We start from the raw sequence: 121,592 nt of genomic DNA on the forward strand, positions 1-121,592 counted from the left end.
TCCATTTCAGTTCACAGCGCAATCCATCAGGTCTTTGCCAGCACTCCCATGCTTGGAAAAGACTACGCCGTCACTCCCACCGGTTTTCAATGGGCAAAAGCCAGAGGGGGTAAACCTTGCTGAAGTCTGCGTTCGCTCATATCCAGCAGTAATGATTGTAGGCTGCTTGCTTAACACTTCATCTGGATCCTCAAGTTGTTGTTTGGATCTGCTGGAGTTTTCACCCATTGATTTTCCAGAAGGAGGCAAGAGAGGTGTTTTAAGGCCAGCAGTTTAAGTGGAAACACAGTAAAAAAATAAAAAAATAAAGTGGTCGAGCTATTCCATTTAGCTCCATTTTTTGGTTTGACTACACAAAGTGTGGGTATTTATGTGTGTATGTATGTGTAAACATGTGTATACTAACTGTCCATGCTGCATATACCAATCTATGTATTAATATTAGTATGCACTTTTTTTTCTACTTACTTAAAACAATAGTCATAGCTTGTTCCCTACTATCAGGATAATTTTGCACTTTTTGCTATTTGCGCTTCTGCTTAGATGCTTAACTGCATTTTTTTTTTTTTTTTATGTATGTACCTGTACTATAAGAAATGACCGTAAAGTTCAATCTAATCTAATCTAATCTAATCATCCTGTGTCATGTTTATTACCTCATTTCTTCCGAGGCTGCAAAGGGAATCCCTTTTCGATCAGATATTAATTTTAGCCGGGGATGCCGCACCTTCGCCGTAGTGTGGAATTTCATGACTTTACTGTACATCAGATGTTTACGAATGTCTCCCGTGAGTTTGTTTGGCTGCTTTTTTTCTCTCCTTTTGTACAGGAAACTCTCCATTAACTGGAGAAGCTAATCAAGACTGGAAGGAGTGGCTGCAAGTGCAAAACAAAACTTCCGACCAAAGGGCACTAATGATGGCCCTACTTGTCTTGTGAGAAAAAAAAAAGGGGGATGATATACAGTAATGTGTTATTTGGATATATAACAATGTGCATATCACGTTTTGTAACATGCAACGAAAATGGGAAGAAAATGAGTCACGGAAATTACATCTGACCAGAGAATATTTCTTCCTCGTGTTTGCTTCCTGTGGGGGATTAAGCCCAAAAGCGGTCCCTCTTCCAGCAGATAGAGAGTACGAAACCATGTGTTGAGGTGAGAAGAGGCTGGTTTAGACCCTGAGCTGTTCAGCCTTCCGCAACTATCATGTCGTGGGTAAATCACGCTCATTATGCGCTGAGTGGAACCACATGCTGAGGTTTTTTAGGGGATGCATACAGGGAATACTGAGGGTTTAAGGCAGCAATGTCCTCTCACACACAGAGCTCTCAAGAGGAACGTCCGAGACCAATGGCTATTTTTGGGATACTTTATTCTGACAGGGCCCGTGAATACATACAGATGCTTCCGATCCCAAGCTCATGTTCTTAATAATAATGAAATCAGTTGAAAGAAAATTGAGCAATAGCAAATCTGACACCATCCACAACTCCTTCCCCCCCTTCTCTTAATAACTCATGTAATTAGATTTAAAAAGGAAACTTCATTAAGGGAAAATTGATTTTATTTTTAGTGATTCATCCAGGTTCTCATATACACTGACTGATTAAAGAAGGACATCCGTAGATTAAAGTGGACACAAACTAGAAGCTGTAAATGTGAAAGCATGCAATGGAACAACTGTGAGACTGAATATAACAGGTGGACACAGTACAAACATTTGAATAGTAGTTTGCATTTGGCCTATAACTGTCTTTTCCCTTTTTTTTTTTTTTTTTTAAATAGAAAAACACTCTTCCTGTTCGGGGTTAGGGAGTAGGATCTCATCGCTTCGTAAGGAATTAAGGAACAGTAAGTTTGCATTCATGTGTACATAGAGTATATGAAGGAAAGTGCTGTCTCCTCATAGAAATCCTTCTCTGCAACATTTCCCCTTTGAGCAGCCTGTTATTCTGGTGTCTATTCTTCACCGTAAGAAGCCCTGCTTGTGTTCTTCTTTGAGAGTATTGATACATCACACAGCTTCTAATGACCAGTTACCTGGAGTACAAAACAAAAATACAGGCTCCATGCAGCAGGCCATCTAATTGAGTATCTTGTTTGGTTGGTTTTCAAAGCAAAACACCGTCTCAACACAGAATGAATAAAATCCATGCTGAGATTTCTATTCGCTAAACAGTGAAACTAAAATAAATGTGACCTCCTTTACCCTGCTGCTTGCGATCAAACTGCTAAATCCTGTGTCAGTAGGAGCAGGTCAATACAAGGCTGTAAATACGCGATAGGCTGCTGACGATGACCATTACAACATGCTATTAAAAGCACATACAGCCACAAGGTCTGCCATTATTGCGGTAAGGCAAACCATAAATTAGGGGGTGAAGGATGACACCGGCTCTATATCTTCATAAAAGAAGAGGTTTGCATCTGATCATCCTCTGAATCAGTGTCAGAGGGAGGAAGCCAGGAGTGCACGGTGCCGGCGCCAGGGACAGAGACACACAGACAGGGAAAAGGTTCAGTGGGGATCGGTGACTACAGCTAGTCATGCTGACCCTCTGCAGTCAGACGGAGTTTACTTCGCATTAATCACCCTAATTAATCATTACTGCCTGTGATCTCAGTCAATTGCTAAAGGCAGTGTAGGTGAGATCCTGCAGTAGGCCTAGGTGAAGTTCTCTGGAAATCAGGAAAATATGCCAGATAAAGATTAACATGGGAAATCTGGCAGTCCGAAGCCATGGCAGCGTAGTCACTACAAAAGAAGAATGTGAGACAAAACAACACACACTTAATTGAGCGTAGGAAAGTGAAATAGGGGAACAGGAAAAGCATAGTGCCTGATGGGAGAGTAAACAGTAGGACAGACTACTTGTCAAACCTCATATCTACACTTCATTCTGATTTTTTTCTTTCTATGTGCAAGGTTACTGGTAAAGATTGTTTAAAAAAATAATGGCATGGCATCAGTGTTGTTTTCGTCAACGATGACGATGACGTAATTATTTCGTTGACGCCCCTTTTTTTCATGACGATAACGAGACAGTGACGAGCTAAACATGGCTCTTTGATGACTAAAACATGACTAGACGTGTGTAAGCTGTCGTTGACGAGACGAGACTGGACGAAAATGTTAGTGGGTGGTCCGTCAGACGTTCAAAATGCATGACATTTCTGCCTATTGCCTGTCAAAAGCTAAAAAGTATCAGCAATGGCGCTGCGTCCCATCCTTGTTTGGTCACGCCCACCACATGGCATCACGCCAGCATCTGTGCACATTCTGCACAACACGCCTGCCGTCACAGTCACGCTAAACGATGGACCTTAGTGGCAGCGGCAAGGGCCTTGGTGGTCAGAAACGACGAGATGGTCTATGGCAGGGGTGCTCATTACGTCGATCGCGATCGACCGGTAGATCGCGAACGTAGTGCGGGTAGATCGCGTGCCACTGAAATTTTTTTTTAGATGTTAGTCTAAAACATTTATCTGTTGCAACTCCAAAACAAACAGCAAGACAAACGTTCATCTTTATTTATTTTTACTTCATATTTGCAACATGCCCTCAGTTCAGCGGCACACATCCACAGCCACGCACAACTTCAACAACAAGACTACCGTCTTTGTTAAAGAGACGGCGCTATTTTTGTAAAGGTGCAGTGCACCAGTTTTTCTTGATAAAAATAAAAACAAATAAAATCAACTAAAATTGGCTAAAACTAGACTAAAACCTTTTTGAGTTTCCGTCGAATAAAACTAGACTACAACCATCACATATAGAAATGACAAAAATGTGACTAAAACTAATAAACATTTTTGTCCAAAAGACTAAGACTAAATCTAAAATGGCTGCCAAAAACAACACTGCATGGCATAATGTTCTTCTAGCTACACTTGTGCAGCATATATCATTCATTTAAAGGGCATTTAGGTCCTCTCAGCCACATACAGTGTAATCCCAGATTGACTCCATGAAGCTGAGGTATGCTCTCTTGATTATTTACAATTTATACTTAAATATCATTTATATTGCAGTCATTTTTGTCATCATCTTCTGTGTGTTGAGACGGACATCGTAGTTAAATGAATCTCATGTATTTATAAAATACAAAAAGCAGTGTAAGGCTTTGGATATTTGCAGTATGTTGGTACACGAGATTTTTTATGGAATTTTAATTTGCATTTGGCATTTCTCACAAACATATACTGTGATTGTCCTCATGACCGAGCACTGAGTTGAAGTTTCTAATTCACCCATGCTGGTGGATTTAAACCATCAAATGCGAGGTGCTAACAGTCATGTACACCCATCAGGCATAACATTATGACCACCTTTCTAATACTGTGTAGGTCTCCCTTGTGCCTCCAAAACAGTTGTGACTCATCAGAGAATGGACATGGGTCTTCTGAGGGTGTCCTGTGGTGTCTTGCAACAGAATGTGGTTAGTGGGGGGCATTGGGCCCTATGGGTTGAGGGGAGGGGCCTCTGTGGATCAGGCTTGTTCCAGTACATCCCACAGAATTTTGTCGCTGATCGGTGCACACTGTGTTATATAAATTTAATCTTTTTACTGTTCTACTTTTACCGTCCCTTACTGATAACTATGATGCATCAGACATTCATCTGGTGATAGTATTAAATAAAAAATGTTAGCTTCTTGAAATGAGACTTTGTAGTTTGGCATATCAGTGGTTAAATAATGATAAATGTGGAGAGCAATCATTTGTAAAACTGAGACAGGTTTGAACAGACCTGACACTATGAACATCATGTTCATGATTATAAGATATGGTAAGTTCTAGGAATTGCATTGTTGGCCAGTCATGCTTATCCTTTAAACAATCAGTTCAAGTTCAGATACAAGATATTCTGTGTTGTTGCACCCTTTCAAATTTGATTTATAATGTAGATTAAGTTATTCCTCTTCTGTTTTTATAAGTCTCATTCAAAAAATTGTTAACATTCAAGAGTGTTTACAGCTGTTACCAGCAGAAGCTTTTGTGTCTATCCACAGCAGCCATTCTGCCCAGCAAAACTCCCATTGGCCTGCTCTGACAAGCTCTCATACACAGTGCGTCCAGTCACAGTGGAAGAGGAGAAGGTATATACTCATTTTCCAGACCAGCCCAGTTTGAGCGAGTACTTTGGGTCTTACTCAATTAACTAGGTGTGCCATGCACTTTCTCTGGCTGCATGAAGTCCAGCCTATAGTAATTAAGAACTGAGAAGCCTGTTATTTGTTGTACTCAGGACATAAATAGTGCTTATTTTGGCGCACAGAAACCCTTTTGACTGGCCTGCATCCTCATCAGCCGTGCTGCATTAACTTTCCACCAACATTTCATGTGCATCTGTGTGAACAGTGCTCCAGCCGCAGCGCTTCAAGGCGGGTCGTTGTGTTTTGCATTGCAGCAAACCACCCACATTAAGTTTTCTCATTACATATCCGGTCATTTATTGTATTTTAAGGATTAGAAGGAAGTTCTCCCATAATATTTCTCGTAAAATGCTGTTTTTCCAGACAGCTGTGATGTGTTTAGTAAAGCCAGAGATTATTTGGGCTGTGATCTGGACATTCTCCTTTATGTGTGGAGTCACCTGATAAAACAGATTTCGCAAACACACCCACATAGGTACACATACATCCTTGTTTTATTAAAAATTGCAGCGCCATAACAGTGGCCTCCATTCATCTGCTTATCTCAGTCTATAACCTGAGCCTGAACCCACCCATCACTTACCCTTAATATGTGTGAAATGACCAAGCTCCTATGTGTGACACATTCCTCCATTTTTAAGCATACATACATACAGCAGTTGTACGTACTGAGCGTGTAAACACGACTTTCAGCGTACGTGCGAAGTGTATTGGAATGCCAGAAACCTTCATGGAAAGATAGCGGCAGATAATCTTGTGTGTGGGTGGAGAGTGGAAACTGAGGACAAACCTTTATAAGTCAAATATGTGCTCAGGTATTTTTTATCTTGAAAGTACAGTTACAGCACAGAAATTATGTGTAATCATGGGATAACTCGCCGCACTATACATTTTGTCACGGTGACATCTTGAAACATACCTTGAAATAAAATAAAAAATCATCATAATTCACACACGATAGTTGTTTTTGTTAATTTTTAGATGAGATCAGAAATTACGTATAAAGTGTGTTCAAAATGGCCATCTTGAACATCTCAGTCCAGATTGATTTTTCTGTAAATGTAGTTAATGCCGGTAAGCGCACAACATGGTTTAACATCAAAGATCAACGATTTCTGAAGGGCAAGCAAAACAAACTATTGCTTTAATAAAGACGTCAGGTAATAACTGGCCCTTTTCCATAATTCTGTGAGCAACCGTGATCTGTCTGTGAACAGTGAAAAGGGTTGGTCACCTCTCTGAGAAGTTGGAGGTATGTAGCCTGTAGCCTGCAGCTCTTCATCGAACAGCTCACAGTGGATGCTTCCTCTTGTTCCATTACTCCCTGCGATATGTCAAACTGAACCTAAAAAAAGACTGTTGTCTTCCTTTGTAGACACATCTTTGATGAATGCTTGGCTCTGGGGTTTGTGTTAAGGTCACTGCATTTGCTGGCTGCGTCATGATAAAAAGTTTAATGCGAACTGGCTGCAATTGACACTTTAACTCTCCGTATTCTTCTCCAGATATCTGTAATGCCCTCTCTCTCCTGATCTGGAGGCTCCATGACTCCTCTTTGTTTGCTTGTGCTTAACTACAGGAGTGGAGTCGGTTCGCAAGCTGTCAGTGATTCCATCAACACCACTACCTAAACCTGGGCTCCACTTTATCTCATTGCCAGATTGTAGTCTCAGTCACCTGGCAGACGTGCTCAGCCCACATTCCCACATTTTTCTTTTTTTTGGTGACTTTTCGTTGCTTAACCCTGCTCTTCTGATTGTTATTTTTGGCAACCTCCTACTTGTTTTGCCTGTACCTGTTGGTTCTGGATGCCCTGGAAATTACAAAACAGACAAGAACACTCTCTGCCCAGCTCAGTGCCTTTTAAAGCAATAAGCACCTGTTGAATCCTGAAGCTCAGCTTGTTGTGTTCTCCGCCTGGGTTCAGTGGTTAGCCTTCACCCTGACAATATCAGTTTATAGTGATTACATTAGGAGTAACTTAATACAATATTTTTCCGTAACTCAATACTGCATTTTTCACCATAATTGGTAGTTTGGTGTTCATTCTATAAATAATATTATGCCTGCCTGTGCTGGGGACACTGTTTCTTTAAGGGAGGGTTTGCTTTGTTTTTGTAAGCTAGCAATTTGTTGTTTGTTTGTCGTTTTGTGGTTAAAAATTTAAATAAAGAAATCCTGTCCTTGTCTGTTCTGTTACAGTTGAAATGTTTTTTGTTTCCTGGTCGAGGGACTGCTTTTGAAAGAATGTTAAAATACTTTTAGGACTACTTCAGTGCTAAAAGTTTAAGGCTCTTAAGCTGGGGACACACTCCACAACTTTCAGTCTTTACAGATTTTGAAAAGACGAGGCGTGCACACTAACAGATTTTTGTATGACGACTGAAAGATCGGGAATCACAGGCTAGATGATTTATCAAACTAACTAAAGCCAGTTGAATGCATCATACTCTCGTGAGGGCAGCGGTTGAGGTATGCTCCTGCCACAGCTCAGCTAATCTCGCCTCCATTTCTGTGGTCCAGTTTCACCTTGTCGGCACACTTCCGCTCTCGCTGTTGGCCATAGTTATTTTGATATTCCAGCTACTTCCTGTGTCCCACGCTTTCTTTTTCATTGGCTGTTGGCAACACGTGTTTGCAGTTGGGTCAGTAATTTTTTGCGTCCAGATTCAAACATGTTTAACTGCCTGCAACTGAGGTTGTGTTGGGTCGCATCTTCACCCCCTCACACATTTTTGCTCCAACTACCCACGCCGACTGTCCGCAACTAGTGTGTACCTGTGCAGACTTTTCCCAACTGGAAATTGAGGGTAAAATCTGGCAAAAAATCTTGTAGTGTGCCCTCAGCTTTAAACCAAACCCATGTCAGCCACTGGATGTTTTGTAAATATAGCCAGAGTTGTGTTAATTTAATGGCTACGTCAATAGAAGTCAACCAACCATGTGTAGCCTGCAACGCATCACATCACATTTTTAACAGATGACATGTCACCGTGTACCGGACAATGAATAATGAGCGAGGCTTTGTGAAAATTTTGACAAGTTCAGAAGAGCAGTGGGCATGTGCCGCTGCCAGCTGGCTATCATGCCAGGGTGACCGTGCCAAATTCAATCTCTTCTGGAGTGCAGCTTCGTCTTTGTGCGTGCTAAAAACATGACCACTTAGGTTGACACTAGAACAATGTTGACACTAGAACAAAATGTATTTAATATCAAGATAACAATAGAAAAATATAACACGCAATTGGAAGTGGTTTTGGCAGCCAGGCAGCACTGTGCCATGTTGTTTGTTTTGAAAACATAGCTACTAGATTTATAAAGTCTTTAGGTTCGTGCCAAAGGCTTTTTTTAACCTGAGTGAAAAAAATGAAAAGGACACGACTACCATTTTCTGTCAGCTGTTTCCCTAACATCAGAGAGAGGCAGGACAGAGCTCTAGCACAATAAAACAGGACAGTAACAGGACATAATAACACCTTTCAAGCCTTAACTGTGAACAAAGCCATGATACACATTCGCTATGCTAATCTGGTTTTCATAGGTGTCAAATGCAGTCTCTGATGTGAAAAGTAGCTACAAGCCACTGTGGATCACTGTGGATTAGGTGAAATAGGGTTAGATCATCTGCACATGTTCACAGACGACCATCATAGACTCATTGTGTCTGTGTTTTCAGCTAGAACAACAAGATGGCAAGTCGTAAACAAGATTTAAAGAAGTAGCTGCATTTAATGAATTAAGTCAGTGTTATAAATAAAGTTGGGGTGGAGGGGGCTGCTTCTTCTTCTTCTTCTTCTGTTCCATTTGTGACAGATGTAACGCTCCACAGAAGTCAGACATTTTGCGCAAAAAGTCTTATTTTGATTGATGCTATGAGGCACGTACATGCAAATGTCTAATCAGTCTGTCTCATTTAGATCCCATGTGTTCCATCAGTTTGACGAAATATTTTCATAAACATCGTCATTGTTACTTATTGAATCTGTTATAAAGTGGTAATAATGGTTTGTAGAAATCAGCCAAACAGATTTCTGACCTCTTTAAAGAATTGAAACGGTCATACCTGGAGTTAGTGTGAAGTTGCTTCTTTGTCGCTAAATCATCCGGTGGCTGCAACAGCTTTATTAGGAGAGTGGTTCCCTCTACAGTACCTCCCAATTTATTCATCTTTTTGCGTGTGATCAAGATGTGGGGGAAGAAGCTGGCATTTGAATATAGAAAATGCTCAGCCGCCTTTTGTCTGGCTGTCCCTGTCCATCTTTTTTAATGTCATGTAGAACTAATCCACTGGAGCCTGTGGCTTAGACATGAGGTGGACGTGTGGCGAAGCTTTTAGATGTTAGCATACTGGAAAATCTTAAAAGCTTGTGTTCTGATTATGCGCAGGTCTCAGATAATGCCCTCAGCTCGCTAATCCACACTGTTTGCACGGAACTAGTAATATGCAAATGGTTTAATATTCCTTTAATATTAACATGCATCACTTCAAAGGTGCATGCATACATCCTTGGATCGTGACATCACATATGGACATAGCATATCTGATAAACGTAAAAAATCCATTTTTTTTATTTGCGTTTGAAGCCTCCCTCTCCATGTGTTTGTTATATTACGCTTCGGTATGCTTCAAATGTCAACTCTTCACTTGACTTTTAATTTTAATGGCAAGCATATCATTATGCTATGTCACATTCTGTCTGGGCTCTTATCGCTTAACATGCATTGGCTAATTATCAGGACTGTTGCACCAAAAATTCATCAGCATTTGACTGACTATGAAGCTTTCAACACATGGAGACTGTACAGATATCATAGGTTCAGGAATTAGTTAAGACATTCCTTCGTAATGAACACTGATATTTTGTTTGTTTAGTTTTTTTACCTTAAGTCCCAGTTTTGTTTGCGTTCACTTTTTTAATTGCAGGCCCCTAGCATATCCTTTTAAGGCATTTTCTTTTCAACTCTAATTGCTCTTACCCTCTGCCTATCACAGCCCCATCTAAAAACACAAGCTTACTGCAAAAGCCTGTTATTATCAGCAGTGCTGAGAAACTATTGACATGGTTCCATGCTCAGGTCCAAGAGTATTTAGTGTCGTATTGAGATTTATTTGAAAGCTGACATACGCACATATGTAAAGCAGTGTTTGTTCTTCTTTATTACCTGATCTTTTTTTTTCTTCAAAGGAGAAAACTCCCCTTTGTGTTACACATCCTGTCTTATTCATGTATTCCTTCTGCACCGAAAAAAAAAGAAAGAAAATAATTAGTGTTGTTTCTGTAATGAAATTTGCACATAATGTTTTGAATCAGACTTTTGATGGTGTAGGAAATGTTGAGTGAAAGGCTGGCCACACAACTTTTGTTCAACCAAGACACTCGCTAGCAAATATCTTTGTTGCCTGGCTTCCAGCTTACAAGTTGTCACTTGTTCAAACCACTGTCCTTTTTCTGTCAATGCTTGAAACATGACGGCTGTAGTTTCTCTTTTAGCAGATGCAGGAGATTGCAAGCGGTCGTTAAGGTGCAGGAACACTTGGGAAGCTTGGGCTCATGACAGGAGACAGAAAGACTCAGTGTTCTTTCATATCAACAGTGGCTTACATGACCACTTATAAGGGCCTTCCTGTAACTGAGGATTCAAATGTAACACTTCAGTTCTATTCATATCTATGTTTTGTGACGTTTCAGTGTCTTTAAGCTCAATGTTTTGCGGAAACGTAGCTCAAAATCAAACTGGCCTAGTATTAAAATGCAGACAGAAGCAGTTATTGACATTCCCTTACACATTTGTTGAGACCAAAACAGAGGAAAAAGAGAAATCATATTTCACTTACATTCGTTGGCACACCCCAAACACAACTCAAAAGGTTGGCAGTGTGAAAAGTTTCCGTTCAGTCTCATCATATCAATTAGAAGGTGATTGTATCGTATTGAAACTTATAAAACACACACACAGGTTTCTTGTTATTACCAAAATCTTGCAAAATATTGTACAATGCTTGCCTGTTTTCCACTACATAAATGTTTGTTGACGCTGAAAGAAGGAGCCTGTCAATGCTCAGGTTTGTATTTCAATGCTATTGTCTTACTCATATAAATGACACAATTAGACACATGCAGTTTTGCATTTCAGCAGTCACTACGTCCGTCTGACTGCTTCTTTTAACATTTTAAAGTCCCCACCTGAACTCTGCCCAAACATAGCGGAAAGGAAAAAAATATGTTTTGCAACTGAAATTAGTCGTTTTACACAAACCTTGTGTCACCTGAAATCCAAGTTAACGAGGGGCCGAACAAATGTCCATTTCTGCCTCGCATGGCTACATCTTTAAGACTTTGCCAGAGGGCTCGGCCCCTGGCGCCATGAAAGCATATTGTAATAAGGCTTAACATGCTGATTGAAGATAAAGCTGAGAAAAGGAAATGTAGAGGAAGGGGAACTGGGTTGTGTAATCCACTACTGAATGATCCCTTATTGAGAAGAACAACATGCTGTAGTATTATGACTTCATTTTTATAGATCATGCTTCATGAAACAAAATCATTCTCTGAGTTGTTACTTTTCTTGAGCTCTGCTCTCTAATTGCTCCGTTGTTGATCCCAAGTGGCTTTAGAGATAAAGGGACAAGCCAAGAGCGGTCGGGGGAAGGCGGCATCTGCCTCCCTTTGTTCCAAAATTCCTGTGCTGCACGCAAGTCCCTTGACATGCTCACCTCCTCAATGCCCGCTAGATTCAGATTAGAAAGACACACCTCAACGTTTTCTTTTTTTAATGCAACAAGACCTGTTTACCTGTATGCTTGCAAGAATCTTGACAGGCCAGTTTATGCTTCATTTACACTGGGGAGACAGAGCGACAGCACAAGCAAAATGATAGATAGATAGTTATAATGCGTGGGTGGAGGAGGGATAAGCTTGAAAGAGAAGATAGGTAGGAGAGGTTTTAAGCTTCAGCTGGAGACAGCTGAGGGACAAGAATGGCATGAAAACATTAGAGTGCACCCAATGATAGCATCTCTTCAACCAGCTTCCTCTTGCTTTGGAACATTGCTCACATTGCTAATGGTATATGTAGGCAGTCGACAGGCTAAAACCTGTTCCTCTGACTTTTAAATAGAACAGCCAGCCCCTTGTGTTTGGTTCTTCCTTCGCGGCAAAGCCAGTCTAGTACCAGCCCAAAAATGCAAACAGGACATCTCATTGCTCGGGGGAAGCCAATCCTCATTATGTGGGGGGGAAAAAAACAACATGGTTGGAGAAACATGCCTTGTTATCCGTAAGTCATTAGAGGTACTGCCAGTGAGCCAGAATAATAGGCAGCAAATGCTCCCTTTTTTAGAGAAACTTAACCTTTGGATGCTACACTGCCCTGACCAACACACTCACATCTTGACGCCTCAGTAAAACCAGTAATACCATTTTATATGTCATACTCACGGACATCCCTCTCCTCTTTCCCAACGCCCAACGTATGTTTACAGGTGATTATGTATCTCGGTTTGTCATCTTATTCCCAGCTAGTCAAGCTGGTTAGAAGCCGGCAGTGTCATCGAGGTCAGGCAAAGGGTAGAGAAGTAGGAAACTGAACCAAGATTAGACAACACAAGACAGTGTTGATTACGGTTTACAAGAGCAGGGACGACTTCTAATGGAATTACATGTCACTGAGATTTTGATTGCTCCTATAATTGCCAGCTTATCAGCAACAGACTAATGACAATATGGTGGGCAGCATTACCCCAATGGCCTGCTTTGTTTTTCTATGTGGCAATTTAAAAACAGATCAGATATTAATGTATGACACTGAATGACGTGCATCTAAAATCTGCTCTGAGAATCTCTCTGTGCTCTTTGGAAATGACAACCAAGATCAAGAGCCACTTGACGAATGTGCTTAGAGTTTTTAGCTTGGCCTGAATATAGACTTGGACTTTAGTCTTTGTTTTGATTTGACTGCTGTTAGGTTAAGGACCAAGAAGTTGCATTTTGACACTCAACAAGAGTGATCTCTTGGACCGATGCTAGTTAAATATGACGAATCAGTTGAAAAGCTTCTGTCAGGGGTCAGAGGCACGTCACAATAACTAGGGCCACACACACACTCACTGATGGCCTAACACCAGAAAACAGCCTGTTGTCGCAGCCCTTAGACTTTTTTAGTCCTAAAAATAAAAACAAAAAAAGCTCCAGGCACGTCTTTCAAAACAACACACTGGGAATATTTAAAATTAGAAAGAGAATGTTCAAGGCCTCGGAAGGAAAATGTTAAAATGTCCAGACAGTTTTACAGTGTGTTCAGCATGAATCAGCTTAACTGCCCCAACTGCTTTGTGACCACGCGAGGGCAGTAGGAAAAAGCTGAAAAACAACACTAACATATTATCACCTCTAAAAATTGTAAGAAACATTTTTTTTGTTTTGTTTTGTGAGACTGATAACAGAATCGATCCGGGTTTGACGGTTCATATTCGTTTTGGTTGGACCAACAATACATCATCCAGTGTAGGGTCTCACCACTGGTAAACAGTTTAAACAAACCAGTTTAAATTTATATTTACACATAAAAAAATATATTTGAGCTTTACAGAATCAAGGTTGCTGATAACTGCACAAAGATTCATAGCCTCCTGTAACCCACATTATATGAAAAATACTATGCAGTGGAGCCTTTATAACCAGACTGCCTGTGCTAACATCCATTATTTGTTGCTTTTATATAGCGTTGTATATGCTGCTTATGTCTGCATGTTTATGTTATGTCTGAGGACTATGGATGGAAATTAGCTTTCAGCTAAATCCGGCATATATATATCTATATATATATAGATATATATACACAACGTCATATATTCATACAGAGCGTTCATTAATTTGCACTGTCCTCACCAAATAAACAAATAAATAAAAAGTTAAATAAAACATCTGTATGTCGTGACATAGCTACTGTAGGTCAGCGTTCTGAAAACAGTGCTGCTGCTAGCACAGAATCTGATGTACAGGACTGAAGCATGAAACAAATTGAGAACGTTGTGGTCCACAAAACAAAAACAATGAGCTTAAAGATGCCAAAACTATCCATTTAGCCAAGGCAGTGTGTATGCTTCAGTACTGACTTTAAAAACCAAACACCCTGATTTTAAGATAGTTATGATGACTTATAACATGATGGTTGTCCTATCCCAATTAATTTCCCTTCATGAATCAGCTTTGTGTGAGTCTCTCTAACTTCTTGCTGTCTAAGTGGATTGTAACTCTTCGTCATGGAGTGCGGTCAAAATATTTCTGGCTCACTTATATTGTCATGTACAGTTTCACGAACTTCAGTCGTTTCTGAGTAACAGTTTTCACGTTCAACTTAAATTCTTCATGAATTATAAAAGGATTCTCTTAAATATGAGGTTGCTAGATTAGACCTGGAGGAGTTGTACACTTCATTTTATGGCATAAAATTGCAGAAGCAAAATGGGCACTTGATAGCGAATGCAAAGGTGTATGCTTGTCTGTCTTTTATCTTATTGTCTCTTGTGATTATCTACTGTCAGCAGTGTCATATCTGAATGATTTCTGTTTCCCGTGCTACATTGTAAAATAAAAAGCTTGCTTTTTATCGTTTCTGGTCCTGGGCCCTGAGCATGCTCTATCACTCTGCAGTACCCTCTGGTCAAATATTAAGCTAAGCGGCAGACCATGATCCCATGCGCATCCGTGCACAGGAGTTTTGTCCATCATTTCATGCACTCCACACGTGCGTCTGTTTGTACAAATTCTTAGTATGTGTACGTGTCTGACGTGCAAAAAGCAGAATGCATAAACCATTTTGTAATGATGATTCCCCCCAATGTGCCAAGTGAGACATGTCTGTGGGAGCAGCGAAATGAAGGATGCAAGCTGCTAAAGTGAAAACAAATATTTGTACATAGACGATTTTCCAAGCTGTGTTGAAATGATAGCCAGTTTTCCAAGTGAGGAACCAGAAATGTGGACACACAGGAGGTTAAGCTTAGTAACTAATCATGAGATTGTGTGATTTTGCACAGATGTCCTTCCCACCAGGAGACAGAGGTACTACATATTGCCAAGAGTCTGTAGTCTTTAAAATCAAATAAAGTGATCTGATTATCCCGTCTATTGTCGTGAGCCACTTAGCCTTGATAGAGTGGATGGCAAAGCCTATGTGCACTACTGTTAATACTGCTGTTGAAGAGATGAGTTCAGCTGGAGTTAACCCCACATTTGTGGAACGCCCACTCTTCCCGTCGCTTTGAAAAGAGTTGATCTAATGTGAACCATGGGAAACCAAGAGAGTTATCCAGCAGTGCCCGTGACTTGGATTTCATTGGGTTAATGTTACCGAGTCTATTTTGGTATGTCATAGTGTTGAGTCAGCAAGTTAACTGGTCATTTGTATTCATAAACTGACAATTGTCACGGAGTAATGGCAGACTTGTATTGTAGTGTACAAACATGTGCAATACTCCATGCCTCTTGTCTCGCTCTGCTGTTTGCTTCCTTACTCTTTTCTGATGTCTGTGAGTGTCTTCTAATTGAATTCCTCTTTTATCTCATAGTGAAATCATGCTTCCTTCTTGAGTTAGAGTTTCCTGGGTTGTTGCCTGTGTGGTTGTCTCCAGCATTCCCCTATCCTCCACCCAACATGATAGATCCCTGATGTCTGCAGGGCAGGTCCAGGCTTAGGCCAAAGATGATTTGATCCTTAAAGGGGAATTACCATTTTTTACTACCTGGACCTTATTTATGGCATAAAATACAATCGTTTACTCACCCATATAAGTTTGGCGTCATTTGGAGTCGCTCGGACGATATTTAGATCAGCGTATATCCATATAGTGGGAAACGCAGCCTCTAAATAACGCATTATCTGCCACTAAACTTGTTCATTTCACCAATATTTTGTTATGATATGCTAGTGGTATTCCCTGTTGAGTCCTGAGTTACCTGTTATCATCATCCGGGGTCTGTAGACCGACCTACTAACCTCTGACCTGGATGATCTCTGTCACCCTGCGCGGCTTGTTTACCTGTAATTTGCTACTGCTATGTTTTTGCAACATGGCTGAATATTTTTCCGATTCTGAGGTTGTGGACGACAACTTTGTTTATGATGGACGTCCTTGCCGTTGTTAGCCAGAGTATACGGATGAGGAGCTCGTTGAAAGGAGGATGTGGAGGCAGAGAGAGGCTGGCCAAAGAACAACAAACCGCTGCACGTCCGCGAATAGATAACAGGTAACTCCTGACTCAACGGGGAATAGCTCTAGTGTACCATAACAAAATATTGGTGAAATGAAGGAGTTTCGCGGCAGATAATGCGTTATTTAGAGGCTGCGTTTCGGTGCCCCAGTCACTCCCATTATATGGATATACGCGGATCTAAATATCGTCCGAACGATTACAAACGACACCAAAGTTATATGGGTGAGTAAACAATCGTATTTTATGCCAGAAATATGGTCCAGGTTGTAAAAAACAGTAATTCCCCTTTAAGAGACTGGCTGACTTTTGCCAAGTGCAGTTTGTATTGTCCGGTTGTGTAGCATGATTTCTGTCTCTATTAGTCCTGCAGCTCGAGGGTCAGCTCCATGTACGTCAGCCTGAGTTGTCTGTTTAGGAATCAGTCAGGCCGCTTCTGACTTTACTCTGAAACGATGATGACGCTCACTTCTTGATGACAGCTGCATTTTTCACATTCTTCAACAGGCGTGGGACACATTAGATCTCAGTGTAGATCACATACTGTCTCCATCTTATATTATGTTATGGCATGAAAACGTAGCAGGCCTTAAAAGGAGCAGAATATTTACAATGAATTTGCAATGTACTCTATTATACATTGCTTTTATATAGATATATATGTCTCACAACATAACAGAAATTATGCTACCTCATAATAATGTAACACTGTAACACTAATAAGCTTTATGAACATGTAGCTTGTCAAAACTATGTGTTAATTTGGAACAGGTGCATGCTCTCGTGCATGTCATTGAAAATTTCCAGAACCACAGTGAATCAAGTTTCCCCACTGAGCTGTTTTTAAACCCTCGATGTGATCATGGTACAAAGGAAATTTCCAGTGCTGCGTGTCGGTGTGTTGAAAGAATGGTGTGGCAGTGTGTGCTGTGTAAACTCTGCCTCCATCTGTGGGTGCTAAAGCAGGTAAAGCCCAGATGGCAGGATTGCAACTGACCACGTTTTGACCCTAAAAAAAAAAAAAGAAAAAGAAAAAAACGCAACCCCAGGATAGCATGAAGTATTTTATCGTGTACAAACGTTGTATTACTGGGGAGAGATTGACTTGCTTTTTATTCCATATGTATTCAATTTCTTGCCCATCTTGATAAGAAAGTAGTTGAGCGATGGGGTTAGCAAACTGTTCCACAGCTGTTCTCCTACTAATCTGACAGCACATCATAATATATGTAGTAATAGAAGACTGATTTTACAAGAGACTTAATGTCGCATATATAGCATATATAATCAAACTCCTTAAATGATGTCAGCTTATCTGATTAGATATTAATGTAAACATTAGCAGCAGTAAAAAGGGAATCTTCTCTTCCTCATGTCTGAATGAGAAGAAATAGCACGTGTTTGATCAGGCGACACACTGTCCTCTGTATAGAACAGCTGTACTTGTTAGTGTGTGGTCTGTCCATTCCCAAACACTGTATTGTGTTTTCCCCCCTCACTGTGTCATCTCTCTCCGGCTTTAGGGAGTGACCTAGGCCTGTGCAGTGGTATGCCACTTGAGTCAGGCGCCATTTCTAAATCCAGACACGTTACATCAGATGATCAGATTCCTTCTGGTTTTCATTTCAGATCAGATAAACCTGCTTTTCACCTTTCACCTTCTGGCCTAAACAGCTCATCCACGTTCATAAATGAGTCAGCATTAGTGAAGTTGTGGGCCGATTCCACATGACATACCTGCATAGCTATATGATTATCAGTACATAAATTCTGAAGCTAAAAATATGTGATGGAGCTTTTGATGTTTTGTGATTAACAAGCTGTACATCCAGTGCGGGGAGCAGTCTCATCGCAGCTGGTCCAGGTGGATTTCTTGGGGAAGAAGTCTGTTTTGTGGACTTGCGTAATAAGTTTCATTCCGATAGTGGCTGCGAAGTACAGAGGCTTTTCTGGGGAATTTAGCCCATAATGGCTGAACAAACAGTGTTGCATTTGCTAGACTAGCATTATCAGCAATCCAGGAGATAACACAGGGTGTTTTTACTGGAGGAGACAATGTGAAATGAGGGCTTAGGGTGGAGATGGAGCGACTGAAGGGTGGGGGTATATGAGACCATTGTGAACTTGGAAATGTCTGGGTTTCTTTACACCAGCATGATTAATGTCACACACACACACAGCTGTGAGCTGTGGCCAATGGCATTTTGTGGGAACTTTGCATAGGCCAATGGGCATCCTCAGTACAATTATATTCTTCAAAGACTTGTTCCCTTGAGAGGTAAGGTATATCTGCTCTAAATAGAAAAACAAGAGATAGTTGCATAAATCTATATATTTATTTAAAATGCCTTTGGGGTTTATTTTGGGCCCACTAGTGCAGTTTACAGTTGCCTAATTGGTACACACTGACATTCCAGTCTTGTTCTCAGGCCCTCATGCTGGTCTCCACATGGCCATTCCCTGGGTCGACCCCTGCCACAGAGCAGCCACAGTTGACTCTGGTTCAAGTTTTCTCACTCAAGGACTGAGAGACAGTTGTTGAATTAAAAAAGCCTGAATTCTTTTCCTGCGGCCCTCGGACTCGAATAATATATAGGGCAGGAAATTTAATAATGTCAAATTAGATTTGTTTTGGTTGAACACTGTGGAAGGAACAGTGTTGGGCATTGGGTAGTAATGTGATTAATGTGGGGAATTACTGTTTGAAATTTAAAAATTGCATTACAGTTTCTGAAAAAAGGGTTTGGGTTAGCTTATTTTAGATGGTTTTCGGTGGATGAGTTGGCTGAATGGTTGATGTTAGTTTGGCCTCTCTGTATGACGTGGACAGACTGGACTGGTAGACGGCGAGCTGGATAGTTCATGTTAACCACTGCTATCTTTTGGAGTGTGTGTGTGTAAACCCTGCACATTTACTGCTGCATTTACATACTATACATTAAAGCTTTCTGTTGAAGGTGTGTATCTCCAAAATGGTTGCTTGATAAACTAAATCTTTTTTTATGCATTGATGACTGAATTTATAATATGTGAAGTGTGTGAAGGTGTAAAGTGATTCATTCACTTTTGAAAACATAAAAAACAGTGTGTGCTTGCTCCTAGTCATACCAATAGAGCCATTGTTGCTGTTATTAATGGGACCTACAATTGTCCTGGTACGACATGTGAAAATGTCCACTGTGTAAATGGCACATTTGATCATTTTGGATGTTGTCTGACCATGTAGAGCCACATGAATGCAAAAACATATTGTTATTTAGTAACTGGTAAATATTTGTAATGATTGCCTACTAAATAGCTCTCAATCAGAGAGTAAATAATAGTTGATGTTGGATACGAGGTAATTGGAAAATTACCACACTTGCTGGGAATGCATTACTTCATGATAACCTTAGCTAACTTGAAAGAATTTTATTGGGGAAAAAAAGGGATTGTGTCATAATAGTAGAATGACGGTCTTGCACAAGTGTAGCTGTACAAGCAGCTGTGTTGTCACAAATAATCTTTGCTTCACTTTGCTAGGATAATTTTACTAGGATGACTTCTCACAGACTTTTGCAGAACTTTCTATCTATCTATGTATCTGCCTGCCTGTCTATTGTGTGCCTGTCTGTCTTTTGTCTGCCTGTCTGTATATAGTCTGTCTAGACAACAAATAGTCTGTCTAGTTGTAAATTTCACTGGTCCTTGTTTCAAAGCTCCTATTTTTTCATTTCCAAAGGTTTAAAAAACGATTTGTCCAGAACAGAAACATTAAAGAGCCATTAAATGTCTGTATTACATGTTGGACACTGTGTGTCTGTAAGAGCAGCTTTTTCAAGTATGACCACATCTCTGGAGAGGAGCTGATCGCTCCCTGGGATAATATCACATTAATGGATGTGATGTTATCGGCAGTGACATATTGGCATGCTGCCACACTGAGGCTCATTCCTACTCTCTTCTCTCATGATAATTGGCATGATTACAGGACACATTAGACATCCCTGATTAGATTGGGAAATGGCTTTTTGAGGACACCGAATTGAAAAGGTGGTTTTTGTAGCGGAGTAGCTTTGGGAGAAGACATGCGGACCATGTGCTTCACGCTGTCAGCAAATGAAGGGGGACAATTTTAGGTATTAGCCTGCTAAATGACACTGATAATGTGATGTGTTGAGTTGGTTCCTGAGGTCAGATATAAAGGAATGAAATGAGTTGTGTCTTTTGAGGTGAAGTGAACTTTCTGGTGCTTCCACTCTACTTGGCGGAGGGCACTGAGCCCAATCTCATACTTCATTAATCCTTTCCTAGCCCGATGTTGCTCTCAACCAATGATCTATTGGAACAGAGGTTATTTTAAATTGACAGTACTTTACCCATCCATCTGGTACTATGATTTATAACCCACCCCAGCCAAGGAAAAACATAAGGAAATTGCTGTGTGGTTTACTTTGACGACATCCGTAGACTTCTAATGGAGACAAACACGTCCCTCCATCATAGCAGTTAATAGTTGAAGGCCAGTGATTTATTGGATTAGGTCAGAAACAGAGACAGAAACAAAATCCCTCCAGTTTCAAAAACTTTCTCTTTTTTTCAGTTTGAAACCCAGAGAGCTTTCTTGCATATTTCCTCTGGATCAATCTTATCTGTCCTACTGATGAAAATAGCTTTAAAACATGGAGACAAACACTGGCTTCCAGAGGCTCAGGTTCACAAAGCAGGGCTAAGGCTTGAAGTAATCGGGTTCCCACAATAACATGGGCTAAGTTATTGTTATTTGAACATGGTCAATTGCCTCTCTTTAGTAAGCAATTACTCTGGATGTACTCACAGATAGGTTATCACCTCTCACTGCCACTCATAATGAAAACATTAACATTTAGCCAACTTTGACACAGACAAGACTTTCTGATCCAGCTTTGCAGCTTTGTTAATTGGCATAGTGTAGTTCTTCTCTCCCTCATGAGATTTAATTACAACTTCAGTTTAATATAATACTGATCCTTTTCATTGGTATTTTGATAGTATTTTCACTAAAGTAATTGCTGACCTCTGGGAACACTGTACCCTGGTCCCTTAAGATGGGCACTTCGCCCATGTTTTCTGTCCCTATGTTTGTGATCCTGATTACTGACTGTTGTTTTAAGGATTTTTCATAATCCATGGAGAGACATCTCCATGTCCCTCAATCCTTAGGAGTGTCCTGGTTACTGGTTCCTGATTACGGCATGCTGTGTGCACAGTCACCTGTGAGCTAACATTAACTTAGCAACTTGTCTAGATTTGATGTGTCACCCTATGGATACTCAGCATCAAATGTACAAGGGAAGCCGATGTCAACTCCACCTTAAGCTGTAGTGGTCAGCAGACAGTGCCTCTCCTCAGGTAGTCAGGAGCAGTCACAAACTGGTATAAGGTGAATTCATGCAACAATCTTCCAGCATACTAGTATAGCCATGTTTCTCAAAACTAAAATAACACACATAAAATGTATTTGGATGTAGTTCTTTGATCATCATTTACGTGACAATATGTGTGCTTCTTTCATGTCCGTTTTGGCACTGGTATTGGTCTCTTCATCTTGCTTTTCTTTCTTTCTTTTTCTTTACCAATTATTCATGTGACATAACAAACATATTTTTCCATTACTTTCAGTGCAAGGCTCCATTAGTGTTCAACCTTTACTAATGGGTTGCATATTGTGAAGCTGTACCTGTTTACCAAACTGCTTCAAGTTAAATTTTGGACTTAAATGAAAGATGAACACACCAATACGCTAAATCTGAGCAAACCTCATTTAAAAGAGATCCAGATGTCTCTGAGTCGATAAGGGAAAGTTGCAGAGAGAGAGGAAATGTTTTGGAAACACTGTGCTGTATATTACTGGCAATTCTGAACATTATATTATCTGTAGGGATGTGTGTAATTCCTTGTGGAGTAGTTGCAGCTGCAGCAGCTGCTGTCCAGAAAACTGATCTTTCCAGATTCTCAATTGATAAGTTGTTATGCTATGTCTCACGTTACATGCATTTTCACTGTCTGCACCTGTCATTGTAGGACTATATACTGCATATATGGAAATGTATTCGAATTGGCCCTCTTAAGCCCCAGTATACAATGGTCACAGCAAATAAAATCAGTTTCAATATTCAAAGACACACTTCAAAAACTGTGAATCTGATTGTTTTGACAAACCTAAATTTAATAAGTTACATAAACTATTAACTAGCAGTAAATATTTTTTTTGAAAAAATTCTGAAAAAGACATGAAATCTACAGTTGTCGTTCATTTATACTTACTTTAAACTTACTTATTTGAAGTATTGACAGCCTGACTCACTTATTGTTGGTTCTGTTCTTTCAAATTGAATTAGTTAAGAAAAGGGCTTTTGTCCTTTGTCTTTTTATCAGTCTCACATGTGGGTTTGTTCACATGCCTATTTCAGCAGAGGTTTCTCAGGCCAAGGGGCCATCAGACCCACAACTCCATCCCTGCGTGCCACACTGTTGAAAAACATGTGTACATATCTACTTTGTACCTGCTTTCTTCCATATTATTCATCAGTTGTAGCAGCTGCAGCAGTTTATTGATTTAGCATTACACTTAGCCTTGTTTTACAGTTGAGGTGTTCATGAAAATCGTTTTCTTCCAACTTTCACAAGTTTAAAATAGTAGTAGTTGTGTTTGTTGATGTCAGAGAATTTGAAAACTAAATTCAAAAAGCATTCTTTAACAGTAAATAGACATGAAAATGTCTAATGGCATATTGGTTTCTGAGTCTCTGAGCAGGAGAAAACATTATCCGCCTACTGCCGCTCAGTTGTTATTTCAATCTGCGGCTCTTCGCCTGCCAGAAACCTGCGTGTTAGTTTGGAGGCCAGAGATGAGATGTCAGGCTCAGGAAGCATTGCTGATGCGTATGACAACCCCCTTAATGCCTGCTTCAATTCACACCATCCATCTCATTTTACAGTGACTGGTCATTTGTCTTATGTTTGTCATCCCTTTCCCTCAGCCAAGCATGAAGTAGACTGAGCCTCTTCTTTGAAGAACTACGATCTGCACGTACGCAATGAAGGTTCAGGGATGGACTTTGGTCCATCTGTGACGACCTTCAGAAACTTTTAATGCACTTTCTAGGGTAAGTAAACAGCAGCATTCAGATTATAAACTTTTACATGTATATATTTTTTCCATCTGAGCAAATATAGAATGCATGAGTGTCTTTTTTATTGTATGTTAGTATCAGCAATAACATTTCCTTAATGAAATGGGCACACATACAAGTCTTACCAAAAGTTTAAAGGATCATATTAGTTTGGCCTCTTCAGTGGAGAAACAGGAACTGAGGGGAAGTGGCCTGCATCTACCAAAAGAGGACAAATCCCACTCCGACTAACCCAAGTTGTCATGTTTATACACTGTGTTCTTTGCTGGCTTTTCTATTCAAAGATGGAGGCCGTGTGAACACTGCAGTTATAGTGTGTGGTTGGGATGTCTGGATTGCCTTGTGAGGTCATAACATTGTGATAACGTTAATCTATCTAATGATGGTCAGTAAATCACTCCAAGGCAGGCTACATGCAAGACCTTAATGTTTCATACACTAAAGTAGGTTTTAGTTTCAGGAAGCAAAACATTGCATATGATGTAACAGATACAAATCTCGAATGGGTTTCTGAGCCATTTTCCCTATAGTGTTGGGCATTGATGTGACACAATACATCATAACGGTTTATCCCACAAGACGTGTGTACAAAAAAGGACCTTGTACAGTAATTGTCACATTAGAACTTCATAAAAACAAAGCAATTACAAGATGAAAGTCCATGCCATCAAAAAAAAGTAAAACAAAAAATGACCCTACTGTAACCCATTGCTCAGAAAAAAACAAACTTGCCAGGCCTTTCTCACCTCAAAGTTCTTTTCATCTCAGAAGGAGAAAGCCTACGTTCTCTCTAATTTTGGCTCCGACATGGTCCCTTTCCTTTTATAGTCTCTACGTCCCTGTGGGTGATAAAGACGTTTTGGCTTTGCTGTGTTGTTTGTCACCACTTTTGCAAACAGTCAACTTGTGTCCCTTTTAGCCATACAAGCATTTACTTTGAGGATAATTAAAACTTTTTCATTCATTCATTCACTCATTCATCTTCTGTAACCGCTTGTCCTGTGAAAGGTAATTCAGACTTTTTATTTAACCTTTATTTAACCAGGATCCCATTGAGATCAAGAAACTCTTTTCAAGATAAATTTTATCTTGCATATTGTGCAATATTGTGGAGATGGCCTCAGATGCTCTCAGTTTGGATTTAAAAACGCTCAATGAAATTAACTAATTTAGTTTCCAGTCATTCTGCAATATATTTCAAGCAAACAGTGCAGAGTGGACAAAAGCCCTTTCACCCAATGCAGGATAGACAAATGGAACAGAAATCTACAAATGATCTTGTGAATGTAGAGAATATAGACCAGCACTTCGCTGTACAATTAAAGAACAAATGTAGAAAGGCAGGTATACCTATGGCAAACTTACGAGAATAAAGTAAACTTGTGGGAATAAAAACACATATAACTATAATGATATTCTACAGTACAGTAAAGTAGAAAGAAAAACACAATGTCATCCCAGAGATACTCAATATTTTTCTAACAAATACCAGTACCAATGAAGCTGACTTAATACTTTAGTGTTCCCTTACAGAATCATTGCCTTACTAGAGACCCACTAATGCAACGTATAAATGCGCATGAGCTGTTCATGATCCTATTCCATTATGCTTTACAGCATGAACTTAGTGCTGAAGATACATATTTAGCCTATTAATATTTCATGTATGTCCGTATGAGTGTGTGTATGATAATGGGACATAATGGGGCCCTAATCATATTTAGAAATGTCGGGATTTTTTTTCTTCCTTTGATAAATATAGAATATACAGAAGCATTGTGTACCCTGTAATTCAACAAAAATCTGCTTTCTACTTTGGCATTTATGGTATTTATGTGAATTTCCACTTCATGCGCTGTGTCAGTGCCATCTTATCTCAGTGTCCTCAGGGGAGGGGGACCTGACATCAGGTCCAAGAACACAGCTGACTACTCATTAGTGTGAAACTACTATCCACCAGGGGTTTGTTGTACATTTGATGAATGCTGTTCGTTGTGCCAGGAGGCAGGATGAAAGCGGGCGGTGAGGATATCTGTTTCATTCACTCCTGGGAATTAGCAGCTTTTTTTTGCTCTACACGAAGTTGTGTCTAAATGCGGTGTGAATTTTCCACACACACATACAAACACATCTGAAGCTGCTGAAAGTACCTGCTATAATCCACACTGCTGATTGTGCTGTTTTGTTTTGTTTTATGTCGTGATTTAAAAGTAATCTATGAGGAATAACTGGGGTTCATTTGAACTGATGACTGTCCAATTAGAAAAATTGGATGGAAATAAAGAAATTGTTAAAGTGTTCATTTTTATTTTTTTTCCCTAAACGACTGATAGGACTGGTGCCTTTAATAAACAGTCCATATCATTTAAACATTGACTTATGCATCTTCCATTCCAAAAAACAGACCAGCACAGACATTTTTCTGTTGATTTCCTGTAGTGAATTCTTTTGAATGCATATTCGCACATGAGAAAGTTGTATTACATAAATACTCAAGTGCCCTATGTTTTGACAGTTTCCCCATAGGGGCGGTGATTTCAGGGTCATCTTAATATACTCTGAGAGAATCTGTTATCGCAGAGATGGACGGCAGTTTCTTACTATGTTTTGCTCAGTAATCCCCTCTGATCAGACACTGAAAAACAAAACAAACATGAGACAATTTAACACTGAGGAAAAGCCTTGTTGAAATTGTATTTTAAGCTATGAAACAGCTCAAAACATATTCACACAATATAATTTTCCCTCTCTTCTGTGCTTATTACTGCCCATACGGTGACTTTTATTTTGTTAAATTATATAAGTTCACCAAACAAATTTGTGCATCCACTTGAAGGCTTCTCTTTCTTACCTTAAACACAGTGGCCACTTTGCATGCAGGTTGTTGCTATCAGCATCTGGTTATGTCACATGCCTATTATGTAAGAATTGGACACTTACTTAAACGTGGAGTCATGCCACACTTGAAAGAGAGGAAACCCAAAGGGAAACAACTCAAGAAAGAAAGAAACTCTTTCAACTTCTAATAAAAAAAATAAATACACACTTCCCCCTGTTGTCACATGGATCTAAATTCAATATATTGTGAAGATTTGCGATTAGAAGATTCAAAGCTTGAGCCATAATTGACACGTTAAACTGCCTCAGCTGGCAGCTCACTCTGACTGAAGACTACGTTAAATACCTGATGAAATACATCATTTAAAGTAATATGAATCATCTGACATGAAAGTTACTGATGGCTCTTTTTCTCAGTGCTACAATTGAGTGAAGTCCAGACTTTGACATCACACGGTCATTTCCTCATTTGTGGAAAAAAAGCCTTATCTTTCAAAACCACTGTCTCTGTTTACTAACACAAGGAAGTATTTCTGTTTAGTGTTTTGTGACCAGGAAAAAAAGAAAAGAAAAAAGAAATAGGGTAAAATGCTCCCCTCTTCTGTCGGTAAGAAGCACTCCACCCTTTGCTAGAGAAAAGAGCCACATTCCACAGGAAGTTTATCCGTCTCCTCTTCCCTTCATTCGTCTCTCTTCCTGCCACAACTGATCTTAACTGATTACTGCTGGCTGCATGGTGGGCTGATAAGAGATGCTAATGAGGAGAGGAGATCCTTGGCTATTTAGTGGTGCAAAACATTTTTCACACGCAGATGAGTCACTGCGTACTTGCTAAAAACATTACATATTGTCAAAGATTAAACATACACAGCATACAGGCGGTTTAAAGACACAAGCTCAACACTGATTCATTCATATTCATAGACAAACATCCAGACTCCAATCACGGGTCAGAGATTTGATTTGATTTTTCTTCTTTACAGCTGCCACAAGTTCCATCAGATAGCATGATTGTTCCAGCCAGGTCGGCTGTTTGTCACCATGACCGTCAACACCATCGAATGCCGGCCAGCACACCTGCTGCCCATGCAATCAGAAGGCTAATCCAAAAGCCCCTGCTGCATTGTCAGTCACTGACACAGTGGCGGCCTGTCATCACACTCTGTGAAAAGAAGCACGTCCCAATGCCACAAACACCGTAGGTGCATTCAATATTTCTGTTTAAGAGCAGGTGGCACAAAAAAAACACAAAGACTTTAATTCAGGAGAGCGACACCATCATAATAGTGGCTCAGGGGTATTTATGTTTGTATCACATTGTGTCTGCACAGCTTTCTTCATGAATTCAAATCCACATGTATCAGTTGGGTTAATGAATGCTAGTGATCATCCATCTGTATTGGTGTCAACACAGTATTTTCCTGCCTGTTGATTTGCTGGGTGCCGCACAGGGCTGTAGCCGTGATTTTAAAAATGGTACATTCATAGTAGAAATGGGAAACTTTCCTGTTTCAACCACTGCTGGTGTTCACATCGTCAATAACTGTATAGACTTTCTTGACAGAATAACATCATATCCATTCAATTTGTGTTTAAATACAGTGAATAATAGTGTTTGGCTGAGGTGATGAGCACATATTTGTTTTGCAGGCACTTTCATATTATCGGACATATATAATGTTTCAGGAAAAGATTACACCCCACTGTTAATGTGAATGTTATTTACAAGTCAGACATTAAATACATCTATTGTAGGGGACACATTATTTAGTCCACTGCCAACCACCAACCCACCATCTCCTCGACATGCTGGCTTTTATATCAATTTCAGAAAAAAATCTTTAGACCGCATTGCATCAGATATGTCTAAATTGTGTTTTACTTTTTTAGTAAGTTCATGAAAGTAACATCTTTTCTCTTTGCACCCCTATGATCTAAGTTAAATTTTCCCAAGTGACCCATTTCACACACGGTTAATGCATCTCTGTGATGGGAAAAATTCTCATGTTGGGGGAGCCGTGTAGTCGTTACAGGAGCACCTTTGGGAACCTAAGGTCATCATCCATGCCCACAGCTGAGGTGCCTCGAGAAGCACCAGACCCCTAAACTACGCATGGCATGGGTGCTTTGTCAACAAATAAGTAAAAGAAATAAAGTATTTGTCTGCTCTTTTATACTTTTTTGTCGATTTGTCTGTCAGTGCCCAAACAAAGAATCAATAACTCTTTGGTAAAGCAAAATTCAAACTGGTTTGTCAAGTGGAGCCAAAAGGAGCTTGGTGATACAGGCCTATTCTGTATGACGTAATGCTGGTCTGATCTAAATTGTTAACATCATCTTCCAAGTTATTTCTGGCAGGTTGTGAGAAATGGTCTGTGAGTGGCAACAGGGGTTAAAAGCCAAAAGTTCCCCTTGTAGGATTATTTTCATTTTTTCTACCCATGATCCAAGTTGGGTCATTTCAGTTACCCAGCGACTGGGTGCTGGGATGGTGCTGGGTCAGTCATTCCTAGTGACAGTTGACACATCACAGACAAGACCACCCCTCCCCAGTGTTGCCAAGTCCGCTTATTATAAGCGACTTTGGGCTTGTTTTTCAGTAAAGTTGCTTACAAATATTGGTAGTCAAGGGTCACGTTTTTTGGGGGCTTGTTTCTAAAGTGTAATTGCCTATTTGGGCTTGTTCCCAGCTCCATAATAAGTTGTCAAGCAGATATTTTCCATGTTATTTAAACATAGGAGTTTGTCTTGCCTGTTCTCTCTGTCCCTCTCCTTTCCCCATACACACAGGAGAGAGCAGAGTTTTCCACCACCCGCATCCTGCTTCTAATTGGCTCTGACCCAGATGGGTTGGGATGTTTAAATGAAAATCGGCGCGAATGATGGTGGACTTTAGGAGAATTTTTGAGGAACAAATGCCCAGGACAAAGTGGGCGAAATACGGGAAGAAATATAACAGACTGGGAGAAAGAGAAAGTTCCTGAAGTTCAGAGGGGAGAAAAATAAATAAACTGTGTTCCATAGTTTTGCAAAACTGCGTACAGTTTACCAATCTGTCCACATGGATGTAAATTGACAATTTCAGTTTAAAATCCGCCCATCCGTTGTTTTAGGTTTGTTTTCCGTACGCATTTAACCTGACGGAGAAAAAAAATGGTAAAAAACTATGTTTAAAATGAAAACAGTATAATAACGCAAACCTGAGTTCAAAATGCAACAAACTGCCTGCAACCTCCGCAAGGAGAACGCTCCACTGCTACTTGCTGTGCGTCTTTCAGCACCACTGAGGTAAGCAGCTGGGAGAGAGAGAGAGACTGTTGGGTCAATGGGCTGATAGTAGTTAAACTTTATTACTGATATAGTTAACAATAATAATAATGTTCTGTGTTACAGAGGTGAGGAGGAAAATCTTTTTTTTTTTTTTTTTTTTTTAAATCAGACCGTCTTGAAATTATCATAATAACGTGGATATTGGATTTGGCGACAAACGTGAGAAGAGAGAGAAACGTTTTTTCGATTTTTCTGTAGCTATGTTGTGAACGTATTGAAAAATTGACAAAGAAATCTTGAATCTTGAATCTTGAAATGGCAGCAGTCTGTGCAGTTTATATACATTAACTAAACAAAATGTTTAATGTCTAATTTATAGTATAGCGTTTCAATCCAAATAGCTGTAAATCTCAAATCTCATTTGTGGCAACTCTGTGTAGTTTAAGGGGAAAACAATCCCTCCCTATGTTTAAGAAGCTAACGTCTCGGCTAGCTTGAAGGTACTAGCCTACTGTAGTTTAAAACTGTAACGGAACTGACATAAGTTCAGCCCCTTGGATGCTGTGATTGTGTTTATTTCTGTCCTGGTTGTTGTGGAGTTACTATAAGCTTCATACTTGTGTGTTCACTTGTATTATCAACCAGATACTCATAAATAAGGAGAGCTGAACTGAACTTCTAGTCAGTTGTCTTACCACGGCTATTGTAAACTGAACCCTGTACAAACTGTATCCTGGAACGAGTATATACACCGGGTTTTTAATGCTATTCTTACCAATGATATTGAACTAAATGTATTTATTTTGGATACAAATGTCATATGTACATGTACAAACTTTATCCTGCCCCATGTATAATAACAACCTTAAATGAATTGTGTGTGTATGTTCAAAAACACAAGGGTATATATATATATATATATATATATATATATATTAAAAATGAAAAATAATATATATATATATATATATATATATATATATATATATATATATATATATTTTTCATTTTTAATGAACATTCAGAAAGATGAAGACAGTGTCTGGGTAAGGGGTGAAAGGTGGTCAGTGTTGCTGAGAAACCTCCTTCACCAGCTTCTTTTTAGTTGTTTTGATCTTTTTCTCAGAAGCTTTGACTTCCTGGTTGTTCTTTTTCAGAGCCGCCTTCACTTCCTTCAGCTGGACCAGGGTGTCTTTGTGATCCTGCTTTTGGACTTGGAGTTTCTTGTCGGCCCTGTTGATCTGTTTGTCTCTTTTTTCAAGGAGCTCTTCTAGATGCTTGACTTTGTCCTGCCACTGTTGTAAGATGTTGTCGGGTCTGGCAGACTTCTCCTTGACCAGCAGCGTCTCCTTGATGTCACCTTTTTCCTCCTCCAGCTGCTGTAACTTGTTCTGCTCTGAGAGTTTGGAAAACTCCAAGCTGCTATTGAGCAGATCCTCTTTCTTTGCCGGCTCATTTTGGAGTTTTTCCTTGAGAGCTTTTTCTTTCGGGCTGCTCTTCTTTGGATATGCCCCCACAGTTTGAGCTTGTCTCTTTTTGATCTCCCAGGTGATCTGCTTGTCTTTTTTTTTGGAGGAGCTCTTCCAGCTGGTTGACTTTTTCCTGCCATCGTTGATTGGTGTTGTTGACCAAGGTGGACGTCTCATCGGTCAGCAACATCTTCTCGATTACTTTTTTCTCCTCCTCCAGCTGCAGGACCTTGTTCTGCCAAGTCTCAGTCAGTTTGGAAAACTCCTTACTGGCTTTGAGCAGATTGTCAGAGAGCTGCTTTTTAAAGCGCTCATCGGACTTTTGGAGCTCTTTCTTGAAGTTGTCTTCTCTCTCTGTGAGTTTCTTCTCGGTTTTCTGGAGACTTTCCTCAAGAGCTTTGTTGTCCAGCTTGCTCTGTTTTAGAGCTGCCTCTACTTTGTTCAGCTGGGCCAAGGTGTCTATATGAGCAGCTGTATGCGCTTGCCTCTTCTTGGACTCCTTGCTGATCTCTTCCAGCTGGCTGACTTTCTCCATCCACCGCTTCTTGTTGATCTCCAGCTTGGTGGTGGCGGTAGCTCTCACTCTCTCCGTCTCCTCTCTCTCCGTGTGGAGGCTCTTCTGAAGGGAGGTGACCTGCTCTTCTCCTCCAGAGCAGAGAGATGGTGGTTAAGAGAGCTGATCTTGTTGTCTCTTAGCTCAACCTCCCTTTTTCCTCTGTAGAGGTCGGCCTTCAGCTTCAGCTTCTGTCGCTCTGCCAAGCCGCCCTCTCTTTCAGGACCATGATCTTCGCTGTGGTCCGCAGCTTTTCTTCATTCTCCTGCATCTTCTCCTCCATCTCCAACCTCATCTCTTGCAGCCTGTAGATGCTGACTCTGCTCTCTCTACGAGACATGATGATGGCTGATGATGTACGAAATAATCCAACACGTGGGATAGTTGTGAAAAAGCTTTGTGTAACAGTTCACTCCGCAGACACAGTGCTTCTTAGACCAACCAGTGAATCCTTGAAGTGACTCTCATGTTCTGGAGATTTTAGTTATATACAAGTTTAACATTCTAGAATGTTGTTGCATCCGAGCATCAGAGCAGACAAACATTCTACTCTAGTTTACATGACCATCACATGACCTGACCATGGGTACATTAAATCCTCCTTTATATCTATTCTGTAATGTAATGTAATGTTCTGCTGATGTTGAAACAGCATCAGAAAGGTGATCTTCTAACTGGATGACCATATTGGAGAATGTAGTTTGTGGTGCTGTCAAACTGGACTGAACTAAACACCAAACTGTTTCTGTTGCTAAGCCTAGCCAACGACTAAAATTGTTTTGTCAGAACGTGTCGGTACAACACAATACAATTCATTTGTACAACAAACCACTTCCTCCACAGTGAAGACACATGCTGAAACAAATGCTTAATATATTATACAGGGTTTCCCATATAATGTTAATACTATGGCGGCCCGCCAGGGTGTAATTTGCTCCATCATGGTCTCATAACGAATTAGAAATATTTTTGCACGTTTCAAACAACGTCGGACTTGCAGTGTTTTTCCTATTGCTCCTGAAAGCATCTCTGCCTCCCTCCCCTCCCAAGCCGACTCCCCCCAGATCAGTGTTGCCAAGTCCGCTTATTATAAGTGACTTTGGGCTTGTTTTTCTGTAAAATCGCTTACAAATATTGGTAGTCGCGGGTCGCGTTTTCTTTTGGGCTTGTCATTTTTATTTTTAAATTAAGTACAGTTTCTCTCCTTTTTTAATTTATCAAACATGTCTGTTTTTGACGTAACATTCATTCACAACATGTTTGGAGCTATGTTTATTGTATTTTACATGTGTGTTGTATTTCTAAGAAGTAGAGAAGCCTAATTGAAAGTCGAAGGCAGTGTTTCTATTAATGTTATAATGAAAGCATGGAAAATTTTGTGGGTTATGGTTACCTCACAGATAGATTATATTATTGTTGTATTTTTGCTTAAGTTACTGAGCTGTTTGTGAATAATGGCGCAGTAATAATGTTGCTGTTGGTGAACGTAATAACATTTCTAACTGTAAAGGGTAACCTGCTCTTGTGTTTTGGAAAAATAAATATTAAATAATAAAATAAAGATTTCTAAGTTTAGTAGTGGGTTGTTTATGACCCAATTGTTTCTAACACTGTCAATTTTAGTGCGAAGACAACATGTTCATCACTTACGTACACTTTTATTAAATTCCTTTTGCATGTCATGGTAGTATGGGCTTCATCTTTAGTGAAGTATTTCCAAACACTGGACGCCTCACCTGTCTTCTTGTGGGCATACCATTGACTGTATATAGGGGCATACGTGTTGTTATTGTCACGTGATCAGTGACATAATCATGATTCAGCATCATGGCACAGCAGTGAAGTTGTCCAACCAATTAGTCGACCAGTCTGTACAACGCCTACTCAGGACAGACATTGAATGTGAATTGCAACGTGACTAGTTGAAGAAATACAACCGCCAAGGGGTAATTCTGCAGTCTGGATAAACTGCTGCATTTGTGGGTTGAAACCTAAAATTATGGTAGGCCCATACATTTACCAGCTCCAAAATGAAGTGACGCAGAGGCATTAACACTAGCATTAACATTAGTCATTCAGACATTCCAGATTCTCCTGTGTTCTCATCCAAACACAAATATGGATAAATGTCTTTTTCAAGGGGTCAGTATGGCTGACTAAGACTGCTCTTTGTTGGAAAGTGTGTTCAGGACAATACTTGCAGGATGAAAATGGTCATGATAAGGCATGTAAAATTATTACACTCTAACAGGAGTGAGTTGAAGTTTTATTTTGTATGACTGATGCTATTTAATAGATTTTTAAGATTTATTTGAATGCAAGTGCATGTAGTTGTCCCTAGTTGTTTGTTCTTCTCTTCTTGTTTTCTCTTTCCTCTATTTGTTTGTTCTTCTCTTCCAGTTCTTTGTTCTTCTTGTCCCATTCTTTGTAAAAGAGTTCTTTCTTTTCCTTTCTTAGTTTTTTTTCTTGTCTTGTGGTATTTTTCTAAACGGGAGAAACTACTTCTCTTCATGGGAGGCAAGTCCAGTTGCAGATGCTCCTGGATGTTGGGTAGTTTGGACCATTGTACCAGGAAACAAATACACTATGGAATAGACTGTTAGTAGTTTTCAAAACAACTCCAGTTGAATTGAAGTCTTTGGTTGTCTGTAGTAGACAGTGGTCTTATACTGAGGACTGTAGTAGACGGTGGTCTTGTACTGAAGTCGGTAGTAGACTGTGGTCTTGTACTGTCACATAAAGACAGAACGCAGTAACGACAGCAAGTATAAACCATTAAAGCATCCGTGGCATAAACACATTGTTAATAAGACACCTGATATATATGTATATACCAGATGAATATACTTTTTTTTTTTATTGTATTAGCACTTCAATGAGAATGGTAATGAAATGAGCTTGGATGGCAATGAGGCATTACATTCAGCTTTTATGCATCACAGCCAAACTTAAAATGCAAATAGGCAATCTGTTCCCAATTTCCCGCACTATGACTTCCCAAGTTTCCCTTTTCTAAAATGAATTCAGTGCAACTTGGGTGAAAATGGTTGGAAAATCAACTGAGTAAAAAAAAGCATTCAAACACACACAGGTAAAGGGCCCTAGCCATGATCTATGACACTGAAATATTTGAAAGTAAAATAGAGGGTTTTGCCCGTGCTTACACTGCCAGCAAGGATTTGAAGCAACTGTGTGGCTCTGGTGAAAATTACAGGGCAAAGCCTGCTGCAGAGAGTGTACCGTGGTTTTGGTTTGAAAGAATTAAAAAAAAAAAATCAATGTGCTTTGATATGAAGCATGACCTGGGCCAGGATACAGTATAAAGGAAGTGATCAAATTGTTCCTCTAAAAGTTTCCCTTTGATACGCAAGATGCACTTTACTGCACAGTGTCAATGTTTTTAAGGGAGCCAGATTTCTTTCAAAATGTACCTGCTCGGGTTCCAGAGTCCTGAGTCTCTATGTGGTGTCAGAGTTTGGAACGTACTTATGGAAATCTTTACACTTCTGACAAATGTGTGCAATAATTAAGGCTTGAACCTCTCCACTGTTGAACCCCAAGAAAGTCAGGAGTGTTTGCTCAGGTATGTGATGGTTGGCTTTCCCTTACAGGGGGATGAGATCCAGATGTGTGGTGTGTCTGCTGCTTGAATGAAGAAGGTACTCTAGCTCTCACATGTGGGTACGTTATGTCTCACACACTCCAAAAATCTAATAATCAGCTACTCTAAAACAGCAGCGAACGCCAAAACAAGCCAGAAGATAGGAAAGAATCTGACAGTGCCTCTTCTGGCAATTGTGTGAGATCTGTTTTTCAAAAATAAATGTCCATATATCAGCAACTGATATACTGGGATTTAATATGCACAGACATTTCTACATAACTACTGTTCTGCTTTCATCGAGCTCGATGAAATATCTAATTGACACTTGGATGCTGGTTGGAGTGTCTTTAATTATCTGAAGTTACATGCAATATTTTTCTTGCATAATGCAAGCTTTGCATTTGTGAACAGTATGAAGGATTAGATTACCATTAAGGGAGAGTAATGTTTTTCTAAGTATTACCTGAGAGCTGATATTTACCAAAGCCAACATCCACAAGTTCTGCCTACCACGCAGTTAGCTGTGACAGTCAGACAATAGATAATTAACAATATACTGCATGATATCACTGTAAGAACTATTGCAAGATAGTGAAAGGTCATTTCAAGCTGAAAGAAAAAGCTGTCTTGATGAGAACGGCCAAGATAAAGGTCAGGCCATGTCATTAATGGTAACTGGTTTCTTATTGTGTGTCTGTGTGTGCATACACTCGGGAGAACGGACAGTTTCAACCAAAACATTTATACCTTTTAATGAATTTTATCTGAGATTATTCAGGAAGGCATTGTGTGTACATCCTGGTTATTTGAAATTTAATGTAGAAGAAAGGGAGCCAAATGAGTGAAAAACATTAATGGCACTTTCACATCCCCTTGATGACCACAAATAATAAAAAAATGATAATGACATGTTGGTTTATGTTGCCTCATGAAAGGTAACTTTAGACATGAAAAAGAAAAATCCACAGCTGGCACGTTTTCTCAGACCTTATGTAGAAGATAGACTCCTAATTTTTGTGCTGTCTTCTTGTTCTACAAAACTATGACATATTGACATATTAAAGACATGGACACAAGAAAGTAATGACACAAGAATAGTTTGATATATTTACATATTTTTCAAAATATGTATTTTATTTTGGGTGTCTGATGATTTATTAACTAATTATTAATTAACCACAAATCTACTAAGACACAAAAAAACCCCATTTAATATCAATGTTGACTAACGTTTTCAGCTTCTGTATGATGTGTAACAGCAGCTTGGCTCAGTTCATAGTTCACATAAGCGTCTGCTCTTATACTTGCTGGTATACATATAAAGTGCGTTTTTATGACCTTTTTTGTCTTTTCACATTATCTAAATCCAGATGCCAAATTGTGAGGATGTTTTGGTTCTCAGGGGACCACACAAAATGAGAACAAAGTATGTTTACCTTCAGCTTTTGGGTCAGTGGGGATCCAGCATATTGTGGATGATCACAGAGGAAAGAATGCATCAGAGCTTTGTCATTTATCACCGGAGCACTAACAACTCTTTGGCTGAAATAGCTTAATGGCTCAATTATTTTAGCAAAATGGGCACCACATGTTTAAAGTGTGGCTACATCGATTCCAAGGCATCAGCTTTGCTCAAATAAATGTCCTCTATCCATTAAACAAATAATCATGCATACGTGCATTGCCAAAGACATATATGAGAACATAAATGCTCCACAGTACATAAAGTATGTACTGTATTACAGTGGAAAGGACAAACATAAGTTGTCAGTGTTTTGATCTCTGCTGCAAACTCTTCAGGTGGCACTAGTAGTCAGGCATTTAGAGAAAGAATAACGTGTCTCTTTGCTTCAATTTGACTCTATTGAGATGTGGGATGAATACTGTGTTAGCCTTGAATCAAAATTTTCAAAGTAGGTGAAAAGGTGTGGGTGTGAAAGGGTGTTTGCCTTTCCACATTTATTTTGTGATGAAACAGTGACCCCTGCAGGAGACATTCTGTAAATAACAAACATGCAGCAAACCAATTATTTTGCTCCATTTTAAAAGTTAAGGCTTTAGAATATATCAATTAAACAAAATAGTATTGAATATTGATGTCACAACACATTCCAGCCTGGCTGCAAGTAAATTGGAAACTGGCACAAAATGGCACACAGCATCTCACATATACATCATATGGATTTTACAGCAGGTAAAAAACAGAAAGAAGAATAGACAGCTATGTGTCATTTCATTTTATTGGTCATAAACTCTTCCACTTATATTTAAATCTGATGCTGTAGTAACAAAAAATATAAGAATGTGGCATCTCTACTCACTGTCACTATCACTTCCCACAGCATACAATGAGGAACAGCAGGATTTCCATTAGTGGGTTTGTCACTTGCTTAACTCCTGATACCTATGGCATTATATTAAAACTTTACATGGGATAGCTGCAGAGATTTTTCGTATTACCATTTGACATCAAGAGATACAACATATGAAATCAAGTCTTAAGGTTGTTGTCTGTCACAAGCTTAATGTACAGGAAATTCAGTGAAATGGCAACAACTCCCGACCAGATTAGGTGAACAATTGTTCTTAAATTTATAGTTACAGATGTTAAATGAGATATAAAGTGTATAAATTAATAAAGCATGGAATAATTATCTAGACAAAAATATTTATGCTTCAGTGGCTGCAGATCATTGCAGGTGTTTGCACTAATATAGTTAATTAACAGTCAAGTTAAAAAAAAATAATAATAAAAAAAAATTATTGCATAGCTAAAATGTGCTAATATTATACCACCCAAAGTAACACTGATTATGGTTGAGAGTGAGCCTGTCTGGTTATTTTGGTATTTGTAGTGGTGAGCACAGAACGGGGATTAAGGTAAACTAACAGGAAGTCATCGCTCATTTGACCAATCACATCAAGAACAGTGGAGCAGGACGGAGTCCACAGAGAGGAGCTGGAGAGGACTCTTTCTCTCAGTACACTAGCATCTACTGTGTCTGTAGCTACGTTAGCTCTGGCTTTAAGTTCACCTATTTGACCAACCTTCGTATAGCCTGCTGGACGCACAAAACACTGGAGGTCTGCCATTTTCACCGCGACACAGACGAGGAGAGCAGCCGGCGGACTAAGTAACATTTCGGGGGGGAAGATATTGGTGGAGATGTGTAATAAGCTACACTGGACACCAAGCACTTACCTGGCCAGTCTATCGACTGACAGCTGTCACCTAGCTGCGTAGCTAGCTAGGTGAGCTAACTGCTAACAAGTGTTTTTCGGACTAATAGCCTGGCTATTTTTTCCAGCCAATGCTGGTCTTAGTTTAGAGTGGAAACCGGCGACTTGTCAACAGTATTTGACTCCGCCTGCTGTTGAAAGCATGAGTTAGCCGTGGAGTGTCGGGCAGCAGGAATATTTTCAGGTTCAGCTAGTTTAGCTAGCTTTTAGCTTGAAGCTAGCTAGCTGCATTCATTCAATTACAGAAAAACTACTGCATCGTTAACACCTGCGCCTCAGCTAAACGGGACTGACAAATCCACCCATACTCGTTGTTACGACACTGATACGTTAAGGACTTGTTCGTGCTTTGGATAACATCTGGAGAAATGAAGAAATTTTTCGATTCTCGCCGGGACTATGCGGGCTCTGGGCCTGGTTCCGGAGCCGGTGGAGGAAGCGCTGGTTCCGGTGGCGGCGGCAGCTTCATCGGACGGGTCTTCAGCATTGGACGATATCAAGTGACCGTCGAGGAAATTGTTGCCGAAGGTGAACTACGATGCTTTCCCTTGTGTGGATTACATACCATGTCACACAAACACTTTAACACGAACCACAACCTGAACTGTTGTTAGGTGGGCAGTCATGGAGCATTAGTTAAATGAGTGGGGCCTGTCTTTGTTTTGCTTTTGGCCCAGCTAAAATTATATTACCAGCATGATGACATGGAATCAACTTTATGATGTTATTGCTATGCACAAGGTTAGAATAGTTACAGTATCAGCTCTGACCAGTCCAGGCATAATTATTGGTCAGGTAGCCTTTCTCTTGTGGCCTGAACTTGCTATTTCATGGTAATGGTCATTGCAGTGAGAAAAGGAGGATTAAGTTCAAAATTCAAACTGGGTAGAGGATTTGCTGTACAGTTTTGTCGCATGTTAAGATTGCCTTTGCTAGGCGTTATTGGATTGTTCACCTTGAATGCTGGGAGGAACATGGTATACTGGATTTTCTACTGTATTATAAAAGAGCAACGCCAAGCTGAGTCATCTCTCTTGATGTTTGCAGAGGGAGTGACAAATTTCAAACATAGATTTCAAAAGTTTGGATGAACAGATGAGGTTGGAGGGATCGTTATTAAGTTGTGCATCTACTTGTACCTCTTGACTAGGTCGGTCTTTGATACCAAACTTCATGGGGTGTTGTGCCATAGTAGGTATCCCTGGCAGGATGTGTGTCCCATCAATCCACTCTTAATGCCAGTGGGACCAGTGACACACATCTTACCGATTTTAGTAAATAGGATATTGATTTTGACGCATAACATGCAAATGTACATATCCCTGACAGAAAATGTGTACTTGGTATTTGAATGAACTAATTTGTTACAGAAGGTTGAATTGCATGTTTAGCCAGCGTCCAAGCATGGTTTATGAAAAAGTGTTGACTTCACGGTACACTATAGTATCGTCAACTTACTGTATCATGGAAACATGTTTGCTTTATGACAGAAAATACATGATTGCTTTGGTTTTTCAGTACACATTCAGGCGAGAGGGCAAGGGAGAAAGTTCAGTGACACCTGCAGTGCAATAAAGGCATTCATTTCGATAGATAATGTGTTACAGGGACACACTACCCGCTTTGGCACACCAGGGGCCCACAACTTTCTACATTAGAACAATTTTGCATGTCTGTTAGCTGTGTTAGTCAAAATCACTGAGTTGTAGGAAACTGATTATAACTTTTAATGTAGTCTCTACCAGAACACTCTCAAATAGGCTTTGAGAAAGGGTTTCCCATTTGTCTTTGCAATGACAGTCTGCCATGCTGTGTTAGCTTAGAGGGCCTGTTACTAAATAATAGATGAAAAAAGGCTGATTAATTTATCACTACTATAGATGGCCACCATCTGTTTGCTCTGGCTTTATGAATGAGTTACACCTCTAACTTCAGTCCTACTTTGCGCTGAGGTATCAGTGGAAACTTGGTGAGAAATTTGTTTTCTTCTGTGAACATATTGTAGTTTCAGTTTTGGAAAAAGTTTGGAATTGATGCAAACTTTAACATGAAAGAAGCACCATTCAAGTTGATAAAAACGATCATTTCTCCATGATGATCCATTTTTCTCCAAATACTTGTTGAAAATATTTCTTACAGATCAGATTTTGTTGCTGTAGACAAACTGCTTGCGTTGTCAGTTCCCTTTATGTAAGTTTATGCTGATGATTGTGGTTTGTTAAAGTCTGGGCCATTAGTTTTGTTACCTGTTTTTTGAAAAATATGTTGTCCTAGTTTAAATCTGTTGCCCTTAGATGCAGTAAACACACTTTTTACAGTACCAATAAAAGCAATCAGAGGCATATAGCATACTCATTTTGTGTAGCTAAAGGCCGAGAAATATGTTTTGTTACTTTTATGTAAGACATTTAGGTCTACAACATATATCTGTGATTTGCTCTTAATCACGCGTCCCGGGATTTACAGAGACGCAGCTTTCCTGTCTTTACTATCAACAGTATCTGTCCTGCGGTGTCGATATAGAGTTACTGGTGGTAACATTAGTATCCCCAGTTCCTGCTGTTACATTGGTGTGAGTCATTCTCCGCTTTGAAAACCAAAAGCATCCAGTTTGCTTTGTGAAAAAATAACTTTCTTAACTAAGACTATGCTAATTTTATCTTGAGCAGCTCGCATTTCTTTTGCTTCCTTCGCAGCGCCATGTCGTGTGTTTTTGAAAACACCATAGTAGTTGTGAGAACACGTGTTGTGCGTTAATCTAAAGCCTCGGTGGTAGTCCTTATGTAAGTTCCATTGCGCTGAAGACAAACTGTGACTAAACATGATGATCACTGCTCCTTTCATGGGAACGGCTGAAGGTGTCGTTTTTTTGTGCGTTTACTTGTGTATGTATGCACAAGTTAGAGTGGTATAATCCTGACAGTCAGTCACGTCAAGGGGCAGTGGCTATTTGTAGCAGTGCTTAGAGTTATTTGGTCACACCGTCACTGAGAACGTCGACCACTGCTAAACGTTGCTTAAGAAGTGCCGCTAATCCTTGTATTTTCTTACAGGCGTCTCAGATTAGACTGTTCAAGACAGCAGTGGCTCAGCTGTCTTTAGTCTGAGGGACCACACACACACACACACGAGGCTCACCTCTGCTCTGAATTCTGATTCAGGCCTCAGATGGTTCTGTTTGTCGTAACAACACTAATTACTCAGCCAATTTATGTTTTATTTTTGTCCAGTTGCTTTATTGTGGCTTCAAGATTTTTGCAGCTAACTGTGAATTTATTGAATTCATAATGAGAACAGCGAAACTGAAACAGTGAAACCCACCCCACCCCTTACAAGGCTGACTCTTTCATTTTTTTCATATTAGTCTGAACTGTTTGTATTTGGTGGACTTTTTAGGCAATCCTTAATGCTGTTGCCTTCTAGTCCTTTTCTTTAACAGCTCAGCACGCAGTAATGTCGCCCCAGGCGGTTCTTATCAAACGTCATCCAGTGCCACCACATGGAACTGGCCTTGGCTTACTGATGCCAGCTTGATGAGTCAGCCCGGTGCATGGCATTAACGCAAACTGCGAGACACAGACAGTGAACAGAAAAGCTGCAGTAAAAACAGACCTTTACAGTGAAAGCTGCTACATATAAAATATATATATAAAAAGGTCAAAAGGTTGTTTCATTGTGGCCACATTATTTGATCTGTATGGATGGTGGTTCCGTAAGTTTCTTTGGATGTGCATATTTCTTGTGTTTTTTTTTTTCCCTTTGGGTCAGCATCCCTGTGACCGAAGTTGGGATGATGAATTCTCTCACTTCCCCTGTCTTGTGTCAATTTAGTCTTTTACCCCACAGCACAACTGCTGACTCACATGGTGCTGTTTTAAGCTCTTCTTACCAATGGGACAGTCGGCCATCCGGCATTCCCGTTAAGCCCTCCTTTCCTTACCTTTCATTTAGTATAATAACATAAAATATATGGATCTGCATCATTCGCTGCCATTATTAGTTGTCTGATCTTTCAGGATCAAAGCACATTGAGAAACATTTTGCTTCAAGACACTTTAAGAAAAGACTATCAGCTGTAGTCCCAGTTAGTCAATTCATTTGTTAGTTAGTGTGGTGGCTGTTGAGGCATAAAAGGGTGAGAAAATGGGAGCAGTCTTGTAGTGATAAGTCAAATTAATTAGTTTCTAACACCAATCGCTTCTATGTCATGGCATTATGTATGATGTTGCTGTTATAGCTAAAAATCCAATCCTTTCTCTTTGGCTTTATTTTCAGGAGGTTTTGCTATAGTATTTTTGGTGCGGACTCATCAAGGCCTACGTTGTGCACTGAAAAGAATGTATGTCAACAATGAACATGATCTGCAGGTCTGCAAACTTGAGATACAGATTATGGTGAGTAACAACATTCATATACTTGCTTTCATTTCTTATTTTCTTACTTTGTGGTCACTGAATGTTTGAAATCCTAAGTACATTAGGTACAAATTGAAGTTATCAACAAAATACTTTTTGACGCAGGATTAGTGGTGATAGCAGAAGTGATGCCATTTTAACTCATTGCTTTCTGTTAGAAATGTTACATTTAATACTCACTGGACTGTTTATTTTCGTGACTGAATCCCTTGACTGTAACTGAAACTAACCAGTTCCTGCAGCCACACCCTGCCGTTACTATCAGTGGATGGTTATTATCATTACGTACAGACCGTGGGCAGATAAAAATAGACTCAATACTTACTAATCTAGATGATTTTGTAATTTACTTAAACAGTGGTTTCACAGTCCTAAGACATTTGGTTCTGTTCTTCATTTTACTTTGTCTGTTTGTTTACACAGAGGGACCTAGTGGGTAACAAAAACATTGTTGGTTTCCTGGACTCCAGCATAGCTGCTGTTGGAGCTGGTGATGTGTGGGAAGTCCTAATCTTAATGGACTTCTGTCGAGGTAAATAGGTCCACCCTCCCAAAGCTTTTCTGTCTCTGCTGATTTCAAAGCTCCATTACCCTGGGCTCCTCACAACATCCTGTTCTGGCTGAAGGCAAATATTCGTCTGATAGCTGTCAATAGAACTTCTGTTTCAGTCTGAACTGCGCTGAGTTATTTATAGAAAGTTCAAATATTAACTTGGAATTGTTGAATCATCTGTAGAGTTGAAAAAGTAGAAAGAACATTTCTTTTTTGTAAACCTCTAAAACACTCAGTAGCTTTTTAATGCTATAAGCAGCACCACTGATAAAGTGGTTTTATAGTAATACAGAAAGAAAATTTACTTTATTGTCCTCACATTTGTGAAACTGACTATGAAACAGTTAATCTGACTTCTTTCTTGTTTTTATTGTAAATGTAGATTTTAGATCATTTGAGAACTTGTACAAAACTCCTGTTATAACTTCTTATAGGGTGTTATTGTATACATCATAGATTCAATAACTATAAATTAATTAAAGATTAAATAAAAATTAGGGTTCTCAGTTAATTAAAATATTGGTTTGTTATGGTTGATTATTTAACAAGTGATTAATTGCAATGTCACATTTTATTACCTGTTCTAAATGTACCTTAAAGGAATATTTTTAAGTTTTTAATTATTATATTATATTATTATATTATTATTAGTAGGGGTGTGTAGGAATGTGTGTTTGGCAGTAGTCATTGGATAGGGGAAGTGTTGGTTGGTTGTTAGCTAGCCTTTTGCCAACCCTGTAATTGATCAAATTGTTCTGTATAGGTGGGCAGGTAGTAAACCTGATGAACCAGCGGTTACAGACAGGCTTCACTGAGGCAGAGGTCTTACAGATCTTTTGTGATACGTGCGAGGCGGTGGCTCGGCTCCACCAGTGCAAAACTCCAATCGTCCATCGAGATCTCAAGGCAAGCAAAATCTTATTTCCTAATATGCCCATAGCACTTGCTCTATGAGGTCAGCTTATTAATGGCTTCAGTAATATTTGGAAGTTTATTTATTGTGACACTGTACTATTACTTCTGTCAAGACTCACCCAGTCTTTCTGGCGTAGGTGGAAAATATTCTTCTACACGACCGGGGACACTACGTTCTCTGTGACTTTGGCAGTGCCACCAACATATTCCAAAACCCTCAGACAGAGGGGGTGGCTATCGTAGAGGAAGAAATCAAAAAGTGATTTTTTATTTTTTATTTTTTCCTGAGTACCTAATACTGTCTACACTTCCACTAACTATAGTTGAGATGCTAATATTCTGCTCTTACCTCCAGATACACTACTCTGTCATACCGTGCTCCAGAGATGGTCAACCTCTATGGAGGGAAAGTCATCACAACAAAGGCAGACATTTGGGTGAGACTAAGATGACAGTCAGATCAGATAAACTCATTGTGCATTAGTAAATATTGATATCCTGGATTCAAAGGTACAGCTATATAATGTGTATTGATTCTATTGTTTGTATAGGCGATGGGTTGTCTGCTCTATAAGCTGTGTTACTTCACGCTTCCTTTTGGTGAAAGCCAAGTGGCTATATGTGACGGCAGTTTTACAATCCCGGACAATTCCCGCTACTCCCAAGAAATGCACTGTCTCATTAGTGAGTATACTTGTTCCTGAAATTATACTCGCTGTCCCATTTACTCCAAGCACATTGTGAGTACACTTAGATTTGAATGTGAATATTCATGTGTCTGTGCGTCATGTGTGTTTGTTAACATCCCAGGATACATGCTGGAACCTGACCCGGATATGAGGCCAGACATCTACCAAGTATCCTACTTTGCCTTTAAACTGGCTCGACGAGAGTGTTCAATCCCAAATCTACATGTAAGTCGACATGGCCAGAGTAATTAAATGAATATCAGAGGAGATTATATGTTAGTATTAGCTGTTAATAGGTGAATTTATTCTTTTTTTTATTATCACAAACAGAACTTGCTATGTATCTCATGTACAATGATTTCATTTGTCAGAGAAAATGTATTCTAGGACATTATTGGAGAGCAGCTTTTGTTTCTAGCTTTCGTGTCAGGCTCTAAGTAATATTAAAATGGGCAAGAATGATGCATTCATGAAAGTTGACGACGTCTTCTTGATTGCTCGCTAATGTAAGAAACTGAAGATATCTGGTTTGATTGTCTCTGATAAATTGTCTTACTGATGTAGATTTCGCCCATTCCTGCAAAACTTCCTGAGCCTATCAGAGCCAGTGAAGCAGTGGCCAAAAAGAGTCAAACCAAAGCCAGGTGAGTGGGAAGCAAGGCATTTCAGTTTGTTGTTATAATAAGAAACTTTATCATTACTCAGTTCTCTCTTGTCCTCCCATCAGGCTCACGGACCCGATTCCTACCATGGAAACCTCAATTGCACCCCGGCAACGGCCCAAGGCTGGCCAGGCTCAGCCGCAGCCCATATCAGGCATTCTTCCCATCCAGCCAGCTCTCACCCCTCGCAAGAGGCCTAATGTGCCCGCTGGAACACCTCAGGCCATAGGTACAACGTGATTTCTCTCTATATCGTTTTTAAGACGTCTGGTGATAAAAACCTACATCTGTGGGCCATGTACTTCCAGTGATTGAGTTAGCGCTGTCTTAAAAGGCTTTTAATTGTCTTTTTATGAGACCTTTGACAGGGCCATTGATCTGTTGTCAAAGTCAGAATAGACGGTGGCATGATGTCACATTAATTACACAAGCATGCTGTCACATGTCCAACAGACTCATTGTTTAGAGGATTGTCTAATTTTGACTAAACGTTCTGTGTTGGTCTAAATCTTCCTAGAAATTAAGTTAAAAAAAAATTAGAGGTTGTCTTCTATTCAAGAACTTGACAGCTATGTGCATCAGATATTCTTTTTGAATGAATGAGAGTGTAAGTATGGTCTTGTACAGAGAGTGTTATGGGCCATTGTGGGTTGATTGCAGCCATACTGTAATTGGGCCAGCAAGCGCTTCCATTGATTCAGAAGAGCTCGTTGGCTTTTGTGAGTCAGTAACTATGATTGGCTCTTATGAGTCAATGAACTATAAAAGTGTTTCATTAGTCCTGTTTAACCCAGCAGTAGCTTCTGAAGACTCTTGCAACTTGTTTTGCTGCTAAAATATGTGTGTGACATCATACAAAAATACAGGCTTTTATATATTACTCAATTTGAGGTTTCACTTAAACGAGACAACATTTCAGTGATGGGAACTCTCTTCTCCTCAAGGAAGTGATTCCTGTGATATTTTAAAGGGCAGCTGTTTTATAACCAGAATCCATATATATCGGGGACATTATGATCTCACTTTGTTCATAAACTTTTAGTTAATGATACGCAATTCTTGACATTAAGGGAAATCTACAATTATGCAAAAAACTACACTGGTATTCAACATGACAAACAACTGTGTGCATGCGAATCTGTACAATTGTTGATGAAAAGGGATAGGATGCTACATTCTTCTTATTCTTCACATCTTTCTCGGTTCAGGTGCTGGTATCAGTGTTCCACCTTCAGCTGCAGCTGCTGTCCAACCTGCTCAACAGGCTCCTGCTGCGCAAGCTGCACCGCAGCCAGCACAGACAGCCAACATGCAGCCACAGGCTACACCTCAGCATCATCAGCAGCTCCTCTTGAAGCAGCAGCAAGCCTTCTTAAGCCCACAGAGTAACCAGCAGGTAGGAATCCTGCAATAATGAGAGGGGAAATACTGTTAATCTCTGTGTGCTGTTGAATCTTGTTTGCTGTTGAATTGTTCAGTTTGTTCAACTACTCTTGCATTCTTTGGGAGGCTGGTAGAGTAAAGTTCAGTAGGTAGACTAACTTGTCCACAAACCAGATAGTGGTTCAGTCCCCAGTACATGCCACATTCCAAAGTGTCCTTGAATAAGACACTGATCTCCCAGTTGCTCCCTGGCGTGTCAATGTTTGTGTGCTTGTGTAGTGACTGTAAAGCGCTTTGAGTACCATTATGTAGAAAAGTGCTATTCAAATGCAAGACCTGCCATCACCAGTTACTATTTAGCATTTACCACTATGCATGCAGTGACACACACAATGTGATACAACACACACTGATCTGTTATTGAGCCATAGTCCTAAACCTACACACATGTGCTGTTATCTGGTTCATTTGTTTGCCAATGCTAGCTTGTTGTTTAATGTTTTCAGTGTAATTATCCATTCAGTTGTCCATGAATCATACTGGTACATATTTTTGCCTGAACCGCCCTGTTTCTTGTTTAAAATGTGTTTTTACAGTTGAGTCCTGTGAAGTCAAAACTTCTGTTCTGCACTGATGAGCAAACTCATTCATTTTAGCGTGCTCCTTATCCTACAAGCCTATTTATTTTATATTTATGTACAGTTGCCAAATCCCTTTCTTTCTCTGGTCCCTGTATTGTCTGCTCATGCTGGTAAAAAAATTAATTATTGGAGAATAATTCTCTTGTTGCACAAGAGCAATAAAGCAGGACACATTTTAATTTCAGCTGGGAGAGAGTTTGAAATGGAGCCTTACTCATGATTGGCTCTGTGGTATTCCTATGTAGCATCAACTGGTACAGAAACTCCACCACCAACAGCACCAACAGCAGCAACAGCAAACACCTTTGCAAGCAACTACTCTGGTGCAGTCCAAAGCTAAAGCTGTCCCTCCAGTTGTTATTCTGCAACATCAGCAGCAGCAGCAGCAGCAACATGTAGCCCATGAAACAGCAGCTCTGCATCTCACACCCATCCCTGAGTCTGCAGTCATTGGGCCTGCATCTGACCCAGAGGTTGTGGTAACATCCTACTCCTGCTGCTGTCTGCTACTCTTTGGGTCGGGGCTGACTATTAGCTCGTGTCTAATCAATCACACCAATATTTTTACTCTTCCTTCTTCTTCTTGGATAACCCAAAACCAGGAATGGGTTCAGAATAAATGTGTTAATGCCACGTAGAAATGCTTTCTTGAAAATGTCATTGCATTTTTTACATGGTGTTTAAATCATTCAACTGATTTCTGTTCTCCTAGCTTCTACTGTGTCTATTTTCAGTGAACTCTCAAGCCTTGAGGTGCATCAGTTTCTGTCAGCTTCTTTACTTTTTTACTTCCTTTCTTTTTCCATCAACTGATTTTTGTGATTTCATAGTGCTGTGGTTCTGGGGGAGCCTGTAATCTATCTTCTTTGAATTGATTATCTCGTTCTTGTGTTCTTACTTTGTCTTATGTTTGGGGACTGATTGATTGTTTCTTCAAAGATAGGTAATAAAGACAATGTGCATTTAGCCTGTAACATTAATGTTCCCTAATCTCCACTTCCGCATCTTTTGTTTCAGACGGCTGGCAGAGGAATTCACAAAGTCGGCTCCTTGACACCCCCCTCATCACCAAAGATGGCCCCTAAAAGCGGCCACAGACGCATCCTGAGCGATGTCACCCACAGTGCCGTATTTGGGGTTCCAGTTAGCAAGTCCACCCAGCTGCTTCAGGCGGCCGCAGCTGAGGCCAGCCTGAACAAGTCTAAGTAAGCAGAATTAACTCCTTTCCGCGATCTGAGGATGAACTGTCCTTTCATGGCACTGAGTGAAGCTGGAAGGCCTATAGACAGTCTATTCATGTGATGGCACCCAGAGGGAGGATAAACGGCTCTTTTACATCCTAAAGAATCAAGCTTAAGAAGAATCCCCCAATTCAGTCTTTAAATAACTCCCTTCGATTTGAATATATTAGTAAATCACAGACTTAACAGCTTTTATCTAATTTCACATGTTTATGTTTGCACATCTTTTTGTTGCAGATCAGCCAGCACTACTCCTTCTGGCTCCCCCTGCTCATCCCAACAGAGTGTGTATCATCCAGGTGAAGTTGACGCCCCATCAGTACCTGCTTCATCCAACTCTCAGCCCAGCTGGAACCCCTTTGGAGATGATAACTTTTCCAAGCTAACAGCTGAGGAACTGCTCAACAAAGACTTTGCAAAGCTGGCTGAGAGTACGTCCAGCTTGTTTACTGCATGTGCACACACAGTATTGTTAAATAAATGTGTGATTTCAGTAATTGCTCTTTTTTTTTTTTTGTATGCGTGCAGGTGCTGCGGCAGGAGAGAAGGTCTCAGGCTCCAGTGAAAATCTCATTCCAGGGCTTAATTCTTTTCCAGGTAAGGCTTTGATTAATTCTCAGTGTGCTGTCTGGTGCTGCCCAGGAGGCTTCTCTTACAGTGATACTGTATCAGTTTTCAAGTGGATATTTCCCTCTGGGCTTTTTTTTTTTTTTCATATTGAGAGAGGTGGAGTTATATCATTTTTATGTGGTGCTATTCCTTAGCTTATGTGTCCTCTGTCCTCTAGTCCTACCTGCTTTCTTTCTGTTCATGCTCTTACATTCCTCCATTTGTTTTCTTCCATTTTTATTCATTGAAAAACATTAAGCCGAAAGATCTGCAGACATCACGAGTGCAGGTTCAGCATTGTTGACTGTCCCGGACCCCTTTAATACCCTCTCACTCTCTGACACATCAGGTAATTTTCTTGTCACATCTCGACACAGAACGAGACGCACTGTTGAGTCTCTCAGGCCTTCTGAACAAATATGAGTCACTTACTTATTTGCTGTGGTACTTTCCTGGATATCACCCACAGGTTTGTTTATTTGTAGGTGCTAGTTTTGTGGTTTGGATTTGTACACAGTCCTAGCTTGTTGACATAGCAGCCTCACAGTGGCTTCTTGTCGGCGTCCATGAATAGACACCGTAGCTAGATCGCATCTCATTTGCAGATCTGTGCTTTTGCTGTTGCCTGGTAACGGGAAGGACAAATTCTCCTTTGTTAATTGGATTGCCGTACTGCTGGAGGAGCCTGCTTAGTAAGAACCACTAAGAACAAGACAAAGCTAAGCCCTCTGGCTTGTTAAAATGACAACCCAGTATTTTACGCTCTCCTCAGTTTATCCTTTTGAAAGTGAATGTTTCATAGGTGTGTAACCTCCTTTGTGTAGTTTCTAATTAAGGCCTGAAATCAGCAAATAAAACTGTTGAGGCTATCGCAGAACAAGGGTGTGGTTAATCCTTTCTACACAGACTGAGCTGCGTCTTTGACTTGGTCACTCAAAAAGGATGTACACAATCTATCTGCTGACATTTACGATGACGGCAACCCTGTTTGCATTAAGTAAATCACAGCATACTGTATTTAATTTAATAGTATACATGTTTGCTATTGACGGTGGGAATTAGCTTTTTTCACATTAAGCATTTGTGGAAAGCCGTTCATCAGTGTTGGCCTCTTTCCTGTAGTGAAGGGGGCAAAAGGTCACATCTGCTGTGCCATTTACTGAGCCAACACATTCCTTGTCTAAGACCCTCAACCCCATTTTCTTCATAGCAGTTTCCTGTAAGTATGAGCTGCACAAAAAAGTCCATAGTTGGTTGTTTCATGCATGGGGTGCATTTCAACTTAATTAAATGGGTGGTTTAAAAATAATAACAATAATAACGGAGGAGCATCATTTTATGAAATGTAACTCCAAAAATGAGTGGAAAAGGTTATAGACAGTGACTGCCTCACTGATTGCTGTGACATGATTTGTTAGTAGGCGTTGAAATGTATGTGGCTGTGGTGGATAGAACTAAACTAACAGTTCAAGGAGTGAATTTATAATCGTATTGTGGTTTCACTGATGTTGAAAGCAACTCGATTGTTGAGTCGTGTGAATTTGTGATGTTTTTTTTTGCCTGCTGAACATATTCTGTCCCTAAAATGGCAGACATAAGCAACTAAATGTTTATTATACTCTGAATATCACTAACCTATAAGTATCCTTGTTTATTTTTGTCACTCTGCATCTTTGCTAAAACAAAATCTGTCTCTCTTTAGTATTCCTGCTTTTTTTTTTTTCTTTATATGCAAAATCCTCCCTCATTGGCTTTTTTCTCTCTGTTGCCATGTGTCCATTACTTCTCTCCATCTTCTTTCTCTTGGTCGCTCACAGTGAAGCTAATCGAGGGATTGAAGTCCCCTGAAACTTCTCTGATGCTGCCTGACCTCTTAACCCTGGCTGACCCCTTCAATGCTTCTGCAGAGAGCTCCACCAATGGTACCAGCTCTCTTCTTGTCCCCTGCCATGCCCCCAAAAACTCCCCATCTGCTGTGCATGTGTCTTCCTTCTCCCTTTTTCCTCTCACTGTGTCGAAAAGTCAGAAAACCCTACTGGGGGAGGAGCAAAAAAGATCTTCATCCTTTTTAGCCCTACAAAAGCAGTATATGTTCAGTTTCAATACTAATATTTTCTATGTGTTACTTTTTTCCCCACTTGCTGTCTTTTCTATGTAGCAAAGGCAGAGGCGTGCGTGGATTCACTGATTCCTGGTCTGGAAATGCCTCAGGCCCAGCGACATTCAGGCCAGCCAGAGCTCATCCCTGCCAGCATGCCAGGTTAGCATCCTGGACCATTCTGTAGGGAATTTAATCATCAAAAGTGGGAGAAATCTTTAAAGAGAGACCCAATAAGATGCTTTATAAAATGCTATGTGAAAGCACCTCAACATAAAAATTCAGCTGGCTTTCCAGCCTCTAAATAATGAGACAGCAGTGTTGGTATTTGGACTATTACCATGAGCTGTCTGATTGTTGGTTGGTGTTCAGTGCCTGGGAATTGTCATTGTGTCCTTATCTGTTGATTTTCAGACAAGAGCTCAACAAAGACTCCCGAGAGCAGATGCTGAGGGCTAGTATGGCAGCGTTTCGTTCCAGACATAGATTCGCAATCACGTCATTGTCTCGCTGGGTGTAACCTTTTAAAGATAAACAAATTCAGCTGCATTTCTGGTTACAATCACCACATTTATATCAACAATATATTTGCTGACTAATGGCAAAATATAGTCGACAACATCTTTTCTAATTAGGTCTATGCTGCAAAAATTTAGTGATGAATCATCAGGTAAAAACTTAAAGTTTGAAATGGTTCATTCATTCATAGATTTTATATTCAAATATGTTTATACGAGAACATGTTTGAATAAAAGTTCAGTGGTGGAATTTATGGTTATGGGCCTAGTCGTGATTACCTTTATTTTGACTTTTAACTCTGACTGGAACAGCTGTTTTAATGTAGTGCAACTGTATTGAACAAAAAATCCTCCCACATTATTACACCTTCTGCGTTGATCAATATACGTAAGCTGTAGCCAACATGCAGATTTTGTCGTATCAGTGAACTGTCTTACTAACAAAATGCATTTTCCTCCACTGCTTAGACTAACACTCTTATCTGGCTTTGCTTCCTCCTTCCCCAGACTCTCTCACTGGGGAGGACTCTCTGCTGGGTTGTGATCTGTTATCTCATGCTTCTCCTGGAAACCAGTCTGTTTCTGCTCTCCCTTCCTCCTCCTGCTCCTCCGCTCCTCCTGGCTCTGGCTCTGGGTCCTGTCTGGAGGAGCTGCCACCTGCTTCTGGTAAGACCTCACCTTTGCAGCTAGCCTTATGAGTGCTGGGAGCCAGACATATAACAGATCACACATCAGCCCCAAAGGAGGAGGGCCTGTTCAAGCAGGGAAATTACAAATGTTTACATGTTATACGGAAATTGAAGTAGACACTAAATGATATCCTCAACAGACCCTTGACTCATTTGTGTAAGAGCCAAAGCTACATGAATTGAATGGCTTTTAAACACTGTTACTGCCCTGGCTCCATCTATTTTAAATCTACTCGCATCCTCCTTTCTTTTTGTCTTTTTTCTTTGGCTGAATTATCTTCTCCCCTCCCTTCCATCGTTACTTCACTTCCTCTTCCTTCACCGCAGACTCTGCTTTCCTCATGTCGTGTGGGGAGAAGGGCAATGGTGACGAGTTTGACCCTATTCCCGTGCTCATCTCCAAAAACTCAAACCAAGGTAAGGGTAACAGAATTCCGAGATGAGCACTCACACATGCTGAAGCCCAGACTGTGAGCCACAAAGATGAATCGCTCCGCCCCTAGATCAGTCACAATAACTCCTTCCTGTGATCGCTGATGTGAGAAGTCTTGTATGGGTGTGCTTGTCACATTAAGGCTTTTTATCCCATCAAGCTCTCACATTAGTTTTTTTTCTCCTAATGTTATACTGGCAGCGCCTCTGCATCTTGCAGGTGTTTGGCTCTTGTTAGTTTATCATGAAAGTCTCCTCATGTTAGAATGGCATTTCCTTACTCCCCCCGTAATGATGCAGCTGTATAAAAATGATCCCAGCTCACTCTCTGCTTGTTTCTCTTTCTGCCCCTGTTCATGCATCTCTCTGCTCTGCCATCATTTTCCCTCATCATCTCCTCGCTCCTAATTTCTCCACACAACTCCTTTTTAATATGACTTATTCTTTTGCTTGTCTTTCACATTCTCCCTCGGCTCCTCCATGTCCATCTCTGTCTCTGTCTCTCTTTCTTTCTGGCACGTTTCAGGTGGTCACTCGCGCAGCAACAGTGGCAGTTCAGAGTCCAGCATCCCCAACTTGGCCCGATCCCTTCTGCTGGTGGATCAGCTCATCGACCTCTAGAGGGGGTGGGAGAGGTCGAAGGGGCAGTGTGCAATCCTAACAAAGGGAGGGGGAGGAGGGTGGGGGATAGAGAGGGTCAGGCAGAGGCTCTTACTGTAGCACCTTATAAAGTGAGGGGAGCCAGCATAGATTGGTTCAGTGGAACCTTTCTCTTTATGTGCCTCCTTGGCCTCAACTCCATCTCTAGTTGCCTGATAAGCTGGTTTCATATATCTCTGCTGGCCGTTGACATCCCCCACGCTGGTAAAATCCATTCATTAATGCCTGACCATATCGTCTGCTTCTGTCCTGGCTACACCATGGTCTTCCTCATGCTTTTCTCATATTTGCATCAATATCCCTCATTGAGTGCACGGCCATGGTGATCTGCCCTCATTGTGTGCACATGTTGAAACTGCTTGATCACAGCTACATTGTGTTCACTTTGTGTGCTTGTTCAGGGTTGAAGCTGTATTGAAACAAGCCACCTTCAGGCACGGTCATGTGTGTCAGGGGTCTGAGTAAAGAGTGAGGACTGATACTGCTGTCGACCTCCTGGATAATTTCATGCACTTTCCCATGAAAGCTTTGAACTAGTGACCAAACAAAGATGCAACTGAATGAATTGATGAGAGCTGTGCTGCTGAACTCCTGTTGTGGAGAATTAGGCTGCCTCATTCAAACATTTTCTTTGGATATGATCGCAGCGCACATAATCTGCCCTATTTTAGGAGGTTGGATATCTTCAAATTTTGTGCTAACAAAAATCAGTAAACCCCGTTTTTAATTTGACTAAAATAATTGTATATTATCAACCTTCTCTAGATGTTAAGTAGGGTGTTATTTAGTGTAAAACTGCACCTGTAAATCTGTCAGTCGGGACAATGTTTTGAAATCCTCAAAGTGGTGAAGTCAGTGGGCTCTATTGTCACAGCAACACGCTTCCATTGTCAGCATTATGTATAGCCCCCCTGTTAAGACTATTAATGAAGTGGGTTCATTTTGTAAGTACATCTTTCTATGCTTAGGGGCATTAACTCATCCTCACATCTTTGACCCGTTGTCAAGATAAGCACAGCAGAAATATAAGAGAATGAAATCACTGGACCTGTAGCAATGCCAAAGCAAAAGGAAATTTTATACTCATACTATGTTTGTCATGTATTGATCTGGTCTCAGGGTCAGGAACAAAAAAACTAATTTTTGCAGCATCTTACAGAGAGGGAGGCACAGTGTAGATTTCACTGAGTTATTTAGTTTTAGGTATGAGCTCCCTCTCCCACTGACACCCTCTCCATGTACACTAGCCAGCCCATTCTTATCACTTAACTTGAAGTTATTCGGCCAACTTGCAACATTAATTTCATTCGGAGAGGAAAGACAACATGTACATAAAGTTGCTGGAATATTTTTTCTTATTTTTGCTTCTCAGCGCTGGTATAAATTGATTTTTAGTATAATATTTAAAGACATTTCATCTCTCATGGATAAACGTGACTATAATTGATAGTGCTGTAGAATGAATGTGTCAACTCGGTACCATTCTGAAATATGTACAAATGTATAAGGATATATAGATAAAAACATATTTGTGTATGAAGCTGTATTTAAGAGTGCAGAAATGTTCCTCTACTCTGTCTGGAGTCCATCTTTCTTTTCATTCTGCTAGTGCTTTTGTTTTGGATGTCGTCATCATCAGTACATGAAACAAAGTGCTCATGACTTACCTGACTGAGTATTTATAGGACTTCATTGCCATTGTTTACATAGTACTGACACTCATAAGTTGTACCCTGTATGATATAGTTCATCTGACACACAGTTAAACTGAGCTGATGACGGAGTTTACTTCCTGAGATCTCTGCAGCACCGTTCACCTCCACTAGCTGTTCTCTCTCATTTCATGAAGTCACGAGAAAGGTGTTAACATCGAATCACGATCGTAACCGACTTTGTGTTACATTTCAAACGTATTACCTTTCAATTTGCCTTTTCTCTTGCCAAGGAATGTCCATCATATACAGTAGCTGTAAGTCTCTTTTAATGTTCATATCACCTTAGATATGTACATACAAACTGAAAGGTGTACATTTCCCCTGATAGTCCATCACTGGTACAGTATATAAGTGTAAAGTTTGAGGCCCCAGTGGTTCTCTTGTATCACATGTTAAAAGTTACCCTTCAACAACACTAAGAATTGGCATGGGTAAATACCACTATAAATACTACTGTGCTTCTTCTCTTTCTGTTCTTCTAAGTTTCAGTTAAGTCATTTGCATTTTTGTGGCTAATCTATGCAACCCTGCGACAACGCTTCATTCTTATTACACACTACAGTGCTGTATCCTGTAGAGCCTTGGCTGTAGAGTTTTACTTGTGTTGCTCTGTGAAACTAATGTACTTACTGTGATGGCTGGATTGAAATGATGGCAAATGTAACAATTACCTGGGTTATATCAAAAAAAAATGTAGGACTTGAATTGGCAGCAGGCGTTTCATGTATCAAAGCAGGATTGTTATCGGTTGTGCGTCTATTTTTATGAATTAAGGGAGACTCGTACAGTAAAGGGACAATAAACTCATTAATGTGAATGTAAATGGATTCTCTTTGGGTTATTTGACTTTTATTGACTATATTAAATAGCAGAGAAATCTATTTTCTTCTCATGATACCTAATTAGGTTGCAGATAGTCTTTAACTTTATGGTATCTATTAAGGCTTTTCCCATGCCTGTGGATGTTGGTAGATGCAATTATAAAATCACATTTTTGTTAACTACTGTTGTGAGGATAGAAACTTTGGGTTTGGGTCAATGCTGGTTAGGCAGTACTTTAGACAGGCTCCCTAGAGTCTTATTAGCTGTATTGTGAGAAATTAATAGCTGTTATTCCCTCTGTCAAATGAGCAGTCTCACTGTGTATTGTTTTGGTAGTCAGCTGTGAACAGGGAGATCATCTGTAGGCTCATTTTTCAGTTTGATTAACTTTTACTCAAACCATGTGGAAAAGTGCTTACTATGTGAAATAGGCTGTGGAGAGATAAAAATACACAAGCGATGAGGGAAAATCACCGGAGAAGTAAAACAAAACCAAAATTGGTGTTTTCCTTTAATGGCTGTGACTAACATCTTCCCAAGAGCTGCCAGTTAACAGCTGCTGTCCGCACTGCTGAGGTAAGACTGATCTGTCTCCGCTCATCTGTCCACACCTGTTTTAACTACTCTCACTTTTGCCATGTAGGCTCTGTCTCCTTGTTTCCACAGACGTACTGATTCCCTCTGAGCCCCCCCTCCAACTCAATCAGCTCTAACTACAATTAACCCTTAACACGACACGCTGTTTTCGAAGGTTGAGTTCAGGATACTGCAGCGGTGCTCAAACTAATTTGTGGAAACAAGGTTGTTTGACGTTGTAATAGTAGAGCTGGTTGTCTCGTCTGTCTTTACGTGACGTGTGCAGAGTAGAGTTTGTCTGTATCGTCGTAGTCTCGTGCTCGTTCCTCATAGATCAGTGGTATACAGATTTTAGAGATGGTCCATCGCTCATACGCTACGTCAAGTGTGAGACGAAGAGTTGATGGTCTGTTAGATAAATGAGCAGATGGACCTCAAATGGTAAAGTCATTTTTTGTGATAATATTTGCACTGCAATATTTTTGTTCATCTCTGATGTTTTGTTGTCCTCTTATCTCTGCTGTCTTACACAGATCTGCAAGGGGAGAGTAATGGCTACTCTGTGCTTCAGGAGGGTCAAGACACTGAACCTCTGGAAGAAATTTCTCAGAAAAACGAGGAGTGTGTGCACTCTAGCGATGAAGAACAGGAGAAAGAAGCCCCTAAGGACGAGCAGCTGGACGGGGAAGCCATCGAGAGTGATGTAGCAGCCCATGACTGCAGCGGTTCCAGACCTTTGCTGCAGGACTCTGAGGATGAAGAAGAACATCAGTTAGCTCTCCCCTCATCACTGCACTCCAGCTCAGTACCAACTCAACCTTCTACTACCTTCCATCAACCTGCTCTGAGCGCCTTTCCTCAAAATCATTCCCAGCATGTACACGAGGCAGCAGAGGGAACAGCTGTAGCTGCAGACATCTTCTCTAAAGCCCCCTTCCGGATTGCGCAAGAAGACTCAGGTGACGTGTTTGCCAATGCTCCCTTTCCACGTGCCGCCCTCGCAGCTCAGCAGCCGTTCGACGTATTCTCTCAGGCTCCCTTCGGAAAAAGAAGGGACGCCGCAGGAGCACAACCGAAGACCTCATACGCCCATGCATCTCATGCTGCAACCGCCGATCAAGGAGTGTTGGGACAAGTTGCCCAACAACCATTCCGCCCTCAAGCTCTGGCCAAATATTCCCGACACTTTGAGGGACCCGTGCCTCAGCAGCCAGTAGCAGCTCACAGAATAGTGTCTAATGTGAGCAGGCAAGCCGCTGTGGCATCAGTCCCTGTTGGGCCTCTTCACTCATGGACCTCAGAAGTGAATGCTGTAGACCCCTTTGTCTCTGCACCCTTTCACCACAAGGCCCCTCAAGAAAAGCCCTAATTGCACACTGAAGAGGTCGGAGCTGTGGGAATCAGCACCACTGATTTATGCAAACTGTTATAGGCATTCTGCATGCTGTCACCAGCGCTGCAGCTGGACTGCAGGCCTGCATGGATCTCATTCTTAACTGGCTGCTCTGATTGTGCAAGGCCATCCTTACAATGACATCATTGCCACACTCCTCATCGCTTTTTATCCCCCCCCCCCCCCCACGTTACATCTTTTTAGTTGTCTGTAATCTTTCTGACATACATCTACATAAACAGTGTGGTGGTCAAGCATTTGATTGTTTTCTTGCCTACCTCAGTTATTTTTTTGTGTCTGCGTTGAAACACATTGATTTAGATTTCGTAGTTCACAGATTGTCAGAAGTCTGTGCTTATGAAGCTACGCCTCATCCCTCTATTGTACTAGTTCTCAAACAGGATGAATTAAGCTTGAATCACAAGATCGCAATTCCACAGAAGCTTGAAAGAGAAAAGGAACTTGTCTAGAGGATCGAAACAATTTCTTTATTTGTTACATCAAACAAGAATTGTGTAAATCGTCTTACAGTGATGCCCAGACATTTTTGAGCCTTTTTGTTTTGATGCTTAACAGTTTGTTGTGAAGCAAATGCTGGATAATTATTCATACACATTTCAACAATAACATTTGTTGATATGAGATTTTTGTCTCAGTCCAAAATGTTTGTTGCGTGTATTATGTTTGTGGTCACTGTGTTGTCTCTTGAAAACTGAACTTCGGCGTTTGTTCCATGTACTGTACGAGCGTTATATACACGTTAGGCATAGAAAATTCATTATAGTAGCTCCTATGTTATGTAACTGTAGAAGATTCACGTTTCTTTGTACCGCCTTACTTTACAAGTTGACATCTCTGAAGCCTTACACTCTTCCAGTACTTCCCTCCTGCCACATCAAACTGTATTTATCACTTTTGCCTTTTGTGCCCTCCAAAACAAAACTGCTGCATTTACAGGGTTTAATTGCACTTGCATTCAGCACCAAATACTTTTCCTGTTGGCTGTACGCGTACAAGGTTTTCATTCCACACTGCAATGTAGACTCCTCTATGAATTCCAAATGTGACACTGACATTTATTTAAAAAAAAAAAAAACTGAACTGCAAATCAACGACAATGCTTTCCTGCAGTCTCACAAATATCTACAGCACTTAAGCTTCGCAGTTCCAGTCATGGATTGTGATGGAAGTACCTTGTAAGTGAGATCTTGAATTGTGTCTGATTGATGACATTCCTTATGGATTTATTTCTAATGCCTTTTGGAAATATTTTATGGTCTTTGTAAAATCATGGGACACTTTTTGGTTAAAGGGGATCCAATCTGTTTCAACCCAAAGTTTAAATTATGTATTTCTCTGTCTCATTGTAAAATTGTTTCTTTTTGGAGCGTACAATCTTCTTTATTTCTTTTTTTTTTTTAGACAAAAAAAAAAAAAGTTCACTTTTCTCACCCAGCTTGTATACATGAAGATTGCACATAGTCACTGACACAGAGTAGAGGGTTTTCTGTGAATGTCTTTTGTCTGTAACACGGCAGTAAAAAATCTATTTGAACTGACCAGAAACCTTTGGTGGAACATTTGATGACACTGTTGGACAAGAAAGCACTCAAAACTACTTGTTATGCTGCATAGCCTGCCTTTGAAAACTATGTTGTAAGTAATAATAAAAAAAAAAACTATTAAATGAATGTAAATCAAATCTGTTGAGTTTCTGCAATTATTTACCTTCACCAAAACATTCTGTTACTCTGCTATAAGCGAAGCAATTTATTTACTTATAATACTTTTAAGATTTAATGTAGATTTTACACAGAAGACACTTAACTTGTAGTTTAAATCTGCTTCACATCGACCAACTCCAACATCCAAGCGCTACATATATATTAATGTAATCTACAATAATAAACACAAGACTTGATAAATGCATGAGAAATGTTGATACTTTATGTAAACTCTGCTACTAATACTTGAATGTGAATTTTTCAGCACGGAAAGTGTTAACATTTAAGTGTTTATTGATTAAATTCTTGCTATAATGAAAACATTTAAATGTTCCTGAAACTTAAAAAACCCAAAGTATATACATAATGTCACACAAAACGTTGTGTAGTGTTTGTCGTCGCTAGGAGGCAGGATTGCACGAAGAAACCGGAAGTGAACAACAATTAAAATTAACGAAGAAGAAGGGAAGGCGGAACGAACGCAGTGGTTTTTCTCCTTTTATGTAAAATACGATTGTTTAGAAACTATGCGGTGAGAAGTGAGTGGTCAACCTTCCATTGATTAAAACTACTTTAAATTTATTTGTGTCGTGGCAGAGACATATTAAAAACACGTTACCTGCTCGTTTTTGTCATCTGATTGTTTTACGAAAGCACGCGCTTTTTCATGCTAGCTGGCCGCTCGCTCGTTCAAACCTCTTAATCTAAATGAATTTCTGTCTGAACTTTCTGTATGAACAGGTAACGCCAGCTTTTCTTGAGCACCATGACTTCTCAGAGAGTTCTCCCTCAGAGCAAAGAGACTCTGCTCCAGAACTACAACAAGAGGCTCAAAGATGACATCAAATCCATCATGGACAACTTTACAGAAATTATCAAAACAGCTAAGGTAACATTCACATCTACCACTCTTTCTGTTTCCATTTGTTTATTACTGAAGCTAAAGCTACACGTGTAACATCCACATAAATGGGACTTGGGTTTCCCAGAACAACGTTACTCTGTAATAAGATCATCAATGATATGTAATATTTTCCCACTTTGTCCAGATAGAGGATGAGACACAAGTCTCCCGACCAACGCAGGCAGAGCAAGACCATTATGAGATGCATGTCAGAGCAGCCAACATTGTAAGTATACTCATCTGTTTCTTTCTAATGATTGAAGATGAGAGAGCACACTATGGGCTCAGATCAGAGCTTCTAAGATGTTGTGATGTAGATGTAGAAGTGATACAGACAGTTTGTAGTTTCAAATCAAACTCTGTGAATGTGCAAACTACATCTGCATGAGAAGTTCCAGTTTCTGCAAGCGCAGGAAAGTATCTGAGCAAAACAAATCAGATTTAGATGCTGGGACGTCTAAATTTGCATTTGTAACTTCAGGGTCATTTTGATTGCTGAGTTTCACATTAAATTTTCTGTGTTTGTGAGCAAAGCAATGCTCACGATACAAGTCTTTTTTACACATGCACAACTTTAAAATATTATGTCTGAAATAGAAAGGTTTCAGTCGTGACAGTCCTAGTAGGACAGCGTGAGCCCTAATGTAAAAGACATCACAACCTTGTTATTGTTTTAACCGGTTGGGATTCACTTTGTGTATCTTTGAACATCTCTTCAGTAAATAGGTTTTGGGTTAACCAGCTTCCCCTCCACTGTGTTGCTGTGTCAGGTACGTGCCGGCGAGTCCCTCATGAAACTGGTGTCTGACCTGAAGCAGTTCCTGATTCTGAACGACTTTCCCTCGGTGAATGATGCCATCAGCCTCCAGAACCAGCAGCTCCGCTCCCTCCAGGAGGAGTGTGACAAGAAGCTCACGTCGCTCCGTGATGAGATTTCCGTCGACCTGTATGAGCTAGAAGAAGAATATTACTCCTCCAGGTACAAGTAGGCTCATCCCACCACCCTTTTGTTGCCCCCCTGCCCAGCACCATGTACTGTCTCACCCGATACTATCTACTTCTGATGCCAAGGAAGATTTTAGTCTAAACGTCTGTTGTCCAAACAGAACCATTCATCAACACAAGTCATTGCTGAGCATCATTGTGGTGGACATCATCTCACTATGTGCCTTTACATTGTTACTGATTAGTAAGTGCCTTGTCTGTTTTTCATTATCGAATGATAATGACTATGAGAAGGCTTCAGCTTTAAAGGGGCATACCACTAAATAGCAGCTTTGTCAGTGGTTCCAACTATTAAACTATGACGGTTCAACGTGTAACTATGGGCAGTCAATGCAATCAGCTGTTGACCCAGTGAAAGCCAGAAAACTGTTCTGGTGACAAGGATGAATTTTATTATTCTGATCCAAAAGCAGGTTTATTTCTGATTGGTGCTCAGACTTTGAGCTGTCTCATCTGCAGCATGTAATGAAGTTGAAAGACATTTTAACAAGTATCATAAGGTACATGAGAGAGATTAATAGTCTAGTGAAATGTAAATAAAGAAGTCTCAAAGTCCATTTACATCATAAAGTTTATTCAAACACCTATTTTATCCATGGATGAATTTGTTAAGGGCTTCTGGATATTGCAACATGCAGAGTTTTCGGAAAAGAGAAAACACATTTACAAAAATTACACATTTACAAAACAAACTCTTTCATTTAATATTATTTATATGTAATATTTAATGTTGTTTAATGACGGCATATATGCTGGATTTTAAGGATGGACTCTACTGTTAGACACGCCTGTTTGCTGTTATTTATTTGAGGTCAACCGTAAGGCCGCAGAGTTTCTCCAGTCGATGTTTTCTGTAAAAGCAATTAGATCATACTTTGCTAATTCCGTCCTTAGGAGCTGTGACCATGTTAGAAGTCGTCAGTCACACGTGGTGCAGTGATACATGTGTAATAGTTTGTGCCAGATGTTCCAGTAGACCCAAAATAATAGAGAAATAAAGCAGAGACCAAAAGTTGTAGTGGTTTGTGGTGTTTTTTTATTTAGACAATATTAAGAAGTCGCCCTTGGTCCTGTTTTGGAGCATGCTGGGTGTGGGCTTGCCTTCCTCGCTGCGCTCGCTCTGCTTTCTCCTCCATCAGCAACTAATCAAACTCTTTTTGCTGAACTGAAATCAGCAGCTGATCAGTCACATCTCTAAACAAATCAGTATACATCTGTCTTAACCTCCGTGCTTCCATTGTGTGTGTGCTTCCATGTGCTCCTCTGTGTATGAATGTGCTTATTCTGACCTGCTGCTCTCGTCTGCTCCTCTCTTTTCTGTGCTGCGCTGATTCTTTGCCTCCAACTGGTTTCTGCTCCGCAAAGCTACAGTCAGTGGGACAGCACTGATCTGCCACTATGTGAGGCCTACCGGCGCCGAGACAGTTGGACCTCCCCAGACAGCAGCCGCAGCTCTAACCAGGGCGACAGAGAGGACACGGACGGACCTCCGTCACAGGAAGCGAACACCCAGCACCACCTCAACGGACACGGGACCGCCTCCATGGAGAAACCGTGACGAGGACATTGGACATTTGTTGTCTCACTTTGGACTATTTAGCTTCCAGTACACATTGTGAACTAGCATTTGAAATAGGGCTTCCACTGCATTATGTTATGGACTTGAGACTGGACAAAAACTTTAGAATGGAGGCTTTATTAACAGGCATTTCAATAGAAGAACAAACTGCACTGAAGAGAAATGAGAATCAGTTTAAAAATGCAGACTCCGACGAATACAATATACACACAGTATTATGAGTTTAAATTTAAAGGCAGAAAACCTTAGTTTACCTTTGAAGCATTTTTATATTGTTTGTATTTTGTTCCTTAAGTATTTGACTATGAGTGTATGTACTTAGATTTATCTCGTGAAACTTTTTGTAAAAATTATCTGTGCTTTTTTTGTACTCGCTAAGATCTGATAAAAAAAAAAAAAGAATAAGTCAAATGTTGTTTTATCCTGATTTAACCTGTGTCTGCCTCAAGGATGCACATCTACAAATAAAAGTCAAGACTTGTTATAAAAAGTTTAACTTCGATTCAGAGCAGGATTAACACTAAGTCTGATAAATTACATGTCTTTCTTGTATTCCTTAACATATTCTGGTCTTTTTCACCTTAATTTCTTGGTTATCAGACAATCCTGAACACAATGAGCCACATAATTATATCAGTCGGGTGAAATGTATAATCCAACATAACACATTACGTAGCAGATGTACTGTAGTCACATAAGCACTGGGAGCTATTTACAATCGTGGAAAATATACCCTTAACTGTTGTTTGAGGAAACATTCCACAATATCTCTCTATGAAGATGACACCATGCTGCATAAATTTAAGAAAAAAAAAAACTCCAGCTCATCAGTATCTTCGGTTCATCTTCTTGAACTTCTCGTAGTGGTAGTCATCTGTGGCCTTCTCGTTGTTTGGTCTCTTGCGGTAGTTGGGCGGTGATGCAGACACTTGATAAAAGAAGATATAAGTCAGATTACAGCAAGTTTCAAAAGAATACTGAATCAAAATTATACCTAAAACATGCAGTATTTATAACTGATGCTCCTCTTTCTGCAGTCGGTTGATTTAAAATGATGTAGAATCTCTTACCCTCTGGACCTGGTTTCTCCGTGTCGCCCACACGCAGTGGTCTTGCTTTGGGCTCTTCTCTGTGTCTGTGGTGCCTCTGTGGTGCGTTCACATCCTCATGGTAGACTGACGGAAGAAATTTTGCATTATTGGCAAAACTATTCACATCTCATTAATTTCAGTGGATCATCTCTTATTTGCACCTCAGCGTTTACAAACAGACAACTCACAGCGGTTGTGTTGGACATAGTTGACGGCAATGTTAGTGGGAACAAACGATGTGCCGTTGTCTTTTTTCTTGTTCCTCTGTTCTGCTATAAGCTTGGCTTTTGCGTCTTCTGTCTGGATGATGTTCTTTATCTTTGCACTAGGGGAAAAAAATCACAAGGCTATCAGTAAGAGTTATAAAATTTCCTTCACCGCCTTGTTTCAGTGCAGAAAAATTCTATACGTACTCAATGCCAAGATCAACCTCTGGGATACCACTCAGCATCTGATTGGATAACATCTCCTCTGTCTTCTTGGCAGAGTTGACACGGATGTTCTCAGGCAGCTCGTACAGGTGGTCCTCTGCATTCTTCACCTTAATTTTCTGTTCCTCAGCTTCCACCATGCCCTTCTTCTTTTTTAGCTCTGTCTCAATATATTTCATCCTGTCATGACACATTTATGAAAATAAGTAATTAACCTTCTATGTAATCAGATGTCTAAGTATTCATAATGGTGTGGGCATTCTATGATGTATATACACTCATGCAAACAAATTAGATAACATTAGTTAGTGGCTGAGGTTTTAGACTGGGCTCAGTGCCAAAGAGTGTATATGATGTGGATCTATCCATACAGGATGTCACAAGTGGTGAAAAAAACATACATGTCTGCATCCTCGTCTCTTCTGTTGGTCTCAGCTGAGAACGATGTACCCAAGTTGAGGTCTGTTTCCTCTTCTGTCCTGCATTTAGAGCAAAAGAAAAATCCTTTTAGTGAATCAGGCTGAAATGAAAGGATGCACTATAACTGCATATACAGGTGCACACAAATACAAGATTCACTTACATGTCCCTGTTCCTGTCCTTCACCTTCTTCATGTCTACAACTCCTCCAGTCTTCAGTTTAAACGGGTCATTCTGTGAGAAATCCATATTTTTAATTAGTAGAAGTTTAAACCACACTGTGGTTAGTTTAAAATAACAATTTAAAAAGAGTACATACATCGATTTCATCTTCTGGTGGCAATTTCTCTCCAACCAATAAGGCGGTCACACTAAAAACGGCAAATATAAATGCATGTTTATGTCTCTTGGGTTTCAATTTACTTCAGATTCTAGTAAAACTGCGAAAAGTGCAACATTCACTTTACCTGACTCCAGTCTGTCGTTTCCGCAAACTCTGAAGCTCTTTCGCCTCTTCTACTTTTGATCTAAACGATCAAGAAATAATATTATATTAGTTGGATACTTTAAATCAACAATGTGTAACTTTTAAAAACGCTATTCACATGGCAATAGCCGGCTAGCTAGCATAACGTAACTCAAAATAGTGCTTCCCAGGTTGCTGGGGCTTCAATAAACAACTTTACCTGACTTCTTGGGTTGTCTCATCCTCTTCCGCGTCTGACGAGTCCTTTCTCCTCCTAAAGTTTCTGCCACACGGCATTTTAATGCAATTTTATTTTATTTTATTATATGCTTTAGCAGAATCCGGCTAGGCGATGTCTCGGGGTTCGATATGGGGGGGAACCTTTAACAAACGTACAATAATACTGCGTCACTTCCGCAGCCGCACTTCCGCTCGTTTTAGGTAATCAAAACAAACATGGCGACTTACAGACAGGTCGGCAGGTTGTTGGGTATTTCAGCAAGACTTTCACGTCCGTAAGTTCGTCCGTTTTTTAGTTGTGACTTCTTTTCTTTAATTGTGTTTTTAATGCTAAAAAAATGCGTCGACATCTTAAGAACCAGGGTCCGGCTGACGTTAACTAGCCGGTTAGCATGCTGGCTAAGCTGTGGTATGACGCAGACTGATTATTAAATCTCGGAGCATTGTGATGCGATGATGGCATATCTTGATTTTTAGCTTTAACTCTGCAAGTCGCACACATTAAAAAGTTAAATAATGATAACTGTAAACTGCAATTGCACGGTTTGAAAATGACTCTTCAATGTCACGCTTAACAAATAGTTTCCAACTTGGAAAAGGTTTTTGTTTTTTTTTGTCCTCCACACAAGTAAACACCGTAATTCAATTGTGTTTGAATAACAAGCCCTGCGACAAACTTTTGAGTGGTTTGTGTGGCCCTTGATAAATAGATGTATTTTCCTGTGGAGCTTAAATTCTATGTCTAGCGGAAAATACGCCTTCTTGTGAGTCACAGTTTTCTCTAATATTTTAATTTCCATACATTTTGGGGAATATTAATTAAATGATCAACCCCAAATGGTGGTGCCTTTGTTTGTTAACCTAAAGCAGCAAGATTTTGATCACATGTAGGTAACAGTTAGCGGCACTGCAGACGATTTAGGTTGTGGTTTACATGTATTGTACAGTGTGTCTAATGTATTGTATATCATATCTGAAGATATTTTAACATTAAGAATTGTCTAAAAAGCAAATCGCAAAACAACCATAGTCACCTATGATGTATCGTTGTTCTGCATTTCAAGGTCCCCTACCTTCTACATTTGACATGAAAAGGTTCCGCAGAAACCTTCGACAGGAGTTTTAGCCAAAAACAAAATAAATATTGACTATAGAACCTTATACTACATGTATGTCAATAACTGCTTTACTTATTTCCCTATGTAAAAAAAAAATCTCTTAACAAATGAAGAAAGAAAATGAAAGCGGTTGTCATGGGTGCTGAATTTTCACATTTCTACCATCGAGTATTTGTCTTATATCTCTTTGTATCTCTCTGTTTGCTATTTCAGTCTTGCTGGCAGTGGATATCAGAGCGCTGGATTCCACTGGCCTTCACACACCACAGGAGTCTCGAACAGATGGCCACAAAATCCCCTCTGGGTTGTTCCAGGTTTGAATTTCTCTATCATCCTTAAATATATTGGATACATAACACTGTTAATCCAGAAAGGATTGTCTTGAACGTCACTCTTAAGCACATACTGTGATAGAAAGTGCTAAATTGCTTATGGAGTATGTAAAACTAGTATTTATGCTGACGCTAACCTAAATGTTTTCTAAAATAAATTTGCTATAGAGAGTCTTGTTTTCAGAAAACCATGTATTTGTACATGCAGTACAAAAAAATACACATGTTGTTGCTGTCTAACTTGGAGCAAACATGGTCATATAATGACAGATGTTGCATTTTTATTCTTTGTGTGTTTTATCTTTCCAGGAAGGACCATGTTTGTGCAGACACAAGACACGCCGAATCCAAACAGTGTGAAGTTTCTGCCCGGCAGAACAGTTCTTGAAGCAGGAACCATGAATTTTGCCGGCCCTCGTGACGCGTTCTGCTCACCTTTAGCTAGGTATGTTATTTCTCAAATACGGGGTTACTGATCTCTGAGTGCTACACCGTGTCATAACAGGCATTTAGATGTAACGTAGCACAAGAAGCACCTGTTCTAACAATACTATTGATTCTGACTGTTTGTCTGACCTATTTCACACCTTAATAGAATGCTTACTTTATTATTATTATTATTGTTAGTTCAGCGTATGCTTGGAAAGGGAGGATTTGTTTAACCACCATGGGAGTAGCACAGGAACCAAAGTGACATTTACCATCAGCAAATATTGTAAACAGTTTTCCTTATTATTTTTTTGTTTTATTGTTATTAACCACACAGCCACATTTGAAGGATTAAAACAATGAACATGTGTTTAAAAAGGATCAAATAAGCACTAATGTGTGCTGTGAAATATTGGTGTGTGTGTTGAATGCACTGAAACGACTATTGCAAAACATTGTAGTTAATGGGGATAAAGTTACTGCAACTATAAGATAAGCACACAAGACAACAGATGGTAACAGATGGCTCGACCCCACCCACCAGCAAAAGCAGATTATCCATAAATCTCAGCTGACTCTGATGAAAGTTTTTAAAGCTTCCCTGTGTAAAATGATGTCTCTGCAAAGGCATGTGTTGGTGGTGGCTCTCAGCTCCGTGAATGCAGAATCAACCAGCCTTTTCTACATGTCATCATTCTAAGGAAAGGAGACCGAGATATAATGCAAATTATGGTTTTGAGAGCAAATGTGCTTGTAGGCATAGCCAACAGGCAAATTGTTCGCTGGTGTAGTTATAGTAACTGAAAATCAAACAGGAGAACCACTGATACTGATGCATCCGATGAAAAAACAGTTTAACTCCATTTTTACTAGTTTTGTAACGAGTATAATGTCTTAAAATAACATAACTAATTTTTTTCCTTTTCCTTTTTTTGAAGTTAACTTGTAAATTTGTTCCAGATGTGTTAAAGCCTCTGTCATTTTCTGTGTTGTCTTCAGACAGTTGTTTAGGATTGATGGAGTCAAGAGTGTCTTCTTTGGCCCTGACTTTATCACCATCACAAAGGTAAAAACCAGGTCCAGTCTATACACTGAACAAAAATATAAACGCAACACTTTTGTTTTTGCTCCCATTTTTCATTAGCTGAACTCAAAGATCTACAACATTTTCTATAAACACAAAATAACCATTTCTCTCAAATTTTGTTCACAAATCTGTCTAAATCTGTGATAGTGAGCACTTCTCCTTTGCCGAGATAATCCATCCCACCTCACAGGTGTGGCATATCAAGATGCTGATTAGACAGCATGAATGTTGCACAGGTGTGGCTTAGGCTGGCCACAATAAAAGGCCACTCTGAAACATGCAGTTTTTTTTTTTTATTGGGGGGGTCAGAAAACCAGTCAGTATCTGGGGTGACCACCATTTGCCTCACTCAGTGCAACACATCTCCTTCACATAGAGTTGATCAGGTTGTTGATTGTGGCCTGTGGAATGTTGGTCCACTCCTCTTCAGTGGCTGTGCCAAGTTGCTGGATATTGGAAGGAACTGGAATGCGCTGTCGTATACGCCGATCCAGAGCATCCCAGACATGCCTCCAACGTGCCAGACGCCATCGACTGTGAGCATTTGCCCACTCAAGTCGGTTACGACGACGAACTGGAGTCAGGTTGAGACCCCGATGAGGACGACGAACATGCAGATGAGCTTCCCTGAGACGGTTTCTGACAGTTTGTGCAGAAATTCTTTGATTATGCAAACTGATTGTTGCAGCAGCTGTCCGAGTGGCTGGTCTCAGACGATCTTGGAGGTGAACATGCTGGATGTGGAGTTCCTGGGCTGGTGTGGTTACACGTGGTCTGCGGTTGTGAGGCTGGTTGGATGTACTGCCAAATTCTCTTGCGACATCTGTGGCATTGTGCTGTGTGATAAAACTGAACATTTTCAGAGTGGCCTTTTATTGTGGCCAAACTAAGGCACACCTGTGCAATAATCATGCTGTCTAATCAGCATCTTGATATGCCACACCTGTGAGGTGAGATGGATTATCTCGGCAAAAGAGAAGTGCTCACTATCACAGGTTTAGACAGATTTGTGAACAATATTTGAGAGAAATGGTTATTTTGTGTATATAGAAAATGTTTTAGATCTTTGAGTTCATCTCATGAAAAATGGGAGCAAAAACAAAAGTGTTGCATTTATATTTTTGTTCAGTGTATGAATCTTACACTGTGTAATGCCATTGCTTGTAATGATTAGTTTTCTCTTTCCCCCCACTATTTAGTCTGATGCAAATATGGAATGGAAAGTAATTAAACCTGATGTATTTGCTGCCATTATGGACTTTTATACCTCTGGACTGCCTGTTGTCAATGAGGACAGCGTGCCTAGTGCAGATACAGGTTAGGATTTCAGTCAGCTATGCAGATCAAATGGATATGTACACATATGGCAAATTGTTCTTGATTTTGAAATCTTCTCTTTTCAGCCCCGTCAGATGATGATGATGAAGTAGTCGCTATGATCAAAGAATTGCTAGATACTCGAATAAGGTGACTGTACAGCACCCTTATTTACTTGTTACAGTGATCCTTGTCCTTTTCTCACACATGATTATAATGTTATTCAACAGGCCAACCGTGCAGGAGGACGGAGGGGACGTCTTGTATCGTGGATTTGAAGATGGCATTGTTAAATTGAAGTTGCAGGGCTCCTGTACTAGTTGCCCTAGTTCCATTATTACTTTGAAGAGTGGAATCCAAAACATGCTACAGTTTTACGTCCCTGAAGTTGAGTCGGTGGAGCAGGTTTGTCTTCTTTTTCTACTTTTTGTGCCAATCATTTATTTAAACACTGTTAGTAGTGTGCAACAAGTATTGGCACCCCAAACATGGCAACTTCAAAAATGTTGAACCTGCTATTTGTTTTTCCACAGGTGAAGGATGAGGAGGAGGAAGAGGCTGCTCAAGTCTGAACTACTGAAACCTGATCCATATGTACACATTCCTCTTCCTCCTAGCCCACCTGCTTTAATGCAAAGCACAGTTGCAGCAACATTTCATGTGTATGGGATAGCTTTGTAAAAGACCTCATCGACATTTATCATCCAGAGGGTTATTATTGGTAGCTGTTTTCTGTACTATGACAGTATTTCACAGGTTATAGGACGGTCACATAAACAAAAGACTGCAGAACTGAAAAAGAAATGTATTTATTATTTCACATTGCTATACCTGTTCTGAATCAGCAGTTGAACCGGTTCTAGGTTTTAATATACTCTATGTATATATAAATAAAGTTTCTTGAAGTATGTCGTGACTCTGGTACTTGTCTCATTTAACTGTATTTATCCACTTTTTTTCCAACCAGTGTGAAATATTGTTGGATGTCTTTGTTAGAATAAAACACTTTTTAATGTTTATTTTTGATTACAGTAGATTTAGTCATTTTCCATAAAAAACAAAAACATGTTATGATAATTGATGGATCTAAATTTGCATTCGAAACGCAATTTAATTTTTACACACGACACTACAACACAACAATATTTTTAAGGCGCATTCTGATCTAAATAGATTCACATTTAAATATAGATATATTTTGGAGTTTGCAGTCGCCACGACAATAATAAATGGCTTGTCATATCTTTATTGTATCTGTCTGGTCACAGGTAAAAGTTATTAAAAGGTGGGGTTTATGCTGTACTTTGAACTTAAGACTTAAATCAAGGCCTTGCACTGATGGTGAATTTAACAAATTGTAGAAATGTGTAGAAACCCAGTATACAGTATAAATAAAAGCACAGGCATGAAACAATGCCAGTGCCAATATCAGTTTATTATAGGTGAATAAGGCAGGCATAATGTATGAACATATGTCATAAGTTGGTTGGATAATTATGGGATAAATAACTATAAGCAAGGGCACTGAGTAGGTTGGTGGGGCTAGGACCACAGATCAGAAACACTCAGCTCCGGATGACACAGAAAGTGTAATGATTTTATGCTGTGCTGTGAACTGTTTAATTTTTACCCTGCATTGAACCGCTGCATAATATCCTAAACAGAATGTTTTACAGTGCTTGGTTGTTGTTGTCTCCTCCTTTTTTTTTTTTCTTTTTTTTTTACCGGATGTTATAGTCTGGTCGTAGTTTCCAGAGAACAGGCCTGTCTTTATGTGATGATGCTGGCTCTAGGTACGCTGGAAGGCGGCAGCAGGATCTGCTGACTGTCCTGCCCACTAGACGTATCCTGGTGCCACGTCAGAACTAGGTGCAACCTGACGCACAGGCCAATTGACCAATCAGAAGGCCGCATGGGAGAAAACGGTCGACATGGATTCGGTGAAATCAGCGGGGGAGGAGCTTACTAACAGGCGTTACCAGCTACCCGAGTCCCGAGAAGCTGTTACTGACAGGAAAGCTGCAGACATGTGTGGTGAGTAGTGACTATATTCTACGAGTATATTATTCAGTGGAAAACGTTGTTTCGTAGGTAACAGAAAAGAGAGTAGTTCAAATTGATTCCAGCAGTTAACATTGATAGTGTTACGCTTGAGGCTTTGAATTAGCAAGGAGAGGCTAACCTGAGCGAACAGGAGCTGATGTTGCTGATGATGTTAGCTAGCTAGATATTAAACAGTCGCTTTTACTTGACGTGTCCTATTTGTAAAATTTGTTTAATAATAAAAAAAATAAAAAAGTCGATATCTCGTAGTAAGATTTACACTGATAACCTGTTCTCTTCCTGCTAACATCAGAGAGCTAACGTGGTTTGCAGTGACATTACGCAGATCGCGTAACTTTCCACTAGCTAAACCATCCAGTCTGATCTGTTGGCTAGCCCTGAGAGTACATAGATATTATAATTTAACCGTAGTATTAAAATTACCGTTTACTAGAGGTACACTCAGGCTGGGTGTCCATACTGAATCAACGTTAAACTTTCTTGTGTGATGCCTTTGGTCGTGGTCAGTGGGGGAAGTGATGCTTTCATTGTATGTGTCCTTCTCTCTTAGCACTTGTGACTGATAACTAACATCTCTGTCTCCCATCAGTGTCAGCACAATCTGAGTGCAGCAATCAGACCAAACAGACTAGTTCTTATTCTTAGCGTGCTTTTCTATTAATATCTGCTGCCACAGTAAGACACCACTTTGCTCAGGTTAGACTTTACTCATGTTAAACCTACTCCTTAAGGAAGGAAGCGTGGATCTTGTGATTTCTTCCCACCCCCTCTTGCTGCAGTACTTTTTGCTCCTCAATCCCCCTCCCTCCGTCACTTGCTGCTCTGAATGACCGCTCTGTTAAACCTGACTGTCCACTGGATGTACATGTACATTTATCTGTGAGTGGTAAATGGTAATGGCCTTGCTTTTATATAGCGCTTTTCTACCTATTGGCACTCAAAGCGCTTTACAGTCTCAGACACATCTACCCATTCGCTCACACAAGCATACACACATTCACACACCAGTGCCACGCACTGGGAGCAACTGGGGGTTCAGTGTCTTGCTCAAGGACACTTCGGCATGTGGCACGTTCCGGGGATCGAACCGCTAACCCTTTGGTTCGTGGACAACCCGCTCTACCTACTGAGCCACAGCTGCTTAGCTGTGTTAGCAGGGCTGCAGTTCCTCCCACCCTCTGGCCATTTACAGCATCAATGCTTTAATAGACAGGTTTCCAGATGTTCATCATGGAGGAATGCTGATTATTTATGCCAGTAAAATGCTCAGATCGAAATGTTTGTGGCTGTGTCACTTTACCTTAATAGTACTTGAGTTGGTTTAGCAATTGTATTAAAACAATCTGGCGCAAATCCTCAAACGTCTCGAACGAGATCCCTCTTCTTGTTGTGACTGTGACAATTACACCTTCCTTTTCCCAAGGCAAGAGGTTATCTTGGTGAACACTATCAGTTTTCCATGTTTTTCTAGTCTGGCAGCTTATCCTGAAACAATGGTTTCTCAGGGATTATTTACTGTCTTTTTCACACCAGTCTAAATAGTAAAGATAATGCTTGTCCTCTGTTAACAGGAAGGCTTCAAATTACACTCTCCTAGATTTCAGCAGCCACGTTGACGTAGTCAGTCTTGTTATTATTTGGTCTGGTTGAATATGAGTTTTTCTAAAGTAATGATTCCAAGCTAATTTTAATTTAAAACCAAGCAAAGAAAATATTTTAATTAATGTAGATTTTTTTTATCTTAATTAATGTCATATTTTAATTAATGTAGATTATGTTATTTGTTATTTTGAAGAATTGCTGATTCATATTGTTAGATTTTTATAGATTTTATCTGAAAAGGTTTTCCTGATAGCGTGATATCAATTTTGGCCGTACTGCCCAGCCGTTGCAGTTGCATGAGTCAGAGCAATTAAGCTATTCCTGCTATTCTATGTTGTGGATAAACTGGTTTGACACGCATTCAAACCAGTCTGTGGCCTCAGCTCCACTTCCTAGCACTTTACGGAAGAAACACAGCTCTGAAAAAATCATTTATTTTTTTCCTGTCTCCAGGAATCTTCGCCTATCTCAACTACCACGTGCCAAGGACTCGCCGTGAGATCCTTGAGATCCTCCTCAAAGGTCTGCAACGTCTGGAGTACAGAGGCTACGACTCAGCTGGTAAGAGCGATTAGAACAATCTTATCACCTGTAATTGCGATCTATAACAGGGACACATTGTGAAATGAAGACTCTCAGCTTTAATTTGAGGATAACCGCAAACAAATTCAATGAAAAGCTTGTGAAACACATTAACTTCAGTATGTATGGAAAAGGGCTAAAATGACAAAAATTGCCCCAGTGTCCAAACATATGAATCTAACCGTAGTTTGACAGTGCTCAATATAACAGTAATGCATTTGTATTGAACAGAAACTAAGACTGATATATTATTGAGCCGTCATTATCATTTTGCTCGGGTTAGACTGACCGCACCACTAATGGAGCTATTACACATCTTAAGGATATTTTCCAGCGTTAGTTGGTCCTAAAAACACTTTCTGGTCCTTAAAACGTGGTGATAGACCCATAATACTTTTTTAACCCGTTGATAATCAAGGCCTCGTCATTTCCTCTGATTCACATGTCCCTTCCTCACATTTTTATTTTGTTAGGTGTTGGAATTGATGGGGGCAATGGCAAGGAGTGGGAGTCCAATGCCAAGTCTATCCAGCTGATCAAGCAACGTGGAAAAGTTAAGGCCCTTGATGAGGAGATCCACAGTAAGTTGAGATGAAGTTTTCACTCTGTATGCTGTGGTCGTACTGTGGGATACTAAATATCGTCTGTGTTTGATCTGTAGAACAGCAGGATATCGACCTGGATGTGGAGTTTGATGTTCACCTTGGTATTGCTCACACCCGCTGGGCCACCCATGGTGTTCCCAGCCCAGTCAACAGTCATCCACATAGATCTGACAAGAGCAATGGTCAGTTGTGTTAAAGAATACAACACGCTACATGACAAAACATTTTACTTTGTATTTCACAGTAGCTCAACCAGTTTTCAACCTCTGTGAATGTTTATGTTCTTTCCGCTCTGCAGAGTTCATTGTCATTCACAATGGAATCATCACCAACTACAAAGACCTGAAGAAATTCCTGGTGAGTAAACTCTCCATAAATTGTTCTCGACATGTTTTCAGATTTTTGTAGAGATTTAACTGTCTTATGTCCTCTTCACAGGAGAGCAAAGGCTACGAGTTTGAGTCAGAGACTGATACAGAGACCATCGCAAAGCTGGTGAAGTACATGTATGACAACCGAGAGAATGACGACCTCAGTTTTTCTACACTGGTTGAACGTGTCATTCAGCAGCTGGTAAGGACTTGGTTATGTACATTGCTGCTGATGAGGGAATCGAGAGATTAAGTAGAGTCTGACGCGTTTGCTCTTCCACCTGCCAGGAGGGAGCTTTTGCACTGGTCTTCAAGAGTGTCCACTATCCCGGAGAGGCAGTTGGCACAAGGTACACTCACACTGCTGCTGTGAAAGTCATATATTATCAGTCGGAGTATTTCCCATTAATTACAGAAGTTATGGCCATGAAATACTGACATATTTCCGTGTTTTTTTTTCAGGAGGGGAAGTCCTCTTCTGATGGGAGTGCGCAGTGACCACAAGCTGTCATCTGATCATATTCCTGTGCTCTACCGCTCCTGTAATTACAATTTAATATTTGTAGCCTAATTTTTCCACTTGACATGTGTTGAGTGGGACTTGAGACCAGTTTGTTATATGTTCCAGCTGGTAAAGACAAGAAGGGCTGCGGTGCCCTGCCCAGGACCGAGCAGGACACCTCCTTGTTCCCTGTGGATGAAAAAGCAGTGGAGTACTACTTTGCCTCTGATGCCAGGTAAGCAGACACCTGCGTCTTTGCAGCAACTTTATACAAGTACAAAGATTCTCCATGACAAAAATGCTCTTCAGCATGACCGCTACAGCATACATAATAATAATAATAATAATGATGCACTAATATTTGTCATGGATTCTCGTCACCACAGCGCAGTGATCGAGCACACAAACCAGGTGATCTTCCTGGAGGATGACGATGTGGCTGCTGTGATGGAAGGCCGACTGTCCATCCACAGGATAAAACGCAGGGCCGGAGACTACCCAGCCCGCGCCATCCAGACGCTCCAGATGGAACTGCAGCAGATTATGAAGGGTGAGTGGAGGGTTATCAGTAGTTTCTCACCTTACATTACTTCCAGCTGTATATATCATTTGTATCCTGTTGTAATTCTGTCCTGAACCCTGTTATTATTGTGCTGTAACTTGTAATAGGTGACTGAGCTGGCTTTTAACTGCCAGCCCTCAGGCCATCCTTGTTGTAATCTAAGTATTTACAACCCTGCTGCATCAGATGAACCCCCAGGAATGTCACTGCTGTTAAAACAGCCCCTGAGTTTCAGGACCTAACCTTCCCTCTTTGTCCTCGAGTGCACCAATTATCTTCTCAGCATGGAGTCGGGCAGTGAAGCATTTTTTGTTTGTCCTTCAGCACACAGTGTTAAACAAAACAAAGATGGTTTTAGATCTAATTTACATCAGATCAGCAGCATATTAATTGTCTTTTAATTCAGAGACAACCAGATTAAACGAATGGTTGGACAAATGTGTGAAGTCTTCTTCTTACATTGTTACATGAATGTATTTCCCACAATTACTAAATTAAATTAAGTTAAAAATCCTACCTGATTTTTGAATCGGGTAGTTTGTGGATATATATTTTTTTTTATTTCCTTGTTTTGACTTTTCCTGAGTAGTCCAGCAGAGGGCAGAGGTAAACTGATGTTGGCTGCACTCGGCATTCCTTTGTGGTCTTGTCATTACTCAGCCTCTCTCCTCCATCTCATTTTCTGCAGCCTTTCTGCTGAATAATTCGTATGACCCAAATTGCTATCAGAGAAAGGCAGAAAACTACTTCTAACTGTCAGCTCTTTTTTATTGTTGTTTGCTTTATTTCATTCGAAGGATTGCTTATCTCGTGACTCCACATATGTTAATATATGAATTTAAAAAGACTGTAGCTCCTTAAGTTTCCAAGAAAGACAGATTATCAGTAAAACACCGTAAAGATTGTCCTTTCTCCTCCATGAGGCCGTGGTTCACATTTTCAGGAGCTTGTGTGTCAACAAGACCTTTCTCAGACGTCCTCATGTGGACTCTCACTTAATAAAAAGTCTATCACTTTGTATTCAAGAAGCATTTGCCTTTTTTACTAGTGCTGGAAATGTTCACCTGATATCTGATCCTCCCATCACAGGCAACTACAGCTCCTTTATGCAGAAGGAGATCTTTGAGCAGCCAGAGTCTGTGGTGAACACCATGAGAGGCAGAATCAACTTTGACAATAACACAGGTTAGAGCCTTGATGTTCTTCATCGTTTTACATCCTCATAACTCTGGGATTGCCTAGATTTAAGTTAACTCCAAGACTATTAGATTATTATCTCCAAGCAATGGAGGCTTTCACTATTCTTGTCTTAACCTCTAGTACATGTGCAGTTACCTTTAGCTCGGGATTTCTAAATATAAGAACACATTATTATTTGCCCTGCCTGCATATCAACATTTCATAATTACGTTTTAAGATGAGTTTTGAAACAAGGAGCATGTTTCCTTCAAAGTGCATTAATAAAGTTGAATACATTTAATAATAATAATCTCCTCCTTGAACCGTCACTCCTCCTTGAACCGTCACCTTATCGTGGTGGAGGAGTTTGAGTGTCCTAATGACCCTAGGAGCTATGCTGTCCGGGGCAATTTGCCCCTGGTAGGGTCTCCCAAGGCAGACTGGTCTTAGGCGAAGGGCCAGACAAAGAACGGTTCAGATGACCTTTCATGAAGAAGACCAAGAGGAGAACGTGTACCCGGCCCGGAGGGTTACCGGGGCCCCACCCTGGAGCCAGGCCTGGGGCTGGGGCTCGTGGGCGAGCGCCTGGTGTCCGGGCTTTCGCCCATGGGGTCCGGCCGGGCCCAGCCCGAACGGGAGACATGGGCTCACCTCCCTGTAGGCCCACCACCCGCAGGAGGAATATGAAAGGTCCGGTGCAATGGGGATTGGGCAGCAGACCAAGGCGGGGGCCTTGGCGGTCTGATCCTCGGTTATGGAAGCTGGCTTTCGGAACATGGAACGTCACCTCTCTGGCGGGGAAGGAACCGGAGCTTGTGGAAGAGGTTGAGCGCTATCGACTAGATATAGTCGGCCTCACCTCGACACATAGCGTCGGCTCTGGAACCCAAGTCCTCGAGAGGGGTTGGACCCTCTTCTTTGCTGGAGTTGCTCCGGGTGAGAGGCGGAAGGCCGGGGTGGGCTTTTTGCTTGCCCCTGGACTATCGGCCTGTACGTTGGGGTTCTCCCGGGTGGACGAAAGGGTTGCTTCCCTGCGCCTTCGGGTCGGGGAACGGGTCCTGACTGTTGTCTGCGCATATGCGCCAAACAGCAGTTCAGAGTACCCGCCCTTTTTGGAGTCCCTAGGACGGACGCTGGATGGCGCCCCGACTGGGGACTCCATTGTCGTGCTGGGAGACTTCAACGCTCATGTGGGCAATGACAGCGTGACCTGGAGGGGCGTGATTGGGAGGAACGGCCTGCCTGATCTGAACCCGAGTGGTGTTCAGTTATTGGACTTCTGTGCGAGTCGCAGTTTGTCCATAACTAACACCATGTTCGAACATAAGGTTGTTCATCGGTGCTCTTGGCACCATGACGGCCTAGGTCGTAGGTCGATGATTGACTTTGTAGTCGTATCATCTGACCTGCGACCGTATGTTCTGGACACTCGGGTAAAGAGAGGAGCAGAGCTGTCAACTGATCACCACCTGGTGGTGAGTTGGATCAGATGGCAGGGGAAGACGCCTCGCAGACCTGGTAGGCCCAAACGAGTAGTGAGGGTCTGCTGGGAACGCCTGGTGGAGGAACCTGTCAACATGGTCTTCAACTCCCACCTCCGGCAGAGCTTCAACCGCGTCCCGGGGGTGGTGGGGGACATTGAGTCCGAATGGGCCATGTTCCGCTCCGCCATTGTGGAGGCGGCTGTTGCAAGTTGCGGCTGCAAGGTCGCTGGTGCTGGTCGCGGCGGTAACCCCCGAACCTGCTGGTGGACACCGGAGGTGAGGGGAGCCGTCAGGCTGAAGAAGGAGGCCTACAGGGCATGGCTTGTCTGTGGGTCTCCTGAAGCAGCTGACCGGTACCGGATGGCCAGGCGGTCTGCGGCGAGGGCAGTCGCTGAGGCAAAAACTCGGGCGTGGGAGGAGTTCGGTGAGGCTATGGAAGAAGACTATCGATCGGCTCCGAAGAGATTCTGGCAAACCGTCCGGCGCCTCAGGGGTGGTAGGCGGCAACACGCTCACACTGTTCTCAGTGGGGGTGGTGAGCTGCTGACATCAACTGAGGATATAGTCGGGCGGTGGAAGGAATACTTTGAGGAGCTCCTCAATCCCACCAACACGTATTCCATAGAGGAAACGGAGCCGGAGGGCCTGGGGTTGGACCATCCAATCTCTGGGGCAGAAGTCGCCGAGGTAGTAAAACAACTCCGCGGCGGTGGAGCTCCGGGAGCGGATGAGATCCGCCCTGGGTATCTCAAGGCTCTGGATGTTGTAGGGCTGTCTTGGTTGACACGCCTCTGCAACATTGCGTGGACATCGGGGGCAGTACCTCTGGAGTGGCAGACCGGGGTGGTGGTCCCCATTTTTAAAAAGGGGGACCAGAGGGTGTGTTCCAACTATAGGGGGATCACACTCCTCAGCCTCCCTGGCAAGGTCTATGCCAGGGTGCTGGAAAAGAGGGTCCGGTCGATGGTTGAACCTCAGATCGAGGAGGAACAATGCGGTTTTCGTCCCGGACGTGGAACCATGGACCAGCTCTTTACCCTCACTAGGGTGCTGGAGGGGAAATGGGAGTTTGCCCAACCAGTCCACATGTGTTTTGTGGATCTGGAGAAGGCTTACGACCGTGTCCCCAGGAGCATCCTGTGGGGGGTGCTCCGGGAGTATGGGGTGGATGGCTCCTTACTAAGGGCCATTCAGTCCCTGTACCAAAGGAGTGCGAGTTTGGTCCGTGTAGCCGGTAGTAAGTCGGACCTGTTCCCAGTGAGGGTTGGACTCCGCCAGGGCTGCCCTTTGTCACCGGTTCTGTTCATAACTTTTATGGACAGAATTTCTAGGCGCAGCCGGGTGGGGGAGGGTGTTGTGTTCGGTGATCGGAGGATCCCGTCCCTGCTTTTTGCGGATGACGTGGTCCTCTTAGCTTCATCGAACAGCGACCTTCAGCTCCTGCTGGGGCGGTTCGCAGCCGAGTGTGAAGCGGCTGGGATGAAGATCAGCACCTCCAAGTCTGAGGCCATGGTCCTCAGTCGGAAAAGGGTGGATTGCCCACTCCGGGTCGGGGAGGAGGTCCTGCTTCAAGTGGAGGAGTTCAAGTATCTCGGGGTCTTGTTCACGAGTGAGGGTAAAAGGGAGCGAGAGATCGACAGGCGGATCGGAGCGGCATCTGCAGTGATGCGGATGCTTAACCGGTCGGTCGTGGTGAAGAGAGAGCTAAGCCGAAAGGCGAAGCTCTCAATTTACCGGTCGATCTACGTTCCAATCCTCACCTATGGTCATGAACTTTGGGTAATGACCGAAAGAACAAGATCACGAATACAAGCGGCCGAAATGAGTTTCCTTCGTAGGGTGGCCGGGCTCAGCCTTAGAGATAGGGTTAGGAGCTCGGACATACGGGAGGAGCTCAGAGTAGAACCGCTGCTCCTCCACGTCGAGAGGAGTCAGTTGAGGTGGCTAGGGCATCTGGTAAGGATGCCTCCCGGACGCCTCCCGGGAGAGGTGTTTCGGGCATGTCCCACCGGTAGGAGACCTCGAGGCCGACCCAGGACACGATGGAGGGATTATATCTCTCGTCTGGCCTGGGAACGCCTGGGGGTTCCTCCGGAGGAGCTGGCGGAAGTGGCTGGGGAGAGGGCTGTCTGGGCTTCCCTGCTGAAGCTGTTGCCCCCGCGACCCGGACCCGGATAAGCGGAAGACGACGACGACGACGACGACGACGACGACGACGACATTTAATAAAGGAAACCTGCACACTGAGCATGTCATGGATGGATGTTAAAACTTTCTTTCTCAGCACTCTCCTGGGATGTTTTTTAATGAGGTGGAAAAAAAAAAAAAACCAGAGCAGAATGATGGATCAGCTGTTGGGTTTACTTTTCAGTCATACTGGGTGGACTGAAGGACCACATCAAAGAGATTCAGAGGTGCCGGAGACTGATCCTTATTGCCTGTGGCACTAGCTACCATGCTGGAGTGGCTGTGAGTAACCTTCCCCCATCAACCTTTTCATCTTTGATCGAATTCTATCATTGACACATCCACATTGAATCTACCAGACTAAGAGGAAATGTGTTGTCTGTATTGTTGATGCAGGTGTGAGAATTTGTGCCCTGGCACGTTCTCTGCTTTGAGCTCGATTGGCTCGCTTTGATAAAATTTTGCTCAGCTGTTGCTCTCTCTCTCCCTTTCCCAGACTCGTCAGGTCCTGGAGGAGCTAACAGAGCTGCCTGTCATGGTGGAACTAGCCAGCGACTTCCTGGACAGGAACACACCCGTCTTCCGAGACGATGTCTGCTTTTTTATCAGCCAGTCAGGTGTGGTGGCTGGTGCCATCTGGATCTTATGCACATTCTTCATTTGTACTCTATTTTCCAGCTAGCAGAGCCACTCTGACCTTTCCTGATTTATCTTTCTGTGTGCTCTGCTTAAGTTCTAGCAAAGTGTAACGTCAAAGTTTTGCTATACAGCTGAGTTCTTTTGCACCTTTAGAGCTGTAGCCTTCAGAATATATGATCTTATCCATTTTTGTAATGGGTGTGTGATATTTCTGTGGTGCGCCTTGTGGTTTTTCTTGGGAGTCTCTCAAATCAGAGTCCTCTATGGTGCAAAAACTATTCCCTAAGAAACCCAATAAATCTATTCCATTTTATTGCCTGAGCTGTTAAATTACATAAACTGTTATGTTTTTAATTTATTCCAAACCTGCAGGGGAGACTGCTGACAGCCTTTTGGCCCTGCGCTACTGTAAGGAGAGGGGGGCTCTGACTGTGGGCATCACCAACACAGTGGGCAGCTCCATCTCGAGGGAGACTGACTGCGGAGTGCACATCAATGCCGGACCAGAGATTGGAGTAGCCAGCACCAAGGTAAACAATGACTGCTCTGATTTACTGTCATAGCTCTCATGAGTGCAGCTTTTATAGGCTGTGGAAGTTACAAACCGTAATGTTTTTACCACGATGCACATTAAGCACTCTCTGTCTTATAGTAAAATAAGTGACTGCTTGTTGTTGCAGACTTGAAAATAGCTGGAAAATAATTTGCAGTTGAAGTACTAGTTTTAATTGATGTACTCCTGGCAATTGTTGTACACATACCTGAAAAGGTTTGCCAGTGCCACTGAGTGCCAAGACAGACCAAGGCATTTCAACAGAAAAAGTTTGGAGGTGTACCTCACATAAAACCTTTCTGAAATTATTTCCATGGATACATGGCATCTGTGTAAGAAGTAGAGACATGATTTCTGAAATTTGGTGGAAATGAACCTTTGATACTTTCCTTGAGGCAGCTGTACTGTAATGCCTTGCATCATCTCACAAATAAGCTCAACGCCCACTGACAATGAACGAAACCCAGATGAAAACTCCATTGTGATTCTGGTCCAGGCTTTTAGAAGCTGACGTTGTCTTCGACTCTGATCCCGCAAGGAATCAAGGAAGCCTGATATTCTCGTCTTGACCCATGTAAAGCGAGGACACTTGATTTTTAAGCCTCTCCCCCATCTCACTCCCAACCAAAAGGATTTGCCAGCTGGGAGCAGAGAAGTAAAAGCTGATGAGCTTACAAAGCGAGTGGAACAGGTCCTTCCCTGCCCCAGCCCTTGGGCTTGGCTCTGTGACTTCTGCGCTGCTCCATTGCACCAGAGCACGCCTCGGAGACGCCATCATTTACGGCTTGGCTGGCTGGGCCACACACACCCACCTCCACCAAATGCTGCACATTTCCAACCTCGCTCATCAAAACAGTGGAGAACATGTATTGCACCCAACAGCCGAATGACTCCAAATTCACCATATTGGTCTTATAGTTGCTCTATTTCAGGCTAATGAAAAGGGAGTAAAAAAAATCTTCCAATAATTCACCTGTGTGTCATGTTCAGGATTCAGGGAAGAAGTTGAGATAAAGACAAAATACTTGGATGCTATCGGTACTTAACAGTAAATCCATGATGGCTGGTTTGAGGATTATGTAATGCTGTCCAATGGGAACCTACAGGGTTACAGAGTTTGTTTTATAGTTCACAGCTGATACAGTTAGAGAGAAGTTTCTTGGTGTCTGAGTTGGATGTCAGGGTTGTCATATCTGTATGGTAACTGTTGGCATGACAAACAATGAAAAGTTGGTGACGTGAACACGGAAGAACACCACTGTTTACTGTGTGGATTAAATAGGCCGCCACATGTGAGTCAAAGCAAGGACTGTCAGAGTTCTGAGGAACTGTGGTTAGTGTGCTGTCAGGGGGGAAAAAAAGCGTAAAGGTTTTACTGCTATTTTCTTGGCCTGATCCACGGGTATTTCTGAGTCCAGAGGGTCCTGTGAATTGACTTGGCTTCGTTCAGACACTGATTAAATCTCCCAAATGGGCATGGAGAGCCTCCAGCCGAGCTTAGAGATGAAGGAACAGAGCGAGAGAGACCGAGAGAGTGGGCGGTGATGGCGGCAGGCATGGAGTCTCAGATGTGCTGAGGTTATATGAACGGTGACATTTCCAGAACGATCCGAGAGCGTGCACTCTAATGCGATGTTATGAATTTTATTTTATTTTATTTTTCAGGACGAGCTCAGATGCATTTTAATGCTGCGTGGCATGTACTAACACCCACCTCTTCTTCCATTTATCATCTGTTGCACATTATCAGCTGGAGACAAAGTTCACTGTTAAAACAGGGAGACAAGAAATACGAGGCTCCACAAACTGTCCTCAAAGGCCCGAGTCTGGATCTGGAAATGAAATATGAAAATGTGAATCAAAATGTACAGCCTATAGCCTCTCAGTCTAGTATGTCTGTGAAGATTCTCGGTCATCCAGGTCAGGGTATGTCCAAAAAAAACAAAGCTTTACCAAAGCAAGTGGACTTGTTTGAGATGTTTCACCGCTCATCCAAGTGACTTCTTCTAATCTGATCTAATGGGGAGATTAGGTTTTTATTAGGTTCATATGTGGGCCGTGCCCGCTTGAAACTAGTGGGCAATCTGCGGCGGCCAAGAGAGCTCAACACACAACTTAAGAAAACACAAGAACATTTCACAAAACGCAAGCACATTTTAACAGCGCATGCACTGCAAGTACGCACAACAGCAGCAAATACAGAAACACAGACAGATTTCCAGAGGACCCAAAAGTGTGAAGAGGGTCAGAATAAATGTGTCGGTTGTTGTTTTTATTATTTTTTTTAAACAACAAGCATGTCCAAGGCAGGTTCATCACTTTTTGGGGTGTTCTGAGTATCTGCAGTGCATGTGTTGCCATATCGATGAAGAGATTTTCTTACTTTGCTTATGTTTTGTCTGTGATTTCTAAAGTTGCAGTGTGTTGAATTTGTAATTGGACAATTATGTTCAGATTAACCTGGATGGTGTCCTGTTTTTTCACATTTAGAAGTACTGTTCCAACCCATTAACGGCCAGAAACTTTGAGAACAGATGTTAAGATTTTGCTATAAGTTGGCTGATTAGTGATGTTTCTGTTCAGAGAGAGATTTTCCAATTTTACATAGATGGCTTGTTTTAGTCCTCTTTTAAACCACTTGTCTTTTCTCGCTAAAATGTGCACCTTGTTGTCCTTAAGTCTCCTAGGAGTAGCCACTTGGATGAGTGGTGAAACGAAAGCTCAACAAGTCCTGTTGGCTTTGTTTTAGCTTTGGGCTTATTGTTTTAAACTCTCAAGGTAGTGTTATAGTTAACAATGCTAATCACTGGTATTCTGATGTATTGCTCTCCAGGCCTACACCAGTCAGTTCGTGGCCCTGATCATGTTTGCACTACTGATGTGCGATGACAGGATTTCCATCCAGCCCAGACGCCGTGAGATCATCCAGGGTCTGAGAGTGCTTCCAGGTAAATGAAGCCACAAGTGTCCTGGTTCAGCCAGGGGAGTCCTGATGCCATGAGAGGTTAAAGTGCGTTAAAAAAAAAAAGCCTTCAGATCAGAGGTCGAGTACGTTCAATATTTATTTTTAATTTCTCAAACAGTTCTATTGGATGACAAAGCTAAGTGGTGAGAGAGGGATCAGGAGAAAGGGGAGTAACAGGGCAGAGTTAACAGAGGGAGGACTAGCTGTAGTGTTTGGCTGTGAGCCCACACATGCTTTTCTTGGATATAAAGCACATGATGACCGGCCCCTCATGGTAAAGTAATGAAGACCACTCCCTGCCCAATATTTCAAGCTGACTGAGTCCAGGTTCCAGCATGTGACATTTTATTCACGAGTATGCATAGTATTTTCAAAGTTTGATTGCTCCTAATCAACCCCCCTTTTAAAAAAAAAATATTTAATTGAATTTTCTATTATGTGCATGTTAGATCTGATTAAGGAAGTCCTGAGCTTGGATGATGAAATCCAGAAGTTGGCGACAGAGCTGTACCAGCAGAAGAGTGTGCTGATCATGGGCAGAGGCTACCATTACGCTACCTGCCTTGAAGGAGCACTGGTGAGAAACAAACTCATCGTCTGATATCTGTGTCTAGCGTTTATCTTTTCTAATGTGAGCATTAATGTTTCTGTAAACCAGAATGTAAGAAATGTTTCTGTAGTGAATTATGTTGTCTCTGACTTCATATCACTCCCACTATAAATAATAAAACGCTGAGCAAAAAGTAGTTTCACTAGACTAGAGCTGGACTGAGGTTTTAGGTTGGGGGAATGTAGTGACTACTGCCTAAGCTTGGATTAGATTTGCTCAGTTTGGTTGTTGTTTTTCCATCATCTCTAGAAAATCAAGGAAATCACATACATGCATTCAGAGGGCATCCTGGCTGGAGAGCTGAAGCACGGTCCACTGGCCCTAGTGGATAAACTCATGCCTGTCATCATGATCATCATGAGAGACCACACCTACGTCAAATGTCAGAACGCCCTGCAGCAAGTTGTTGCCCGCCAGGTAAGACCACTGTCTCAATTGATCAACCCTGCAAATTGTTCCCATTCGTGCACTGACATTGAGCAGTAAATAAATCAAAATCTTACTTTGTTTGAATAATATCCATGTATTTATCTACAATTCAGTAATTAAACAATCATTTTAAAAAGCACATTTTGCTTGTTAGGTTAATATTGACATTCTCATGCCGCACCTCTGACCCTTCACCTCAGTAAGCACGAGGGAGGGGCTGGTTCAGCTTGACATCGCTGCTCTCAGTAATCTGCAGCAGATGTGGGTTTAAAAGGCGTAAAAGTCAACTGAGTGGAGAAAAACTAAATGGTATTTATAAGATTGGTGACATTTAAAGCATTCTCTTTCATTTTACAGGGCCGTCCTATTGTGATCTGTGACAAAGATGATTACGAGACCATCAAAAACTCCAGCCGCACCATCAAAGTGCCTCACTGTGTGGACTGCCTGCAGGGCGTCCTGAGCGTCATCCCTCTGCAGCTGCTGTCCTTCCACCTGGCTGTCCTCCGAGGTTACGATGTAAGTATTGTCCCTTCAGGCTCGTCTACAGCCGTATTTGCGTCGTCTGTCACTCGACACAGCAAGCCGTCAGTTTTCCGGTATCAGGCAGTCTGTGAGCATATGCGTGACTTGTTTTTCCGTTGTGTCCGTCGTCACTTTTCAGCCAATGCAGAGTCAGTGAGATAAATCTCTCTGATTGGCTGTTTAGCTTAGAGAACCAGTGATTCTTCACTGGCTGCCCGGCCTCCAAGCTATTCCTAGGAAAATGATGTCCTTTCGCACAGGTGCAGAACGTATGTAGTAGCGGGTCGCTGGCTGTAGTCTTTGTAGTTTGTTGGTCCAGACGCAGACAACGTGATGTGACGTTTGAACCAAGTAGTTCTTTGATTTTGGTTTGGTGTCTCCTTACCTTAAGACGCAAAAACTGCAGCGTAATATCAATTTCTTCAAATCTCACATCTCGACCCTTTGTATCTGCAGTCATCATTCTAACTGATAACTTTCAGTGCCACCAGTATGTGAGGGTTTAGGGATACTGTTCACTGTGGAAAGCAAAGGTGAAATAAGGAACCTAGATTATGAAGTGAAGTTACAAGGGAATTGTCCAAAAGATTAAAGAGATCACCTGACCGTGTATCCCTGGTCAGCTTTGTAAGCAAAAGCACGCTGAAGAACCACTGTCAGAAATAAACAGCAGTGTTCCAGACTCACTTTAAAAAAATAAAATAAAAATAAGGTACTTTTTGAAGGCTGTAAACTTCCAAATTCACAACAGTGCAGTGGAGGTGTATTAGGTTAATCTGTTTTTTCCCTGGTTCATTTTGATGATTAAAATTATGTTGGTGACGAACAGTCTACCAGTGTTATGTGTGTTATTGGTGCTGTTAATGGATTGGAGTTAAAACAAACTGTGTAAATAGGACTGGACTCACTGTTGCACCGTTGTTTAATTCCTCGAATTTGCTCTATATCAAGGTCAAAGTAACTAAATGACGGCACATAAATAATAGTCCGTGTTGATGCTGCGCTAGAAGAACATCTATTGACAGCCTGTGGAAGCAAACATTTGTGAGCATGCGGCTTAATTGCACAGCATGCTCTCCTTTTTCTTAATTTAAGTTTGTCCAAGCGGAGTCTGAGTGATGAGAAGTTCTTTGGCCAAGAATTTGGGAATTATAAGCACAGTCCAGCCAAACTGCCACATCACTGGCTCGCACATGAAAGTGTGTTTTGCTGTGACTTTGGTAAATTGTAGTTAATAATTTGACAGCAGCATTTATTCAACAGCAGTAGTTTATCTATTACTCGCGTTTTTCATGTTTTTTTTTTAAGTGACCTCTTCTGTTTGAATATAGGTGGACTGTCCAAGAAACCTGGCCAAGTCAGTGACCGTGGAGTGAACATCCATCATCTAACAACAAAAGCCTGGCAGACACGCATTTCAAACACCAAGGGAGCGTCTGTATGAAGAAACAAAGCGAAGACAATGTCCTGTTTACGTGTCTCGTGTCATGGCTCTTTTTAATGCAATCTTTTACTCAACAGTCGTGTATGTCACTGTTGCATATTCTCTGTATCCTACTGTCTATTTTCTTAGAAACCTCTGGCATCATTGTCATATTATTGTTAGAGAAGCTGTGTCGTCTCCGGTGGCAGGGACTGGGCTGGCACTGACAAATCTTAAACACTCGTCTCGTGGCAGTTGACGTTTGGGGTTTATGCATGCTCGTGTGATTTCGCCCTCCGTGTTTATTAGCGCTGATTGGTCTCTCTGGGAGCTGATGTTAGTGCTGCTGACTGACGGACATTAGGCTTTAAAGACCTCTCTGGCTCGTTCCCTCTTTCAGTGCAATGATTTGTAGCTTAGCGGGGATATTTTTCTTTGGCAGCTAATCATTTGAAGTGTCTTTACTCCTCTGTTGAAGTAAACCACAGTCTTGAATCATTCCAAGCCACAGGTCATCGCTTCCTCATAATTGCAGTGCAGTTTTTGACTCAGTTTCCCTCTTGGACTTTGTTCTGAGGACATCAGAAGTCACATAAAAGCTTGTGAATACACTACTGTGTAAAATCGTCTTGGGTAGGTTACAAAAGCTGCTTGTATATAAACCCTGATGTTGTATATAAATCTAGTCTTTTCACACTCTGGTCTCGGTCCACTTGGCAATTTCTCACCGTTAATGCTCTTTGTGTATAATCGCGTTTGATTCTCATGTTGACTTCTGTTGCCTCACGAAAAGAGACCTTGTGGCTTATTTCTGGTCTCCAGTTTACATTTTAACTATAAACTGGAGTAATGCAAGTGAGATAAACCTGATGTAGAAGTTGCACACAGTTTCCAGCCCACGCCCCGCCACCACGTCTGCTGCAATTGCAATACTGGGACCATTTGTAGTTTGTTTCTTTGTGTTTGTTTGCTTTGTCTTACTATATTTTTTAAGGAATTTTATATTATTGAACTTAATTTGAAAAGTGAATGTTACTGTCATTTGAAATGTCAAACCAAAAAAAAAAAAAAAAAAAAGATCTCCGTGGCTTTGGCAGTTGTAAACCAAAACATATATATTTTATGTTCATCCAATGTTGTTTTTGTAGGCAAACGTGCTGATGCAGGTAGATTGTGTGGAATGAGGACATTTTGAGCCCCCCCATCCCATAGTTACAAGGCAGGGTGTCGTACTGTAGAGGTTTAGTTGTGTAGAAAGTCAGAAACCAGCTGTGTATCAGATGTCTCTTATTCAAAGGACAAAGGAAATGTGACGATGCACATGCGGTTGGACAGAAGAAAAGGAAGATGAGCTGCCTCTTTTTTTGAGTACATCACATATTTTAGGTTTGAAGGAGTTTGTCACTTTCACAATCAAGCCTTAACGTTGATTTATTTTTCCTTTCTGCTGAGTTGTGTTTGAAAACTGGACAAAAACCAGGTACTTTTGTAACACCCCCCCCCCCCCTAAATTTTGATTACTAGATGCATTGACACAGGACACTGCACTGAATCCTGTTGGAAGCTGTTGGGTTACTGAGGGAGTGGGGCACTATTTATTAGTGGAACTGATGCAATAAAATGTCAAGTAATTCTCTTTTGTGGTGTCCCAGGTCATTTGATGAGAGGTGCAAAGATTTAGGATGTGCATGCTTGTCATGTACAAAAACATCTGTAAATATTGACAATGATGCCATGTATTGTGCTTGATGAGACTAGTCAATAAATAGTTCCTAATTATTTTATTGTAATTAAAACAGGAAGTAGAAATCCGGTCCTGAACATACGTTTGGACCCATATTAAAAGTTCACAAATCATTTTTGTTTTGTTTTATGTACATTATATACAAAGAGTTAAGAGGCAGTTTAAAGCGACCACAGATTCCCAACAATACCAAGTTCCTGGAAGATTGTCATCAACGGTCTGATGTACATAGAGTCATAATAGTGGAGACACTGGGTGTCAGGGTACTGCACAGAGGTGACAGGAGGGATAGTGTCACCTTAACAAGGGTCAAGATGGTCACACACACAGACAGTGAGTGACGGCAAAGTGCAAGCACGACGTGTAGCATGACCCAGGCTGACTTAAACAAGTCCACACATCTTCTTCCTCCCCAGCAATGAGGAGAGCAGCTGTTGTTTCTGAAGGTCCGTGATGAAGCCCAGGTTGAGCAGCTCAAGTGTCCGTGTTGGTCCAAATCCTCTCGTGAGAGGAGCACGCCCGCCAGCATCAGCCTGAGGAACGCATTCAGCTTCAGCATGACGGAAAGGTATGCAGCTAAGCTGTTGGTGAAAATGAGTGCAGCCTTCAAAAGGATTTCACTGCACTTACTAATCACAATGATGGCTTGACACGCAGCTGTAGAGTAATTACAGAAGACGGCCATGGCTCTCAACAAGAACGGCCTCCGTTCACCAGCCACTTTCATTTGCATCCTCTGGAGCAGGTCCTTCACGAGAAAAAATACAAACTAAAGTATCACAGCAGCTTTTTTTCTTTTAAAGGTACCTTGAGTGAGATTGAATAACTATTAGCAGGTGCTGCTGCCCCTGATTGATGCAGCTACATGGTGTGGACATAGTTTTGTCATGAACTACTGGGAAGAGAAAATATTTTCTCTTGGTTGTGGACAGTTTTCTGATGCAGCTCTTTTTGACGGCAGCAAAACACAGGTCTAACCGCCAACGTTAAAGATAATACTGCATTTAAAAGTTAATAGAAATTTCTTGCTAAATTAGTGCCTGCAGTTTTTGGAACACAGCTACTCCTGAAAGGATCGTACTGAGTGTTGCTGGTTCCTCTTTAATGTTTGCTAATCAGTCACTTGTGCCTTACAGTTGAGATATTTGACAAAACAATAAATACTTTATGTTTCTATGTTTCAATTGTTTTATAAGTGCTCCGTCAGCTTAATAAGATTAGGATAAAAAAATATTTGAGACATTTATCTGTGGACAATAGAAAAAAAAGAAGAGTATCTACCTTAGACAGGTGTCTAGAACTGATTACAACGACAGCAACGTGTTTGTTAATTTGCTTTTTCTTAATAATGTGGCACCTCCCAGATAATTAGTGAGCAGCCAGGGGCACACCTGCTGTTTATTAGACGTTCCCTGTTTGCTCGTGACGGTGGTTTCAAAGTAAAACAGAAACTGCAACAATAGCTCTGTTCTTTATTTCACCTGCTTCATCTTGTTGTGTCTTCATAAACGTACCTGATTATCAGCAACAGAATAATATTAAGACATTATCAGCTACTCAGATTTCAGTTTGAAACGCACCCACGTGACCAAACAAATTCTTCTTTCCAATTATCTAATCAGTGTGGGCCAGACACCAGTGAATGTGGGTTGAGCACAAAGCTGGCTGCAGCTACAGCGCTGGCCTAGACTCAAACATATTTCCATTTAGCTGTCAGCAAGCATTTATGTGGCTTTATGGTGAGGAACCACCCAAAGGAAATCTGTATATGTGTTTGCTTGCACTTACTTTTGAGTTTCTTATCATATGTGAAATAGTATGTGATGGCGTGTTTATATATGTTTAGCATGATGTGACACAAATGATCAACACCAGCGTGCCTTTCCTGGAGCCCGTCCACATTTCCTGAGGATTAGATTGTATCTAATATTTTCCAGGATAGCTCACTCCATTCGTGCATGTGACATAATGCAACATATGAACAGCTGGAGCGAGTTAGAGTGTTGCTCTGGGCTTTTTGTAAAAAGCCACTCTCACTGTGAGATCCCAGCGGGATTATCAGTTGTCTAACCTACTTAAAATTAGAAAAATCTAATAAAACAGCACATCCAATTAGGGATCTACGAAATATCATCGCATCTCAGCATACGATAAAACAAATGCATGTGTGAGAGTTTTAAAATGAGGAGCATGGTGGATATGAAGTGAATATGATGCTGCTGAACCTGTTAAAGTCTTTACAAGTCGGGATCAAGGCTTAGTCGACAAATAAAATAGTAACTTTTTTTTTCAGTCTGCCAGAAAATAAACCCTAATAGTTTGTGTCCAGTTGTATAACTTTTGTTTGTTTACTCTGATACCAAAAAGTAGCTTGTAAATCTGCTTTGTATTCTGCCCAGGCTCCTCCGATCACCGTAAAATAATGCCTTCATGTTAATGGCCCGTGAAACAGCGGCTTTTATTATGACCCAAGCTGTACGGAAAACATTTTAAGCAAAGAATATAAAATAAAAGTTTAGCTTTTCCCTGATTCTGACATATTTGTCTTCATATTGACTGACATAGATGGATACATGCCAAGCTAGCTATAGATGTATAGCAGTCACCATGGTGAGGTCTGATATAGCAATGGGGCTGAAGGAGTCTAGTAAATCCAGATTTATTTTTTTTATTCTGATGAGAAACAAAAAGAAATACTCAAGCCAGCTATGACTCACATTAGGCTGATTGAATATGGCGTGAGTCAAAAGCTGAACAAAACAAAAAGTGCAGATACTTTGCATTGCCGCTTCAATACGCTTGCTACGCGTATGACTGCGGGTTCATCAGCAACGGTGGTCTTAAAAGAATGTGATCAATTCGGCAAGGTAGAAATAAAAAAAGTACAAAACAAGTACGGATATTATAACAATAAAGAACAAAGATGCTCGAAACACTATCGCATGCAATTGCTCAACATTCAAGAATTCAAAACCAGGGATTTTCAGATTCCCATACGTCATCCATACATCTGTGTAACATTTGCAGTATTCACGTATTTTAGTGTCATGATCATTGTGAACACAGCTGTTCATGATATCGGGGCCTGTGACACTTCTGAGGCCAAAGGGAGGTAAGTGTTTTTTACCTGGCCTGCATGGCCTCACTTATAGAAACTGTCTCTTTAATTCAAGCATCCAAGCAATTGCACTTTTGGGCTAGATGTGTACAAAAGTCACTGTAGACAAATAGCTGAAAACGAGTCATCACTGCTCCTCTCCACACGGCAGAAAGGCCACAGCGTGCTGAGCGTGGCACAAGGCACTCACGTGTCCTTGCTTGCAGATATAGTCAAGGAGTGTTATGTGCTGGATGCTGGTTGGACACTGAGTTGCCTTTGTCAGTCTTTTGTGACGTCTTCCTGTCTCCTGTCGCAGCTCTACAGGCCAGGGCGAGGCGGCGGGCGGGCAGGCGGAGGGGCTCGCCCCGGCGGGGGTCCCTGTGGAGGAGGAGGCAAGGGGCTCGCTGGGGGGGCACAGGGTGGAGGTGTGGGTGGGAGCGCTGGAGGGGCAGGTATGTGCAAGGCGGTGGGAGGAAGAGCCCGGTTGGGAGGTGGCGTGTAAGGGGGAGGAGTAACGGGCGGAGAGGGAGTGGTGGGAGGAGGAGTCGGAGGCAGCGATGGGGGCGTGGAGAAGGAAAATGACAGAGGGCTGCTGGGGGTTGGAGGGAGGGTGCCCTGTGGAGGAGGGGGACTCCTGCTGGGAGGACTGTAGATGGGAGATGGTTGATGGTGTGGGTAGCGAGGAGGTGGAGATTTCATGCGGGTGAAGTTCATGCATCTGCCCTGAAAATTAAAAACAGACCAGACCGTGTTAGCAGAAAATATTTAACATGCCATTGACTGTTTTTGTTCCATTGTGAGCAAAGAGCAAAAAAAATAAATAAAAAATCATACTGAGCATTCAAACTTTCAAATAAAATAGTCTGGTTCCGTCTGGTCACACTGAGAACCGCTCGACAAACCTGAAGCTAAATTTAATTCATAAAACTAAAACATTCTTTTGATATAACACTAACTGACCATAATACTGTATAGAAGACTGCAGGAGCTATTTTTATCCAGCATGTCAATGCAATGTCCTGGTTATTACAGAAAGAATCGTTCCGTCTCTTTGGTCAAACATACAGCAGTAGTTTCCCAGTCTGGAGCTTGGAAAATGAGGCCCTCTTTTTCATCCTTTGACAAAACACATACCTCTCCTGCTCTGACAGCTAAATTACAAATATCTCTTTGTGCTTTCTGTTACAAATTGCATGGACTAATGACTACAGCAGATGATAACCGAGTCGCTCACTTACAAAAGCCCTTTTCTGTCGTTCCCACACAGCTACATGATATGTGCTTCGAGGTCAACAAACCTCTTAACATATTGTAAATCTCCGTCACAGCTATTGTCATGAGCGGCCATGCAACTTCTCAGCTGGGCAAGTTAACCTGCCATCACTTTCTCTCGATCAAGCCAAAGTGAGGTCATGCGAAAGAGGCTATCCTATTCCGTGAAACAAGCTACACCCCTGGAGCAGCTGCGCCGAGCGGACCAGGGAGTTGGAGTAGGCTGATAAGGGATGACAGTTCTGCCTGTCGTTTACCACCGGGGCAAAATGACCTCTGAGACAAAACCGATGCATGTTATACATTTCAAAGGATTGATATTTGATTATTTTACTTCCTAAGAGACACTGAACATCATGAATCCTAAGGTCTCTTGGACTCCTGCTCTGTATCATAGAAGCTGAACGTACACTCAATCAATGCTGAAAAAATATGTACAACATTAGCAATAATGGGCTGAGAAATATACGACAGGTTATATGAGTTGCTCTCCAGCAGGCCGGTGGATCCACAGCACTCCTCCCTCCCACCACTGCACCCATTTAGTTATAAAAGCAAGGCTCTGACAAGCGACTCCTAATTGCAATCAGAACATGCTTGTTTACTGTCCAAGGAGCCAAGTTGGATTTTTTTCAGTGCACTAATGAAGAGCTTTTATAGGGAGGAAGACTGCGCAATTCTAATTACAAAGCTGTGTGTTGGCTTTACTTACTGTAAAGGAAAAAAAGCAAGGAACGTGGCACTCTGTCATTTTTTGTAAGAGCAGTAAGCTGAGCTAGTCCACCTTAAAGGTACAGTATTAATTAACTACTCAGTGGCAAGATGAGGTGACCTTAATGACTGACAAACAAATAAACAAGTGTTCATTAGATGAGAGTAAAATTATACCAAAGCACAGGTTGCTATGATGATGATTATAAAATTAACAAAGAGAATGTGGATGATTTTATGAATAATATGCATACAAGCATTTGCTGTGCATACGTGTATGTGAAATGCTCATCTACAATAGATGGCATTACATTATGACCACCTTCCTAATATTGTGTAGGTCTCTCTTGAGCCCAAAACAGTTGTGACCCATAAGAGAATGGACATGGACCTTCTGAGGTTGTCCTGTGGTTTCTGGCAACAGAATGTTGTTAGTGGGGGCCTTTGGGTCCTATGGGTTGAGGGGAGGGGGCCTCTGCAGATCATCTCACAGATACTTGATCACTTTGGGATCTAGTGAATTTGGAGGCCAGGTCAATACCTTGTGCTGTTCTTCATGTTTTCTGAGTTGTTCCCCTGATCCTGCTGGGGATGGCTGCTGTCATCGAGGAGTGTCATTACTATGGGGTGGGGGTGTCTGGTCTGGTCTAGGTGGGTGGTACATGTCTACGTAACATTCACACGAATGCCAGGTCCAAAAGTTTCCCAGCAGATCACTGAATTGCCCCAAGATGGTCAGTGTTATTTAGTTCTCCAGTAAGTGGTTTTAATGTTGTGTTTCAACATTGTCAGTGTAGATTACTCATAAACAAAGTAACCTTACATGGAAATGATGCTAAATACTTGTTGAATATAGTGGAGGGGATTTACATATTTTCCGACCATGAGGTCTTATGTCAGCACAATTCTCTGTCTTACTTAGAGAAATATGATGCATTACATAAGGTCTTGTGGTTAGGGATTATCATATACAGAACTCCCTCAGTGATTTTTTTTCACCACTTTCAGCTCCCACAGTCTCAAACCACATGTCAGCTGCCAGCTGAATAGGTCATCCCACTGTTACCCCACTACAGCTGGCCTGTCAGGAATTACATTTGCTTTTTCATGATGACTTCACCAGACGTCTTTACATTCCAGACGCAGCAGCCTAAGTCCCAACTAACTGCAGGTTTTCCCATGAGTCTCTCTGTGCACAATTCATTGTCTACGGATGGTTGAATTTTTCAACATATTCAGATACAAACGAACACAGGCTGATTATTGATAACAGTGTAGCTTTAGTGTTGTTCTTACCTTATCGCCTGGGTGAGGTCTCATTACAGACACACGGTCATAGCCTTTTCTTAAAAGGACCCACAATGCATCCAGTTTGCTCTATGGAAACAGAGGAAAAATCAAAACATCACTTTGGCAGAAATCTTGAATTCTAAAGGGAGGTGACTCCTTGCTTTCTTAAGGGAAAACAGCATCAACCCTTTTGTTTCTTTCCAAGGCCTTCACAAACAAAGTTCCAAACTACACTGAACTCCAACTGCAACAAAACAACCAGTATCATCTCATTCCTATTGCCATTCAAGCTGAAAGGTCTCTTCGTAGTTTTTAAAAACAGCAAATACTTTGAGGATAAGAGCAGAAATTGCAGCTGTTTTTCCTCACAAAACTGCTGGCTCTGCAGCCCTTCTCTGTGGAGGTCAGTCCAACAGGAGTCTGGTTTCTATTAGCAATCCCCTGCTGACAGGGAAGGCTTCAGAATGACTTCTTTAACCCCATGCTTGCCCTGGAGGAAGGGACTGTGTGCCAGCAGTCACCTAAGCATTATTACCCTAACACATCTCATGCTACTATGGCATTTCAACAATACGTTCGGTTATGTGTCCTGATTAGTTTGGAGCAATTTGTTGCAGATGTTGTATTTTATGCAGCACACATGCTAACAGCTGAAAAATGCATTTCTCCCAGCAGAACTATTAAACAATCGTGAATGCTTTCAGAAATTAAATGTAAGCTGAGCAATATTTATGGACCGCTTGAACAAATACATCACAAGTCCTCCAGTATTTCTTACTCAGTAGCTGAAACTAACTGTTAACTGCTGTAGTTGTTGTCAGCAATGCATCTGCAGGGAAAACACATTCCCCAGACAGTAGCCACCTGGTGATTCACTCTGGTACCTTGATAGGTGAGTACCACTTGCGTGGCCCTGGGGGTTTGTGCATGCCATTGTTGAGAACCCTTGTTGGAGGTGGCACAAACTCCTGCTCAGGCATCTTCACTTTGGCATTTTTGGCCTTTTCCAGTTTTGCTCCTTCTTCGGTGGAGCCTTTCTCACCCCAACGAACCTGATGACACGGAGTGTGGAGAGTCACTGGTTTATTCTGCTGACACAGACGACCTCTGATGTTTTACATTAAAAACAAATGTTTAGTCTAGTGAGTCTGACTCAGAGCTCTGGTGTCATCTAACTCTCTGGAGGCGTAATGTTGGGAGGCGTCAGAGTTGTCTTTGTAGCAACCACAGCAGTAAACCTGTTTACACCTCACCTCCATCCTTTTGATTCCCCCAACTCCTCTTCCTCCGTAGTAGGAGGCATCTACAGTCGGCCATTTCTTCTTAGGGGCTTCAAAGTCCTCGTCATCCTACGGAGGAGCAACAGAAAGTAGATTTCATATATTTAATAGTGAGCCATTTGTCAGGCTAATCGGCAACAACTAAGTAACAGTAAAAGTGGAATTAAACAGTTTTTTTCTGTTTATTTCTCTATTTTCAATAAATATGTACAAACTATATACGCCTGGCAATCCCGCTGATTTAAATACCTCTCTGTGTGCCCTCCCCAGCCCTCTTTTTTATCCTCTCTGCTCCATTTGTCAGATCAGAGGAAATTACAAAGCCCACTGGCTGAACTTGTGATGTTTCAGCTCTTTAATTCACCCTGTCTGACTCATAATCTACCAGAATGTCAAACAGAGGAAACCATAATGACGGCTGTAAATTGTCTTTAAGGCCGTGGCTCACACTGGAGTGTGTTTCTGGAATAAAATCACCAGTTAAACCTTACTTTCTAGTTTAATTCAATGCAAATAAACGCAGCCTGATGTCTGCCACACTCGCATGTAGACTTGCCGTTACTGCATTTTGTTTTGGGGTCGTTAAAATATGCTTAAATCACATGAGTTTACTCATGGGTTTGGATCCATTTGTTCAAGAGATCCATGTTAAATGATGTTATCAGTTGGTTTAATTTCACATTATATTTAATCCAAAAAGCTGTAATTTGAAAACCAGGAAAAACATGGGGGAAACTGGAAAAGATGGGATTTCATTATTACTCTAAGAAGGCGTTGAGTTACATCACGTTTGATGAATTATAAAATGACTGAAGAGGGTTTTAAGCCAGGGAGTCAGTGAGTGACGCCACATGGTCATTGAGGTTTAAATGCTCAGTGTAAACTCGAACAATTACACAAACTAAACACTGGCAGCTCTCAAAGTCTTAACTCATGACCTCTCTTTGTTTTTTTCATTAGAAACATAGACGGTGTAGATCGTACCGAACTCTCCTCCACAACCGGGGGTGGGGGTTCATGGATGATCTGTGGAGGGGGAAAAAAAACACAGAAAACGCAGACTGCATGAGAAGAAAAAATAAGGTGTGCAATGCATCATAAGATGACAGAAGTCACAAACATCTGTGTCAGAAGGTATTTTTGCATGATCTCCATGTCAGAGCAACGTTTTCTCTGTGTGCAACAAGATGGTTACACAACAACACATGCCAGAGGAATTGTTTTTTCCTCTTCGTCTCTATTACTTACAAGAGCAATGTGCTGACCTAGAAATCTGCTATCCAGATTTCTTGGCCTGAGGTTGTTGATTAAGAGAAGAGAAGAGCAACAGGCTCATAAATACTCTGTTATGTGCGTTTAGGTTCTTTGCTGCACATTGTTACTCATAAAAGTTTATAGTGTTTATACTTTATTTTTTTCCTATTTATCTGATTGTAACTTTTCATACGTCTATTTCCATTTTCTGTCCCATTGTTTATCTTTTGTCTTCCTATATGTTACCAGATGTACTGTCAGTGTGTTTTTTCACCAGTGCAACAAAGACAGTTTCTTCTATACTAAACGCACTTGGCGAATTAAGTGATTCTGATTTGTGATTTTCCTGCGCGCTCCTCCAAATCCTGGAGCACAAGACGATTCCCCATGGCAACGGAGTGTCGTTTTCCTAAACACGCTTGCTGTGAAGTCTTGAATTTGCAAGCAAATGGACACGAACAGACAAAGTGAAGGCAGAGCGAGCCATGTTGTAAAAGCTGACATCTCTCGCTGGCAGTTCTCAGCCTTCCAGTTTCCAGCGCTGGAAACATTGGAATGGATTTTGAGGAGACACCATGGTCTTCGTTTTGAGAGGAGGAATACAGATTTTTGACAGGGGACAACTACTAACAAGGGAGTTTGTTGAAATGTTGTGATGCTGGCAGTTGGACCACTGTGTAAATAATGGCACAGACATGTGTTTTCCTAAAGCATTTGCTCTTTTTACAGTATCCAGAGCAGATGGCATTCATAAAAAACTGTTTTATTGAACATTATACATCTGGTACGTTGTCTTTCTTCTTAACATCTCATAGTAACAAAGACATCAACCCCAAACATTCATGCTACATGCACTTTCATTTCCACATCACCAGCTGGATATTCTAATTACCCAGAGCCATTATTGATGGAAGAATTCTTTGCTTCTTCCAGTGAATATACTCAGTGAGTATTGGAGCTGAAATGTGGAGGTCAACTGCCGTGACCTTTGGAAACCGCAGCATAATTACTTAAACACATGTTCACCTGATGGCCTCGACCTATATTCAGCTGCAAAGACCCAAAAGGGCAATACGCCCTTATTGACCCACAGATCATTCTCACCATGGGAGTGTTGTTTAGGTTAATAAGACACCTTAGGGTGCATAAGCCTGACAGCTCAGACCTGGCAAAGACATTTCTTTGTGTCGTATAGTCTGCAAGCACTGCGTTCCAAAAGAGCATAAAAGCCATCTAAGATCCAGAAATGTTTGACTAGAATCTGAAATCAGGATGTGTGTGTGTGCGTTATTATTGCTTTCGTGCTTCAGACAACTCACCACAGTGCAGCACAGAGGCCAGAACCACCAGAGGAGAGCCAAGATCAGGAGCAGCATCAGGATGAGCAGAGCTATGGCCAGGATGGTCCCATCAGACTGTAACAGAGACAGACACGTCAACACAGACTGAACTACATGTAAACTGAAGGCTTTGTGCAAGAAATTAAAAAAAAAGAAGGTGCTTTCGGTTTCTCTTCCATGCAGTGAGTACTTCAATACAATGATTCTGCTGAGGCTGAAATACTTCAGTTAAACTGCATTCATCATTTTGACATCTTAAGTTTTTGATTGTACTCTTTGGATCATTTTCTCTTGCTTGCTATCTGTTCTTGTTTTACTGTTGGGATGCGCCGTGGTAAACTAAACACTTAATGCTGCTACATTAAACTGTACTCACACAGCTCACAGTGGTAATAGTGACTGAACTGGAGATGAAGCTGAGACCTTCGTTCATGCTGACATAAAGATTGGCCGCCCTAGAGAAGACAAAAAAAAAAAACATATCAGACTGAATGATGTCATATGAAACTTCACTTTGATTTAAACTGAGCATTGGACTTACATCCCCTCATCTTGGAGCACCGGTGCAGGGCAGAGGAGATACGTATCTTCCACAATCAGCGGCTTCACCACTAGAGAAGCAGATGGACACGGGTCATAAAAACGTCTGCCTTTCTCAGCTAAACGTTCCAGACTTGTCTTGCGGTAACAGTCGGTAATATTCAGTGACACGTTAAGTTCCTGAAGCGGGATGTTCTGCCCAGAAATCATAACCTGAGTCACCTTTCATTTCATCTCATGTCATTGTTTAGCCTGATTACACTGTGATCAGTTTATTGTCAAGGGGTGTTATCTAACTCTCAGGCAAACCAGGCAATTCTTTTAGTGTCTGGTGAAAGAAGAAAAATAATGGCAGCCGCAGGTGGCGTCATTTTGACATATTTTGCAATGACAACCATAAATCGACAGTACTCCATAACCACCCAGGGGCTCCGTCTATTTATCAGAGATTTCACATGTTTGGACTCCGGGATAGCAGACATACTGTACATCTTTGCCTGTTTATTGTCTGCTTAACACCGCCTGACTTCATTTCCGTTCAATAAATATTGGACAGTAACAGAAGGTGTCACAACCTTTCCTGTAACTCAGCTTGCAAACTTGTTTGTTGTTTCTGCACAACTAGTGGCTTATAGAAACACCAGTATAAGCGATTTCATCACAGTTTTTGTTTTTCAAGCAAAATCTAGGTCCTCTCCTCGTCCAGCTGGCTGTTGGAGAAGGGGCTCCAACAAGCATCGTCACCCAGGCCTGTCTGCTTATCCTGGCAGGGGGAGAGCATACCTCAGAACTGAGGGAAACAACACAAGTGGCTGCTCTTTTCAGGGAGGGGGAGATGGAGGATCTGTGCTGCCAAAAACAGCTCCACGCCATGTACGAGCTGGGCCAGATATCAGAGTTCATCTCTGCCTCCACCTTGCACTGCGAATAGTTTTATATGTTTAAAGCAAAAGGACAAAAAAGGACAAAGGAGACAAATCCACGAGACCTGATTCTCTGCTGTTTTCCACAGTGAAGTCCCTTGAGGAGGGATATTCTGGCAACCTCCCCTAGACTGTGTCATGATGTTTTATTGGACTGTTTTCTCCCCAAGCACAAAGAGAGGTCATGTTTTACTGTGAGGTGCAGACAAATGCCAAGAGTTCAGCTTCATCCGGTAAATTATTTAATGAGCGAGTGTTTAAGATGGTGACAGTTACAATACTTGAGAGACTGGTTAATGAGATGCACCATCGGCACAGTCAAAGTACAGTAGATTCTGGGGAAACTTTAGTATGTTTGACTCACCGAAAAACTCACTGTTGTTTCAGTGGGTAATTTTTTTTGGAACAAGCTCCTATAGGCTTTTTTTGCCAAGAGTAAGATGTGAAGATTGATTAGGCTGCTACCAGGAAATGTTTAGCTTAGCTTAGCATAAAGATTGGAAAACAAGGGAAAAGACGTAGCTTGGCTCTGTCTTAAAATACCTAAAACATTTCCTATGATTTTACTTTCGTAGTTTAATCACATGCAAAATATTGGTGTTAGGAGTGTTTTTTTTTTTTTTTACAGCATATTGCTTTGCTATGAGTTTCCCATGCAAGAGACAAGTTGGCAGCTCTCTATTATATAACAAGTTAATTTTTAAGTTTTTGAGGTGCTGGTAGGTTGATTTCCAACTCTTGTCTCCTGATATTCACACAGCTGTCGCCTGCAACATCTGTCAGTAAGACAGTGAATAGCTCGGGAGTGAACCTGCCAGTTCCCAACTAGCCTGACTGTATTTGCCGCTATTCTTTTCCTGGAGACACAAACTCAAACACTGATTCATCTGCTTAACACATGTTGCTGCATCTTGCCTCTTTCCTTTTAACCGTATCCGCAAAGTATGAAGAAGGCTGAGGAGGAGTCAGTGAGGGTGTATTACAGTATATGAGAAATGGTTTTCCCTTAAGACCGTAATGTATTTATCCACAGGCGAGCAGGCCGTGGCCTTATTATTTTCATTTAAAGTTCACCCCTGACTCCAGAGGATTGTGTGTAAATAGTCTAGGGAACAGAATTAATCTGCGCGGAGGAGAAGTATAATGGGACTGACATGAGGAGATCATTTTACACAAATTGCTTCCATGTCCGCAGCGCAGTAAGTTGGATGTTGTATCACGCAGAAACATTTATGATACAGAGAAATGGTGAGTATTTGATGGATGCAGAGAAAAAATCTTTTAGATATGGATTTAAGCAAGATGTCAACTTTGGATGGTTTAAAGAAAAACAAAAAGTTAAACCTGAAGATATTCTGAACACATATCTGGTCCTCATTTTTACTTCAGAGGAATTTAATTTCCTCTGAGGTTTAATTTATGCCTCGGCTCTGGTGAAAATCTTTGTAATTAGACCAGCACCTCCTGCAGCTAATGTGGCGTGCTTAGCAGGAAGTGGTTTTAAAACTGTTACAGTAAGCTGCTAGTAAACACCATGGGGAAACTAGCTGCTCCCTAAAATACCCTTTTTTTTCTGCCTCTGCTTTATGTGTGTCACTGGTTCTCCCTCATGGTTGTTTTATCCTGGTGTTAAAACTACACAATGTGTGGAAGAAAGACAACTCACCGGATGTAAACCAAAAACGTCACAATACCAGTAAGAGAAGGACGCTTGTTGGATCACAGAGGATTCCAGATGTGTGCCTGTGAGGTGTTTGAGTTTTGGGAAACTGCCATAAAAAAATGCCATATCTAAAATAATATAGTATATAGTATATCTCAGCAACTACAGGGTTTGTGTTTATTGTTTTATACATAATAAAGTAAAGTGTAACTGAAAATACAAAAATATCTCTTTGGGGTGATACAATGGAGATCCAAAACCTCTACAGAACCATAGCATAACATCTTACATTACCTGTACCAAGACTAATGAAAGTAAAGTGAAGCTTTGGCTCAACATGATGAGCATTTTGCCAAGTTTCTTCATGTTAAGTAGGTATGCTGTATGTGTGGGTTGCTACATTATAAGCATGCTCTTGGGTTCTTCTAGCTGCTCCCAGCTGTTTTTATTTCACATGATCTGAGATCACCTTTGAGTCAATGTGTATCAGTTCAAGCACCAGTGTGTATCGTGAATCAGAGACAACACAGGTTCACACTACAGCGATCTTCGGCTATGTTCTCACTCACTCTTAGTTAGGGTGTCGTTGATCCGGAAGCTGCACAGGACTTTGTCCACATTTCGGGCATGGAGGAATCCATTTCCTCTCACCACCACCTGGAAAGACTCTGGTGCGAAAAATGAAGAGAAACATGAGCATTAAATACAATGAAATAACTTGCTTAAAAAAGAAAAGAAAAAAAAAAGACAAACTTGCGTAGCATATTGTTGATCTTCATGAACCCAGCGCTGCCAACACATCCTTAACAGTTAAGATGGCCTAGTGTCTGGGTACCAGATATGTCTGACACAATATGCTGCCGTTGACGTTACCATAATGTTTTCATTTGCTTGTTAAGTTTGACGTTGATCTAGTGATGTTTGCTACAGTAAATTACACATTATTTGTCTTTCAGGTTTCATATATCCCAGCTGCAAAACATTGAATCTGTCAGTTAAATCCAGTTTGATAACACTTTTAATTCACAGTGTAAGTGTCTGACATGTTGGTAAATACTTTACAATGATAAGTGAGGTCATGAAAATAGATATCCTAGCACGTCAGTTACATATTTGCAAACAAAATGAACATTTGTTCTTATGCTGCACATACAACTATGAATTATACCCAAATTTTATGGTTTTGTCACTCAACAAATTTGTGTGCTTTCTATGTGGCAAATGAAGGGTTACACCTTCATAACTTTTTAACATATTTTAAAGAAGAAAATACAATACATATTAAATTTTTTCTTGTACCTCCTGCACAGATACTGGAGGGCTCTGCTGCCAAGATCTCAATACAGGACTTCTTCAGGATCTGAGGAAATGATGAGAAAAGCATCATAGTTTGTGTTGTCCTCATTCTCACAGTGTGATTGTCTGTCTGTTCCGGTAATCTATTTTTTCAGCCACCTTTATGTCTTTCTTGATTACCTGTTCGACCCCTAAAGTTATCATTTGCCCTCATTCGTCATCTGCAAGTGTGTTGCACTATGTTGCTTCAACCCTGAAGATGAAGAAGGCTGATTGATGACCCACTGGCCCGCTCACATGCGAGAAGTGACACCTTTCGCTGTTAATCTGCTCCAGATGACTGTCAGCTGCCTGACCTTTATCGCCGCTCAACAAACCTCATATTCCTGTGACAGCGGCACCTTCATAACCGACTGTTTTTCATTCCTCGAGCTAGAAAGTCCTCAGATTTAAGTGGAAATGCCTGAGGCCGGTGTTAAGAAATACAGCACATACTTTGGTCACGTCAGGTCCAATGTCAGTCGTACAGATCAAAAGCAGGAAAGTCACAGCAAGATTTCCTGAAGTTATGACCTGGACAGGATCCATGAATGGAGTAACTTAAACCTATTTCACCTTGTTCCTGTTATTTGACCAGTGTGCTGATGGACTAAAGGAGAATTGATGGTAGGGATTATAGCAAGTCCATAAAAGCTAAATTATTTACTTGGACCTTTCATCTCTCTGTAGGCCATAAATATAGCAAGAAATATTTGATAATCTAATCAGCATCTGTGCTTTGTAAACTTGTGTGTGAAATGCTTACTGAATCAATGACTCCTTGTAAGGCTTCGAATCCATCATTTACAGGAAAGACGTGATCTTTACTATCAGCAATCTTTGCCAGCTGTAGAGGAAACAAATTGTTACAGTCGCACTTATTCATCCACAAATTCTATTCAATCTAGTTGAACAGATTTCTTCTGAAAAATCTCTAAAATTTAATTATCTAGCCAGACTAGTAATTGGTTAAACTTGTAGGAAACGTGATGAAATAAAGACAGTTCATGAGAATGAAATTAAGAAAACCTAATTTCCTTGTTATTTTGGTTACCATCAAACAATGGAGAGAAATAGGTTTCTTAACTTGACATTGCATTGGTCAGGCCACTAAACACTTTGGTTGTTGTATAAAATAAATTTTCTTTGTTCAAACACTTTGCTCACCAGCATATGTTCACTCCAGTTCCATTAACCGAGTTGGTAGTGTGAAGGCTAATTTGTATGTCTTATAGTTGTGTAAATACTTTTAACAGATGTAACATTTTGACTTTATGTAATATAAAGCAGCAATAAAAACTGGTTTCAGTGCTTTCAAAACACAGTTTTGACTTCCGAAACTTGCTCAGATGTCATCACACTTTAAAGCTGAGGCCAAAAATCTGAAAACACGCACCTGTGTTTCATTGAAGTCCTTCACCCCCACGCAGTAAACTGAGGCACCGAGACTTCGGGAGCGGTTGGCCTGCCAGGTATGCACACAGATGCACACAAAAACAGGAAGAAGCTCAACACCTGGGTTCAATTACACCTCTGCATTTCACAACATCCTCCAAAACATAGTCACAGCTCGCGTTTGTCTGGCCTCTGACAGGGTTAACAAGAAGTTGGGCAACACCGTCTTCCACTGAATAACATTAACATTACACAGATGCCTGAATGGCAAAACAGAAAAAAAAAAAATAATAATAATTTTCCAAGTAACCATGCCTGAGTTAAGTGTTGACAATAAATGACTGCATAAGTCTTCCCATAGCTTCCAAGAAGGAAGTTTTCAGCTCGGAAACATCATCCCTACTTCATCCCTGGTGTCAACATATTTTTGAGGCCACTCAGAGCTTTCACACATCTCCACCTGGAGTGTCTGAACGGTCTGAGGAGCACATAAATCATTATATCCCGCCACAGATGTTAGAACGGCTCTAAATCTGACAGACACACTGACCCATCTAACACCGGAGGATCAAAGTGGCAGCGTTTCATCTGCTCCGTCACACGTTTCACTGGGTTAGAATTTATGTGACCCATTTCATTTTTCTTTTTGTCTCTCACCTCTCTCTCAGCGTAGTAGAAAAGGTCCTCGTGCAGCTCTCCGTCTGTCAGAGCTATGATAACGCTGGCAGTGCGATAATCTGCAGACAAAAACTTATGTGATCACCCCTGATGTGATTTCACTCATTAAATCTATATTATTTTGTTGTTGCAAAATCTAATCATTGTAGTAACTCACAGTTTGTTTCACAGTATATACTGTCATCTAAACTGCATCTACGATGTATGATCATGACATGAACTGGATCACTTCTGCCAAAACTTTTGGCTCGTGACACTTCCATCAAGTCCAGTCAAAGTTATTGAAGGTTGTTTCATTTAAACTGTAAGCAAAGGGTTTGTTCTGCTTCATGAGGTCGTTTAATTTTAATAATTCATCCGCCTGAAGCAGTTGTTTTAATAGACAGATGTTACAGTTTGTTCTCCGACCTTTTTTTCATCTTGAGAACACATCATTTATGTACCTTATGACCATGTTGGGTGTCCTCCAAGTTGGAAACTACTTCTCAAATACCCACAGAAACAGACAAAATCAGTGATACATTCATAAAAACCTACACTAGGGGATTTGACTGTCTTCCTATCCAAGCAAAGACGAGCAATACACACCTTCTGTGTTTCCGTAGTATATCTGCTCACTGGCCTGTGAACACAGACAAGCTGGATTCAAACAGTGAATTAACTACCCGGTAGCATGCAGTGAATGAAAGAACTCCCATCTCTAACACAGCAGTCATCCAGTGCTCTGCACTGTATGCTGTTTGTTCTGGAGCCAGACCAGAGATAAAGCAGGTCCCAGCTCAGAGTTGAATACGCAGGCTGCTTACCCTCAGTATGCCCTCATGCATGAAAGTATCACCCCCCGGACGAACCCCATGGAGCTCCTCCAGACCTTTGCGAATGCGTTCCCTGCACAGACAAACAGAAGACAAGGGCTGTTGATAATCTATTCAAACTGACACATTTATTTTGCGAGATTCATTTGTTTGACTAAAACCAGAGACTATGAGTCTTGGTAACAAGATAATGGTTTCCAGCGTTTTTAGAAAACACCACCATCAGATGAATAAACTGAAACAGTACTAAAGCGTATTGGCTCGTCACACTGTCATGCAGAAATCCAGGAAGCGAGTCCTTTGTAGAAGAAGAGCTCTGAAACTGTGAAAAGATTTTGTGGCTGCTGAGACACAGAGGAAAGATAAGACACATAAACTGTCTGCAGTGTGTCAAAAGCCACATGATTAAGTAGTCGTCCAGACCGGCGACACAGTAGACAGATCACAGGAAGGGAAAGTATCTGTTTGGACCCTCTTCTTGATCATAAAAATTATAGCTCACAACTGCGTGTGACCTCTGCAGAAATCTGGTATTACACTCAGCTGGATGATAGAAAGCAACGGATTAAAACCATTTTTTTGTGGATCTGCTCCCACCTGTCTTCTGTCAGGCTCATTAAGATCTGTCCCTCGGTGGAGAACACAATGAACGACATCCGCAACTGTGGGCTGGAGCAAGGAGAAGACAAAAGCACACTCTGTGATATCAGAAATCATTCCTTGTAGCATGTTTCCCACATTCACATTTATATTACCTTATGAATTTATGAGCTAGATGTTCCACAAAGTGATAGATTTCAGTCCAGTGATTCTGCACACTCCCCGATCTGAGAAGAAAAATTAAAAAAATGAAAGTGTCTTATTTAATCACAGTGCATTTAAAGTGCATGACCTTGTCTCTGACAGAGGCGCCTAGGGCAGGAGCAAGACTTATGGCTAAAGAATGCAGCCATGTTATTTGTAGTCATTTTACTGTCACTGTAGAAGATTTGCTTCTCTTTGTATTCCATATTGTGTCTCTTTTGTAGTCATCGCCTCTGAATCTTTTGGCCGCTGGGCCTGTGCCTTGTAGGCCCTTCTCAGTCATCAGTCCATGGAGTTGACTGTTTATAAAGGGAACAGCTGAACAGAAGTGTCTTCAGAATAATTCTGCATGACCAACGCTCTCGACAGCACAGCTGGTTTACTCCAGGGAGTAGCAGTGATGCTGCACTTCTCGGGTTACTGTTAAACTCTTCTCTTGGTGCACTTGCAATTATTTCTGTGTTATTAATAATCATAGTGTTCCCATTAAACCTTCATGCAACCAGCTGTGCAATCACAACTAGGTCAGTGTAGGCGTTAAACGTCTTGCACTCATTTCCCTTTTTTTTTTCCAGGAAACTCAGAACTGAGCTGTTGCTCGTCACATTTTTCCTTCATGTTTTTACTCAGTGCCATGGCAATAGCCCCACAGTCTAACTGTATCCTGCCCTATTATTGCAAGGAATTGGATATTAAAGGATTAAAACTTTAGGAGAGCAACGTCTTAGTATCTATCTATCTATCCAATTAGTTGCATCAATAACAGTATGCACTTAACAGTATCTGGTTAATAACGTCACCACTTCATGAGCTTGTACTCCTTTTGTCTGTGTGTCACTGTTGATTCTTATCAAAGTGTCTTCCATTTAAAATGTGTTTTTAGGAGCCACCCATTTCTCAAACACACATTTTTCCATTGTTACTGTGACACGGGTCCCAGCACCGACAGCTGAGCCAACTGCACTGAAACACTGGAACATCTGGACCAAATGGAGAAAGGCAGAGCAGACATGTAGATGAGAGAGCGGAGGAGGAGAAGAGAAGGCGGATACCGTGAGAGGAAAGCGAGGGCAGGTGGAGAACATCACTGCTAGAAGGCAAGGTTAGGTTGGCCTGGAATAAGAGCAGCAAAAGCAGATAAAATAAACAGGTAATGCTGTGAACTGATGCTGCATATGAGCTGCCAGGTCACACGTATGAGCTGCCAGGTCACACGTAAATCTGTGTAATTCAAACATGGTTAACACTGACAGCTTCCAGCAGTGCGCCAGGAGCTGGCACTGACACGTACTGTAGGACAACTGGAAAATCTGCCTCCACCGTTGGAGGCATGGGCTGTCTAAACAGTGGAGCTACAGAAATTCTCGATTCACGTCCTTCAAATAAGAAAAATGATGGGTTTAATGAGCTGGATGAATTTGTTCTTTTTGGCAACCTTTTTGGCTTGTGCTGAAACACATAATAATAACAAATAATTTTAAGCCAGGTTTGCGAAACACAAATGTCGTGTGGTAAGTACTCTGTTACGGTCCAAAGGCAACAAGTTATTTCTCAGTGCTAGGCGAGATTTGTGCTTATTTAACTACGGACGTTCTTTCCTTACAAATCCTTGTCGGGAAACTCTGCTGGAATTGCTAATTTCCTTTTTTGCCTAAATTTGTAGAGCATGAAAATGCTCAAAAAAAACGTTTCAAACTGATGTAACATGTATTTTGTACAGATATCTACAAAAATAATAAGAAACTAAAAGTCATTACTCTATAAAACAAATACTGTAAACAATATGGTGCATTTAGTCAGGTGCCTAAGCAGCACTGCTGAAAGAAAACACCAAGACAGCTGAAATCTAGGTCAGATAAACATGGTTTCTAAATCAAGACCAATGCATCCAAATTATTTTCCCTTTGGAAAGCCAAACATCCTGCCTCCCACTTCAGATATACAGACTTTGTCAAAGGTCCAAGAGGATGATCAAACAGAATGTTGCAGAAACTCTAAATGGCAGCGAAATCTCGACGGTATATGATATAATTGCTTATAGCGTGTGCAGACTGTGTGCATCTGCAGCTGACTGACGAAAACCCCTCGCGCACCACTAATCACTACCATCTGTAGACACATGCTGAAATGTAGGCCTATCTGAGCATTGTGTCATCAGCTCACCCATTGTCCTGCATGAAAACATAACACCAGAGGAGTAATGATGACAGAAGTGGTGGTGGAATCGTAAAACATTTGGGCACACTCGATGATTTTTGCAGGGAGAAGAAAAACATCAGCATAAAATGATGCATATCCACTTCACAAAGCATTTAGTCATGATGTCACATTTTGAGACGTGTTAGTGGAGCTTCAAATCACGCTCAGTCACTGGAGATAAATACAGTGCAGGATAGCAAATGTGAAATCTAAAAATGAATACACTGTTTTCATTCAAGCCGTCACATCGACAAGCGTGTCTCACATGGACAGATTTTCACATGCCAGAAACCATCCTTTTCATCTGTTGCCTGTAAGTGTATCAGGCAATGTGTTTCAGGAAGCTAACTCACTTGTCCAAAACAAAGTAGAGATCAAAGCCTCCAAAGCAGGAGGACGTCTGAGGCTGCCTCCTGTCCTGGTTAGGTCCAGCACTACCAGCTGTGAGAACAACCAGCGCAGCTCCAAACACCAGTGGAAACCAGGAACTTCTACTCCAGCACGACATTATTCCAGCTGAAGAAAGTCTCATGAAGATCAGACGATGACGAAAACCACCTTGAGTTTAAAAAAATGTTTTAAATAAAAGTTAATCCTCTTTGCAGATTCTTCTTCCAGTCCTCCACAGAAGACAATAATCCAAAAGTAAATCAGAAGTTGAAGATGAGTGGGGGAGAGAGGGTCTCACCCTCTCATCACCAGGTCCAATACAGCGTGCACAGAGATGAAAAGAGCTCCCCAGCCTCCCACTCTTGCTGCTCTTTGTTAATGTCAAGGCCATGCAACCGAAAGATCCCCAAACCCTGAATATCTAACTCACCCTGTGTTTTCAACTCTCTCTTTTTTCTGTCTCTCTCTCTCTCTCTTTCAAGAGAGGAAGAGTGATGAAGACAATAAAGTGGAAACACCAGATTATACTGGCTCGCCCTGCCCCCTAGTGGTGATGAGTGGCTTTTTAATGGACCGTGACATAATAAATAAACTCAATGACCCCGTGAACTGTAAGACTCATCAGTACCACGCAATAGCTTTTGTGAAGCGGCGAGAACGACTCCTCCACTTCTGCTACACTACAGATGTCAAGCGTCTAGATTCATAATATACAACAAACAAAAATTTGTTTAATCACAAACTTGTTCTGTAGATTTAAAAAAAAAAAAAAAAAAAAGTTTTCCTGGACAGAGTAAAGAAATACCGCTGGCACAGAAAATAAATCAATGGTGAAACAGAATTAATGATCAGATGTTAATGTAATGCTGATAATTGTAAACTGAGCTCATTATGGGATAGGTTTGCCTAAAAAACAACAACACATAATTATCAGTCAAAAATCTATTTTGTGAATTGTGAAAGAATTAAACATAACTCTATCTGTCAGGACAAATTGAACAAAATTTAACTACACTTCTCTTTCTGGAGATGATTGTGTGCCACGTACAGCATCAGCTCCTATCTGGGAAATCAGAACGCTTCATTTTGACTGCTTTCCTGAATATACTCCTCTCTGCTGGTGGTAAATTGAGCCTCTAATGAAGTGTGCCTATCCCTGCTGGGCAAGTGGATAAAGTACCTGTGATAATGGCAACAACAGGCATGAGTCATTTGCTTATGACTGATTTCATGCCTTTCCTCGCAGGTGGTTGTTTAAATTGTGCTTTGACCAAGGACAGGAGTTCACACGGCTTGCAGAAGGTGGAAGAATTTGCAGTGTTGAACCAAAATACCTGGACCCATGCTAGCAGTGTAGCTCGATGGAAATGCTGGTCTGTCCAGTTCTTTGATTAAGTTTAAAATATCTGAGATGGTTTGTCATTAGATGTTGTATAGGTTTCCACAAATAACGTCTTTGGGGATCCACTAACATCTCTTTAGCACCACCATGAGGCTGGCATTTGTAATTCAGAGAGAAATTTGTCAGCAAATACTGTAAGATTGAAGCATTTTTCTTCTTTGACCTTTTAGTCTTTCCAGCTTGACACCACAGGCAGCAGCTGCTGTAAATAAAACGTAAAATGCAGAACTATGACATTTGCAGGCATCTGCAGTTTAAAGGGACACTTTTTTTTTCTTTGAAGTTTGGCTGCATGGGGTACATATCCATAGTCATTGTAGCTACAGAAGATGGTGGTAGGCATGCACTCAGTTTGGAGAAGCAGGCAGGAGTACCAGCATGGAAGCCAAGGGGATGATGTGGATGGGCAAAATGTAGTTTGCCACATATGAAAAATAAACCTAACCCAGAAATGAAGGAAGGGATGAAAGTAAACACATTTCATCTGTATGCAAATGAGGGGAAATTTTCACTTTGGCACCCAGTGTTGCCAAACATCTGACAACAAATAAAAAGCAATATTCAGCATTGGGAGAATAAGTTTTGAATCTGCTGTGTCAGTAATATATATATTGTATCCCTTCTGTGTTAAAGGCTTGGTCTCCTGGATTACAGCTAAGCTAAACACACACAATGAAGTGTTACTTATTGACGCTACATTGCAGCTTACATTGTTAGGGAAACTGCAAGTTTTTTTTATTTTGACAGTGTTTGCTGATGAGCTTGCCATGGTAGCTTGAAAGCTGTGACACACTGACAACAAACAACTGCCTCCTCATCAGAAGAGCACCGCTTAGACCACCTCAGCTGTTTTCTGAGCTTGGTACGCAGTGGGAAGGCGGCTGCTGCTCTTGTGACCTGCCAGGTTTGTTAATCATGTTTAATCAGAGGACTGCAGTTGGGAGACAATATGAGGAAAACAAAAATTCTAACTCAAGGTGTCATCAGTAATAATGAACTCTTAAAGTAGTTGTCGGTTATGATCATGAGAAAGACACACTGATTTCAGTCTATTATACTATTGTAGTGATTTAAATGCCTTTAAGTGTGAATAGCAGTGTAAGAAAGTATTTTGTCTACTTCATGAACAATATATTTTTAACTGGAGTTAAAATCAACAGGAGTGGATGAATTATTTCTTTCATTTAGATAATTAGAGGAGAGTTTCGGGAATAGAGAAACCAAACCGCATTATGTTGAAACACAACAAGCACAAACCAGTTCTTCTCAAACAAAACAGACTTTAGAAATAGAAACTTTATTTACTAAGGAGAAACTGTCTGACTGACTGATGTGTAATAGGTTGTCAGGACAAAAGAATATGAACAACTGTAGCCAAAATTTAGCAATCTACATGCAATAACAACCCATTACAGTGATATCAGACTTTTGAGATTTGAATAATGGTCAACTGCAAGCATAGTCCAGACTATATCTAAATAAATAAATAAATACAGTCTGACCTTTGGAGTCAAATAAGAGGTCAGAGGAGGGGAATGTCCTTTCTGCTCATAACTTCCAGGAAGCTTGGATGAAATGTGTGTTTGTATCAAAAACAGATGAACAGATGAAGCTTGGTTATGGCTTTCTTTGTTTGATATAAAAACACGATGCTGTTGGTCTTGAGAAAGAGGTTGCCCATACTTTTCATAGCAACATTATGGTTTCACACATACCATGAGAAAAATAAAGTCACCTGCATAACGTTCATTCACTCATATCCTTAGTGAGGATGTGCAGAGATTCATACACAGTGGCGTTCTTCATGTTCGTCATGAGGCCATGAAACTTAAAGTCATTGTATGACATTGAAGCTGGTGTTTGAAAATGAACCAGTCCCATCCCCTGCCAGATTAATGTAGTGTAAATGTAGAGAAGCTAACTTGGAATCTGACCATGTAATGCAGGATTTGACAGAGTTATTGCAACAGCTCCGTCTTTACCTCATTAAAAAACAGAGGCGTTCAAAGATGAGCAAACATCAGGTGTACATAAAATGCCACAATATAGTGAGCTGAGTGAGAGATTTCATATCTTACAAGCTAAACCTTTTCAAATTAGATTACAGTATCATGATCACAGAGGACTGCCTTAAATTCTTATGTTATATGATCCATAGTTGTTCAAACTTTTGTACTGTTGTCAGTCAGTATTAGGTAACGTTTAATTAGGACCACTCTGGCCCCACAACGTCAGTGAGCTATGTTGGTCAAGTACTTACTGAATGCCTCCTCCACAACCACATAAACATTATAAAACTGTGTACACAACCAGACTGGAAATCCTCAGGATGAACAAGCTGCACTTCAAAACTGACGTCTGAAAATTGACGGAATGACTCTTTACAAGGTTTGTGTTTTTCTGTTTTACAAATCAGCTTCTTTCTTAAACAGAAAAGCCAAGAAAGATGGAGTAAATTATGAACTGATAAATGTCTTCAATAGCATTATTTATTTTCCATATCCATGTGCCATGTGCCTCCTGATAGACATACATTGCTTCACTCTTACCTCACGCAAACATTTAATATTACCGTTTCACAGTTTCACACAGACTTCATCAATATCCGTTATGTTCTGTGTTTTTATGTCAAGAAATTACAGCTATCACGTATGCAACGTATAGCTACCTGGTCAACCAGCCAGCACCAGCCCTCGTGTAATACCACTTCTTTCCACATGGAGGGCTGTTGAGTCGTTGTAGAAAGTGTGTACGAAAGAAATGTAGTTTGCAACATTTCTTTGTTGAAACTTCAGACAAAAGCTGTTATTGCAAAAGTTGCCCATGCAACACTTGACTTTCTTGACATTTGAACAAGTTTACTCGGTAGTGAGCAGTTGACTATTTGTAATGACTAAACCGTATGTACTGACCCAGCAGTGAACAGACTTACAGAGACAAGAACAAAACAGCCGATAAAATTATACCCCCTCTGTGGATAGTGGGTAGGAATTTTATTTTTTACAAGTGAGAGAAGTAATGTTTTAATTTCTCTCACAGAATGAGATGAAAAACTATGCTGGATATCCTTTACTACTCCAAACAAAAAACAGTGTACATCAGACCTTCAGAGCATGTACAACAGTGACTCAATCACTTCCCTACTGCACCATAAATTGGACAAAGCTCAGATGGGTTGTCTTTTTTGCGCACAATATATTCGCATGCCTCGGAGTCAAACACTGACTCGCAGTCGGCGGGGAAGTTCGTTGGGGTGGAATAACTGCAATCATACAATAAAAACACAGTTAGTCAGCAGAGCTCGGCAATATGAAAGGGGAATGATTTTTCTTTGGATTTAATCACGGAAATGTTGTAAAGTCTACTTACGCAGCGCAACAACCTCCACAAGTACAGTCCCAACATTCACTATTTCTCCATTCAGATCCTACTGCATGCCATGTCTTATCCACATCATCCTGGCAATGGGTCATGCCTGGGGTAGGGAGGAGTCACAATTCAGCATCATATATTTTAAATATATATTTTTAAATGTACTATAATGTGTGTGTGTGTGTGTGTGTGTGTGTGTTTGTGTGTGTGTTTGTTTTTACCAGGTTGCAGAACCTTATCCCTGCATTGAGCTTTTGAAAGTGACAGCTGAGCACACAGCAGCAAAGCCAGAGCCAAATATTTCTTCAGAGGAAAGGAACAAATATTGTTTCAACATTCAATCACAACACTCTGAATCCAGATATATCCAGTTGAGCTCTGTCAAATATAATCATTTTTCATTCACCCTTTTACTAGAACCTATCAAGAATGTCACAAAACTACTACCAACGAACACAACTTACCATTGTGGCAGTTGGATGTGTCAGATGTGTCAGATTTGAAAAGTGCTGAGATAAGAGTCTATGTGTTTTTGAAGGACTCTGTTTTTTAAACTGCTTGAGTGAGGACCTTTGGAATCAAACATGAGAGGGTAGAGATGGGGACAGTGGTCAGCTAACTCACAGGAGGAGTTAAACAATGCAATAGCTGTATTACACTCGGACTTTGGCCCAGCGCATGGCAAGCAAGTCACAGAGAGATATCCACGGAAGACGGCTTGTGGCCTTCATCAGGGTCATCCCTTGATGTCCCCGAACTGACATCAACCTTGGAGGAGAGAACACAAGTGTGCCTGATTGTTGCTCCCCCAATTTACTATAAATAATTTATGACCTTAAGGCCACACAGTGGTGTGGTGGTTAGCACTGATGGGTTCTGGGTTCGAATCCAGGCCGACTGGGGCCTTTCCGTGTGGAGTATGCATGTTCTCCCTGTGTCTGTATGGGTTCTCTCCGGGTACTAAATCGTGATTCTAAATTGGCTGTAGGTGTGAGTGTGAGTGTGAATGGTTGTCTGTCTCTCTGTGTTAGCCCTGCGATGGAGTGGACCCTCTGCAGGGTGTACCCCGCCTCTCACCCAATGACAGCTGGGACAGGCTTCTGACAATAGTCAGAATTTAACATTTTTAAGTTATATACACTTAAATGGTTTTAATAATAACAATACAAAAAAAGTGGAATCTACTTAAAAGTAGTACAGTCAGAACTTAACATTATAGTCAAACACACTTAAAATTCTAGTTTTATTATACATATGAATATATTAAATTTTAAAATATTATATTTGAATATATATAAAAAATCTAATTAAATTCTTCTTTTATTAATGACCACACAATGCAGTACATTTTATTTATTTTATTTAGACACACAACAAAGCTACAGATATGTTTTAACAATGATCTATGTGAAATACCAGATGCAAATCCAAAATAACAGCCAGACCTTGTTTTCATCAAATTATTAAAATGGGTCTTTGTCAACAACTACAACAGTATGTTCTTAGTTTTTGCTGCAGATATTACCTTACAGTACCTTTCTATGATGCAGCAAACAGAAATAATTTCCTTCCAAATACAATCACAGCACAGTTTTTGCTCTGTGAACAATTTTCAAGTATGAAAAAAGCAACACTGATCATGTAGCAGCATACTGCGAGTGCAAAAGGAAAAACTGTATGCTTTGTTTGCCACACAACGAAGCAGGCATTAAGGACATCTATGCAGTGAGGACAAGAGTTGTTAAAAAAACTGCAACTTTCTAACAAGTGTCCTCTGTAGAATTATTTCAGTAAAAAGAACAACACCAGACACATGCAGTACAAGTATCAAATACAAAATGAGCAACTGCAAGAATATTTGCTTCATTGAGTGCAATGTATGTGCAACAATCCAGACATCTAATGGCTTTTGACTCAGTGCTCTGCAAAGGGATATAACACACACTTAAATGTAGAACAAAGAAATATATATTATATCAGTTTATTTGTTCATATAGAGAAGTGCCACAAGGGAAGGTGGGTGAATTAGTTTTTGTAATATGTATGAACTAATCATCAGTATCATTACAAGAAAAAACAGAATATCAACCCACCGTTGTCTGTTGTAGTAAGTCAGCTAACTGCTTGTCTATCCCACCTGTCTTCCTCTTGAAGATTTCCATCAAGCTTGGACACACACCATCAAGAACACCAAAGAACTCTTTTTTAAGATTTCTACTAACAACCCTGTTAAACTCCAAGTACACCTGAAGAATATGAAATAAGCTCAGCTGTTGTTTTGAGTACTCCACAGATGAGCAAAGTATTCAGTGTCAGTGCAGGGTTCAAGAAATTCACATGACAAACAGAGAAACTTCATTTGAGAGTCTACAGTTTGTGGTTGATCCACACATCTGGTGTAAAAGTGGAATGAATGGCTATGGGGTGCATTTAGAGACTTAAATGTACACATACATTCCTGATGCAAGCAAGGAAGGGGCTCAGTTCTTGCAAAAGTCATGTTTTAGCCTATAATGTTTAAAAAGCTGTTCTCTCTTCTCACAGATGGCAGGGCAGTACTTGCATTTCCAAGGCATTTTAATATGGCTTTAAACAAAAAGAGTAGGGCAAATGAGGTTAATGTTAAAAGTGAGCATTAAAATTCTTTCAAAAGTACATTGAATAATTTGAATTTTACACTACTGTTGCAAAGTAGTATGTAGAAAACACACATGTAGAGAGAGCTACTCAAAAATGACAATGCTGCAATTGTCCAGAGCTCAAAATTTACTTAAGTCAACCTCAAATTTACACACGTTTCAAACTAGAAATATTCCAGCAGTTTCTAATACTTGAATAGAGAAAACAACTCACCTCATTCAGGCAGAAAATGGTACCCTCTTTACACCAGGCAAATGTCATTTAAAAGCGTGCAAACTTGCTAAAAACATAAAAATGCAGGCAAAATGTATTGTCCAAGGAGCAGGTGGTGTGCCAACAAACATCTATCTGTGTTTTTTAGTAAGTATTTTATTTTCCATTTGCGGCAGTTGTGCTTTCTGCAGTCGGCATTGCTTCCTCGTGAGGAGTATATGAAAATTCAGAATTTTTCTTTCCTTAACAGAAGATTTTATTTTACATTTTCACAATTTCACACAAACTTAATCACTGTGTGTCACATTAGTTCTTGTAGTGCTGGTTGATTATGAATGGCAAAGTTTATTACACATTTAAACTTCAGTGGGAGATTTTGAAGGTTTGTTTGAGTGAAAGTTTAAGAGATTTTTTTTTTTTTTAAATTAACAGAATGTGCAGAAATAACAGCTTAGGCACTATGTCAAAGACATAGGATACTGCATAGATTTAGAATGGAGTTTGCATCTTTACCAGCTGCTGCTGGGCAGTTGTTTGATACCACTTTCAGGATAGGAGAGCCTGAAATTTGTGAAATTGAATTGGTTTGTTATTATTTAGTAGTTGTTGGTTGCCAAAAGCTACCAGAAACAAGAAAAAAGTCGCATAAGGTAATGAGGAATTATGTCTGCATGCCTTTTATTAGTTCATCTCTTGTTGTTTCAACCAAAAACAGAAATTTAAAAAAATATTCAGAACTTAAGAGCTGTTAAAACAATGATTCCATCATCTACACTGCAGCAAAAATTGGACACAGAAAAACAAGCAAACAAAAAAAAAAACAGCTTCACATTGAGCTGTGCCAGAATATAGTGGGCTGAGTGAGAGATTTCATATCTTACAAGCTAAAACTTTTCAAATTAGATCACAGTGTCATGATCACAGAGGATTGCCTTAAATTCTTATGTTATATGATCCATAGTTGTTCAAACTTTGGTACTGTTGTCAGTCAGTATTAGGTAACGTTTAATTAGGACCACTCTGGCCCCACAACGTCAGTGAGCTATTGGTCAAGTACTTACTGAATGCCTCCTCCACAACCACATAAACATTATAAAACTGTGTACACAACCAGACTGGAAATCCTCAGGATGAACAAGCTGCACTTCAAAATTGACATCTGAAAATTGACGGAATGACCCTTTACAAGGTTTTTGTTTTTCTGTTTTACAAATCAGCTTCTCTCTTACCTCACCCAAACATTTAATTTTACCGTTTCACAGTTTCACACAGACTTCATCAATATCCGTTATGTCCTGTGGTTTTATGTCAAGAAATAACAGCTGTCACATATGCAACGTATATGCAACATGTATGTATTGTGTTGCAGAGGTATCTAGTCAACCAGCCAGCACCAGCCCTCATGTAATACCACTTTATACCACAGGGAGGGCTATTGATGTAGTAAGTGTGCAGTGAAGAAATGTAGTTTGATGTTTATTTTGCAACATTTCTTTGTTGAGACTTCAGACAAAAGCTGTTATTGCAAAAGTTGCCCATGCAACACTTAACTTTCTCAACATTTGAACAAGTTTACTTGGTAGTGAGCAGTTGACTGTACTTTGCTGTGGTTTGTTGGGGGAGCAGCACCAGCAAAAAGGACATAAGTAGGATCGACAAATTGATCCGAAAGGCTGGTCATGTGATTGGCAGTAAGTTGGAGACGTTTGTCTCAGTGAGGGACAGGAGGACACTGGACAAACTGCTCTCCATCATGGACAATCCGTCACATCCACTACACCAGACAATAGAGGGGCAGCGGAGCTCATTCTCCAACAGGCTGATCCAGCTCCGCTCCCACACTGAACGCTACAGGACTACTTTCATACCATTCTCTGTCCAGTTGTACAACAACTCACCTTTCTGTGACAGATAACTCATTGTTATTAATGTTAATGGACACTACTGCACCTTACACCTTACCCTGTATATATAATTTATATTTATATTCTTCCATTTCTTGTACATTTGTTCATATTCTAATATGATAATTTGTACATTTTGGCTTATACTATTTCTATTTTATGTTACTAGATCTTATTCTACTTATTTTTTATTTCTATTTTATTTAATTTAATCTTTTCTTTTTATCTGAGGTTCTTAAGAGTGTGTTTTTTATGACAACTAAGCTACTGTAACCAAGCAATTTCCCTTGTGGATCAATAAAGTTTATCTAAGTCTAAGTCTAAGTCTAACGTATGTATTGACCCAGCAGTGAATTGACTTCCAGGGACAACAACAAAGTTATACCCCCTC

The 121,592-nt window shown here is 40.9% G+C and overlaps 6 protein-coding genes across 21 annotated transcripts; 4 read left to right on the plus strand and 2 right to left on the minus strand.

Moving 5' to 3' along the window:
- Positions 1 to 38,123: 38,123 nt before the first annotated feature.
- On the plus strand, positions 38,124 to 60,268 carry LOC311493679 (AP2-associated protein kinase 1-like). Of its 11 annotated transcripts, none has more exons than XM_084552426.1 (20): positions 38,124 to 39,029; positions 42,777 to 42,895; positions 43,340 to 43,448; positions 44,233 to 44,375; positions 44,522 to 44,643; positions 44,740 to 44,821; positions 44,936 to 45,068; positions 45,195 to 45,298; positions 45,638 to 45,717; positions 45,801 to 45,964; positions 46,944 to 47,131; positions 48,005 to 48,232; positions 48,777 to 48,964; positions 49,238 to 49,431; positions 49,529 to 49,597; positions 49,869 to 49,958; positions 51,768 to 51,869; positions 52,733 to 52,891; positions 53,242 to 53,331; positions 57,653 to 60,268. In XM_084552426.1, exons 1-20 carry the CDS (start codon positions 38,870 to 38,872, stop codon positions 58,486 to 58,488), a joined length of 3,360 nt encoding a protein of 1,119 aa, XP_084408552.1. In that variant the 5' UTR covers positions 38,124 to 38,869; the 3' UTR covers positions 58,489 to 60,268. The 11 variants fall into 11 exon arrangements, with proteins under 11 accessions (XP_084408552.1, XP_084408553.1, XP_084408556.1 ...); XM_084552427.1 differs by lacking the exon at positions 57,653 to 60,268 and adding an exon at positions 53,873 to 53,999; XM_084552430.1 differs by lacking the exon at positions 53,242 to 53,331.
- A 410-nt stretch (positions 60,269 to 60,678) lies between these two features.
- On the plus strand, positions 60,679 to 63,763 carry med22 (mediator complex subunit 22). Of its 5 annotated transcripts, none has more exons than XM_084550888.1 (5): positions 60,679 to 60,775; positions 60,978 to 61,125; positions 61,286 to 61,366; positions 61,911 to 62,119; positions 63,511 to 63,763. In XM_084550888.1, the coding sequence occupies exons 2-5, from the start codon at positions 61,003 to 61,005 to the stop codon at positions 63,701 to 63,703; spliced, it is 606 nt and encodes a 201-aa protein (XP_084407014.1). In that variant the 5' UTR covers positions 60,679 to 60,775; positions 60,978 to 61,002; the 3' UTR covers positions 63,704 to 63,763. The 5 variants fall into 5 exon arrangements, with proteins under 5 accessions (XP_084407014.1, XP_084407016.1, XP_084407017.1 ...); XM_084550890.1 differs by having other exon boundaries at positions 63,517 to 63,763; XM_084550889.1 differs by having other exon boundaries at positions 60,699 to 60,768.
- A 755-nt stretch (positions 63,764 to 64,518) lies between these two features.
- On the minus strand, positions 64,519 to 66,493 carry cUnh9orf78 (chromosome Un C9orf78 homolog). The gene is made up of 9 exons (XM_084550885.1): positions 66,353 to 66,493; positions 66,134 to 66,193; positions 65,986 to 66,037; positions 65,830 to 65,900; positions 65,648 to 65,725; positions 65,229 to 65,426; positions 65,004 to 65,140; positions 64,795 to 64,899; positions 64,519 to 64,652 (listed from the first exon to the last, which is right to left on the minus strand). The coding sequence occupies exons 1-9, from the start codon at positions 66,427 to 66,429 to the stop codon at positions 64,552 to 64,554; spliced, it is 879 nt and encodes a 292-aa protein (XP_084407011.1). The 5' UTR covers positions 66,430 to 66,493; the 3' UTR covers positions 64,519 to 64,551.
- Positions 66,494 to 66,555: 62 nt separating this feature from the next.
- On the plus strand, positions 66,556 to 71,563 carry nfu1 (NFU1 iron-sulfur cluster scaffold homolog). Of its 2 annotated transcripts, none has more exons than XM_084550886.1 (8): positions 66,556 to 66,647; positions 67,704 to 67,804; positions 68,132 to 68,267; positions 69,251 to 69,317; positions 70,538 to 70,655; positions 70,742 to 70,805; positions 70,886 to 71,060; positions 71,189 to 71,563. In XM_084550886.1, the coding sequence occupies exons 1-8, from the start codon at positions 66,589 to 66,591 to the stop codon at positions 71,225 to 71,227; spliced, it is 759 nt and encodes a 252-aa protein (XP_084407012.1). In that variant the 5' UTR covers positions 66,556 to 66,588; the 3' UTR covers positions 71,228 to 71,563. The 2 variants fall into 2 exon arrangements, with proteins under 2 accessions (XP_084407012.1, XP_084407013.1); XM_084550887.1 differs by lacking the exon at positions 66,556 to 66,647 and adding an exon at positions 66,750 to 66,781.
- An 826-nt stretch (positions 71,564 to 72,389) lies between these two features.
- Positions 72,390 to 90,569, plus strand: gfpt1 (glutamine--fructose-6-phosphate transaminase 1). Its single transcript, XM_084552214.1, has 19 exons — positions 72,390 to 72,689; positions 74,775 to 74,882; positions 75,377 to 75,484; positions 75,565 to 75,690; positions 75,807 to 75,865; positions 75,947 to 76,081; positions 76,168 to 76,229; positions 76,342 to 76,421; positions 76,508 to 76,616; positions 76,768 to 76,931; positions 78,033 to 78,128; positions 81,978 to 82,075; positions 82,290 to 82,410; positions 82,805 to 82,962; positions 85,819 to 85,933; positions 86,400 to 86,527; positions 86,810 to 86,977; positions 87,347 to 87,508; positions 88,846 to 90,569. Exons 1-19 carry the CDS (start codon positions 72,587 to 72,589, stop codon positions 88,888 to 88,890), a joined length of 2,145 nt encoding a protein of 714 aa, XP_084408340.1. The 5' UTR covers positions 72,390 to 72,586; the 3' UTR covers positions 88,891 to 90,569.
- A 1,425-nt stretch (positions 90,570 to 91,994) lies between these two features.
- On the minus strand, positions 91,995 to 112,051 carry antxr1a (ANTXR cell adhesion molecule 1a). The gene is made up of 18 exons (XM_084552440.1): positions 111,634 to 112,051; positions 109,033 to 109,104; positions 108,875 to 108,946; positions 108,269 to 108,350; positions 108,051 to 108,084; positions 107,442 to 107,521; positions 106,786 to 106,854; positions 106,156 to 106,236; positions 105,354 to 105,414; positions 104,624 to 104,722; positions 101,470 to 101,539; positions 101,305 to 101,383; positions 100,908 to 101,003; positions 99,319 to 99,360; positions 98,308 to 98,403; positions 97,939 to 98,106; positions 97,061 to 97,141; positions 91,995 to 94,504 (listed from the first exon to the last, which is right to left on the minus strand). The coding sequence occupies exons 1-18, from the start codon at positions 111,810 to 111,812 to the stop codon at positions 94,100 to 94,102; spliced, it is 1,866 nt and encodes a 621-aa protein (XP_084408566.1). The 5' UTR covers positions 111,813 to 112,051; the 3' UTR covers positions 91,995 to 94,099.
- Between the last annotated feature and the right edge of the window lie 9,541 nt (positions 112,052 to 121,592).

Source organism: Chelon labrosus, assembly GCF_963514085.1.
Source record: "Chelon labrosus genome assembly, chromosome: 9".
NCBI classification, from domain to species: Eukaryota; Metazoa; Chordata; class Actinopteri; order Mugiliformes; family Mugilidae; genus Chelon; species Chelon labrosus.

Bases quoted from the DNA above. Each gene is read 5' to 3' on its own strand.
- LOC311493679 (XM_084552426.1), top strand. From the start codon at position 38,870: ATGAAGAAATTTTTCGATTCTCGCCGGGACTATGCGGGCTCTGGGCCT. The intron at 45,965-46,943 runs GTACAACGTGAT...TTCTCGGTTCAG, and splicing joins TGGAACACCTCAGGCCATAG to GTGCTGGTATCAGTGTTCCA. The intron at 48,233-48,776 runs GTTGTGGTAACA...CTTTTGTTTCAG, and splicing joins GGCCTGCATCTGACCCAGAG to ACGGCTGGCAGAGGAATTCA.
- med22 (XM_084550888.1), top strand. From the start codon at position 61,003: ATGACTTCTCAGAGAGTTCTCCCTCAGAGCAAAGAGACTCTGCTCCAG. The intron at 61,126-61,285 runs GTAACATTCACA...CACTTTGTCCAG, and splicing joins AAATTATCAAAACAGCTAAG to ATAGAGGATGAGACACAAGT. The intron at 62,120-63,510 runs GTACAAGTAGGC...TGCTCCGCAAAG, and splicing joins GAAGAATATTACTCCTCCAG to CTACAGTCAGTGGGACAGCA.
- cUnh9orf78 (XM_084550885.1), bottom strand. From the start codon at position 66,429: ATGCCGTGTGGCAGAAACTTTAGGAGGAGAAAGGACTCGTCAGACGCG. The intron at 65,726-65,829 runs GTAAGTGAATCT...CTCTAAATGCAG, and splicing joins AAGGACAGGAACAGGGACAT to GACAGAAGAGGAAACAGACC. The intron at 64,653-64,794 runs GTAAGAGATTCT...TCTTTTATCAAG, and splicing joins GGAGAAACCAGGTCCAGAGG to TGTCTGCATCACCGCCCAAC.
- nfu1 (XM_084550886.1), top strand. From the start codon at position 66,589: ATGGCGACTTACAGACAGGTCGGCAGGTTGTTGGGTATTTCAGCAAGA. The intron at 70,656-70,741 runs GTTAGGATTTCA...TTCTCTTTTCAG, and splicing joins CGTGCCTAGTGCAGATACAG to CCCCGTCAGATGATGATGAT. The intron at 70,806-70,885 runs GTGACTGTACAG...GTTATTCAACAG, and splicing joins TTGCTAGATACTCGAATAAG to GCCAACCGTGCAGGAGGACG.
- gfpt1 (XM_084552214.1), top strand. From the start codon at position 72,587: ATGGATTCGGTGAAATCAGCGGGGGAGGAGCTTACTAACAGGCGTTAC. The intron at 76,230-76,341 runs GTACACTCACAC...TTTTTTTTTCAG, and splicing joins GGAGAGGCAGTTGGCACAAG to GAGGGGAAGTCCTCTTCTGA. The intron at 82,076-82,289 runs GTGAGTAACCTT...TCCCTTTCCCAG, and splicing joins GCTACCATGCTGGAGTGGCT to ACTCGTCAGGTCCTGGAGGA.
- antxr1a (XM_084552440.1), bottom strand. From the start codon at position 111,812: ATGAGACTTTCTTCAGCTGGAATAATGTCGTGCTGGAGTAGAAGTTCC. The intron at 106,237-106,785 runs GTGCGTGTTTTC...TTTCCTCTACAG, and splicing joins AGGACTTCAATGAAACACAG to CTGGCAAAGATTGCTGATAG. The intron at 94,505-97,060 runs GTAAGAACAACA...TTTAATTTTCAG, and splicing joins GACCTCACCCAGGCGATAAG to GGCAGATGCATGAACTTCAC.